Source organism: Arachis ipaensis, chromosome B3 (assembly GCF_059453495.1).
Source record: "Arachis ipaensis isolate K30076 ecotype BB chromosome B3, ASM5945349v1, whole genome shotgun sequence".
In the NCBI taxonomy this organism is placed as follows: Eukaryota; Viridiplantae; Streptophyta; class Magnoliopsida; order Fabales; family Fabaceae; genus Arachis; species Arachis ipaensis.
This window is the reverse complement of record NC_142438.1, coordinates 19131069-19275247: the sequence shown is the minus strand read 5'-3', so window position 1 is coordinate 19275247 and position 144179 is coordinate 19131069. Positions and strand designations below refer to the sequence as shown.

General features: G+C 33.5%; 8 protein-coding genes, 2 non-coding genes and 1 pseudogene across 15 annotated transcripts; 5 read left to right on the top strand and 6 right to left on the bottom strand.

Moving 5' to 3' along the window:
* Window positions 1-34391: 34391 nt before the first annotated feature.
* Window positions 34392-39856, bottom strand: LOC107629937 (protein FAR1-RELATED SEQUENCE 5). Of its 3 annotated transcripts, none has more exons than XM_016332888.3 (3): window positions 39513-39856; window positions 37393-37517; window positions 34392-36521 (listed from the first exon to the last, which is right to left on the bottom strand). In XM_016332888.3, the coding sequence occupies exon 3, from the start codon at window positions 36513-36515 to the stop codon at window positions 34488-34490; it is 2028 nt and encodes a 675-aa protein (XP_016188374.1). In that variant the 5' UTR covers window positions 36516-36521; window positions 37393-37517; window positions 39513-39856; the 3' UTR covers window positions 34392-34487. The 3 variants fall into 3 exon arrangements, with proteins under 3 accessions (XP_016188374.1, XP_016188373.1, XP_088362852.1); XM_016332887.3 differs by having other exon boundaries at window positions 37393-37520; window positions 39513-39836; XM_088506726.1 differs by having other exon boundaries at window positions 37393-37797; window positions 39513-39808.
* Window positions 39857-40713: 857 nt separating this feature from the next.
* Window positions 40714-45794, top strand: LOC107632677 (formin-like protein 10). Its single transcript, XM_088509311.1, has 6 exons — window positions 40714-40993; window positions 41726-42155; window positions 42551-43136; window positions 43723-43916; window positions 44224-44459; window positions 44795-45794. Exons 1-6 carry the CDS (start codon window positions 40856-40858, stop codon window positions 45743-45745), a joined length of 2535 nt encoding a protein of 844 aa, XP_088365437.1. The 5' UTR covers window positions 40714-40855; the 3' UTR covers window positions 45746-45794.
* Window positions 45795-54573: 8779 nt separating this feature from the next.
* LOC107634274 (protein VASCULATURE COMPLEXITY AND CONNECTIVITY) lies at window positions 54574-56530 on the bottom strand. The gene is made up of 3 exons (XM_016337820.3): window positions 56217-56530; window positions 55875-56080; window positions 54574-55040 (listed from the first exon to the last, which is right to left on the bottom strand). The coding sequence occupies exons 1-3, from the start codon at window positions 56313-56315 to the stop codon at window positions 54863-54865; spliced, it is 483 nt and encodes a 160-aa protein (XP_016193306.1). The 5' UTR covers window positions 56316-56530; the 3' UTR covers window positions 54574-54862.
* Window positions 56531-76732: 20202 nt separating this feature from the next.
* On the bottom strand, window positions 76733-76822 carry TRNAY-GUA (transfer RNA tyrosine (anticodon GUA)). Its single transcript is given in 2 exon segments — window positions 76733-76768; window positions 76786-76822. It is a non-coding gene; the product is annotated as a tRNA-Tyr (tRNA).
* Window positions 76823-81795: 4973 nt separating this feature from the next.
* LOC148569978 (uncharacterized) lies at window positions 81796-82599 on the top strand. Its single transcript, XM_088506766.1, has one exon. The coding sequence runs from the start codon at window positions 81796-81798 to the stop codon at window positions 82597-82599; it is 804 nt and encodes a 267-aa protein (XP_088362892.1).
* A 5113-nt stretch (window positions 82600-87712) lies between these two features.
* On the top strand, window positions 87713-89648 carry LOC107641343 (uncharacterized). The gene is made up of 4 exons (XM_088506765.1): window positions 87713-87887; window positions 88077-88543; window positions 89222-89494; window positions 89562-89648. The coding sequence occupies exons 1-4, from the start codon at window positions 87713-87715 to the stop codon at window positions 89646-89648; spliced, it is 1002 nt and encodes a 333-aa protein (XP_088362891.1).
* A 134-nt stretch (window positions 89649-89782) lies between these two features.
* Window positions 89783-90340, top strand: LOC148569977 (uncharacterized). Its single transcript, XM_088506764.1, has one exon. The coding sequence runs from the start codon at window positions 89783-89785 to the stop codon at window positions 90338-90340; it is 558 nt and encodes a 185-aa protein (XP_088362890.1).
* Window positions 90341-99386: 9046 nt separating this feature from the next.
* TRNAS-CGA (transfer RNA serine (anticodon CGA)) lies at window positions 99387-99468 on the bottom strand. Its single transcript has one exon. It is a non-coding gene; the product is annotated as a tRNA-Ser (tRNA).
* A 767-nt stretch (window positions 99469-100235) lies between these two features.
* LOC107629938 (Phototropic-responsive NPH3 family protein) lies at window positions 100236-104348 on the top strand. Of its 4 annotated transcripts, none has more exons than XM_088507242.1 (4): window positions 100236-100357; window positions 100454-101118; window positions 102249-103391; window positions 103843-104348. In XM_088507242.1, the coding sequence occupies exons 2-4, from the start codon at window positions 101053-101055 to the stop codon at window positions 104314-104316; spliced, it is 1683 nt and encodes a 560-aa protein (XP_088363368.1). In that variant the 5' UTR covers window positions 100236-100357; window positions 100454-101052; the 3' UTR covers window positions 104317-104348. The 4 variants fall into 4 exon arrangements, with proteins under 4 accessions (XP_088363368.1, XP_016188378.1, XP_016188379.1 ...); XM_016332892.3 differs by having other exon boundaries at window positions 100240-100357; window positions 100454-100487; XM_016332893.3 differs by lacking the exon at window positions 100454-101118 and having other exon boundaries at window positions 100270-100357.
* A 15192-nt stretch (window positions 104349-119540) lies between these two features.
* Window positions 119541-121501, bottom strand: LOC110271309 (uncharacterized). Its single transcript, XM_088506763.1, has 6 exons — window positions 121058-121501; window positions 120885-120971; window positions 120595-120723; window positions 120370-120504; window positions 120004-120090; window positions 119541-119567 (listed from the first exon to the last, which is right to left on the bottom strand). Exons 1-6 carry the CDS (start codon window positions 121499-121501, stop codon window positions 119541-119543), a joined length of 909 nt encoding a protein of 302 aa, XP_088362889.1.
* Window positions 121502-136363: 14862 nt separating this feature from the next.
* Window positions 136364-137112, bottom strand: LOC148569976 (uncharacterized; annotated as a pseudogene).
* Between the last annotated feature and the right edge of the window lie 7067 nt (window positions 137113-144179).

Here is a 144179-nt window from a genome sequence, read left to right as displayed (position 1 = left end):
GCTTGGATCCTATGATTTACATCCTGTTCAATCTCTCCATTTTCCTGTATGATGCACCCAAGATACTTAAAACTTTTAACTTTTCGTAGGGTGTTTTCTCCAATATTCACCTCTATATTGGGATTTTCCCTTCTCAGACTGAACTTACATTCCATATATTCCGTCTTGCTACGGCTTATGCGCAGACCATACACTTCTAGAGCTTCTCTCCATAACTCCAACTTCTTATTTAGGTCTTTCCTTGACTCTCCCATAAGGACGATATCATCGGCAAAAAGCATGCACCATGGCACAGACTCTTGGATGTGCTCTGTGAGTACTTCCAAGACTAATGTGAAAAGGTATGCACTTAAGGATGATCCCTGGTGTAATCCTATACCAATAGGGAATTCCTCTGTCATACCACCTTGGGTCTTCACACTAGTTGTGACCCCATCATACATGTCTTTAATTGCCCGAATATATGCGATCCTTACTCTCCTCTTTTCTAAAACCTTCCATAAGACCTCCCTTGGTACCCTATCATACGCTTTTTCCAAATCAATAAACACCATATGTAGATCCCTTTTATTACTACGATACCTCTCCATCATCCTTCTTAATAGGTATATCGCTTCAGTGGTAGATCTGCCTGGCATAAATCCAAATTGGTTCTCTGTTACTTGTGTCTCTTTTCTCAACCTCCGTTCTATCACCCTTTCCCACAACTTCATAGTATGACTCATAAGCTTAATCCCTCTATAGTTTTCGCAACTTTGTACACCCCCTTATTCTTGTAGATAGGTACCAAGGTGCTCTTTCTCCACTCATCAGGCATCTTCTTTGACCTTAAAATCTCATTAAAAAGCATGGTTAACCAGTTGATGCCTTTTTCTCCAAGACCCTTCCAAACCTCAATCGGGATATTATCAGGTCCTACTGCCCTGCCATTTTTAATCTGCTTTAGAGCCTCTTTTACCTCGAAGTCTCGAATCCTTCGATAGTAGTCAAAGTTTTGATCTTCTTCCCTTGTGCATAATCGACCAAGGCTCGGAAGAGTCTTCTGTCCCTCATTAAATAACTCGTAGAAGTAACTCTTCCACCTTTCATTAATCTTCTCCTCTTGAGCCAACACCTCTCCATCCTTATCCTTTATGCACTTAACTTGATCCAAATCTCTCGTTCTTCTTTTCCGGCTCTTTGCGATTCTATATATACCTTTTTCTCCTTCTTTCGTGCCCAAAGACTGGTAGAGACCCTCATATGCTCTTGTTCTTGCTTCACTTACAGCCACTTTTGTCTCTTTCTTAGCCGCCTTATATTTTTCCCAGTTATCTGCATTGCGGCATAAAGACCACTCTTTAAAGCATTCCCTTTTTATCTTTATCTTTTTTTGTATGTTCGCATTCCACCACCAGGACTCCTTGTCTCTTGGTCCTATTCCTTTAGATTCACCAAAACTTTCTTTTGCTGTTCTTCTAATAACTTCTGCCATCTCCCTCCACATCTCTTCCGCGCTTCCATTTCCATCCCACTTTGCCTCTTCTCCTACCCATCTTAGGAAGCTTCTTTGTTCCTCACCTTTCATCCGCCACCACCTCGTCCTTGGGTTCTTCGTATGATGTCTTTTCCTCAACTTTTGCTCAACGCGAAAATCCATGACGAGCACCCTATGTTGTGTTGTCAAACTCTCTCCCGGGATAATTTTACAGTTAATGCAAAATTTCTGGTCGACTCTCCTCAACAAGAAGAAGTCGATTTGAGAGCTTGTCATGCCACTCTTATAGGTTATAAGATGCTCCTCTCTCTTTTTAAAACATGTATTTGCGATGAGAAGATCAAAGGTTGAGGAAAAGTCCAAAATAGTTTTACCCTCGGCATTGATCACCCCGAAACCATGGCCTCCGTGAATACTCTCATATCCAGTCACTTCTCTCCCAACATGGCCATTTAAATCTCCTCCTAAGAAAATCTTATCTCCCAAAGGTATGCCTTGAACCAAACTCTCTAGATCCTCCCAAAACCTTATCTTGTGTTGTTCGTCCGAACCTACTTGCGGTGCATAGGCGCTAATCACATGGAAAGCACCTCCCTCCACCACAAGTTTGATAGAGATGATCCGATCTCCCACCCTCTTGACATCCACTACGTCCTTCTTCCACTGCTTATCCACAATTATTCCAACCCCATTCCTATTCTTCACCTTTCCTGTATACCAAAGTTTGAAACCAGAAGTATCTAACTCCCTAGCCTTTGCACCAACCCATTTCGTTTCTTGTAGGCACATAATGTTAATCTTCCCCCTTGTCATGGTGTCCACCACCTCCATGGACTTTTCTGTTAGAGTGCCTATGTTCCATGTCCCAAATCTCAACCTTCTGTCGCTTCGACCTTTACCTTTTACTTTGTGAACTAGCTTATTTACCCTCGTCCGTTCACAAAAACGCGAGAACCCTTGCTCATTTAACACTACATCCGGGCACCGATGCAGCGGCTCTTGCTTTGACACCGTACTCGAGTCATACGGCGCGTTGCTTCCGGGCAACGACCTAGCTTTAGCGCAATAATGTCTTTGATTCATGTCATGGGGGTTCGGCTATATTTTTATGTTGGTTGCCGAAGACCTAACACAACCCTCCTCCTTTATCCGGGCTTGGGACCGGCTATGTACCGCAAGTGTAACATAGGCGGAGTTGACTTAAAAAAATTAATTCCCTATTATTTTCTTTAACTATATATATATGTGTGTGTGTGTGTGTCTTTAGGACACTCTACTGTACAGATTTGAGTGATATAAAAAGAGAATATATTTTTTTATAGTTATTTTTTATTATTTTATTATTATTCAAAATGTGGATTCTACTTTTATTAATCTCTCTCTCATTCTATTAAAAGAAAAATCTGTAAACTTACATCTTTACCATATAATTCACTTATAATAATAATAATAATAATAATAATAATAATAAATGTACATCCATACTTGATGGTATACCAAATAAAATATATATGTTACATGAAAAAAAAAGGAATCAACTACGACACGTGTATATTAAAATATGGATTGATCATATACATATTTATATTTATAATTAAAGTCTATAAATATTATAATCAAATTAGATTTATATTCATAATTAAAATATGGATAAAACTTTAAAAATTTAATTATTTTACTGATCAATAATCAATTTGCTAAAAAATATATAAAATATACAAACATTTAATATCTGATTTAGAAAATATTTTTATACTTATAAAATATTTTTAATACAAAAAATACAAATATAGTTCCTTTTAATTTATTATATGTTATTACATTAAGAGAATATTTGATACCTTTATCAAATATTTATACAAATATATATTACATTGAAATAAAAGAAAAATTAAATGCTTTTATTATTTTAATATTTTTATACTCTTACAACAGTATGTTTATATATTCATATAATATCTATCTTCATTACCCAATGATAACATGACGATGACGATGACGATGATGATGATTTTCTTTAACAGCTATAATATTAATAAGGAGGGCACTTATATAAAGATATAAAAAATGTCTTTTTTTTAAGACATGTATATGTGTCATAATATGATTGGACATCTTTATTAAATCGGTTAATAAGCTATTTTTTTAATAAATCACAGTAAAATCGGTTTATTATAACAAAAATAATAAACCTAATTGTCCGTATTATAATTATTAGATTCAATTTGTTCCTATCAATTTAGACAATATAAACCGAATTATATTTTAATTTTTTTATAAAAAAATAAATATATCCTTAATTTTTTATTTTGCAGACATTTAAATTTCTAATAATTTAAAAATACAATTATATCCCTAAAAAAATTATAACCCTAATCCCTTATCTCTGCCCAAACCCAAATCCAAGTTTAATCTTTCACTAATCTATCAAATTGACCCGAAAATTAAAAAATTAAAAAATCTAGCCCTAACATCTTCTTCCTCTCTCTTTTCTCACTAAAGCTCAAGCTCTCATCTCTTTGTTCACTGGCTCAATCTCGTCCTTGCTTGTATGATTGTTGACGACGAAGAAATCGATTAATGAGTACCTATTAGCTTCTTCTCTCATTTTCTTCCGCTCCTTCCACTTCCTCTCTTAAATTCCATAATTTTTCATTTTCTTTTTGGTTAAATTATGATTACGATGGCTCTGTAATCTAGAACGATGAATAATTTCGGATTATGATACCAAGTTTTTTGTTTCAAGCACTTGCTCAAGTATTTCATCAAAATAAAGAGCCCCTGTTCATGACACAGGATTTTTAGTTTTTCAAACCTATGTCCCATCCTTTTGTTTTTCAATTCATAATTGACTGGCTTTTGTTCATCCTTTTTTTTACTTATCAAGGTTTGAGATTTGAGTGAACTGAAAATAAAGTCTCTAGAAAAATGGTATTTTCTATTTTTATTTTTTTATGTAACTATATGATTGTAACTTTCAAATACAAATTTGACTTCTTCTTTAGCCTCCAATTTTTACCGGTGAGATTTAACTATAGTGAATGCATGATTGTTGAGTTGCGATAGATATGAACAAAACAAGTGACTTTTATTATAATTAGAAGTAATACACCTTAGCTACATGTATCTATTTCTTCCATTGTGGTGGTTGTTCACTGTGATTGGATTGGACAATTGGGGTTGGAAGTATAGTTATTGAAGTTGTGGGGATAATTTAAGAATGATGAGACGAGTATGGATCTGAATTTTCTATTTCTTCTCGTGCTCGCATGGCCGTCACGACCGTCGTTGGTTTCGCAATTCTTCATATTTGTTTGGTGCTTTTCTCAAAAAATAATTATTCCTTGTCTTAGGAGCTTTGTGCAATATTAGTTTAAAATTGTTTTACATAGAAGGTATATCAAAATTAAATTATTTTTGTTTTGTATAAAGAAAGATCAACATTGTTATTTTGAGAAATCTATCCATGCTTATATTATTACTAGTGTATGTTCCCGTACCCTGTACAGGGTAATACATAAAATTATATAAATTTTTTTATTAAAATTTAAATAAAAAATATATATAGTAATTATTATTATAAATATTTTACCACTTAAAAGTATTAAAAATAATTAATATTTGTTTTAATCAACTTGGATTGGTTGAATGATTATCTTATTTGTTCGATTAAGCAAATATTTGGAGTTCGAATCTCGTCTTATATGTATAAATAATCCATTAGTTATCGACAAATTCTTAATAAATAGAGCATCAATATGTGGTGGATTAGTCATCCTCGACTTGCTGAGTTAGAAATCCGTAGAAAAAAAAATTGTATTTGTCTTTAAAATAGATTAATTTTACATTAATAGCAATAGTTATGGACTTTTGTCTTTGTTGAAATTTACTTGGAACAATTTTATTCGTTGGTATCATTGACGAACGGATTTTTGCTAGTAAAGAAATCCACAAATAATATCTCGTTGCTAGTATAGTTTCTAAACCAACAAAGAATCTTTTCGTACAAAAAAATTGTTTGTCACTAAAGCAAACCCAGTAAAATTTATAACCAAAGTATTTAAATCTCGGGTCGTCTCTCAAGGAATTGCAGGGAAGTATGATTTATTATTGGTTATGGAAAAAGTATCTTCTTAGGTTTTTGAAATAGAGAGCAGGAAAATAAACTGGCAATAAAGTAAATTAATTATCATGAAAACTATTGCAAGGTATAAGAACTGGAAATCCCATCCTAGTTATCCTTATCAGGTGTGATGAGAATTGTTTATTGCTCCCACTTAGTTAACCCTTACTAAATAAAGGAAAGTCAAGTGGACTAATCAATTTGATTCCTCAAGTTCTAGTCAACTCCTATGGAAAGACTGGCTTTAGAGGGATCCAAATCAATCAGCAAATTCCAATTTTCAATCAACAGTTGAGTTTGATAACTCAGGTGTCACCAATTACTTAACCAAAGCAAAGGGGGAAAATCTAAATTAAATTAAAAGCATCAATAATATGAATAAAAGAAAGCAATCTTAAATCAAAAATACCTCAAATTATATTAAATAGAAAATCAAATTAAACATAGGAATTCATAAACCAATTTGGGAAAATAAACAAACTAAAGTAATAGAATAATTAAAAGTAGAAGAGAACATAAATTAAAGGAACATGGAACCTGGAATTGAGAAGAAACAATCCTAAAACTAAGAGAAATCCTAAATCCTAAAATCTAGAGAGAGGAGAGAGCCTCTCTCTCTCTAGAAAACTACATCTAAAACCTAAAATTGTGAATAATGAATGTTGTTCTTCATGAATGGATGGATTCTCTCACTTTATAGCCTCTAATCTATATTTTCTGGGCCAAAAACTGGATCAAAAACAGCTCAGAAATCGTCCCCAGCGATTTCTGATACGTCCAGCACTTGGCAAAGTCACGCGTATGCGTGGATTGAATTTTTTCCAGGTCACGTGTACGCGTAATCCACGCTTGCGCGTCACCTATCTTCGGGGCAACTATGGCAAATTATATATCGTTGCGAAGCCCCGGATGTTAGCTTTTTAACGCAACTGGAACTGCCTCATTTGGACCTCTATAGCTCAAGTTATGGTCGATTTAGTGCGAAGAGGTCAGGCTAGACAACTTTAGCAATTCCTTCAGTTTCTTGTATTCCTTCCACTTTTGCATGTTTCCTTTCCATCATCTAAGCCATTCCTGCCCTATAAACCTTGAAATCACTTAACACACATATCAAGGTATTGAATGGTAATAAGAAAGGATTAAAATTGGTAAAATTTAAGAGCAACGAAGCATGTTTTCAATCATAGCACAGAACTAGGAAGGAATTGTAAAATCATGCAAATCATATGAATAAGTGGGTAAGGACTTGATAAAAACCACTCAAATAAGCACAAGATAAACTATAAAATAGTGGTTTATTATCATCCCCACACTTAAATATTAGCATGTCCTTACGCTAAACTCAAGAGAAGCTATAAGAGTGAAGAGGAATGGTAGAATGTACGAAATGTAACCTATCTGTATGAATGCAGCTAAATGCAAAATGCTTTTACATACTTGGTGAAAAGTAAATAAATCTTTCAAAACCAAATATGAACTGGATTTCACTAATTCAAATCGTAAAAATGAAGTACAAATAGACTTGCAAGAAGAAAATAGCCCATGAAAGCCGGGAACAAGGAATCGAGTATCGAACCCTTACTGGAAATGCATACACTCTAATTGCTCAGGTGTTTGAGGTTCGATTCTCTCAATTCTCTACTAATCTTGCTTTCTAAGGCTTGATCTTCTTCTACCAATCAACAAAAGTTTAATGCACAAATACACAAATGAAGATGTCTTTTAAGGGTTGTAATGGGGTTAGGGTCAAGGTAGGATCTGAATCCTTAATTAACCTAAACTTCTCACCTAACTTAGGACAATCCATGTAATCATAATATAAAGTCTAACTACCCATTAATTATGTTTTCCACATATTCATGCATCCGAATTTGAGTACAACTTATATGCAATGCTTTCACCATTTACTTTGGGGCATTTTGTCCCCTTTTACTTATTTGCTCTTTTTCTTTTCTTTTTCTCTTTATATATATATATATATATATATATATATATATATATATATATATATATATATATATTCTTTTATTTTTCTCAATGCATATGGTTAAATTATTGAATGCATGAACATGTCCTAAATATTTTTTTCATATTTTCATAAAGATGTACAACACCCAATTCTTAAACCAAATATTGGCAAACCCAACTTCCAAACACTTAAATCATGCATACTCTCACTAGTCTAAGCTAACCAAGGATTCAAATTAAGGACATTATTATTTTCTGCTTAGAGTTAATGATGTGCTAAAGTAAAGAACAAAGGGGTATAATAGGCTCAACATTGATTTACAAAAGATAATGAAAGGGTAAGGCCATATGGGTATGTAAGCTTAGTGAAACAAGGTCTCAATCATGTAAGTGCATGCATACATCAAACCATGGAAATATAGAATTAAACAAGACAAAGATCACAATTTTAGAGAGAAAAATACACACCAAAATAAAATATTGGTTGGTAAAATGCAACCAATCAAATAAGCTCAAAATCTCACTGATTTTGTGTGTTCGAGCTCTAAACCATGTTCCAAAATAAATTTCTTCAAGCAAGTTTATCAAAAAATTTTCAATTTAAATTCGTGAAATATTATAAAACAATTTCTTGGAAAAGAATCCATCACTTCAACCAAGTAGTTGGTAAAATATGCACAAAATGTAACAAACATGCAATCAAACATGCAAATGCAACAACTAATTTCAAAGAAAATTTAAATATTGGTGTTGAGACAGGAAGGTACTAACCCATGGAGATCGGTATCGACCTCCCCACACTTAAAGATTGCACCGTCCTCGGTGCATGCTGAGATGTGCAAGTGGACGGGTTGCTCCAACTGATACTTTTCTCCAAAGATTGTGCAGATGGACTTGTTTGTTGCCCTTTTGAGAAGATTTTCCTTTTCCTTCTTCGGTGGCCATCCTGAAAGAAGAGAAAAATGAAGAAAGGTAATCCAAAAAATAAAGATAGAAAATAAATAAAATATGGTTGGGTCAATGCCAAATAATGAGAGTCTCAATTACATGGTAACTACAACATGTACGTGAGAAAACAATAGAAGTACATGGCATATCAATAGTGCAAAAAGTGTAACAATAGGGAAGAGATAGTAGGTAATGAAGGATAGTATAAATTCATGTCAATGCAAAAGGATTACAAGTATTATAAAGGATTGGCATTGACAGATAAGTAATATCACCCAACAGTGTAAAACAAGTCACTAAGCACCAAAATAATACCAGAAAAGGCACAACAGTTGAATAAGAATATATGACACCAATGTAGAAAGAATAACTTTAGAAAAGAAAATAAAAATATGCACAAAATTAAAATGCAATGAATGAAAGTATGCAAATTAAGTAAAATAGAATGAAAGTGAAGAAGGATGAGAAGTTAAAAAGATGAAGAAGAAGAAGAAAGTAAGAAAGGAGGAAGAAGGAAGGAGAAAGGATAGAAGAAAGAAGTAAGAATTTAAAAACGGGGCGCGACGCGTACGCGTGAAAACTGAGTTGGCCGTTCGACGTGTAAGCGTCGCCCACGCGTACGCATAGGTGGTCTGGAAGCGAAATGACGCGGACGCGTCAGGGACACATACGCGTGGGTGATTTTGTGCCTCTAGCACAGTTCCATCGCAAGGGCAGCACAACTCTCTGTTCAGGTGCTCTTTACGCCGATTTTCATCCCACGCGTACGCATCGCTGACGCTTACGCGTAGGTTGCACTTTCTGTAGGGGATGCGTATGCGTGAGATACGCATACACGTGGGGTGGCTTGTGCTTCATGCACCCCTCCCGCGCATCTCTCGCGCAACTCTCTGTCTAGTTGCACAGACACGTACGACGCGTGCGCATCGTTGACGCTTGCGCGTCGATCCCCTTTTTTTTAAATGCAGAATACAAAATACAGAATGCAGATGACTATACAGAAATTATAAATGAACACGAATAAAAATAAAATAAAATAAAACTAAGAAAAAAAGGAAAGAATATACCATGGTAGGTTGTCTCCTATCTAGCACTTTTAGTTAAAGTCCTTAAGTTGGACATTTGGTGAGTCCCTTGTTATGGTGGCTTGTGTTTGAACTCATCCAGGAATCCCTACCAGTGTTTGTAATTCTAATAGCCTCCGGGGTCCCACACTAGTTGCATAAAGCCTTCAAGCAAGTTAAAGCAAGTGACAAGGCCCCAAGAGTGTTGATTGCTAGAATGAATTCTGGGGTCCCAAACCTTGCTTTTGCACCCGTCTTCTTGTTGATCATCATTTTTCCATTTGGGTGGTGAGCAATCGGAATTCTCATGGAGATATCCAAACAACTTCCTAGACCCATTCAATTGAGAATTATACCAACCCTTATACTTCAATTTGGAGCATGCAACCATATTGAACCTTGCATGACAACTCTTACCACTAACCATATCCCTTTTACTCTTATAGCCACAAAGAGCTCTAAGTTGCCCATCCGTCTCAAGCAAAGCATATTCAAGTGGGCTAATTAAGCTTAGAGATGAAAGATTTACCCACTTGAATGAAGGAATGGATGGTGATGGCTTTGGGGGAGAGTTCTCCAACGACTTTGGCAAGGTAAATTCCAACTCCATTCCCTTGAGCTCTTCCTTGACAACTTCCACCTCTTTGCAAGCTTCTTCAGTTTCAACTTCTTCCTCTTGGTAGCTTTCTTCCAATTCAATCTCTTCTTTATTACTCACCAAGGGCATGGGAGGTTGTGCTTCTTCTTCTTTAATCTCCATCTCTTGATCAACCTCTTCAAAGTCTTTAGCCATGATATGCCTTGGAGGTTGTACACCCCCTTCAACATCAAATTCAAATGTCTTGGAAAGAGGTTCTATGATTGGACCTTCCCATGGAGGTTCTGCATCTCCCAAGTCTTCAACCGGTTCTTCCTCTTCAATAATTACTGCTTTGTCCAATTGTTTTAGTATAAAATCGTACTCATCCTTGATGATTTTCTTTCCATGACAACTCCTTTCAACTATTCCTTCATCTTCAAGGGTCTCTCCTACCTTCACCTTTAGGGCCTCCTCTTGCTCTAAGACAAAATCAGACTCCTCCTTGATATCTTCCTTCACTAATTCTTCAACAACTCCTTCGATTTCAAGGGTCTCTACTATCTCCACCTGTAGGGCCTCCTCTAGCTTCTTATGAAGTATGAATTCACGAAGACGATCCCTTCTCTCTTGTTCCATGTTAATAGCATGACTGTGATCATCTTGCTCTTGGATTGATGGATGTGGGTGCTCTTCTATGGAGGGTGGTGATGGAATGAGAAGATTATTATGTGGTTGAAAAAGAAGCGTACTAGAGTTTGAGGGTTGAATATTGGAGGTAGAGGGTTAGTTCATGTGGGATATAAGATTTTGGAGTGTAGAGGTGAGACTAATGATGTTAGAGATGTGTGTGTTGTTATCCAATGGAGATTGGGGTGGATAGGAGAGTTCAATTATTGGGAGAAAGGGCTCATAACATGGAGGTGGTTCTTCTTGATAAAGATATGGAGATGGTGAATCTTGAGGTGGTGGTTCTGGGTGTGGTTTATATGGTAGTTGGTGTGGTGGATAAGGATTAGGGTCATATGGAGGTGAATGGTAGAAAGGGGCTCGTGAGTATGGTGGTTCAAAGGTGTGTTGGGGAGATGGTTCATAAGTATATGGTGGGGCTTGTCGGTAACTACAAGGGGGTTCACCATATTTATCATCTTGGTACGCTCCCCAGAATGGCTCTTGACCATAGTAATTTGGTGGAGGAGGTTTGTCACGAAAGGGTCCACCATAACTATTGTCTTGGTATGCATCACAAAATGGTTGTTGGTTATAGCGCATTGGAGGGGGTTGTTGCCAAGAGGGTTGATCAAATCCTTGTGGCTCCTCCCATCTTTGATTCTTCCAACCTTGATGCCTATTCTCATTATAGCTTTCATTCCTTACAACAACATTGGAACCAAACTTAAAGCCAGAGGCGTGAGAATTCATAGTAGTCAGGGAAATAAAAATTAATAAAATTAAAGAAAATAAACTCCTAAAACTAGAAACACGAGCAAAGAACGAAAAAAAGCAAAATTATTTACAATAACCAATAATAAGGAACACATTTGCAATTTTCCGGCAACGGCGCCATTTTGACGAACGGATTTTTGCTAGTAAAGAAATCCACAAATAATATCTCGTTGCTAGTATAGTTTCTAAACCAACAAAGAATCCTTTCGTACAAAAAAATTGTTTGTCACTAAAGCAAACCAGTAAAATTTATAACTGAAGTATTTAAATCTCGGGTCGTCTCTCGAGGAATTGTAGGGAAGTATGATTTATTATTGGTTATGGAAAAAGTATCTTCTTGGGTTTTTGAAATAGGGAGAAGGAAAATAAACTGGCAATAAAGTAAATTAATTATCATGAAAACCATTGCAAGGTATAAGAACTGGAAATCCCATCCTAGTTATCCTTATCAGGTGTGATGAGAATTGTTTATTGCTCCCACTTAGTTAACCCTTACTAAATAAAGGAAAGTCAAGTGGACTAATCAATTTGATTCCTCAAGTCCTAGTCAACTCCTATGGAAAGACTAGCTTTAGAGGGATCCAAATCAATAAGCAAATTCTAATTTTCAATCAACAGCTGAGTTTGATAACTCAGGTGTCACCAATTACTTAACCAAAGCAAAGGAGAAAATATAAATTAAATTAAAAGTATCAATAACATGAATAAAAGAAAGCAATCTTAAATCTGAAATACCTCAAATTATATTAAATAGAAAATCAAATTAAACATAGGAATCCATAAACCAATTTGGGAAAATAAACAAACTAAAGTAATAGAATAATTAAAAGTAGAAGAGAACATAAACTAAAGGAACATTGAACCTGGAATTGAGAAGAAACAATCCTAAAACTAAGAGAAATCCTAAATCCTAAAACCTAGGGAGAGGAGAGAGCCTCTCTCTCTAGAAAACTACATCTAAAACCTAAAATTATGAATAATGAATGTTGTTCTTCATGAATGGATAGATTCCTCCACTTTATAGCCTCTAATATGTGTTTTTTGGGCCAAAACCTGGGTCAAAAACAGCCCAGAAATTGCCCCAGGGATTTCTAATACATCCAGCATGCGGCAAAGTCACGCGTACGCGTAGATTGAATTTTTTCCAGGTCACGCGTACGCGTGATCTACGCTTGCGCCTCGCCTATCTTCGGGGCAGCTATAGAAAATTATATATCATTGCGAAGTCCCAGATGTTAGCTTTCCAACGCAACTGGAACCGCCTCATTTGAACCTCTATAGCTCAAGTTATGGTCGATTTAGTGTGAAGAGGTCAGGCTGGACAGCTTTAGCAATTCCTTCAGTTTCTTGTATTCTTTCCACTTTTGCATGCTTCCTTTCCATCCTCTAAGCCATTCCTGCCCTATAAACCCTGAAATCACTTAACACACATATCAAGGTATCGAATGATAATAAGAGAGGATTAAAATTGGTAAAATTTAAGAGCAACGAAGCATGTTTTCAATCATAGCACAGAACTAGGAAGGAATTGTAAAATCATGCAAATCATATGAATAAGTGAGTAAGGACTTGATAAAAACCACTCAAATGAGCACAAGATAAACCATAAAATAGTGGTTTATCAACCATATTCATTTTTGAAGTCAAAACAATATAATCAACATTGTTACTCGTTAAAACTTCACATTTTATGAAATGATTTTTAAATTTTTGAAATTCATAAACTTGTATCATTACAAAAGTTATTAGATCGATTAATATTTTTTGGTAACATGGTATACCGAAATACCATCATTGAGTATTAGTTAGTGTGAAGAGAAACCAATAATAACTTTTGTTATTCAATATATAATTTATTCTATTAAAAAATAAATTAATATTTCCTAAACTTGTAAATACATTTTCTTCTAATTTCTTACACCATTATTTACCATTAAAAAATAGTAAATGACCACACTATCCTACAATATATACGATGTACAAAGTAATTTCTTATCTTGAAATTAATTCTGGTTAGCGAGATAAAATTTAAAATATTTTTTATTTTCTTACTCAAATTTAAATTTAAATTTAGAATTGATTAACAACTCATTCTTTTTTAATTTCAATAAAAAAATAAATTGGTTAGATACAAAATACTTAACATTTAATAATTTCAATCATTTAAATTTTAATTACCAAAAATTGGATTAAAAATTAATTATAAACTTAATAATCGATAATATATATTATATTATATTATATTATATTAGTACGTAAATAATAATATCCAATGCATTAATTATTTTTTTATGGAATTAATGTATAATTTATTGAGGATTGATTTATTATCCAAAAAATTTTTCATAAACTTTGTAATATATGAAAATAGTGATCTTATTTTTTATTATTATTTAAGAAATTCTTCATAATTTTTTAATTATGTAATTAACTTTTATTATTAATTTTATACTAAAAAATACCAATTTATACTATTTACATATTTTTTACTACTAATAAATAAATAAATATTTACACTATTATGCTTATTGTCTTAGATGATGACTTAAATTACTTATTTTGTATGTTAGATAATATTTTGTATGTTAAATTTATTAAATATTAAGATAAAAAATTGTTGAATAAATTATATAAATAATCATTATAAAAAAAAAATTATATATCATATATAATAATCCTTGATATATATATATATATATATATATAGTGTCATGTATATATTAAGATTATCTATTTTAATTATGTGAGTAATTATTGTTATTTTCATTTTTTTGTTACATTAGAAAATAATATTTAAAGCTAATAAAGAGATAATTAATTTTTTTAATTTGAATTAAAAAATATCTTGTAAATATATCCAACTTTTATATATACTAAGTGTTATAATGTTAAATAGTTTAGTATTTGCTATAACAATGACTCAAAATATTAATCCAAGATATATTTGGGTCTAGTAAGACCTCAATGCAAGCAAAATCAACTAAAATCCATTGTTAGGGTCCCAAATCTAACTTAAGTTCATTACCTTAAAGGCCCAATGTAGATAAAGTCCACGTGTCCCCTTTAAATTGACTCAAATTGGATCTCCATTGCTAGTTAGATATGATAATGAGTACTTAGGGGAGCGTGAGAAGCCCCTTCCCATCCCTCATTCCTATTTAAAAAAAATGCCCGCGTTCCTTCTTCGTCATTGCAAGTTTCTGTTTAATTATCCCTTAGGGAACGCAGATCTTCTCGAGTATCTACGAATATTCTTTAAAAAATTTTGAAAAAAATTAACACAAAAAGACATAATATAATAATCATAAAATAATTAATTTAATATAATTCAACACAATTTATAACATATTCGTTATGAAAAATAACATTTTAAAAGGAGAAAACATAAAAACATGTTCCAACATAATAACATAACATAATTTTTTGAGACGATATTGAGCGACATAGTGAGGGACTTGAGAGCCAAAGAAAGTGAGTTAGAGAGAGAGAGGATCGAGGCTGAGAATGAGTCTGAAAGAAAAAGAAAAAATTTGAATTGGAAGCAGAAACTAGGGTTACTAAATTCAAGAAATGGATTTATGTATATATAAATTAGGATAAATTAATAATTTTATGTTGTATATATTTAATAGGTTCCATGGAGCGGGTACTTATATCCATGTTCTCATTAAGGGTGGCAAATGGGAAAACCTGCCTTGTCTCGCCAAAAGTCCGCCATCTAGTGGGCTGGTCCGCCCCGCCCCGCCTAGTAAGGCGGTCTTGATTTCTCCCCCGTTCCGCCTAATGGTAGGCTGGCGGGATCTCCTTTTTTTTTATAAACTATTAAATATTAAACAATATATATAATTTCACAACAATTTCAATATATTTATAATTTCTAAAAACATAAAAAAATTATAATTTTTAAATTCACAAACATTAAAATTTTAATAATTATAAATATGTAATAAACATAATTATAAACAAATTTTTTTTGAAACAAAATAATAAAACCAACATTGTTCAAATCAAAACAAATATTATCCAAAATATATAATTAAACATCTTCAAGTTTATAATTAATCAAACATAAAACGTAATCTAAAATATAACTTAGAACATCTTCAATTATCATCTTCATCCTCTCGTAGATCAATAACATAATAGAAATTTGTAAAAAAATGGCTCTAATAAAATAAAAGCTTGGCCCAGCGGGGAAGCCTGTCCCACCCTGCTTTCGTCCTATCGAAACCCATGGATTAAGCAGTGCGGGATAGGCGGGCTTTTTAAGTTTGGCGGTCTCAAAAATTCAGTCCAATCCACCTTTTTTGGCGGGTTATGCGGGTCAATCCGATGGGTTTCGGCCCGTTTGCCACTCCTAGTCCTATTCTTTTTTGCATGGCAGGTCGTGAGGATTTCACGAGTCTCCATCTAGTCCTAAAACGCGAGTGATCCCTACAAATATCCATTTTGACTGTTTCTGTGATAATCAGAGTTTAGGTTATATCATTTTTATAAGGTCACATGTATCCTTGTTATAACAATATTAATAGAAGATAAATGGATAAACATTAAGCTATTGTTTGGATATAAGATTGAAAATAAGAAAAAAAAAATGGAAAGAAAGAAAATGAGAGGAAAGAAAAGTATATTTTTTTTTGTGTGTTGTTTAGATAAAGCAAAAATGAATGGAAAGAAAATAGAGGAAAAATTTTCTTTTGCTTGGATAGAAGGAAAAGTAAGAAGAGAAAAAATTATAATAGAATAAAATTATATTAATATTTTTATATATTATATATAAATTATAATTCAAATGGTAACTCTGTATTTTTACCCATGTTTGCACTTCTGCATCAGTTTTTTTCGCAATTTTGAAGAGAAAAAATTTACATGACCTCCACATACATTTTTATGTTTTTCATTTAATTTCTTTGTTGATCCAAACAATGAAAAATTGATTTTTCCATCCATTTTCTTATCCAGCATTTTATTTTCCTATAAATTCTTCTAATCCAAACAATGCATAAATAAGTCACGTTTTTCATATATATATATATATAACAATAACTAATATCACATATTAGGTTAATTTACGTTGATAAACTAAAGCCACCCTAAAATTACCTGAATCTTCCAAATTCAAAAACGTTACCTAGTTGTCTCCTTTTACATTTCTATATAAATCGAATTTAATGAATTCAAATTAGGGTAATAAGTAGTAAATCGAATTTATAGGATTCGAATTACTTGATATTGTGATTCGAAAGTAAATTGAATTCAAAGAATTCGAATTATGTCATCCCTTACTAAATCGAATCTATAAATTTCGATTTATGTGATCCATGCTAAATCGAAGCAATAAGGTTCGATTTATATTCACTTAGTAGCAATCCAACTCATTTTAAATTGAATCTCCTTCGTTCGATTTAGTAGCATAGATAGCATCCAAGTAATTCGAATCTTATAGATTCGATTTACTACGAAAACACATAATTCGAACTTCATAAATTTGATTTACATAGATATGTAAATTGAGACATGCACGTAACCTTTTTTAATTACGGGGATATACGTAAAATTGGTATGCAAATAGTTTATAAAGGTGATTTACCGTACCCCACATATTATATCTTGTAAAATCATAATATTTTGAGAAGTGATGTATAGACAACTTAAAGGTTGATAAGTCTGAAAAATTTAAAAAAAAATAAAAATGTAAAAAAAATTACATGATCCATAAGATTTTTTTAAAATAAAAATTTGTCCATAGTATATGATTAATAACTTTAAAATTATATATATTATTTATTTTATATATTTTTTATTTTATAGAGATTTATAATTTTGTTATCGGCGATGTTAGTGGTTATAGAGAGATTTTTACCTTTAAATAAATTATAGAGAAATTAAAAACAAAATTAGTTGCTATTTTTCTGACAATTTATTTAGTTTTTAGTTTAAATTAAAATTAAATTATATATTCAATTTATATTTGTTTGTTTATCCTAATGATTGTATATAATAGATAATATATTTAACCATATTTTGAAAGAAACTATTGACTTTTATATAATTGAAAGTTAACTATGAAATTAAAACTAAAATGAAGTGAAACACAATAAACATATGAAGAGTGAAAATAAAATAAATAATTAAAAATAAGGTAATAAAATAATTAAAAAAAACTAAAAAAAGACTAAAAATAATGTATGTAGTTAATAAAAATATACTGTAAAAAAAATTAGTATAATAAATAAATATAAAAGATGAAAGATAAAAATTAAGATATATTTTTATTAAAAGTTCAAGAAAAATATTGTGAAGAAGAACTTATTAATCAAGTTTTATGAAAATATTATAAAATATTTAAAATATTAGTAAATAAAATAGTAACTCCTTTGAGAGTTATTAATCAAAATACATAAAAGCACATTAAGATTCCTAGATATAGAAAATAATAAGAAAATAATTCAAATTAAATTCATTTATTTTATTTTTTATTTTTTATTTATTAAATAATTTAATATTTATTTAATTTTAGTCAAATCAGATAATATAACTGATTAGTTATAATTAATGTTGTTCACTCTAATAGTATAATTGAAATATATTAAAACTCTAAAGGTAAAAATTAAAACTAAATGTTAAGGATAAAATTAAAATAAAATTGTATCTACTATCTTGTAAATGTTTTTAATAAAAATTTTATTTATACATCTTTAAAATGCAACATTTTAATACAATGATATTTTTATTAAAAATAAAAATTATGATAAATATCTCATATATTTATTAGTAAATTATATACAAATATTTTTTGAAGCATATCACTTTTATTATATGAAAATAACTTAAAATATCTTTAAATTTGATTATAATAATTCATTAAGTATTATATTTTTTTTGCTAATTTATATTTAACAATTTACCTCTAACTTTTAATTATAATAAAAATATAAGATATGATGCACAAAAAAAAAAGTTAAAGCAACATAAATTTTTTATTAACAAAAAAAATAATTTTTTCATTTTTTAGACATGTATCTATTTATTAAAGTTATATATTTTAATTTATATAAATTAATGACAATTAAATATACAAAAAAATACTAATTAATAAAGAAATAAAATTTAAGTTAAACATGTCTTGAACAAATTGAAATAAAATAAAGACTTTTAATTATGATCGTTAATTATAATCACATATATTTACTTCAAGATTTATACTTTAAAAATTCAATATATTAATATTTTGTATTTTTATTTTTTAATTTTAGACTATCACAAATATTAGTTACTCTCCAATAATAATAATGCTTTTAAAAAATAAACATAATTAAATGATCTTAAAATTATATAATTTTTAAAATAACATAAAAAATATACAATTACCTAAAATATAATATTTGTGTAGTAACTTAAAAAATATGATGATTTTTATAATTTTGTGTGGCTATCTATATATAGAAGGTCAAAAGACCATGATTATCTAACAAAATTAATTTTATTTATTGCGTTCAATTTGAATGAGTGAAAAATAATCTTATTTTAGTTTAGTCCTTAATTCACATGATTTAAATTTATCTCAATAAATATAATTTGATTTGATTTAATTATTAATTAAAAATATCTCGAGAACCTATTTTATTCATAAATTTATTATTTTAATGATTAATTAATCTAATTAGTTAATTAATACAGATAATTAGTATAATTAATTTAGTTTAATAAATTAAAAAATACTAACAGAACATTAAAAGAAATAAATTAAAAAATACTACCAAATCAAATTGATATAAATGATGTGATATTTAAATATCTAATCAAATCAGTTAGTTGATATAGTTAATTTATCATAATAAATTATATTTAATGAGTTAAAAGAAACAAATCACTAAACATTCTTATAAGCATGTCACGTTCGTTAAGTGCAGAAACCTAATTTTTATATAATAGAATAGATAATAAATAGAATATATGAGAATATGATATGTGACATATTTTAATTATGAAATTGATATTATATAATCGATTTTTTCTGAATCTTTATTGCTTGTTCGTTGCTAATTTTTACGTAATTACTTAATAATTTCCGCCTATGCAACTATCAACTACCTAATATTATGATTTAATTAATAAAAATGATGACACTAATATTTTTTCATAAGTCTTGTTATTATTTATAATTAGGAAATAACTATAAATAAATTTATTTCCTTAATGAATGTTAATTTTGTTGTCAAATTCTATATTACCTTTAAAATTTTAGCGTAATTGAGTCCAACTTCTATATTTAATTTTGAAATGAATTTATTCGAAAAAATTAATATGTAAATCACATTATTATTATAAAATTATTTTTTTAACATAATTAGTGGTGCTTATTTGAACTATTAAATTTAGCTTCTAATGATATTAAAGTCAACCTATTTTATTATCTTGTGCCTTCAAAGAATTTACACGACTGACATAAAAATATAACAATTGAAAAAAATTCATTACAATAGGTATATTCATTTTAACAAATATTCTTCTATCTAATACTATAAAAAAATACATTGGCCATTTTGAGTTGCTACAGGTCAACTTCCATCTACAGTAGTAGAATGTCTAAATTGAGATATGTTCATCAAACAAACAATCAATAAAACACTCATCCGTACTTTCTCATTTTGGGTACATTTATACATAAAAGAAATTATACATAGAGAAAAACAAAAAAGAAGAAAAGAAGAGTTGAAATAATAAGAGCGATAAAAATCACTATTCTTATAATTTTGTGTGACCATCTATATATAGTAGACCAGGCAACTACGATTATCTAACAAAATTAATTTGTATTTATTGCACTCAACTTGAATAAGTAAGAAATTATCTCATTTTAATTTAGTCCTTAATTCACATGATTCGAATTTAACTCAATATATATGATATGATTTGATTTGATTCAATTATTAGTTGAAAATATTTCAATTACCTATTTTATTCATAGATTTATTATTTTAATGACTAATAAATTAATCAAATTAATTAATTAATACACACAATAAATTTGGTTTAATAAATTAAAATAAATAAATTAAAAAATATTAACAGAATATTAAAATAAATAAATTAAAAAATACTACCAAATCAAATTGATATAAATTATAATAAATTAAATGATATTTAAATATCTAATCAAATTAATTAATTGATATAGTTAGTTTATCGTAATAACTTGTATTTAATGAGTTAAAAAAAATAAATTAGGAAACACTCTCAGAAGCATGCCACGTCAGTTCTATCATTAAGTGCAGAAATTCGATTTTTATATAATAGAATAGATTTCACCATTGGCAACCATAGATATAGCATACAGTATTTTCTCGGGCCCTTTGACTATCATGGTTACCTTAGATCAAACTGATTTAGTATTTTCGATTTGCTTTTTTATGTGAAGTTGTCTTAGACCATCTTCAGTAGGGAATTTATCTCAGTTTCTATTTGTGGCCCACCTGACATAAAAGTAACTCCACATCAGCTTTTGTGTCATAAACAATAAATAGGAACTCAAAGTATCTCTCTCTTCTCCATTAAGAGGAATTAACTTTAGTCTCTGTTATGATCCCACTTAATTAATTAATTAAAATACTTAAAATTAATGTAATTAATTTTTTTTAATAATATAATTTAAATTTATTAATTTAAAAATAATTCACTATTAAAAGATATTAATATTAAATAAATTCATATATAACAATAATACACAATATATAATTCGAGATTACACTAATTTGTAAAATTAAATAATACAAAGAAAAACATAAGTAAGCTCTATAGTTGACGACAAGCTCTATAATTTTGCAACGACTAGTTTCGCAACGGCTAATTTTAATAATGTGGTTAGTATTTTAAATTTAAAAAATTAAATTATTTAATAAATTAATTATGATTTAATTATTTAATTAATTATTATTTAAATAATTAATATAAATTATTAATTACATAGAGAAATAATTATTTACTATAATTATTTATTATAATTATTTATTTTTAATAATAACTTATCAAGTGGCAAGTTATTATTGGCTACAATGAGTTTCTCTAAGCAGAGACTCTCTCTTCTTGAACAATGTGCTGGGACTCAATAATGATATGCTCCAACGGTAGGTTCTCCAAAATGTCAGAAAAAAGTGGAATGGAACCAGCCGTTGGAGGTGCTCTTACCTCTTCCCTTAACTTACAAGTTTTACTATATTCAAAAGAGTAAGTAGCTAATAAGTATCTCTTCAATCAGGTACTATCAATATCATTATTAGTCCTTTCCATTGCAACTGTTTTTACAGACAAATCACAACGTAGTGATGGGACACCAGAGTATATTACTGATTTCCATGATTCAGAAGTATCTACAGATCTGTCTTCAGTCGCAGCCAATTCAAGTATATGATATATGATTTTGATCACTAATTGTTAGTGGGTCTCCAGCCAAGTGGGGCCTATAAGCTTTAAAACAAAAAAAAAATAAAGAAAGAATAAAGTGGCATATAAGCCATGAGAGAGAGAGAGGGGGGAAGCATGAAGCTTCATTTTTGAATGCAAAGGAAAAACGGCATCGAAGAGGAGAAGAATTTGGGGGAAAAGGGCATGCCAACCTTGATCACATTGACCTGGTAAACTTGTTCCATTTCTTATGAAATTTTAGTATGTTATTCCTGGTGTAGAGATAAACATTAGGATATAAGTTGCTAGTTGTATTGCCTTCTCTTTTGCCTGATTTGAGATACCCACTTTGTGGAGGGTTTATGTTGATTCCATCAGTTTTGATGATGTATTTTGTTGATTTTTGAGATGCCCCAGTGTCACTAGGAAGATTGTTTGTGTACCCATTATTCTGATAGTGGAAGATTTTACTGGACTAGATCCCGTGGGTTTTTTATCCCTCTTTTGGGAGTTTTTTCACGTTAAAATTTTGGTGTCTGGTTATTTAATTTCTGCCATTGTATTTGCTGCTGGGAGTATCTTTGGTGTTGCCTATTTAATCGCACAGATTATGGGAAAATTATTTCTGGTGCTTCCGCTGTTAGACAGGTACTTGTTTTAAACCTGTGTTGAGTTTTTTCCAACAAAGTGGTATCTAGAGCTTTGGTTGTTTATCTCTGTGCTGATTAAATGGAGAAAAATACTCATGGACCGAATATGGTCAAATTGAATTCCCAAAATTATTCAATTTGGAAGACCCTCTTGGAAGATATGTTGTATAGCAAGGACTTGTATGATCCTGTGGAGGGGGATAAATCCAAAGGTACTAAATCCGATGCTGAATGGAAGAAGCTGAATCAGAAGGCAGTTGCTTTGATTAGGCAATGGCTTGATCTTAGCGTGTATCCACATGTTGACACCGAAACGAATGCTGAGAAGATGTGGAACAAATTGAAGGAGTTATATGAGAGGAAGAATGTGCAAAATAAAGCATTCTTGATTAGAAAGTTTATCAATATGAAGTATACTAAAGGTAAATCAATGCCGGAGCACTTGAGCATTTTTCAGGAGACGGTGAACTAACTGACAAATCACTTTGAATGATGAGTTGCAAGCCTTGTTGTTGCTGAGCTCTTTGCCTGACAGTTGAGAAGTTCTGGTTGTGACACTGACTAACTCAGCTCCAAATGGGAAGTTGACGTTAGCAATGGTTAAAGAGAGCATGTTGAATGAAGAAGCCAGAAGAAGAGAGCGGGATTTGACTAATGCCTCCTCCCAGTCAGAAGCACTTATTTCAGAGTCACGGGGGAGAAGTCAAAGTAGAAAACCTCACAGTTCTGATAAGTCAGAGAGTCGAAGCAAGTCAAGAAAAAAGTACAAGTCAAGAAAGGAGTTCATTTGTCACCATTGTGGCAAGCCGGGGCATATCAAGAGGTATTGTAGGTTCTTGAAAAGAGAAGAATCAAGGGGAAGAAACAAAGACAAAGGTAAAGATGGTGATAAAGAAACTGCTGCCATTGTTTATGAAGATGTTCTTATCACATATGATGAAAATTACGTGAATCTTGTCTGTGATGATTCCACTTGGATTATGGACTCTGGTGCCTCATGTCATGTCACTCCGAGGCATAAATTTTTCACTTCTTATACTGCTGAAAATTTTGGCAAGATCAAATTGGGAGATAAAGGAGTGTGTGATATCATTGGTATGGGTGATATGTGGCTTCAAACCAACATGGAATGCAAGTTGCAGTTGAAGAATATTAGGCATGCGCCAGATATGCGGTTCAATCTCATTTCAGTGAAGGCATTAGATCAAGAGGGGTATTGCACTTCCTTTGGCAGTGAAAAATGTAAGATTACCAAAGGGGCTCTCATTGTTGCTAGAGAAGACAATAGTCTCACTACTCTCTATCAGTTGCAAGTAAAGTTGTGCAAAGAAGATATAAATGTAGCTGATGATTCCTCTTCTGATTTGTGGCATATACGTCTTGGTCACTTGAGTGAGAAAGGACTAAGCGTCTTGGCCAAGAAGCACTCACTTCCAGTGAAAGGTACAACTTTAAATACTTGCACTCATTGTTTTGTTGGAAAGCATGCTAGAGTATCATTTCATAGTTCTGGACCTCATAGGAGATCACATGTTCTAGATTTAGTTCACACTAATGTTTGCACTATGGATGCTAAGACACTAGGTGGTGCATCATATTTTGTTACTTTTATTGATGATTATTCTCAAAAAGTGTGGGTTTTTGTTTTGAAATCTAAAGACCAGGTGCTTGAAATCTTCAAACACTTTCATGAAAGTGTTGAAAGAGAAACAGGAAGAAAATTAAAATGTGTTCGAGCAGATAATGATGGGCAATACAGGGGTCCGTTTGAAGAGTATTGTAAAGGACATGGGATCAAGCTTGAGAAGACGGTTCCTAAGACTCCTCAACATAATGGAGTTGTTGAGAGAATGAATCGTACTATCAATGATAGAGTCAGGCGTATCCTCTCTCATGCAAAGTTGCCTAAATCCTTTTGGGGTGAAGCAATGAGAACTGTAGTAGATTTGATCAACATTTCTCCTTCTGTTCCACTTAATGGTGATGTTCCAGAGAAAGTTTGGAAAGGAAAAGATGTCTCCTATAGTCACTTGCGAGTGTTCGGCTATAGAGCTTTTGTTCACATTCCAAGAAATGAAAGGTCTAAACTTGATGGGAAGTCAAAGCAGTGTATCTTCATGGGTTATGGTCACGAAGACTTTGGTTACAGATTATGGGATCCAGTGAGCAAGAAGATAATTAGAAGCCGAGATGTGATTTTTCTTGAAGACCAAACTATTGAAGATCTTGAGAAGACAGATAAGCCAATAACTGTTAGACGTTCTGCTGATGATGAACCTAGTCCTTCCACTAGACCTCCTGTTGATGGGAGAGATGTACAAGTTGATAATGATGGTGATGATTTGCATGATGAACCTACACCTCAACTTGAGGTGCCAGATGTTGAAGTTTCACCTGAACTACCAGTTGAGTCTGAATTGAGAAGATTTACTAGAGAGCGTCATCCTTTTCAGAAATACTCTCCTCATGAGTATGTGATGAACACTGAGACTGGGGAGCCAGAGAGCTACCGGGAGGCTATGTCTGATGAGCATAAGGAAGATTGGTTGAAGGCCATGCAAGAAGAAATGAAATCCTTGCATGAGAATCATACTTTTGAATTGGTGAAGTTGCCGAAGGGTAAAAGAGCATTCAAGAATAAATGGGTGTTCAAATTGAAAGCGGATGAAAATATCTCACGGCCAAGGTACAAAGCTCGATTGGTTGTGAAAGACTTTGAGCAAAAGAAAGGTATTGATTTTGAGGAGATTTTCTCTCCAGTTGTGAAGATGTCCTCTATTCGAGTTGTGCTTGGATTAGCGGCTAGCTTGAATTTAGAGGTTGAACAGCTTGATGTGAAAACTGCATTCCTTCACGGTGACATAGATAAAGAAATCTATATGGAGCAACCAGAGGGTTTCGAGGTTAAAAGAAAGGAGCACCTTGTATGCAAGTTGAAGAAGAGCTTATATGGGCTGAAGCAAGTGCCAAGGTAGTGGTACACAAAGTTTGATTCCTTCATGGAAGGTCATGGGTATAGTAAGACTTCTTCTGTTCATTGTGTATATGTTAAGAAATTCTCTGATGGTGATTTTATAATTCTCTTGCTTTATGTTGATGACATGTTGATTGTTGGTCATGACACTAAGAAGATTGAAAGTCTTAAGAAAGACTTGAACAGATCCTTTGCTATGAAGGATTTGGGTCCTGCAAAGAAAATCTTTGGCATGAGTATCACTCGTGACAAGAAGAATGAAAAACTGTGGTTGTCACAGCAGAAGTATATTGAGAAGGTTTTAGAGAGGTTTAGCATGAGTAATTCTAAACCTGTTAGTACTCCACTTGCTAGTCATTTCAAGCTGAGTTCGCAGCAATGTCCTACAAGTGAGAAAGAGAAAGAAGAAATGAAAAAGATTCCATATGCATCTACAGTTGGCAGTTTGATGTATGCTATGGTTTGCACCAGACCGGATATTGCTCATGCAGTTGGAGTTGTTAGTCGGTTTCTCTCTAATCCTGGCAAGGAACACTGACAAGCAGTGAAGTGGATTCTCAGATACCTTAATGGTACTTCCAAAGTTTGTTTATGCTTTGGGAGTGGCCAACCTGTGTTGGATGGTTACACAGATGCAGATATGGCTGGGGATCTTGATTCAAGGAAGTCTACTTCTGGTTATATGATGACTTTTGCAGGGGGAGTTTTGTCGTGGCAATCTCGACTTCAGAAATGTGTTGCTTTGTCTACTACAGAGGCAGAATACATTGCTATTGTTGAAGCTTCTAAAGAACTCTTGTGGATGAAGAAATTTCTAGAAGAGTTAGGCATCAATCAAGAGAAGTTTGTGCTATTCTGTGACAGTAAGAGTGCTATCCATCTCAGCAAGAATCCGACGTTTCATTCCAGATCGAAGCACATAGAGGTGAGGTATCATTGGATACGTCAAGCGCTTGAGATGAAGTCATATGCACTTGAGAAGATCCATACTGATGATAATGGTTCAGATATGATGACTAAGAGTTTACCTGCAGTGAAGTTTGATTCCTGCAAAGAGAAAGCGGGTTTGGTGGAGCAGCATATCCCCACTTGAGTTGGTGAGGGAGAGATTTGTTAGTGGGTCCCCAACCAAGTAGGGCCCACAAGCTTTAAAACAAAAAAAAGAAAATAAAGAAAGAATAAAGTGGCATATAAGCCACGAGAGAGAGAGACAGGAAGCATGAAGCTTCATTTTTGAATGCAAAGGAATAACAGCGTCGAAAAGGAGAAGAATTTGGGGGAAAGGGCATGCCAACCTTGATCACATTGATCTGGTAAACTTGCTCCATTTCTTATGAAATTTTAGTATGTTATTCTTGGTGTAGAGATGAACATTAGGATATAAGTTACTAGTTTTATTGCCTTCTCTTTTGTCTGCTTTGAGATACCCACTTTGAGGAGAGTTTCTGTTGATTCCATCAGTTTTGATGATGTATTTTGTTAATTGTTGAGATGCCCTAGTGTCACTAGGAAGATTATTTGTGTACCCATCATTCTGATAGTGGAAGATTTTACTAGATTAGGTCCCGTGAGTTTTTTGTCCCTCTTTTGAAAGTTTTCCCACGTTAAAATTCTGGTATCTGGTTATTTAATTTTTGCCACTATATTTGTTGCTTGGAGTATCTTTGGTATTGCCTATTTAATCGCACAGGTTGTGGAAAAATTATTTCTGGTGCTTTCGCTGTTAGACAGGTTCTTGTTTTAAACCTGTGTTGAGTTTTTCCCAACACTAATATGTATCTTATATTTAAGAATTGTGCTAATCGATGCTATTTAACCCTGTTTCATGACTGCATTGCTAATATATGTTTTTTCCATCTAAAAATTGTGATGAGTGGATATATTTGCTCATTGACTTATTATTAACTATTTGGCTTATTCTTGCTAGAGGGTTATCAAACTTAGATGTTGGTATTTACTATTTACTTAGAAGATGTATGGTTCTCTGACATTAATCTATTGAAAAATTGATAAATTACAGTTTTTTTTGTACCTTCACAAATAAGTTATACAAAAATCAAACCAACTCTTGGAGGCACTTCTGATTAACCAGCTATGCCATGCTACTTCTATTTCTCTGTTCTTAATGTTATACATTTCGTTTCTTGAGCACTTAAGTTGTTACTATGATGTGATGTGCGTAGTTCCAACAATATGTCAAGATGTTTTCATAATTCTATTTCAAATTTGGTTATTGGATGTTAATGCAGTTACAATCATTCTGTGATTTATTGTGGCAGAGTAGATCTGTCCCTTTCTCCTATCTTGAGAAAAAAAGAGCAGGACAAAGTATTAATTTCTCAGCAGTTGTATTTTGTCTCTTTTCAAAGTGCTATGTTAAAAAATGTAGAAAAATTAAGTCTGGTGTACTCAATTTTAATATTCATCACTGACTTTTGAAGTTCATACTTCTAGAATAGTGAAGTATTAGATATAGTGTGAACATGTTTAATGTGTGACAAGTGTCTAATTAGGAGACTAAAAGTAACATTCTGTTAGTTTTCCTCTTTTTTATTTATATCATGTGATTTTAAAACTTTATTTGCTTGTGTAATTATATTTATTTAAATTAATTAATGAAAGATAGAGTTGGGCCTAAATCTATTAAACTTTTGATATTGTTGGTATTAGAAAGTTAAATAAGTAGACTTCATTGTATTGAGTTATTTGGTACTGAAACATGTATTTAATCTCAAAATTTCTTCAACAAAAAGAAAAAGAAAAATTGAAATTCAAGAAAAAAAAATCAATTTGACTTATACATTCTTATTCTTCTTGTAAGGGAATATATCTTTAAATTATTTTTCGTTAGCCTAATAATTACTTATTTCATATTACTTTTAAATTCTTTAAGATTAAGTTATAATTAGTTGTTTAATATTATTTTACACATACTTAAAAATATCTTTTAAAATTCTAAAGTCCATATTTAATCTATGTTTATAATTTTGTGATTCTCATATTTTATAATATGTAATCAATGAATTATTTATTTATTTATTTATTTTTTACTATGAATTATTTATATTAAATTGTCAACATTTCTTTCTACTAATTATAAATACGCAACTACCAAAAACAAAGTAAATATGAGAATGAAAACATTAAAAATATACCAAAGATAATAGCTTGAATCAAAACATTTTAATCCTTTATAAAAAAAATCCAATAATTTAACCAAACAACAAAAAAAAAAGGTAATTTACATCAATAAATTAATTAGAAATCAATTTTACACAGCTATTCTAAATAGAAATTGGTTATACGTCTGTTCTAAATAGATCTATAAAAATCAAATAAAGCAGATTCGATTTAAACATTTAGATAAAAATCGAATTAGCCTGATTAGATTTACTACTTGTACAACATATACTTAGTAAATTAAATCAACCTGATTCAATTTATTATTTGTACAAATTATTGACATTTTTTACTTTTAAGTTAATCATTAACTTTAAAACATAAATATAAATAAGAAAATGTCTCCCATTTATATTCAAATAAAAGATAAAAAATATCAAAATAAATAAAAAAAAAAATTTATATTTTGTGTTTTAGTTCAAATTTCAAAAAATCTATATTTTTACAAACTTATTAATTTAAAACGAAATAATAAATAATTTTTAAAATTCATTAAAAATCATTCTTAAACTCATTAGCATCCAAAGAATCATTACTTGGACTTTTGATGTTAAAAAATTTATTGTAAAGTATAACCCTCTAAAGTGACATAGAAGTTAAAACTTTAATTTTTTTAGAGTTAGAATAAATATTTTATTTGAATCCAAATAGAAAATATCAATGATCTGTATAAATAATAAATTAAATCAAGTTGATTCGATTTATATGTAAATACTTAAATCAAGTTTTTGTTTGATTCGATTTATATAACTCTATTTAAGACATGCATATAATCAATTTCTATTCAATATATCTTGGTAAAAATTAATCTCTAATAAATAATTGATATAAATTATCCCAAAAAAGCTCACCTATCAACCCCATAATTAGGGTTGCTAAATTAATAGTATTGAACCAAAATAACATACCACTTTAAAAAATTCATTACGTGATATAAATAAAATTGTTTTGTATATAATTATCTATGTATGCATATTCATATATTTATTTTATTTTTGTTAGTTAAGTATTTATAATTAATAGAAAGAAGTTTTGACGGTTAATATAAATAAATCTGGTAAATTAAATGAATAATTGATAAATTGATATATTATAAAATGTAAGGATGATAAATTTATAGCTAATTTAGATACAGGTTAAAAATTTATTCTAGACTTTTAAAGGACATTTTTAAGTAGATGTGAAATAATATTAAATAACTAATTATAACTCTAACTTAAAGAATTTAAAAGTTGTATGAAATAAATAATTATTAGACTAATGAAAACAATTTAAGGACATATTCTGTTATGAGAAGAATAATTAAATTGATTTTTTTTCCTGGGTTTAGATTTTTTTTTCGTTGAAGAGATTTTGAAATTAAATTCATATTTCATTACCAAATAATCTAATACAATAAAACTTATTTATTTTGTCTTCTAATCCAACAATATCAAAAGCCCAACAGACTGAGATCAAATTTTATCTCTCATTAATTAATTTAACTAAACCTAATTATACAAACAAACAAAAGTTTAATGTCACGTAAACAGTGGCAATAAAACAAGCACAGTAGAATGTCATTTTTGGTCTCCTAACTAAACACTTGTCACATATTGAATATATCCACATCATTTCTACACATGTAGAAAGTAAATAACTTCTACATGATAGAACTTCCCTTCCATCCATTTATATAGTTGGTAGCTTTAAGGCAATTGTTAGTTGTCATTTTAGTTTTAAATTGATTTTTTTGACACAAGTTCTGAAATCCTGGCCAGAGTTGCCTTAATAGCAATAGCATATTTACTTGCATATTTCTTGGTGTCTCATGTTGCAACAGACCATAATTTAGTAATGTTTATGCAGAATCAATGACGATGAACTCCACAGATTTTACTCAGCTTGTAATAATGACGTTTCAAGCTTCTTTACAGCAATCAAGAAGACAATTCAATAGCGGGGGAGTTACAAAATTTTGTCAGAAGAAGAACTAGATAGTTGATTAAGTTTGGTGTTCTGACATGTGTTTGATGTGATGCAAAGACCTTGCCCTATTATAAGGTTTGGCCTAACTTGTAGATCATTGGTGTCTCGTGATAGACCTCAATTTAATTTTTTAATTTAAAAAGAAATAATTTGTATAATTATAGCATAATTTGTATAATTTAAAAAAGGTATAATTAGTAATAAATAAAAATATTATCTTTCTCCTAATAATATAATCATATCAAATATTACCATTAATTAATTTAAAATTCACGTTCTTTCCGTAAGTATAATATTATTTACGATTAAAAAAGAAATTATTGATTAATGGTATAATAAAGAATATCAAAATAAAATATTTTTAAACACATTAGGAAACAAAATATTAACATAACCTAATATAAGTATCTAAAACTAACCAATTAAAATATTTAAATTCCTTAAATTAATTTTAAAATGTTGTTCTATTCTCAAAATTAAAAAAAAATTCACTTTATTATATTAATTTTCGTAATTAGAGTATATTCATTTAACTATAATGCTTTTAAAATTAGAGAATATATTATTAATTAACGATATCATAATTTGATTCTTTAGGCTAAGAACAAATAATTAAGTATAATTGTAATATAACTAGTATTAAATTAGAACAATTTTTTGGAGATTAAACTAATCAAATCCTAATATTAGAATTCAGTTATTTAAATAATATCTATAGTATTGAATTCTAGACCTTAGATATTTATACATTAGCATTGTTTTTGCAACTACAACCAATAAAAATACTCTGACCAGACTGAATGTACAAAAATCACGTAAATTCAGACCATCTTCTTGATTACGATAGAAAATTAACAATTATAATATGTTTATAGAAAAAAATAAATAAAAAAAGAAGCTAAGGATATATTTGTGTACTTACACAAAAATATTACTAGTTATAAAAAGATAAAGATAAGAAATCCAAGATATTATAAATAGTTATAATATTATATTATTTTACAAAATATTAATAGTATATTATAAAATACTTTCATTTAAGTAAAAAGGTTTTTGGAAAGAAAAAAATATTAATAGTATATTAATACTTACAAAAAAATTTGTTACACCAACTATTAATCCAAGTAGCAGAAGAAAATTAATTTCTTTAATTTATTATTTTTTTGCTTAATGTTATTAGTTAGGCTACTTATGATACAATATTATAGTGTTAAATAAATTTAGATAATATTTTTAATCAGGAACAAGTCTAAAATAAAATACTAACGATTTAATGCAACTTTAATTTAGTATTAATATAGTAGTGACAACTTAAATTTGATTCGTTTATAAATTTGTAACTGAGTCAAGACAAAGCGTTATTGTAATATGGTTCGTTAACAGTTTAATAAGTTAAGGTTATGATCTTTGGGATGGATTTTGAACTATAATTTGAACTCATTTATTAATGTGAATTTAATATGGTACTAAAAGAAAATAAAGATCTTTTTTTATGACATTAAATAAAGTCAAAGTAAGAAAAGAATAAATTAAAAAATAATACAAGGTAACTAAAAAAATAAAAATTAAATATAACATGGTATATAACAATTTGTATTAAAAATTTAATATTAAATATAATAAAAATAAAAGAATAAAAAAATGCCCATAAATATGATTAAATCTAACAAAAAAAAAAAATGAAAGGATAAATTGAAAACAAAAAACAAGGTTCTTCAAAATAACAAAAAATATGAGTATTATCTAGCGTATATGTATTCTATCAAATTTTGTTTAGTTTTACTTTTATTTTATTTTATTCTATATTTTTGTGTGGATTAAAAAATAATATTCCTAATATATGAATAATGTTAATACATATTAAACTAATTTTACAAAGGAAAAAATTTCCGCTGCTATAAAAGATGGGTGTATAAATAAATACTAACGTACCTATTAATCCAATTTTCAAAAATATGTATAATAATAAATGAGATGTTAACTATTATGATGATTATTTCATATTTTGATCAAGAGGTTTTGGAATTAAGTCTTACAAACAAAAAATTGTACCTTTTCATAAGTTATATAATTAAGGTTATTTTAGAAAAAAAAATTATTTTGGAATAGTAAAAATATTTGGGATAAATCATAGACTAATTTAATATATAGACAATAGTTGTATACTAAATGTTAAAATTTTTCAGTAAACATTTGAAATTTGTTTGAAAACTGATGCAATTTCAAACGGAATTTACAAATGATGTTATTTTCGTCCCAAATCTGTGGGCAAAAATTTTAGCTACTTCGAAAGGTTAGCTATAGTAAAAGCATTTACGACTAATTATAGACAAATTTGGGATACAATTAAGATTTTTTTAAAATACGTCCCAGATCCGTCTAAAGTTATTGCGCATATTCAGATGGAATACGGACGAATTGTTTTTTTTTTTTCAAAATGTGTTGCTAATCTGTATGAAAATTTTGGCGCCAACTAAAAAAAATTTGTCGCCAAAATTTGGGGCAAAATTTAGACAAATTTAGGACATAACATATTATTTCAATGCCTCCACCAAAAGTTGTTTGACATTTGTCTTAAATTTGTCTGAAAATAAAAAGTCATTCAGACAAAATGAATTTCGTCTGAAATTTGACAAAAATCATTGTAGCTCTTTTATATTTGTTTAAGTGACATTAATTTCTCTTTGCCAAAGATAGTGGTATTTTGAGAGATTTTATTTTTTAAATTTGTATAATAGTTAAGGAAGTATAGATAAATACTTATGAAATTGGACTATCTTCATAAATGTTTTTTCGATGTATCTTCCAATTTAGTATAAAAAGTCACTGGCTCTCTCTCAAAGTGTTTTTAACTTAGAGTTAATGTATAATCGTAAGCTCCAATGATTTTATTATGCAAAAATGTGCAAAGTTGCTAACTTTTTTATAGAGATGTTTTAGGTAAAAAAATTTTAACTAACTTTCATAAAATAATTGCATAATATTTATATTAATAGGAAAAAATTATTCATTAATAATACAATAATTTGACTTTATAATTTAAAAATAAATAATTTGTAAAATTATAGTATAATTTGTATAATTAAAAAAATATATAATAATAATAAATGAGAATATTTACTTTCTCCTAATAATATAATTATATATTTCAAGAAAAATGCTAAGAAAAATTTTTTATTTTTTAATCATTTACTAAGAAAATAACAAGACGTGAATGTCCATACGTTTTTTATTTTTTACTTGAATGATAAACAATTTGAAAACATAAAATTGATGTGAAATAGGCTTTCATGTCGCAAAATGGACACGCATAAGTCCATTTGTATTTATATTAATAAAAAATCCGTTTGATTTGTGTTATTAGAGAATCTGGTTTTTAAAGGAAAGAGTATTTGACCCCCCAAAAAAAAAAGAAAATATAATAAATAAATAAGAAAAAAAAGAAAGGAAATAAGAAACCACAATAACAAATATAAAAACTACTTACCATCATGACAGAATCTTTAACTCTAAAAGTTTCCAAGTTTGAATTATTTTAAAATCAAAGACCAACAACGATTTATTCTAAGTTTGGATTAACGTAATTATAAAGTAAGACATCTTTATAAAAAAAAAATACTAAATTGAATTTAAATTTAAATTTGAATATCAAATGAAAAAATAAAATATCTTAATTATTTGTTACGATATCAATACAAAAAATTGGATTTAATTTGAATCTCTTGTTTGTCTTTTCAAGTCAGATTTTTGTTCTAGTGTTTGGGTCCAACACCAGACTTCATTCATAGTGTCATGGAAAGAAGGACCATCTTGAGCTCCTAAGAATACCATCCACGTAGCTGCCACTGACAATGCGCCATAGCGCATTAAAAATTCTCTTTCTCTGTCTTGCGTAGTGCCTCCAGCAGAACTTTCATCCAGATACTTCTTAGCATCCTTCGACCATCTTTTCAAAAGAAGTCTATCTGGCAACTTCTGTAAACCTACCCTTTTCATTGCACAAAACATGTGGCTGCAAGGAATGCCTTCACTACTCCACCGACTACATTCACACTCCATATGCTCAGTATTGCGATCATAAAGTACGTTATAAATATGTTGCCTCCTGTCACACTCCTTAACTTTTAACACAACAGTGGTTGATATGTTTTCCTCATTTATTACATCTAATGCGACCACTCTTTGAATCTCCTTTTTTACTTCTCCAAGAATCTCCCTTGTGTAAAAATTGGCAGCAGAAAGCTCCAATGCTTCTAGCCCAGTAGTTAGAACGGGCTCTCCATACAGCGTCTTAAATTGAGAAACTAATTCATTGTTTCTATAGTCCCTAAGAGCATGTTCAAGATTTTGGACCAACTCTAGAAGACTTTGGTGAATGCAAATAAACCTCTTGATGAAGTTGTTTATCGCCTCACACCTTGATGTTGTTCTAAGTCCAGCACAGAATTTATCCCTCAAGTAAGCGCTTGCCCAACTTTTCCTCTTCTCATATTCATTTAGAACCCATTCATTTTCCTCCAACCCATATTTTTTTATCATATTCTCCCAATATTCTTCAAATTCATCCGGATGCCATGGAGTATACAAACATCTTTTGAAGTCGTTGGAAAATTTTTTGTTTTTTATTTTTGCCGTTACATTCTTCTGAATGTGCCAACCACATAATCGGTGAGTTGCATCCGGGAAGATTTCTCGAATTGCTGCCTTCATTGCTTCGTCACCATCTGTGACCACAACACTGGGAGACTTGTTCAGCATGACTTCTAGAAAGTTTTGCAACAACCATGTATATGTTGCTGTCCGTTCGTCCTCTACCAAGGCAAAACCAAATATACATGTTTGGCGGTGATGGTTATAACCTGAGAAGATTACCAACGGCCTTCTGTACTTATTCTTCCGGTAGGTTGTATCGAATGCAAGCACATCTCCAAAGCACTGATAATCGGACCTACAAATGCCATCTGCCCAAAATAAACTTGCCAGCCGACCTTCATCAGTAGCACTGTACCTTACCATGGCCATCGGGTCGACATCTGCTTTCCCAAGTAGATAGCTAATCGTCGCATTGGAATCCCCACCAATGAGCTTTGCACGACGAGTTCTTTGAAAGTGATTATCTAGGTCCTTCTTTGTGAACCCGACATTGGCATAACCACCGGCTTGGCCTACCATTAGTCCCATTATTTTAGAGGTTGGAAGACCATGATCATGCATGGTATTCGCCTGAGCTTTTTGTGGCTCAGTCAACCCTCGATGGTTTGGAATTAGGTGTACCAAGCATTTTGGGACAAGATCGTGGTTGTGCTTCTCAACTAATTTTTTAACCCTCCAAGTCGAAGTTTTAGTGTCAAGATACACCGCAAGCATGGCTTCACAACCAGTGCGAGTCAGCGCTCTATGCTCCCTCTTCCTACTCAAACTAGATATGTATTTCTCGGCTCTCTTTCCTTCCTTGCTGCAAAAAAACCTCCTTCTGCGCTGTGTTCCATCTTTTCCACGTGCTGTATCACCCTTGCGAACTCCAAACCCGAGACACCTCGCATAACGTACATACAAGTTATAAGCTGCATCCGATGTTTCAAAGGTCTGGTTTATAATATCATCGGCCGTCACAGACACACACTTACTACTGCTGCCACCGCAATCACAAGTGCAGTTAACATTTTCTTCCACACCATTCATCATGCAATCTTCGACGTTCTCTTGTGAACTGAGTGGTTCCGAGTCAACATCCATTGCACCCTAATGAGATGAATTAATCAAAGGGCAATAAATAACAGTTTTCGATTAAATGCTATTAGTATTAATTAATTAAAACCTTTGAAAGTGACTGACTAATGCTCGTTGTTATAATTACAAGTAATCCCTAACACTAAACCTGAAATCAATAAAGCTAAACAAAAATTTCAATAATGATTTATAAAATTTCAATTATGGTCTAGTAGATACATGAGCAATATATATATATATATATGCGGAGCAATGCCTAATATTATTTGAACTCATATTTGATGCAAAATATAAAAGTTTTGGTTAAACTAAATTTCTTGAATATCCATGAGTGATGCTTCTCCAATCAGAACTTTTTACCCACTTAATGAACTTAATATTTTGGTTCTTATACATACAGCTATGTACATGCAAGTGGAAGGCAAAGCACCTTTCAATTGAATCTAACTTGCGAACGTATTTGTAGTAGCTAGAGAAAACTATAGAGTAGTCTATATATATTCTAATCATTCTTTGATGCATATACACCTCTGGACACTTTGTTTTCAATAAACAATAATATCACTAATAATTAGAAATTATGAAAGGTAGTTTTCAAATAACAGAGAAATTCAAGTCTTTCAGACTATATATCGACCCTGAAAGTCCATTTTAATTTCATTTTACCAGTTTTTTGCATAGCCCATTTAAATCTGTTTGATCCCAATTATACAATTATTAATAAAATAGTAAAAATCCCTAATTTTGGCTTCAGTTCATGTTTTTATGAATACCCATGTGCCCATATTCATGATCTTCACTCAATGTGATTATTTTCAGCAAAAAAATCAAACACAGCAACAAAACACAAAAGGGACGAACAGGAAAATTTGTAGGAACTCACCAAATTGGGACCAGGTTGTGCGAAGGAAGCCGAGAAGCTGCTGAAGGCGAGGAGGAAGTCCGGGGACCTGCTGCTTCTGTCTCCGGCGTGGAAGACTTCCACCCTCCTAGGTGGATATGCTAAAGCTGCTGAAGGACAATAATACAATGCAAGTGTAATTATGTTTTCACTAAAACTCATCTACAGTATTTATTTCCAAAATTAAGTGCATTCCCTTTTTCATTCACTCAATCTTGAGAAACAAGATAAGATCACTTCAGCCTCATTCAACAAAATTGTTGTACCACAAGTTGGTGAATAATCATGGTCTGCATATCTTTGGTCATGTTTCAGGTAATGACCATGGATATTTGAAGAAAAAGGTAGGAATTGCAATTGGTGCGACTATTTTGGGATTAATCACATCTGTTAGCATAGTGATAATAAAAAAATCAGGTAAATATTGTCACAAATATAATTTACCTTATGTCACAGTCCCCAAAAGGAAAAAAGTACAAAGTTGTTTTTTTCATGATCTTACTCACTGTTGTTTTCTAATCAATTAGGAGTTGCAAGAATAATTCAAAGAAACAGACAAGGACAGAATGTCACTGAGCTACCAATATTTGATTTCTCAGTCTTAGTTAAGGCAACAGAGAACTTTTCAAGTCGTAACAAACTTGGAGAAGGTGGTTTTGGATCAGTATACAAGCTAAAATAAAAGCCATTCATTCAAGTACTTTTGTTTTTATTAAAATATCTCCAAGTGACTAACAATACCAAATGATTGTTTTTCAGGGCACACTAACAAATAGCCAAGAGTTAGCTGTGAAAAGGCTTTCAAAAAAGTCTAAACAAGGTTTAGAAGAGTTTAAAAATGAAGTGGCGTTGATAGCCAAACTTCAACATCGTAATCTTGTAAAGCTTTTTTGTTTTTGCATTCAAGGAGTAGAAAAAATATTGATTTATGAATACGTGCCGAATAAAAGCCTAGACTACTTTGATTTTGGTAAGACTCACTCACTATAAATTCTAAAACATATGTTGCAACTATAGTATTTCTTATGTTGCTTGTATACTACAAGTTCAAGTTATATACTAAGCATATCTGCCTAATTGATAAGGTGAAGCCAGAAAGAAGATGCTAGATTGGCTTAAGCGTTTCAACATTATCATTGGTATTGCTCGGGGACTTCTTTATCTTCATCAGGATTCTAGACGGAGGATTATTCATAAAGACTTGAAAACTAGCAACATTCTGTTAGATGCAAATTTGAATCCTAAAATATCAGACTTTGGCCTAGCTCGGACATTCTTAGGCAATCAGCTCGAGGCTAACACGAACAGGGTAGCTGGAACATAGTAAGTAATTTTCAATCTAATCACAACTCTTTTAGATTTCATTTGTATTTATCTTAGTTTCATATTGGACTTTGAGTAGTTATATGCCTCCCGAATATGCAGTACATGGACAATATTCAATGAAGTCTGATGTTTTTAGCTACGGTGTCATACTACTAGAGTTGATAAGTGGGAAGAATAATAGAAAAATTGTTTTAATCCCTTGATACAGTCTAGTAGAAATTAAAGAACCTTTATACTCATATATATATTCCCATGGTTCTGTTGGTTCTCTGATTTTTCAATTCGGGATTTGTCCCTTCTAATGTTTTGTTTATTCTCAATGAAAAAGTAGGACGAAAGGACACAGAAAACCTTTAATGCGTATACAAAAGACAAAGAATTCAACACATAAAGAATGAAATACCAGAATATTAAGACCTTATCATATATATAGCTATATATTCTCTATGCAATTTGCACCTCTGCAATTATATATATATTTTTTTTATATTACTGTTTCCCTTTCATCACTACTTCTTATTTCAAAGTCCATTTTAATTTCAGTTACCAGTTTTTTGCATAACCCATTTAATTCTGTTTGATCCCAATTATACAATTATTAATAAAATAGTAAAAAACCCCAATTTTGCCTTCAATCATTCATACAGTTCATCTTTTTATGAATACCCATGTGCCCATATTGGTGATCTTCACTCAATGTGATTATTTTCGGCAAACAAATCAAACACAGCAACCAAACACAAAAGGGACGAACAGGGAAATTTGTTGGAACTCACCAAATTGGGACCAGGTTATGCGAAGGAAGCCGAGGAGTTGCTGCTTCTGTCTCCGGCGTCGACGGGCGCAACGACGGCGCGAGACTGACTGCGATGCGGTGACAAGACACGGAGCGGCGACGACGTCCAGTCCCGGGAGCTGCTGCTACTGCCGCCAGCGACGACGAGGGGAGGGAAGGCGCGCGAGACCGGAGACCGACGACGAGCTTGTCGGGGAGACCGTGAGAGAGACCGATGCCTATAGAGGGAGAGAACTAGGGTTCGCATCAGCAAGGCACAGAGGCACAGTGAGAGATGAGAGCGCTGCTGTGACACAGTGACAGTAATTGAGGGAGGAGAAGAAGATGTGAAACGACGTAGTTTCACAGATTTAAAGGGGAAAAAAAAGACCAGAACCGGTTTATTTAAACCGGACGAATCGAACCGGATTTAACAACATATCTAGTTTGATAATAAATTTTATTGACCGGTTTTTATTAAACAACCAATCATAGAATAACACATCAGCAATTTAAAAAAAAGTTGTTTTAAGGATTTTTATGGGAGCATCCCCCAATTAATAATCTAGACAAAAACTTACACACATTATGGAGGGTAGGAAAGCAAAAGATGAATAAAAAACATAGCTGTCATAGTGTCATGACTGTCATTCCATTTATTTTTTATTTGTTATTTTTTGTCAATATTTCTCTTTTGACTTTTAACACTTTGAATACATAGTTGTCTTTTTCTTCTTCATTCCCCCCTCCCCCCCTCTCTCTCTCTCTCTCTCCTTTGATGCCCCTTGGCCCAGCTCCTTCCAAAACACCAGAAATCCTCGAATGAACAAAATCTTCAACCATCCAAATTTTTGCACTTGAATAGCAAATTAACATTCACTTTTTCAATTATCAACCAACAAAACACAAAAAGCACATTCATACCATTGCATGAATTGGTTTACATTCATTCAATTGGTTTAACTTTTTTCCCCCAGCTAGACTTTATATTATTAATCATACATATATATCTTCTTCACCCTTATTCTGCTTCATCAAATTCTAACACTCGTTTCATGTCCATGTGATTATACATTATTGTATAGTCACATTCCAATAACCTATTCTATCTTATGTTTCTATGATCCAACCTTCGTGGGTTTTTGGAGAATCTTGAGTAATCTACGAAGGTTGGAGATAATTAATTGATACATACATATATTTCTTTGGAAATTATAAAGCCTAAAGCGTATTTGAGAAAGCGCAAGTTTGTTGTATAATTATTATTTTTTTTTCACGTCCAATGAGAGATAATAATGAGAAAAAAGTTTTACATGTTTTGGATTGGTGAATTTGGAAGAAAAAATGGAGTTGACAAGACCTGGCTATGCCGTAATTTATGTCATTCTACTTTGCGCCTTGGCACAAGGGGGCTCAGAGGGGAAGAGGGGCGAGGACGATGATTTTTCTCCATCATCGTTACTTGTACACACAACACAACAGGTTTTGAATTGTTTCTCTCTTTAATTTGTTTATTCATCATCATATCATGCATGATTTTTAATTCCTTGCTATTCATCATCATGAATATCGCATTAGACTATATATTTCATGTGTTTAATTAAGAACAATATTGAGTTTTGATGTTTTAGTATTTGGCTAATTTCACGCCAACTAGGTCTTGTAATAGGAAACTATGTTTTTTATTTTCCCTGCATGCTATGATGTCAATTTCCTTCACAACATGATTTTTAGGGGTATTATGTTCTTCAAAAACATGATAGTATATATCTTGTTATAGATGGTGATTATTTATACAATAAATTGTGAGACCTTTCTCTTCTGTAAAATCTCACTTACTAACATCAGAGTATTTGTCCATGTTATGTGCTATTAATTATATGACAACTTAGTTGAAGGAGTTTTGAAACATGATTAATTTTAGAATAAGTATTTTTCTTTTGTACAACTAATTCATTATAGTATTTTGAATGTGTAATCATCTTTACACACTTATGTCTTATATCTTCTCAATCATAGATTTTATTAAGTGTAAAAATTGATCACATTAATTTAAGTCTATAACTATCATTGGCCTTTTATACATATAGGGTTTAGTTAATATGTGTTTTAAGAACACATGATAAGATTATTATTAGTGAAAAATTTTAAATTTTTTCTTTTAATAAATACTTGAAAATTTAACTTTTTTTATATTTTCAATGGTTTATGCAGGCCGAGATAGTGCCAAAACATAGAAAAGAATTGACAAAGAACATTGAAGCCAAAGAGTTGGACTTACATGCAAAAGAAGAGAGCAATGACATTAGGCCAATACTTTTCAGAGAAAACAACACACACAAAGCAACCAAATCAAACCAAACTATTGATCCACCAACACCACAACCACAGTCACCGCCACCGCGACGATCTCATCGACTCGTTGCCGCTTCTAGATCTCTAACAGAGAGTAGTGATCCTGTAACTTCTCCTCCACCTAATAAAAATGAAGATGACAAACAACCAAAAACGACGGTTCATGGTGCTGCTGCTGTATCAGGAATTCTAATGGCACTTGGGGTGTCCTTTTGCTATAGACAGGTCAAAACCAACAAAGAGGAAAAAGAAGATATACTAATATTAACCTCAAAGGATTATGCTGGCGGTATGAAACCTTATGCTTAACTAATTAGCTTTTAGGAAAAGGGTTAAATCATCATTTATCCTCCATTAAACTTAGTTTCATATGCAGTTTACTTTCCAACTTTGATTCATATTTTATTAGAGTCACATTGCAATTTAGTAAAAGATATCATTTGCACCATTTGATAATATTAGAGTATCACATTGCAGTTTCTCAGTAAAAAAGAAAGAGGTATGATACTTGATTTTTACACCAGTTCTGCATGTAGTAGTTTATTTTGTAAAATTTCTTCTTGTAACTAACGTTACAAGATAAGTTTATTCCGACATATATGTACAAATTTCCTATTATACAGTATATATTTTACTGTTATTGAGATCGAATATTTAAGTTCTTTATTCAATCTAATTATTTAGGTTCACCAAAGATTGTTCGTTTGGGAGATAATACTGAACTTAACAAGCATAATAAGGAAGAAGAATCTGGTACAGATAACAATGAAAAGAAAACTTCTGATGATGATGCTATAAGTGGCTCAATTGATAATAAGAATGAAGGTAGCAACGCTACCTCAGAAGTTGAGACAACAGCACCATTACAAGTTGTGGAACATGTAGTTGAATTTGCACCAGGCCCACCACAACCACCACCACCGCCACCAACTCGATCAGCTCCACTACCTCCCCCGGCCCCACGGCCCCCTCCACCGCCGGTCCCCCCACGGGGCAACGGTCCGCCACCACCACCGCCTCCAAGGCTACCCGGTCTGGGCCCTCGGGCGCCACCGCCGCCGCCTTTAAGAGGAGGGCGAGGAACAAGTCATCCTCCACCTGTTCCTTCAAGACCATTGTCTAAAAGATTTAGAAATGTTGCTAGAGTAGATAGCTTTACTGAGGCCCCTGATCCTGCAAAGCCTAAACTAAAGCCATTTTTCTGGGACAAGGTTAATGCAAAATCTGATCAAGCAATGGTGTGGCACGAAATCAGCGGAGGTTCATTCGTGTAAGTAACATTACCCAGTTTGAAATAATTTAATTTGGGGAATGCTAGGAACAATGAAAATTTTGAACAATATAAACAACCACCAATCAAATGAAAATACACTACACCCTAATTTAATGCTATTAATTAAATTTACTCTTTTAACCTTATTAATTCACATTTTACACATTATTCAAAAATCTTGTTAGTTACCTATACTTTTCCATTTAATTTTGATCCACTTCTACAAAAATAGTTACCTTTTGTATCAACCGCATGAATGATCATTTAAAAGAATTGATATGATTGGACAGACAGTGTAAATATCAAAATTAAAATAAATTAAAAAAAACAAAAATATATTGTTTCTATGTTGTTTTGAAAATAGAATCTAAGTGCAGGCTAAGTGATTAAAAATCTATTGAATGAGAAATTTTAATCACTTAGAGAAGTCATGTGAGTTTATGCTTTAATTTTGACCATTCATGTAATATTAAGGGTCCAAATGTTAATCATTTCAATCTCAATATAAATAATTGATATCATGTGATACTCATTTTTCATGTGTACTAATATGATCGTACTTATCTTCATGGCAACTTACCAGATTCAATGAGGAACAGATGGAGTTTTTATTTGGTTGCACAAACCATAACAAAAATGAACGCAAAAAGGATTCACCACAAATTGATTCAGCACAGCTTGTTCAGATTATTGACAAGAAAAAAGCACAGAATTTGTCAATTCTTTTGAAAGCTTTGAATGTGACAACAGAGGAAGTTGTTGATGCCATTAAAGAAGGTGAATCAACTTCTTTTGAATGAGACCTAAGTATACCTCAGAATTTATCATTGCTTCCAAGTAAACGGAATTTTGAAACGGATGGAGTGTTAAAAGTTAAATGCATAAGGAATTCCCTTCTGAATTGATTTAGCATTAAAAATATAAAAATAAACATCAAAAGAATTTATGTTTATCATTAAACCATACTGACTTTTTCTTTAACAAAAGAACTCAACACAATTAAAGTAGAGTTTATTACAATAAATCATAATGATCTATAGTTCATAGCAAAAAACTAGTTATAATAATATGTTGGTTGAATCAGGTAATGAGCTTCCTATTGAGCTCATGCAGACACTGGTGAAGATGGCTCCGACATCCGACGAAGAATTGAAGCTTAGGTTATATACAGGACCCCTTTCTGATCTTGGCCCTGCAGAGAAGTTTCTCAAAGTCTTGGTAGATATTCCATTTGCTTTCAGACGCATTGAATGTTTGATTTTCATGTGTACCCTTCAAGAAGAGTCCTCAACTATGAGGGAGTATTTCACAACATTAGAGGTGAACTTGACTACTTAAGATTCTTTTCTTTCATTTTGAATTTCAATTTTTATTTTAATTTTATCTTCTTAGCTTTATTATAAAGTATAATAGCTATAAGCAGAATTCAAGTGGAATGAAATGTGATGTTTATAAATTAAGATTTCTGAGTTAGAGAAGTTTGTGAATTTGATTATTAGTTTCAATTCAAAGACTAGAAATTAAGCATTGCACTTCATGCTTTTATGATAAGACTGAATAACATTTAGATTGTTTTTAGGTCAAGATAGATTGGTTTGAATTTTTGTTTTCAGTTTCTACATGCTTATCTTATGATTCTTGCAACTGAATGGCAGGTTGCTTGCAAGAAACTTGTAAAAAGTAGGCTATTCTTGAAGCTTCTAGAAGCAGTTCTTAAAACCGGCAACCGAATGAACGACGGAACATACCGCGGCGGCGCGCAAGCATTCAAGCTGGACACACTCTTGAAGCTATCAGACGTGAAAGGAACAGATGGGAAGACGACGCTGCTGCACTTCGTTGTTCAAGAAATCATTCGATCCGAGGGAGTTAGAGCTCTAAGAACGGCGAAAGAAAGCGGAAGCATGCCAAACTTGGAAACAGAGGATTCTTCTGAAGAAAACTACCGAAGCCTCGGCATTGAAGTAGTTTCAGGCCTAAGCGCTGAGCTATTGGACGTGAGAATGGCGGCGTTAATAGACGGCGATTTGATCAGTTCTACGGTGGCGAAACTCAGCCACTCGCTTTCCAAGACTCGAGAGTTTCTTGACACCGAGATGAAGAACGTTCAAGAAGACGGCGAGTTCCGATCTTGCATGGAGGGATTTCTGGAGAAGGCGACATCGGAAGTGGCTTGGTTGATTGAGGAGGAGAAGAGGATAACGGAACTTGTTAAGGGAACTGCAGATTATTTTCACGGTAATTCAGGGAAAGAAGAAGGGCTTAGATTGTTCGCCGTTGTCCGCGATTTCTTGTTCATATTGGATAAGGTGTGCAAGGAGGTGAAGGAAACAAACATTAAAGAGGCAAAGATTAATGCTGCTTCAAAGAATTATAATAATAACAATAATAATCATAATGATAATAACAATAATAATAGTAATGTTAAAGAGTCTTCACCGTCAGTGACGCCGTCTTCTACCACGGAAGCTCAACAGCAAAATTCAGGGCCTTCTGAACTTCATAGGAGATTGTTTCCTGCTATTGTCCAGAGGAGAGTGGATGATGATTCTAGCTCTGATGATGACTACGACGATGACGACGATAATAACAAAATTTCTCCATAACTTTGGTGTGTATCTAGTTATATATATGTACAGGTGCAACTGGTTTTGGTTTGAAAGTGGATTGTGCTACTTTCTGTCAAGAACTATCTCTCCCAAAATTTTAACTAGAAGTGGGTTTTATATCTGATACAATTCTTCATGCAAGAGCTTCTTTGCTTGAAACATGAACAATGCACAGGTCCATTCATATCTCTGCTGATATTCTTTTATTTATTTATTTAACTTAAAAGAATGAGAATGGTAAAGATCAAATTCTAGATCTTTTGGTGATAAAGACTTTAATATCAATTATGTACCTCTTACTAATAGTTAAGCTTTGGGAGAGATAGTTCTTGATGATGTTTTTGTTTTTTTTTTCTTTTTTATTTTTGACCGAGAGTTGTTTAGAGTGTGTTTGATATGAAGATGAGAATAGGAAGGAAATTTTCATAAACTAGATATAATCGATGAAATTTCAACCCCATTTTGTAGTGAAGTACCAAACACGACTCAATACTGCCTCAAACTCATGGCAAGGAAACAGAAGCCCTTGAGTTGATATATAACGGAATTTCTATGTGATATAAAATTTTTTAATTTAAGAAAGGGGCATGTATTTTGTCATTGTTTGTTAAGGTGAATATCCTGATCAATTTTAGTTTTGTAATGTCTATTTTCTGTAGCAGTGTTCCTTATAAAAATGGTTTGAGCATTGTGGGGTTTCATTTTAACATTTAACGGAGAAGAAAATATACATATAATTAACAAAAATGTAATTTTGATGTATTATAAATGTAAAATATTTTATATATGTATCCAATTACATAACAATATGTGAGCAAAAATAACTACTTTTTACATTATTCGCGTGAATAGGGTTGGCAATGAATAGATAGGGTAGGGTTTGGACTCTACCATAATTCTATCCGCAGATTAAAATTTTTTTTAAAATTTTATCCTATCCTACCCGCGTGTTAAGAATCTCTCAACCCTAACCCCACTCTAAGGTTCTAAATCTTATCCTACCCGCAGAAAATTAAATTTTTTCAAATAAATATAAAATTCAATCATTTTAAATTTCATACATATTAATAAAAAATTGAGTAAATCTAATTTAAGAAATGGTGTTAGAATTTCTGAATTCACTTGGTGTAATATGTGATATCTCAATATGAATTTTATTTTTATTTTAGGCTAACTTTATAAAAAAAATAAATGTATTGTGTTATGAAATTAAACAGCTAGCTTAATAGTTATTACAAATTTGGGTTAAATACGATTTTGGGTCCTAACGTAGAGGCCAAAAATTTATTTTGTCTCTGGCCTTTTTTCGCAACAAAATGATCCCGAAAGTTTTAGTTTATTTTAAAATCGTCCTTTTTACCAAATTTTTTATTTTTATTACCAAATTACCCTTAATAAAAAAATTAAAAAAAGAGAGAAAACGTGTAAAGGAAAAAGGGAAAAGAGAAAACGCAAAGGGAGAAAGGGGGTTCGAGAAGAAGAGAGGGAAGGGAATGGGAGGGGTCCTCGCCGCCGCCGCTGCCGCTCCTCATCGTTCGGTCCTCGTCGTCTCTAGGGATGGCAACGGGTTCCCATGGGGGCGGGTACATGCCCCCCACCCCCCGCCCCCGCCTCCGCCTCCAAAAACCCTCCCCGTCTCCACCCCATCCCCGTGACGGTTAACAGGGACCCGTACCCGTTGGATATTCGGATATCCACGGGTTTAGAGGAAACAAATAAGAAAAAAATAAAATGAACAAAAATCTAGTGAACAATGACATCTCAATCAACTCAGTTTTATAATCCAATCTTCAAATCTTCCAATTTTACGGTAAGAATGAAAACCCTAAATTTAGTTTTACAGCAACAAAATCTAACTCTATACCCAAATTTTTAACAGAATCCAAATCTAAACCCAATTTCACATTAAGAGAATCCAAATCATAATCCTAAACCCAATTTCCATTAACAGAATTCAAAACTTAATTCCAATTTCATAGCAATTTCATCAAATAAAAATCAGAACATATATTCTCAATTAATAGAAAAACAGAAATATCCAACTTATTGCAAGGTGGCCGGCTACGGAGTAGAGTCGTCATCAACTTTGTTGAGCAGAGGCGATGCAGAATCCTCATGGAGCAGAGGCGTTGCTGAAGTAGAGTTGCCGTCGATGACGCAGAACTGAGGTAGAGACGTCACGAAGCAAGTCGCGAAGCAGATCTGCGGCAGAGGCATCGCGAAGCAGATCTGAGGCAGTGGCGTCACGAAGCAAGTCGTGAAGCAGATCTGAGGCAAAGGCGTTGCGAAGCAGATCTGAGGCAGAGGCGTCACGAAGCAGAGGAAGCTAAGAGGCAGCGAAGCTATAAGTAACCAACAGTGAGCGACGAAGTGAGCGGCGGCTGTGACGGAGGAAGGTCAGGGACGATGATGTGAGGAACTTAGAGGGAGGAAGACGGCGACACCGTGAGAAGGAAGATTGGAAGGACTAAACGAGAAGGTGGCAAGGTGCTGGAGAGATCGAGTGAGGGAGAGGCTCATGTGATAGAGAGGGAAGTGAGAAGAGAGGCACGGAGACGTATTTGGGGTTCGGGGCTAGGGTTTCAACTTTCAGCATATCATATATATATATATATATATATATATATATATATATATGGATATTTTTATAATTTCAACTTTACGGGTATTAAACGGGTACCCATGGGGCGGGTACCTCGCTCCCCGCCCCCGCCCCCGCCCCATTTGTTACACGGGTACCCGTACCCTCCCCCCACGGGAAAAAATTACTCCCCAAACCTGCTCCCCGGCGGGTAAATCCTCGCGGATACCCGCCCCGCCGAGAGAAATTGCCATCCCTAGTCGTCTCCGCTGGATCTCACCGCCAAATCTCGCCGCTGCTCCTCTTCTTGGCTCGACGTCGACGACAGCAGATCCGTGAAGGTGGACGTCGAGCGCCGCTCGCCATTTCTGCTCCTCCTCTTCGCTCGGTCGCCGCTCATCGCTGCTCCTTGCTGGTTTCTGGTTTCTTCTGGTTCTGCTGCTTCTGCTTCTGATTATCAGTTCTTTTGGTTTTTGTTTTTTTTATTATTGTTCTTTTGATTCCATTATCCATTGTTTTTTATGAGTTTTGAGTTCTGGGTATTTTTCTGAGTTCTGGGTTCTCAGATTCTGAGTATTGATGATGATGATGATTTTCTGAGTTCTGGGTTCTTGTTGTTCTTTTGTTGTTGTTGTTCTTGTGCTTGTAGCTGCTTTTGTTGTTGTTGTTCTTTTGATTCCATTGTTGTTCTTTGTTTCTGGTCATTGGTATTGCTTCTGTTCTGCTTCTGCTTCAACTTCTGCATTTGGTTGATTTTGGGGAAGAAGGGGGAAGGAAATTTTCGTTCGAAGGACGATTTTAAAATAAACTAAAACCTTCGGGACCATTTTGTAGCGAAAAAAAGGTCGGGGACGAAATAAATTTTCGGCATCTACGTTAGGGACCAAAATCGTACTTAACCCTACAAATTTTTATAAAGTGGAGGTTGTGGGTTCAACACCCACTTCTTTCACTATATAGGAGTGCGGGACCCATAGGCAAACCTGCACTATTCTCTACCCTACCCGCAGCGAGTCGGGTAAACTATCTTATTCGAACGGATTAGTCCGGATTGAATATCTACCGGTAGGATATATTTTGCCAATTCTACGTGTGAATGGCTTATATGACTAAGTAAAATATTTTATATAAAATTAAACACTAATTAACAAAGGGAAAATGTTTTGGAGTTGATTTGTATGAAAATTTTGTTATAGAAATAAGGACGTGTGACAACTGAGAAATTGTTAGATGCTTTGTAAAAAGAAAAAGATGCCATAGTAGTATAATATTCAATTAATTACACATTTTAATTTGTAAGTTGTGTTTATGATAAATGATTTATAACATAGAATGTAATGTAATATTAGAAGAGTAAACTATAATGTTTTGCTAGGGTTTTCTGTGCTGTCGTTGCTAGGGTTCAGTCTTACCGTCGTTGCTGGGCTTGCACTCTGCTGCTCTCTCATCGTCTCTATGCATCAGTTTGCTTTCTCTCCAGTGTTGCGGGGCCTAGGCATGGGTTCTCTCCCTATGCTTGCTGCACCCTCGTCACTGGGCAAAGGTTCCACTGCTCCTCCATCGACGCTATTCACCCGCTGCCTTCTCTCTACCGTCGCACGTCCAAGGTGTTGGTTCTCTCACCGTCTCGGCGTTGCACTATTTTCTATTGTGCTCTCATAACTGGAGTTTCAACTACTCCTGGCACTTGCTCTACCTTCCCTTTACTGTTGCGGGTCCAGGGATCTAGTTCTCTTCCCGTGCTTCTTCTCTGATTCTCTTTAGAAAGAAAGAATGGGAAGTGACCTGACAATTGCGTTAAAGGAGAACTCTTTCCAAGAGGAAGACCTTTTCTACGAAGCATCAAGAAGGCCAAACCAAATGAAGATGAAGCCTTGCCGGATGTAGAGACTGAGCCTATAGAGGCTGGGGATGCTGAGAATATGTAGGTGGAGAAAATAAACTTTACAAAAGTTGTGATGGATTTGGTCACCGAAGAGTATATACCAACTGTAGTTGCGAACAAAACAGGTACTCGCACTGGGGCGTGCTTGTATAAGGATAGCTTGCTTCGAGATGGAACTGGAATGGTGCTATCACAGGAAGATATCTACCAACTAGTGGCCAAAGATTATAACCAATGTGAGACTAAGGATATGCTGTATGAGGCACAGACGCCCTTCGATTCAAAACCTATAGTGGAGGTGTCATTAGAAGAGTACGAGAATTAGTGTAGACCATGGAATTTCTCACTAATCGTTAAATCACTTGGAAAACCCTTGGTTATCGGGCAATAGAGTCCTGGGTGAATAGAGTTTGGTCTCGGAATGGAGAGGTATCACTGAAATTTTTTTTTTTGTTCGGTTTACGAATGAATGAGATTACCGACATACACTATTTGAAAGATCTTGGTAACTAGCAGATCATTATCTTTTGGTGCAGCGTTAGAGACTCTTATTTCAACCGTCTGAAAAGCCAGTTAGGAAATTAGAAAAAAAATTCAGTTATCGTCGGGGTTGACTGAGAAAGCCCCAATTGTTTATCCTCAACTGGAAGGAGTGGATAATTCTAGTGTGGTTCAAAATTTCTCAAATTCAAATGCCCAACTATAAGGACTACAGATGCAAATTCTGAAAAATCAGAAGCCGGAGTTAATACAAAGATAGCTGAAGTTTCTAGTACGTTTGGGCCATGGATGTTAGTAAAAAAGGCTTAACAAACGCCGACTCGCAATAAGGTCACTACGGACCTAGGACAAAAAAAGGCGCATAGCTCTGGATCACGCTTTCAAATTTTGGAGAATGAGGAGGCTTGTGTCTCAGATTATGTTCAAGCACCAAAAATAGATAGAGGGGCCAAATAACCTCAAGCCAATCTCCCGAATGGATAAGAGAAACAACCTCCCCAAAAAATGGGCCTTGCTAGTAAAAGCCAACTTCAGGTCGGTCAAAAGGAAAGTAAAGGTGTAAAGAATAATAGCATAGATGTGAGAAAAGGAAGCACTCAAAGTTCAGAGGTTACAACAAAGAAGGACAAGGAAGTGGTTACCTCTACTCAAACAGAGGTTTTGAAGAAAAAACAAGACTATTGGGTGACACTGAAAATACTTAAACATGAAAGAAATTGAGTGGGAGATGATGCGTTAGCTTTGGGAGGTATCCCGTATGTTCAAACATATTTGTCATCCCAGGAAGAGACTAGCAACGCTTTGCGAATTGTCTCTTAGGATGTGGGTTGCAAGATATGGGGTTTCAAGGCCAACCTTTCGCTTGGCAAAAAGGGGTAATTAGAAAAAGACTAGATAAATATATTGTAAACGATGCATGATCCCAAAGATTTAATTAGACAGTGATGAAACACTTTCCGAAATTAAAGTCAGACCATGGTCCAATTCTTTTTCATTTTGGTGAGCCAACTGGCGGATCTTTTTCTTGGCCTTTTAGATTTATTGATGCTTGGCAAACACATGCTAAATTTAAGAATTTGTTGAAAAAGTAACTGGCAGAAAAATGGGCCCTTAAATGAAAATATTTCAAAGTTTATGACGATAGCCAAGCATTAGATCTGAGATGTATTTGAAAAATTGTCAAAAGAAAAACACAGCTATTTGCTAGATTGGATGGCATTGTTGTTGCTCTTTAGTTAGAGGTAAACCCTTCCTAGACATTTGCAGTCCTTTCTGTGGAAGAAACAGGAGACAGTGTTTATTTAAGAAGAAATCTACTAAAAGCAGTGCTCAAGATGAATAACTATGAAGACAAAAATACCTCCTACTTCCATGGATTACAACTTCTAGAAGGAGGAGAAATAAAGTGACTATGTTGAAAAATAATGAAGGGGTATGGATAGATGATTCCCAACAACTAAGATCTTTTAGCACAACACTTTTGTAATTTATACACAGAGGACATGCCTTACAAGAAGTTAGAGGCTCCTAGTTTGTTTCCTTCGCCGACTGATGAGGAGAGAAGTATTCTAGACATTATGGTTACTGATGAAGAGATTTCTTCGTCCCTCTTTGCTATGGATGCTTGGAAAGCTTCAAAACTCGATAACCTATCTCCGATGTTCTATCAGAGCAACTGAAACTCAATTAAATGGTCATTTGCAGAGTGGGTGAAAAAAGTTTTCATTGATCATGAAAAAATCAAGACAGTCAATAACATATTCATCTCCCTTATTCCAAAAAGGGACAACCAAAAATCTTTCAGTCAGTTCAGGTCAATTGGATTATGTAATGTCACGTACAAACTGATCACCAAAATAATTTCTCACAGGCTCAAAGCAATTATACCGAAGCTTATTAGTCCTTCTTAGTACAATTTTGCCCCAGGGAGGTAGAGCACGGATAATATTTTAATTTCTCAAAAAGTTATTCATACGACGAGGACAAAGAAATGCCACGTTGGATATATGGCAACCAAGATTGACCTAGAAAAGGCATATGACAGATTAAATTGGCAATTTATCAAAGATACTCTCATTGAAGTTGGTCTGCAAGAGAAGTTGATTAATCTTATTGTACAATGCTATACTTCAACAGAAATAGAAGTCCTTTGGAATGAAACCCCAGCTAGTTCCTTTCTTCCGACTAGAGGTATCAGACAGAAAGATTCTATGTCCCCGAACCTATTTGTATTATGCGTGGAGAGATTATCTCAAATCATCTCGGTAAGAGGCACAATGTTCAATTATAAAGAATCTTAAATGGTAGAAATCGAGACAAATCTGAATCTCTCTTGTTTCTAAAATTATGTAGATGTGCTGCAATACAGTTGGATATTTTGTCTTCTCTTCAGAGTAGATCTGAACTTTTTTCTGATTTATAAATGTCTTCATTGATAGAAAATTTTTCTCCAAATTTCGATCTTCCAGATCTGTCACAACTAAAACACTCATAAAAGGGGACACCACAAAAAAAAATATTAACCACTAGAAGGTTATTAAAAATTAGATCTCTAAAAACAAGACTGAAAACATAAACAGAGATAAGAAAAATAAAAACAAAAGAAAAAAAATAGAAAAAAAATGATAGAACGAAAGAGCAAAAATGAGGTAGGAAGAGGAAGAAAGAAAAAGAAATGGGTGAAAAGTGAAAACTTTTAAAACAGATATTAAAAATGCCAAAAGAACATTTAAAAAAAAAGAAAAAGAGACAAAAGAAATAAGTGAGAAGGTGAGAGATAAAAGAAAAAGAGCAAAAAAAATAGTGGCTTGAAGGAGAGGAGAGAGAGTAGAGGGCCACCGCTATCAAGGTACGAGTGGCGACGACAGTCCTCCTATAGCGGTTGACTGTGTGTTAGCAAGAGAAAGAAAAGAGCTTTTACCAACAAAAAAAAAGAGAATTTTTTTTAATAAAATGATACACATTGTTTAAAAGAGGTTTAAGTTGATTCTTCATTTTAATCTAGCTCTCATTTCTCTTTTTTTTAACCCTAGAATAGCATTCATTCTTTATAATGTTTGTACCCACTCCGTTTTTTTTTTTTTTGAGTTTTTAATTTGAATATGGAATTAAAGAAAGTGTATGGGAGGAGGGGTGCTTCACCTCGTTGTGGGATCAGAGGAAGCAGAACTCGGATCCTGCGAGTTGTGTCTCTCAGAATGTAAAAAAAAAATTACCCAGAACAAGAAAAATGGAGGATTCGAATTCCACGTTTCAGATTTCAAATTCCATCAGCTGCAAATCGGACCATGCGATTTGTGAAGCAAAATTTTATGACCAAAGAACTCGCATGGTCCAAGTTGTGTACTCTGAGTTTTTTCAATTTTTTTAACACAAATCGGACCCTTCCATTTGTGTAATCTAAATTTTTTTCAACTTTTTCGAAAATGGTCCGATTTATGTACTCCTACAATTTTAAAAAATACTAAAAATTACCATGTTAAAATATATCATTTATTTTGCTTCCATATCAAAATTTTTTTGCCGTCTTTTTTGGCCATCAAATAGTCAAGTTCTTTATCCTCTGTTCTTATCCTCACTCACATATTCTATGTTCATCATTATGATACTCCTTTTTCATCTCATCTTGCTTTTTCGTTTTGCCTCACTCTTCTCTGTCATCATCTTCCTCCTCCCCCACCACGTGTTTATACTTCCAATTTTCGAATCTCACTGCATTGCTACATCCTGTTTTGATTTTGTTGACAATTATTTTGTCTAGGACTACACCATCGTTCTACTCTTCTTTTTATGGTCTCACTAAGAGTGTAATTGGTCAGTTTTGATTACAAACCAACAAATCAATTGACAACAAATATCAACTAAATTAATTCTTATTTTATAGTTCAACTAAATTTAACTATAAAATAAAAATACACATCAAATGCAGAGGATAATTTGGTCATATACAAAATGGTTACCTTCCATGTTCCCCTTTTTTTAGTACACTAAGCATTAAAGTCAAGATACATTTTCTCTAAAGCTACACTTCAATTAAAAAAAAAAAGTGTAAAAAAAGAAAAGAAGAAAGAGCCAAACTACTACAAAAAGCACTAAAGCATGAGTGAATGAGTGTGAGTGAGTTCCAGATGTTTTTCTTAGTCACTAATTAAACACTAGAGGCAGTGGCAGAAACGTAATATGCAACACTGAATAGGCCATGAACAAAACAGAGAATTCCTCCAATTGAAAGGAAATGATGGTGTGAGAAGCCACATGAACCGTCTGATCTGTTGTTTGACATAGCCCCTATCACCAGCATAGACATTCCAACGGCCAACACAACCCTAATCATGATCAACTCCACATATCAAAAAAGAAAATGGTATAAATATCTATGAAATATTTGGATCTGAAATTCGCTTACAACCCAAATCATGTCTTAAAGGGAACAAATTATGCTTTGAGTTCAGTTTCATACGCTTAACCAAAAACATATGTTTACACTAACTTTATTAGATGAGGTGATACTATATAAGTGACACCCCATATTTATTAAGGTGATTGATATCACATTTTATTAAGGTGAATATTTTTATGATGATATCTTTATAAGATAATATTGTGTACCATTAGATGAATTGATATGTTTGACTAAATATATTTATATAATCATCTAAAGGTTCACAATATTATCTTTATATAAAGATATCATCATATGAGTATTTTTTTTATTAAATATATATAAAAATACTAAATGTAATGTAATATAACTTAAATCTTAGAAAAAGAAAAAATGTACATTTATTTTTATAGATATTCTATTTGTTTAATGTATTATTATATGAAAAATGTTAAGAATCATTAAAATTTATTATTTTTAACTATTATTTAGTTATTAATTTAATTTTTTTAGTCTAATTTTTTTATTTTAATAATTCAACAACATACTTTTAAATATTGATAATCAAAAATAATAAATTCTGATAATCTTCTATTTTATATATATATATATATATATATATATATATATATATATATATATATATATATATGTATTTAATTTTACCCTTTAATATCCTAAATAGGGCTAAGTACCCAAAATATAAAGCAAATAGTGAAGGAGTTGTTTTTGGTCTGGAAAAAAAAAGTAGAAGCATGTAGGAAGAGAGAAACATTACCAAGTTAAAATGAGGCAAAGTGTTGAGAGTTGGATATTAGAGGAAGCCTTATCATAGTCGTGGTGAGAGCAAAGGCAGTTGCATCCACCTAACAAATTGGCTATGGCATGTGATAGCCCCAAAAGCACTGCAGCACCCAACCCCATCATAAACGCCTTATGGCTTGGCTCTCTACACTCAAAGATCCACACTCTCATGTGCTTAACCTGTTCATTTATTTCTTCTTATTATTACTACTATGAAGTTGTATCTTAAATGTGCTTTCAAAAAAGAAAAGCAAAAATAGTTAAGAGTTATTTAGGTGCAACGTGCAAGCATATATATATATATATATATATGTACCTTGTTTTGTGCTATTTCAGCCTCAAAGCCGAGAATCCCAGCTCCAACATCCATGATTAGAATGAGAAGACACAGACAAATTCCTCCTACTCTAGCCATGTGAGGGAAAGTTCTTGTGTTGTTGCTTTGCTTTAATTAACCACTTCTAAGATGAGAAACACTAGTGGGAAGGAGGATTTAATAGAAGTATACATATATAAATAATGATTATAAAAAGTTTGTAGAATAATTGAGTAGGAGGTGAGAAAAGAGGAGGCTAATGGAAAATGTCTAATTCCTCTTTTATAAGTTCTATTATTGTATCTGTATTGTTTATTGATTCATTGTAATTCGTGTCGATATTTATTTTATCACTTTTAAATTTTTGTATGATTTTATTTTAATATTAAAATTTCTTTTTATTTTTTTTGTCTTTTTCTTTGAGTTTATTGTTGAATAATGACAGATTAAGATATAAATTTTTATGGTCAAATACTATTACTGATTTTTATACCTGAGATTATAAGTGTGAAAAACTTTAAAGTGTACTAATATATTGATATTTTAGTGATTTTTAATTGTTAATTTTAATTATAAAAAATATATAATATATATAATTAAAATTAACAATTAAAATTTATTCTACGGATATATTTAAAAGCTTTTCTACAAATTTCTAGTTTTCCATAGTACAAACTTTAAAATTTGCTTTTCTGGCTCCTTCTCTGCTTTTTTTTCTCCACTCTTTGGATTCCTTTGATGATTAGGGTGAAGGGAAAGCTCCGTATGAACTATGAACCAGCTCACTGTAAAGTCACTAAAGTCTAAAGGTATTTAGGTTTCTGCATACTTTGACTTGTAATGTGAATTGATGAATCGTTTATTTCAGCCAAATATAAATGCTTAAAATCAAAATCTTGCTGAAAGTAACAATTTTATTTGTCTTATAGTAAGATATTCTAGGACAAGACATGTTATATATTTTAGAATTGGGAAAAGTATTATTTTTGTTTTTAACATTTGAGTCGAATTTTAATTTGGTTTTTAACGTTTTTAACATTCTATTTTAGTCTTAAAAATTTTTAAATATCCTATTTCAATCCTAAAAAAATTTTAAGCGGGTTTAATATTGTCCCACTATTAAATTTAGCATAAACAATTCGCATATTAAAAGGTTAATAGCATTTAATTTTAGTATATAAGTAAAATTGATCCACCAACGATGACTAATATAAAAGTTTTTTCTTTAATTTTGAAGTGCAATTTAGAGTTTTGTAAAAAAAAATTGAGAAAAAAAAAAGTGTTACAAGAAAGTTTCGGTTAACACATGGAAAAAGATATGACTTAACTAGTAATGTTATTAACATTCACATCACTCATTCCATTAACTATTAGTGTTAATTTTAACAGTAGGACCACATTGAACCTTTTAAAACTTTTTGGGACTAAAATAGAACATTTGAAACATTTAGTATCAAATTAAAATTCGATCCAAATGTTAGGAACCAAACTAGTACCTTACCTAAAAATATTTTTGCAATACATATTAAAGATAATTGTTTCAAAGTGTTACCTGAAATCCATTGTTGTCAAACTCCCGAGTTAACTCGTAAACTTGTACAAGTTTATGAGTTTAGATATGGAAATGAGTTGACTCGGACATAGACTCTATCCTGAGTAAACTCGGCTAGACTCGGTCAAACTCTGAGTTTAGGACCGAGTTAGTGAGTTTGTGTTTTTCTTCATTTTGAAACAAAAAAAAAAACACTTTTTTTATTAGGGTTACGATAACACTCCCAAAGAATGAAAGAAAACCCACTCACAACTCACTCATCTGCATCATTTCTCTCAAGTCTCACTTTCTCCATGTTCTGTCGCAGTCGCTGTTCCCCGTCGAGTTGCCGCTGTTCGCCTGCGTCTACTACCTCTACTCTGATTTGCGCCATTGTCTTTGTGAATTTTACCTATGTTTTCCTCTACTTTGTATTTCTTCACATCTCCACTATCTGCAACTCCATCATGCTATCACCATTCATGAATTCGACTACTTTTCCTACAATCCTATCTCTGCTCTAATTTGCACCGTCGTAAAATCCATGACTCTTTGTCGCCGTCATTTCATGCTGCTGCTGCACCCTCATCACCGCTACCTGCTGCACCCTTGTCTTCGATCTGCTATTGCTGCGACTCTGCCCCTTCTTTTCTTCTGTATTCTCTATTTTTTGTATGCCTTTTGTCCTTTTTTGAGCATTTGTTTCTTGATTTAGTTTTTTTTTTTTAAATTTTATTGCTTCTAATTTTAATTTATTGCTTATCGTTTATGTTAGATGGCCAGATGGTTTATCCATTTATGGCTGATTAGTAATTAATTATTTTGATTAGAGTTAATTTGATTATTTGATATTGTTCAATGTTCAATTAAAGATTTAGTATTACATATTTAGAATTTTTAATTTTGTGTGTTCTATGTTGTATTTGTATAAGAATAATTATAGAGGATTTGAATGTGTATTTTAAAATATTTGTTATAATGTATGCTATTATTTTAATTTATTATGTGCTTTAAGATTGATATTATTAATTTTAAAGGGTTAGAATTGAGTAAATATACATTATGTATGAATATATATATATATATATATATATATATATATATATATATATATAAACTTCATAACAGGTGAACCATATGAGTCTACGAGTTAACTCACGAGTCTAGTCTAGGTCAGCTTCACGAGTTTACTTAGACTCGCGAGTTCGACAATTTTACTGAAATCAGATAAGAATTTGAGTTTGGACGTGAGATCCAAACGCTTTTGAATGATGGTTCTAACTTGTTTGACGAGACGAAAGTTATTACAATGTTCTTCTCTAGATGATAGTAAGAATATCTATAAAAAATTTTGATATTTAAGTTAGCAAAAGTTTTAATAAATCTGAATAAAATTGGACTGAAAAACTAGCTGATTGTTGATATATTTATAGAATAACAAAAATGACTTAGTCATTCTTGGAAGATAATTTTAAATGATCATAACTGGTTATTATTTTATAAAGTAAAAAGTTATCTCATATTTGAGGTGGTTATCAATTTAATGATAATAATCGAAGTAGTAAGCATTTAACTTATTTTTCAAAGTCGAGTCAAATATGAGTTGTGGTGATATGTATCTTAGTTGATCTGATTCATCCATGCATGTAGGCATGAACTTGATTTATCATTGTTGAGCCGAGTTGTAGGTAGTTGTCCAAATTAAAAATTACTCCTCACTAAATAAGTTATTGGACTGGACTTATGTCCTTACACTCAGGTATGAACAATAATTAATATAGATTTTTTTTTATTAAAAATAAAAATTTTAAAATTTTCTACACTTTTATAATGTATTTTTTTAAAAATGTTTTTTTTTACTATAAATAATCTTAAGAAATACCTTTTGCAAAATCCCAAATTCTTAATCTCAGAATCAGGTAAATCTTGGTTTGTGTAAGACGTACTCGAAATGAAATCTTGGTCAGGGGAACTAAATACTAGATTACTTAAATCAATGAAGCATTAACCAATGAATCGAGAAAATCAAACATGAACCAATTCACCGTTGTGACTAGCATGCATGTGAATGCCATTATATGATGGTGGGAATAAATAAATTTATGAAACTATATAGGAATTCGTATCCCAGGGTTTGAAATTGGTACCAAAGGAGATGTGTACAATTAGAAATAAATGATGATACCCATATGCTCCAATTTAAGATTATCAAAGGGGATTATCAGAGTCTAACTAGGAATCTAATTTTTTAACTAATTATAGTCCATTTTGTAAATATTTTTATTAACACTTTCTCTTCTAACGTCTTTTTTCTTTTTTGTAAAAAAAAATAAATGAATTTTTGACCTTTTGATCTACGAACATTTAGATTTTCAAAAATTTAAAAATATATTTAAGTTCTTAATTTTTTTAAAATTTGGACATATCAATCTTTCATATTCACTTGGGTCTGTCAGATCCAACGAAAAAATCAAACGTATCAAACGTGACTCCTATTGTACTGACCTAGTAATTGATACGAATGCACACATGAGAGTTTTAAAATAGGACAAATTAAACCCAAGAATCGATATGTTCAACTTTTAAAGAAGTTTAGAACTTAAATAAATTTTTAAATTTTTAGAGACTTAAATGTATACAAACCAAAAAATTAAAAATTAATTTATCTTTTTTTCTTTTTTTTATTAATACTATTTTTAATATCATTACAAATTTGTCTCTTGTCATGGTCAACCACCCACTCCTACACTCTAAACTTTAAATTTTAAATTATAAATCTTAAATTCTAAATATTAATTTTTAAATCTTAAAATTTAAATACTAAATCTTAAATCATACGCTTTACATTCTAATTCTCCAAATAATTATAGGTAACTAATAATTTTAACATAAATAAAACACTGATGAGTTTGAAAAACTTCTAATTAAATTGATGATGATCAAACATTATTAATATAATTAATTACAAAAATTATTAATTTAAATTCTAATTCATATCTGCTAATTAATAATTTTTGTTGCTTGCAGATTTAGCTTTCAGCTAAAAGAAAATTAATAAGCCCAATTTGGAATCCAAAATTCAGTTTTGATACAAAAATGGTTTCATTCATATGACTGAATTAGTGATGAACCAATTGAGCCAAATTTAAATGTATAAGCCTAAATCAATTGTTAGTGTATGCCCAACTAGCTTGGTCCGAAATTAAGAGAAATTGGAGCACTATGATTAAGTTATTCTTTTAATATAATGAAACCCAATACCTTGATACATTGCTGCATGCTTCCACGGATACCATACTTTCTTTCTAGTGGAATTCAAATTTTCATTAAGTGGAGTTAATGCAAGCATTGGAACCATGAGAGAGAAAATAGCAATTAATTGATTGCTATCATTAGTGTTACACGCTACTCAGCAAAGAAAAGTGGGAAACTTAATTCATTTTATCAATTCTATTGATTATTGTTCAAATTTCTCTTTCTTCTCTCTTATCTCTCTTCTTGCATTCAGTCACTTCACAGAGAAAGCATGGAAACTAATGCAAGTTATCAGAAGCAAAAAGAAGAAGCTAGAAGCAAGCTTGAGGCCATAGTGATGATGGCATCAAGAAAAAGAAAATCTGAAGTATGTTGTGGCTGAGATTTTCACCACAAATGGTAAGATTTGGTGAAGAGATCTCAAGCTCTCCATATCCTAAAATGGACGTAGATCCATTCGGTCAGAGGAAGAAGATCCTTGGAGGGATGACTTGTCTCAGCTTTTGATCAACCACCACAGGAGGTAGCTACTGTAGCTACATGGAGGATGAAGCAGAAGTTGGAGCAGAAAAAGCTGTCATCATCAAGAACTCATCAAGGGTTAGGAATCCTTCTTGGAGTGCAAGTCAAGATGGAAGGCCCGGATTGATGAAGTTTGGTGTAAAGGAAAGACACAGAGGTAATTGCATGTTGGGTTTTACATTCGGTTTCCTCTCCTCTCTCTCTAGCCAAACCAGTTTTGCTTGAAGAAGAAGAAGTTTAGCTTGGTTCAACAGTTTCAACCGTGGAGGCTTTCCCTTCTATAAATAAGGGAGAACAGCCAGGGCTTGAAGCAAGGAGTGAGAGTGCAAGGCACAGAGTTCTCATAGCTACATAAGCTAACAGAAGTTCTTCTCCTTCAATGTTCTTCATTTTGTATTTTTCTGTTTAATTTTATCTGTCTTGAGTCTCATGAAAAAAAGGCAAACAGTGAGATTTGTATGAAAAAGTCATAGAGCGAAAAAGGCAGAGAGTGCAAAATTAAAAGAAAAAGCCATAGATGTCCTTAGAGGTCCTTTGTACATTTGTGTTGTGTTTCATGATTCTGTGGAAATCTCCTTGCAAATTGGATTAGCACTTAGCAGTTGAAAGCTTGGTAGGTGACCAAGTCAAGTTCAGGATTTGAGTTAGATTCTGGACTTGTACCGGATAGGAAGGGTAGTTCTTAAGGAGAATTAGTGTATGTAATCATGATGATTATAGTGAAATTCCATCATTGTTGTGATGAAGACTGGATGTAGGCTGCATTGCACTTAGCAGCTGAACCAGGATACATCTTGGTGTGATTTTCTCTCTCTTCTACTCCATTTCTATTTTCTGCTGCGTAGGAGACAAAACTGAAAAATATCTCTTGGCTGGTTACGAGACAAAAATAAGAAATATCTCCTCAAGTGTTCTGAAAAGACAACAAGTGTTATTAAAAAAAAAGGGATTAAGATTCAACTCCCCTTCTCTTAGCCACTGATAAACCATCAAACACATTAGCTGATATTAGTTATAAATAATTAATATTAAATAAAAAGGTTAACTAATATTAGTTAATATAAAAATTAATTTTTTATACATTTTCTATCATAAATTAAATTATAATTTAACTGTTTTCTTTTTTAAATAAAAAGGAAAGTTTTTAAATCTTTCTTCATTATTGGTAATCTAGTTTCAAAGACAGAGAAAATTAGACAGAAAAACAATGCATGGTCCCTAGTCTAAAGCAGCACAGCCAGCCCCTAATAAGAAATTTTTTTCTCACCGAAAATTATAAAAGAAGAACCTAAAAAGTTGAATAAATAAATTAGTGCCCATTGTAAGGGAAACAAAAGCAGAATCCACTCATTTGCATATACATGACAAATTAAACTCATAAAGTATCTTCACCTAAGTAGTAAGTACATATACATAAAGAACGCTTTTAAATTTTGTTGCTTCTTTTGGGTTATTGTCATATGCATCAGAACTATTGCATTATTATGTGCTTTTAATTAAGAGCCAAAATTCAGTGCTAAAGAAACCTAACTCTTTTAATTATTTTATTCATTGCGAGTCCATCGTATCATATTCATGGCTTGCGGAATGCTGAATTGGGTTATAATGATAAAAAGAAGTTAAAAATAATAATAATTTGTGCCTGATTCAGTTTTGAATATTTAATTCAACCATAATTATTATGAATACGTAAAAAGTTAACTATTTATATATAACATATCTTATAATATAATATATTAAAAATTTACAAGATGGTGATTAATTTTTAATGTATATATATTTTTGTAATTAATTATTCCAGTCTGTAACAAGTATAGTTGATTTTTTTTAAAATTTATTTTTCTTTGTTTGGTAGACTTAAAAAATCAAAAGTATTAGTTTAAATGGACTTATTTGAGCAAAAAAAAAAATTATTAAAAATAAAGTATTTTTATTAAATTTTAAATATGTTTAGATATATCTTTTTAAAAAAATAATTTTATTAAGAAACAAAGTATTTATTTTTTAAAAAAACCAAAAATATTTAATTTTAAAAAATTTATTCAAATATAAAATAATTTTTATTTTACTAAAATAATATTTTTAAAAATAATAAAAAAAAAATAAATATTTTTTCAAAAATCAATCTTTTGTAACAAAAAGATACTAGTATAAATAGTGTTGCAAATTTCTCCGACGTGACAATACATCCAAAGTCCTAACGTTAGTTTTTCCATCTCATTTCACCGAAAGTTTTCTTTTTGGCTATGAAGTACGGATCTTTTGTGAGTTGCCGTCTCCGCGTATTGGATATATTTTGGACATCATATTAACTGACACTTATTTGATACGCATGTTTGCTGTGTCTAACGTGTCTTAATAAAAAATAAAAATTTTTTCTTCGAACACGCCTGAACACACTTAAATACCATCACGTGTCAGCGTGTCCAGTCTATTCTTACATATATTTTTAAAATAAATTCAGATATAGTATATATTATTATTTATTAAAACAAAAAATATTTTAAATACTTGATATAATTAAAATAAGACATTAAAAATAATTAAAAAATTTAAATTATATTTTAATATCAATAAAATATCAAAATATTATTACAATTTATCTAAAAAATACTTTATATTTTATATGTATGCGTGTTTCCGTATCATGTAAGATTTTAAAATTTATGTGTCGGCGTGTCTCGTATCATGTCGTATCCCGTATCCGTACATTATAGCTTTTTGGCTTCATTTTTTCTCCCTCAGTCCTCTGGGGTTAAGTAATTATTAGTATTTTATTTAATCGAAGGGCGGGCTTTAAAATGTGAGTTTAGTCAAGATACGTTTTAAAATTATTAGTTTTTAAAATTTTTTAATAAATGTATTTTAAATATATTAAAAATTTAAATTTTATGTATTTTTTATAAAATATTTTTTTTAAATAAGTGAACATTTTATAAACATTATTACAATGTTAAGCGTAACTTGTTCACATTAATCTTATCTTAAGGTGTTAGAGGTGTATAGCCATGATTAAAAAATAGCACATCTCAACAAACTTCAATATCCAAAATCCATAGACATGTCATGTTAGTGTTATTCTGGAGGTGGTACCTTAACTAAAATCCTAAAAATATATATAAGTGAGTTGGTGAAATCAGATATAAATGTACAAATCCAACCAAGATCCAGTTCATTTTAAAATAAAATTAAAAATTTTTAGGTTAGAATATATTAAGATTAATATTTATTAGAATTATTTAGTATATCTGTATATTTATTATAGGATATTATATCAGCATGTTGATTCAGTCTAAGGTGACGTCAGCAGCAAAGGCCGTCAAAATGGGCTAAATCCATCGGGCCAACCCGTTTATTCATTTAAATGGGCAGGCTTTGCCTCTAAAATTAAGCCTGTTTAAATTTTGGGCTAAACAGACTGAGCCCGATTAACCCGAAAAAAATGACGGGTTAAACGGGCTAGCCCGCGGGATAAACGGGTGGCCCGTTTAATTTTTTTTAAAAAAAAAGTAGCACTTTTAGCCGATACTTCTTCCGATCCAACTCGAAAATCTGACCCATCAACTAACAAAAATTATTTTTTAAAGGTTTTTGACCTAAAAATGATATTTTTTGTCAAAAATATTTTTTAAAAAATAAAATAAAAGGATAAACGGGCTGGCTCGTTTAACCATCGGACTGACCATAAACAGTCCGGATTAAAAAAATATGGCTCGGGAATAAAGCGGATTTAAACGGGTCAGTCCATTTAACTCGCGGGTTTAATGGCCCGGGCCTAAATGGGCCGGGTTAGCTCGTTTGACAGCTCTAAGAGCAGCCACAGATAAGGAAGCGGGTCGGATCCAGGTCAAAAGAGGAGGCCTTGATCTAGACCATTGATCTAGCATACAAAACGAACAGTCCAGATTGGATTTGAAAAATGATGAAGATGGAGATGGAGATGGTGGTGGCCTGAGCGACGGCAACAACTTTAGGTGGCGCATGCTGGCACGTTAAACGATGACAAATAGTGGAGTTTTGTTCGTTCGACTCTGAAGGACTTGATGGAGAGAATGAGATGATTGGTGATAGATCAAAATGTCAGAAATTCAAAATGTGACTGGAAGAAGCACGACTATTAGTATTAGAGGTAGACAAGAAGTTTCTAGCGGCATATGGAGGCGCGAGCGGTGGATGACAATGGTATTTGGCTTATTATACACGAATTTTTTTTTTACTATTCTCTCTTACCTTTCTAACATAGTATCAAAGTCATGGCATTCTCCTTGAAGAACTTTGGTTGTTCTCTCTTTTTCTGTGGAACACAGATTTTATTGTTTCTTTACCATATACTTCTTTTTTGCCATGCCTCTTTTTTCTTATCTTTTGCCACATTTTTTATGCTTTCTCACCCCAAAGATTAGCTCTTTTTTCCTGTCGCTTCGTCCCGAGTTGAACAAGTCAAACTTTATCTTCACCTGCCACCACCGTAGGTTCTACCATCAATCACCTTCATCTCCATCCATGACGTTCTTTTCTATTTTTTTTGTCATCTTTCTGACATATTTTAACACCACCAATAGACACAATCTCACGCTGTGAGAGCCTCCACGCACCACCCCTTTTTGGTTGCCTCCATCTCACCTTATCAAGTCTTTAAATTTCATATGGACTCTCCAATAATTTGCTTAACATCTCAACTGTTATAACCTACACATGCTCCAAACCAACTCGTAACATATGCCTTGGTCCAACCCGCTACATTGTTGACCCACACTTTGACTAAGTCTGAGTCAGCCTTGCTTATGTGTCTCCTATCTATGAGTTTTTTGGAGTCTTCTTTCCAATTTTACCTTTCATTTTCATGATTTTCTTCGCTCTGATTTTACTGTTTTTCATCTTTGTGGGATATTTGCCTATTGTTTTGGAGAAATTAAATGTTTTTTGTTATCTTTCGATAGTTCTCCATCCTTTGACAGTTTGTCAACTCTTTGCAGTTCACTAGCTATTTGACAGTTTTCTGGTAGTTCGCTATCTTTTTGATAGTGTCTCACCTTTTTGACAGTTTTCCAGCAATTTGTCATCTTTTCAGCAATTCATCACTTTTTTGACAGTTTCATCTACGTTTCTTTCTGGCAGCTTCATCTGCACTTCGAATTTCATTATAACTCAAATTTTCTTTATGTTACTTGCAACAGATAAATATTTAGTATTATCACCTATGTTCAGTAGTTGAAGATTCTTAATAAATATCATCATATGAAACGCAATATAACAGTTGAAAAAACTAGAAAGATAGGTAAGTTCAACTTTTTTTTTGAAATATACTTCATCGTATAAAATTTTTTAAATATAATTTGAGTGTTCAAGTGTCTTTTTGTAAGTACTCGTTCTTTGTACTTACTACCTAGTAGGGGTGTTCAAATCCAAACCGATCTAAATTAAACCGCTCATCCAATCCAATCCAAACCGAAAATCGATTAAAATCGCACTAATTCGGATTTGATTGGATTCTATTTTTTGCAAACCGCTAGATTGGATCGGATTTCGGATCTACTTTTCATAACCGATCCAATCCAATTCAAACCGCACAATGTGCTATAATATTATTATTTTATTATTATATTTACAATTATATTTATAACATGTTCAATTTGTTATATATTTTTCTATTATTCATGTATTATTATTATTTAATAAATATTTTATATTTAAAATATTATTTATTTATTTATTTTAACTAACCTATAATTTTATTTCTATTGTTATGTTATCATTGGCTTTTTAAGATATGTTAAGATTTGTTATGTCATTGTTGATTATTTAAAATTTGATGTTAAAACTTGTTATATGTATTTAATTTTTTTATTTAAAAAACCGTAAATCCAAACTGATCCAAACCGCTTGTAATCGGATCGGATCCGATTGAATCGAATCGGATTTTCAAAAAAAGTTCATCCAATCCAAACCGCACCGCACATAAATTAAACGTTTGGATCGAATGACTTTTTCCCTTAAAACCAAATTAAACCGCACCGTAAACACCCCTACTACCTAGTGTCAGTAGAGTGTACCTCATCCAAATAAGGAAGTTAATATATTACCTCACCAACAACTTACTTTTGGGTATCCATAGATTCTTAAAATTCGATGGTTATATATATATAGATATAGATATAGTTATTTGTTGTTTATGGAGAATTTTTGTATATCTATTTAACTTAAATAACATATGGAATTTAAGTTGCATATAAAGATTCGAGATTTTTGTTTTAATAGACAACAAGATTAAGGAGATTTTGATAAATACTAAGTAAACAAATAATTTTATAGTTAAATTTTTAAAAAGTTACTCTTTTTTTTTACCTCTCCATTCTTTGTTCTTCTTCTCTTCTTCTTAGCAGGTTTTCTTTTTTCTTTTTTTTTCTTTCTTTTTTCTTCTACTCCTTTGCGCATCATTTTTTTCTTTTTCTTCTTCTTTAATATGTAAAATGTATATCTATTTTTAAATCTTAACATAATTCATATGAAATAAAGTTTTATGAAATTAAAGTAGAAATTATGTAGAAACAACCGAAAAACTAACACAAATCATTTGAAAGCAACACACAAATTATAACAAAATTACATAAAAGTTCCTTATAATAGTAGAAGAATGTGTCCTATTTTTTGGGGTAAAAAAGACTTGATTGAAAAATTAACTTGTTCATCTAGTTAAGAGTAAGAATCTGGATTTTGTTTTAACAAGAGAAAAAGTGAAAAACGACAGGAGCCTTTAAATCATGGGGTTTGGATCGTCTTCAAGTTTTCTTTTTGGTTAAGAAACTAGCTTTGCTCTCAAACCCAACAAATGCCTTACCAAAATCAGCCCATATATAGCACCACAATTCCAGAGTTACTAGATAGTTCTCAACCACCATGACCAAAAACAAAAAAGGAAAGATAGTTCTTAGCCATAAAAAAAAAAAAAAAAGAAAAATACCACAGTTCAATTCAGCTGACAAATAGTGATGCCAGTTCCAGGACCGAAAAAAAAAACCCTTGTACCTCGAATCTGAAAAATTTCAAAAGTGAAGCAAACGTAATACAAAAAATAATAATAATAAATTAATATCAATATATTTAAATATTTAAATTTAAAGTATATTTCATGTCCGTCAACTCACATTTTTTATTGACTAATTTTTATATAATACAAAAAATATTATAACTCAGTAGTTAAAGAATTTATAAGTATTATAATTCGAAGGAATCAACTTTAACTGAAATTATGAGAGCAAGATAAAAAAAAATTGTAGAAAGAAAAAAATTTGAATCAAACAATTAAAATTCACTTTATGTATAGGTATATAAAAAATAATATCTATTTTTCTATTAAGTAATTATTGAAATATTTTTTTTAATATGTGTATCACTTTTAAACCACAGCTTTTGTGATCTTCTGTCTGATCAGAATTTGAATAAATTAAACTTGTTTCTAAATTGACTTTCCACTTTTTCTTTTCTTTGAAATATGATATTAATTTGTTTGATCAATTTTTTGTGAATGAAAAGTTCCTCCCAAATTATTTGCTATGTACAGGAAATGATTCATTTTATGCATGTCTTATCAAATCACTGTTAGGCACTCAGTATAAACAGTTAGTTAGAGCTAAGTTAACAATTCTAGTAGACAGTTAAAAAATTAGTTATTACTGAATCACCTACCAAATGAATTTAAATAGAAAGATATTAGGACATCTCCTATGATGCATTATTGATTTATTGGAGATATTTTTGCCAACGTGGCGTAGTTGCTATATATTTATTAAGAATGGATTATAAATTAAAATATTACTCTAGGCATGACTAAATTTGGTGTGAGATTATAAAACACTGAATAAATAACTAAATGTTTAAATCAGTACCAATGAATTTTAGATGGAATATTTTAATTATTAACAAATTTTTATTATTATAAAAATTTTAAGAATTATTCTCATTAGATAAATTAATTATTTTATTATTTTCATTCAAACTTTTAATATTTTTTAACAAATATTATTATAAGAGAATTAAGATTAAAAAAATTTACCATAAGATAAAATAATTCTTTTTAAAATAACAAAATATCCGATTTATTAAAATATTTATTATTTTGATTAATTTCATATGTATTACTATTACTATAATATACATTTAATAAATTTTAATAACGATACATGATACATATACAACTTGTTATAATAAGAATATAACAACACCTTTGACTCTTAACTATTCTCACATTTTTTTTAATATATTTTTGTCTCTAACATTTTTTAAATTGTTTAAAAATATTTTTAATAGTTAATATGATTTAATTTTATTTTAAATGTCCAAAATAAGTTTTATTTATAACTTTATTGTTAATTTTGTTATGACAAGTAATCATGTACTATGGTGATTTATTACAGGGGTTACAACAGTCAAGTTGTGTGTTTGTAAAGTATCAGATTCTTGGATAAGAAAGAAGAAAGAAGAGAACACTCAGAGCGAGAGAGAGAAGAAAGTTAGAGAAAATGCTGTTGAGAAACAATTGTATTAAAAGAAGAAAAAAAAGTGATTCAGTGAGTTATATTGCAGCTACTTATAGAGTGTAAATGTGCCTTGAGTAAGTAGTTACAGATAGTTGAGTGAGTATAACTAATTGAGAGTGTGTAACTAACTGCTGAGCTGCTATCAACAACTTAACAGTTTTGGAAGTGTTCATTTATATACACTTACATGCCCCCTGAAACCAAGGGCCTTTACATCAGGGTTCTACTTCAAATACTCTTAACAAGTCCCTAAACTTGAGGAAAGCTGTTGCTGAGAGAGGCTTTGACAATGTGTCTGCCAGCTGATCCTATGCTGGAATGTGTTGAACAAAGATCTCTTTTATGGTGACAAATTCTCTAACAAAGGATTGACTTAGTGCAAAATATTTGGACTTATTATGCAGAATTGGGTTGGCTGACAATAGAACAGCATTCTGATTATCACAATAGACTATAGGTTTGGTAGAGCAGGAAATTTGAGTTCAACTAGGAGATTTTGCAACCAAACAATTTCAGTGACAGCATATGAAATTCCTATAAATTCTACTTCAGTGTTGCTTTTTGACGCTGCAGTTTGTTTTCTGCTAGCCTAAGATACCAGATTCGAACCTAAGTAAATAGCATAGCCATTTGTTAACTTTCGGTCATCAACATCACTGGTCCAGTCAGAGTCACAGAATCCATATATTCTAAAATTGGTGAATTTACTGAACCTCAAGCCGTGCTGTATAGTGCCTGAAAGGTACCTGAGAATTCGTTTGATAGCTTTCCAATGTGATTCCAATGGAGAGTGAAGAAATTGAGCCACTTTATTCACTGAGAAGGAGATTTTTGGTTTGGTGATTGTGGCATATTGAATGCCACAAACAATAGATCGATACAACGTAAGATTGTTGAATGTGGTGTCACCAAAGTTAGAGAGCTTTAGTGATGAGGTCATGGGGTTGGCACGGGTTTAGCATTGATCATATCATCTTTCTTTAGCAATTCTTTGATGTATTTGATTTGTTTCAATGTGATCGTCCCTGTGGAGCTTGAGCTGACTTCAATCCCAAGGAAGTAGTGCATTTCACCAAGATCTTTCAATGAAAAAGTGTTGTGTTGTTGTGTCATAAGGGTTGTGATCTCACTTTCAGAGATACCAGTGACCAGTATATCATCTACGTAAACAAGGATGTAGGTGGCTGAGGTTGTTGTGAATCTGGTGAAAAGGAATACATCAGATTTCGTGCTTGTGAAACTGAACTGGTGGATAGCAGCACTTAACTTTGTGAACCATGCCCTTGGGGCTTGTTTGAGTCCATAGAGCAATCTTTAGAGCTTGCACACTTGTTAGTTGTTGGGAGACACAAAACCCTCTAGCCGTTGCATGAATACATCTTCAAAGAGATCATCATTTAAGAATGCATTGTTGAAGTCAAATTGATGAATTTTCCACTCCTTTGCAAGTGCAATGCTAAGCATGGTCCGAACCATTGCAAGTCTCACTACAGGGCTGAATATTTGATCATAATCGATTCCTTGTTTTTAGTGAAAACCCTTTGCTACAAGCCTTGCCTCGTACTTTTGGATGCTACCATCTGGATTCTTTTTTACTTTAAATACCCACTTACAACCAATAAGAGTTGAGTGGGTTGGAGGATCAACTAAGCGCCAGGTGTTGTTCTTTAGCAAGACCGAGTATTTTTCTTCCATGGCTTCTCTCTAGTGTGGGGTAGCAAGGGCTTGTTCTATAGACCTCAGGAGGCACTGGTCCGCACATTCGATGTTGGTTGTGGCTAAGGTAGCATTATATACTTTTGACTTGTAGATGCCATTTTTGCTTCGTGTTTGCATTGCATGATGGTTCTGAAGGATGGGTGGTGAAGACACAGCCTCTGCTGATTGACTACCAGGTTCAATTGCTACCTGCGAAGATACAGTATCATAGGAATCTACAGTGTCAACAGTGTTAGTAGAAGTGTCGATATTAGTGACTTTAACAGATGCATTCAGTAATGAATTAGATATAGCATTGATATTAGTGGAAGGTGTATCATGTATGTCTAATCATGTGGGTGAGGGAGAGGTGATAGGTGGGGGTTGAAGGTGAGGATGTTGATAGAATGTAAAGGTTGAGGGTGGGTTAAGGGCTAGCCTGGTTGATGTTGGTGATGAGGTGTGGAACAGAGTTGGGTAAGGGAACTCATGCTCCCAAAAAATCACATTTCTAGACATATAGACCCTACCAAATGGAGATAGGCATTTGTAGCCTTTTTTTATCTGAGCTATAACCTATAAAGATGCACTTTTGGGATTTATGGTCAAATTTGTGAGTGTTATAAAATTTTAGCAGAGGGTAACATGTGCAGCCAAAGGATTTTAGGTGAAGGTAATCTGGCATGGTGTTGAAGAGGGTTTCTAGGCAAGTTTTGAGGTTGAAAACTTGGGTTGGTAAGCGATTTATCAAGAAGGTTGCAGTGAGGACAGCTTCATCCCAAAAGGAGAGAGGTAGTGAGGCTTGAGACAGTAGAGTGAGGTAAGTTTCAGTTGGGTGCCTGTGTTTGCGTTCAACGCACCCATTTTGTTGGTGTGTGTGTGGACAAGTGAGGCGATGTCAGATTCCTTGGTTTGTAAAGAACTGGTTGAAGGGTTTGGAAAGGTATTTTCTACCATTATCTATTTGCGGGGATTTTATTTTGTGGCCATTTTTGTTCTCAATCATGACTTTAAATTGGAAAAAGGCTGAGAAGATTTGGGACTTTGTTTTGAGCATGTAAGTGCATGTGTATCGACTATATGCATCTATGAAGCATGCATAGTATCTATAGCCAGACCTACTGGAAATTAGAGAAGGCCCCCAAAGATCTGAGTAGATGAGTTCTAAGGGTTTGGTATGCTGTGTTTGTGAATGAGGGAATAGGAGTTGGTGTATTTTGTTTGTGCAGTAAGGTTCATATGTTATAGTGGTAGAGGTAGTGGTTTGAGGTGGGTAAATATTAAGTTTGGCTAGAACAGTTTTAGTGATTTTGGTGGAGGGGTGGCCAAGCCGATTGTGCCAAAAGTCTAAGGTGTTAGTGGTGTTGGTGTGTGCAGTTGGTGCTGTGATTTTGGTAGTTGGAGAGGTGGTGCTGGTGTTTGGTGAATTATGATTGAAGGGACTAGTTAGGTTGTTAACAGAGGTATTTATTGTAGCCTTTGAGTTGGTCATCATAACACAAGAATCATATGCAGGGTTGTTTAGAGTTGTAATACCACAACCATTATTTGTTATGGTGCCAGAATCAGATGCACAATTATTTGAAGTTGCAGCAGTATAGTTTAAAGAGAGAATGTTGACAGTATGAGCATGAGTGCTTGAAAGAGGAATTTTATTGAATTGAGAAGAAATTGCATCAAAGTTTGTATTTACATTTGTGTCTCTACAGGAATTCTTATTTCCACTACTTACACTACTGGTGCTTGTTGCTCTTGTTGCTATGCTAGTTACACTACTGCTGCTATTTATTGCTTTCTTCTCTTTTGAGGAATTACAGCATGCATTCTTATTTTCACTTCTTGCACTACTAGTACTTACTACACTACTACTTGTTGCACTACTAGCTTTTCTTCTTTTTCTTTTGGTTTGTGATACCAAACTTCTTGTTCTTTCTCTTTTTAATTTGCTAAGCTTTTGACACTAACATTTTCACAAATGCTCTTTTTAGCATTGGTGATTTTTTCTTTTTCAACTTTTCAGATTGGCCTTTGAATTTGAATATTGTCAAATCTATACAATCCATTCCTATGCCTGCCATAGAATAGAATCTTCTTGGATTCCTGGTATTTTACGGCACATAAGTAAGACTAGAACTCAAAAAACACCCCATTATCTAATGCAAACTTTGATACACTGACTAGATTTTTTGAAATTGTGGGGACATGAAGCAAATTCTTGAGTTTGAAAAACTTGTTTGACATAAAAGCATGAATGATAGACCTTCCAATATTAGTAATACTCATACTTTTTCCATTACCTCCTATTCAGGTCCCTGATATTTTGAGCTATTGATCAAGTTCATCTGGTTGAAGGTGATGTGAAGGGAGGCTCCTGAGTGGGATACCATCCTAGATCTGAGTTTGTGCCTGAAACAGTAAGAAGTGCTTGGGGGTTTTGGCTTATTTGCTGGGTTTGTTGGTTTAGTGATCTGTATGTTTGTGGATTTTGGGGTTGATAGAGGCTCAGAATTTGTTGGTGAAATCCATTATTTGGGTACTGGAGTTGTGGATTCTGGTAATGCTGGTTGAACCTCCGGTAGCATTGCCACACTGTATGGCCTGTCCTCCCACATAGTTGACATTGGGGTCTGCCATTTTGCCACCACGATCTTCTTCCTCTGAAGAAGCTTTTTCCTCTGCCTCTTTGACCATTTTGTCCTCTGCCATAGTCTCTTGAATAACTTTTATAGGTTGCTTCAGGTTGGTACTCCACTTCTTCTTTGTTTGCATCTGGTTTCTTGTGCATTAAGTTTGCATGCACCATGTTTAGGTCTGCTTTGCGGAATCTGTCATTTACCTCTTCCTGTGCTAGTAGTTGTGATTCTAGTTCATTGATGGACATATGATCGGATCTTGCATTAACCATGGTAATGAAGGCACTGAATTCTTCATCTAGCCCTCCAAGTGTACTTTCAAAGTGTTCTTCCTTTGTCAACGGAGCTCTAAGAGCAGAAAGAGAATTTGCTATCTTATTAATCTTTGTAATGTACTCTGAGGCTGATGAACCATGTTTTTTGATTGTTTTTAGCTGAGCTTTTAGCAACTTGATCTTGGATTTCATCCTGGCTGTGAAATGCTCTTCAAGAACTTCCCAAATTTCATACGCATATTCATATTCAACAGCTTTGTTCACAAAAAATTTATCCATAGCAGACATCATCCAAGCTACAAGACATTCGTCTCTTTGCTCCCAATCCTCAAATTCTTGCGACACTTTTTTTGCTGCTTGATCTTCCACTGAGTTGTGCTTCTTCGGCATTGAACTTGCTGTGATGTGACTTTGCAGTCGATTTGCTTTGATGCAAGCTAGGGCCTGACGCTTCCAAACTTTGTAATTGTCTTCATCTAACTTGATTGTTGCAGGAAAATTTGTGATTGAAGCCATCGATACAGCTGAGCGATTTTATGGTGCGGAAGTGACGATTTGTTCCATGGATCAGAACCAAAAAAGCTCTAATACCATGTGAGGTGTCAGATTCTTGGATAAGAAGGAAGAAAGAAGAGAACATTCAGAGAGAGAGAGAGAGAGAGAGAGAGAGAGAGAGAGAGAGAGAGAGAGAGAGAGAGAGAGAGAGAGAGAGAGAGAGAGAGCAATTTTGTGGTGCGAAAGTGACGGTTTGTTCCCTGGATCAGAACTGAAAAAGCTCTAATACCATGTGAGGTGTCAGATTCTTGGATAAGAAGGAAGAAAGAAGAGAACACTCAGAGAGAGAGAGAGAGAGAGAGAGAGAGAGAGAGAGAGGGTTGGAGAAGATGCTGTTGAAAAATGGTTGTATTGAAAGAAGGAAAGAAAAAGTGATTCAGTGAGTTACACTGCAGCTACTTATAGAGTGTAAATGTGCCTTAAGTAAGTGGTTACAGATAATTGAGTGAGTGTAACTAATTGAGAGTGTGTGTAACTAATTGAGTGTAACTAACTACTGAGCTGTCATCAACAACTTAGCAGTTTTAAAAATGTTCATCTATATACACTTACAGTGTTACCACTTGATTGTTTCTAGAATTACATTGAGTATGAATTTAAACTTGTTAGGGATGCATTTAGAGCTAATCATCCTGAAGTATCAGTGTTTGTTAACAATTGCAATGTTATTCTTAGGATAGAATTCGATCACAATTAAGTCTTCAAATTTATGACAAGTAATGAAATCCTAAGAGAATGAAAATTAATTATTTTATTAATTAATTAGTGAAAATATCCTCTATTTAAGATTTTTTTTATCTATGAATGCAGGATTTTTTTTATTGTTATCAATTTTCTGGAAACATCATACACAAGCACAGACACTTCTTTTAGAAGGGTGTTACAGTAGAAAATTTTACTGATAGAAGTATATTTATCCAATTATGTATAAGGAAATAATAGCAAAATTTAATGAAACAGTAAATTAACAAAATACTAAATGACGTGATAACAACAAATGAAATAATAAAGGAGTTTCAGCTGTATTTCAACTACAATAAGCATCTATCAAGAGATCTGGAAAGGAAAGAAGACGTTTAATAATCAGGAAGGAAATAAATAGGAAAAATTGTTAATTAGTATAACAATACATCACTTTGTGAAGGGGAAAAAAAAATGACGATTACTCTGGATGAGACACACCCCAACTAGACTATTATTCTTTCAGAGAAAATTTCATTTGTTGGACTTGAATCACATAAAAATTGAAAAAGATAAAAAAAAAAAAAAACACATTCAACCTAATATGAAAAAATACATTTATATATCTAATTCTCTACTAAGGTTTGATTATAAAATGAATTTTTTTTTTCTGCTAGCAGCTTTTCATCATGTGAAAACAACTGAAAATATATAAACGTACGTGAACATCTATAAACAAATAGTTGAAATAAAACATCTATAAACGAATAATTGAAATAAAAGACATACAAGTATTTACATAGAATCATTTATAATCAAAAATAAAAAGTCCGACCTGCCGGATTCGAACCAGCGACCTAAGGATTATCTGTGAATTTCCCACTACAGTCCTCCGCTCTACCAACTGAGCTAAGGTCGGTTCGTATTAAAGAGGGACAATTAGTTTTATCTTAACGTTACTTTTCCAATAAATAGTAAGATCCAAAATTAATTTTTCTTATGTTAACTATATATAATATACTGATTACAAAATTGTTAGTCATGTCTCATAATTTTTAAACACCTTGATAACATAAATAAAAAATAGATATTTTCATTCCAATTTTGATAATGCTATTCTTTTTTTATAAGTTTATATAAATATACAATACAAAAATTATGTGTCGTGTGATATTATAAAAAAAATATAATCAGATTATAGTTTATTTTCGTGAATAATTATATTTAACTTTACAAATGAAAAGAACATCAGTAGTGATGAAAAAAATCATTAGGATATAATACTACAATAATGAAATGTCATCAGCTTTATATTAAGTATTAACCTATAGTTGGATAAGAAACTCTTCAATCCTTAAAGCTAAGCTTGTTTGACATATATATATGGGCCTCACATGTTGTCAGATGGGTCCACTTTGACCTGACAAATGGGTTCGGTTTTTCATAATGCTAAGGGAAAAAGGTTAAAAATTCTGACCTTATACATGGACTAATCTCATCCTCATTATATTATTGTTCCCTCTTTTTAGGGTTGTGGTTTTGTCAACCCTTTCGTATGGTCTTTGTCACATGCAAACTTCTGCCTTTAATTAACCCAAAAATATATGATCTGTATCTCTCGATCTTAGGACTTTTTATGCATGCATGTGAATTGGACCATGTTAATAAAGAGAATTATGGTAAAAAAAAAAAAAAAATAGAGAGAATGCGGATTATATATATATATATCACCATCGTCATTGATCATTTTTTTTGTTTACGGTATTTTTTAGTCTGATAAATAAAAAATTAATTTGTCACGAATCTAAATTTTATGTAAGGATATATTGTTGGCTAATGAATTAATAATAAGACGAAATTCAAACTTTTAACAATTATTTAAACAAATGAGTAAATTGATGACCACTTAACTAATTCGAGTTAGTTACTTGATTGTTATGTTATTACATGGAGTAAATATTCTTTTAATTTCGCTGGTTTTTGGTCATTTATCAAAAAGGGAAAGTGTCTTTCCATAATTTAAAAATTTTCAATCAATTTTAAATTATCTAAGTAATAAATTTAATCGGTCCTTATAAACAATAATCTACAAATGTATCAGAAATATTTAGATCAATAATAAAGGCCACTCAAACTTGTTTTTTAAATAATGGTTTTGGGAATTAAAATTTTCAAATAATAAAACAATACTTTGTTCTTCGAACAAATACTCAAAAAAAAAAAATATTTACTCTGTAATATATATCATAGTACTTCCATAATTTCATTTTGATATAAGTATTTGTAGATTTTTTTTTCTATTTTTTCATTAAGATCAAGAGGTCCTCTTACTTATAAGTGTCCTAGAAAACGTTATTAATATTTAAGTATTAAATACGGGTTTTTAAGACACTTATCACATGTAATTCTTACCATCATTAATAAAATAGTTAGGGGGTGTTTATGGATCATATTCGATCTGTATATCCGTGGTATTTATCCGAATCTAATCCGAAAATTATGGATATTGATTTGATCCGTAAGGCTATCGGATTGAATCCGATCCGCACACTAATAGGATCGGATTGCAGATTTTATGTAGGTATTCATTCGCATATCCGATCCACATATCTGCAGATCCGCAAAAATAAATAAATAAATAAATAAATATTTTTTTTATATTTTATTTCAACTAATAATTATCATATATATATATATCTTGTATTATTTTATTTTTATTATTTAAAAAAAGTATATTTAATAATAGGGTAAAGTATATTTTTTGTCCATAAAGTTTAATTTGAAAAAAGTTTCAAAAATACCCTTAAATTTTATGTCCCAAAAATTTTTGATTTGCATCAAATATACCCTCAACGACTAAATTTTCAAAAAATTGAAGACCAATATAACAATAATGCATGAAAATTATGTTTGATTTGCTTGTGTTGAGGGTTGTTCTTATAAAATTGTTGTTGAATTGGTCTTAAATTTTTTAGAAAATTAGCCATTAGGAGTATATTTGATGCAAATAAAAAAAATTTAGGATAAAATTAAAATAAAATAAAACTTAGGGATATTTTTAAAATTTTTGTCAAACTTCAGGGACAAAAAATATACTTTACTTTTAATAATATTTTTAGAGTAAACAGGTTTAAAAAATAGAAAAAAAATTTTATTAATTTTTTTAATAAAAATAACCTTTCTAAAATATTTATATGTTTTGCGAATATATCCGAGAGTCAATCCGATCTTATCTAATCCACAAATATGTAGATCAGATCAGATTGGATCCAAATTTAAAAATCGCGGATATTGGATTTGATCTGATAATTTTAGTGCGGATCAAATCGAAATTTTGGTTATATCCAATTCGATCCGCATTCATCCCTAAAAATAGTATTCCAACTTTAGTAATTCATTAAAGGTTACAAGTTGCATGATAGCGGACATAATCTATATGCTGGTTATCCAACACAATCATGAACGTGGATCCATATATAAAAAATCGTATGATCCTAATTAAAAGCTTATATATATTATAATAAAAATCAAGCTCACATATACATACTTTAATTTCCACCATAAGCTTTTTTCTTCCCCGGCCCTTCCCGGAATCAATCCCATATATAATTAATTATTCTGATCTCTCACAGAAATGTGTGATGATGATGATAGAAAAATAAATAAAAGTAAGATGTATATATAGTATTGAATCGAGTATAATTGATCCACCGAATTCAAGGAATATATATAATTCAAATTCATTATTACTATACAAGTACGAGTATTTCATGAAGTCAATGATTTGATTGAGTTATTATTATGTAGGTAGAAGGATCAGTTTGTCGTTGTTTGATTATATGGGTTCACGGGAAAACCTTGAACGAACCCCTTGCCACAAAGAAAAATCTCTGTTCACTCAGATATTGAATGAATATATATATAGGAGGATAATGTATTTTAGTCAGTGTTCGGTTTTCAGATTCTGATCCGCATGTTGGTTCATTTAACCACTAATTTGTATATATGTGATAGTAGGATTAGATATATATCTTTTATATAGGGTATTTAAATATGAATATATATTTTATTACTTTATTTTTCATTTTATCACTTTATATATTTCTCCATTTTAGAATATTCATATTTCGATTAGTAGGCTCAAGCTAAGGTCGAGTAGGCTATTATTAATGATTAACAAAAATAAAATTAGTGCAACAATGAAGTAGATTTAGCTAAAAAATGTTTTAGAAGTGTTCGTTAAGAGAATAAAAATTAACTTTTCTTTATTTTCTGATATATTCGGTCAATGCATAGAAAAATTAAAATAGTTACACTTTCTATTAAATAAATTTTTTCAGGAGTCAGGACAACATACCTAATACTTGTTGGTGAATATTTAAGTATAATAATCTTTAAGTAAAATTAATAGTGAAGAACTATTAAATAATAATTTAATTAAATATATCAAATTATTTATTTTTTAATTAAAAATTTTACATAAAAATAACTGTACTATATTTTTTAGTAATTTTTTTTATTCTTTCTTGAGGATTTATATACGGTGGTCTTAAATAAAATTTTTTTTGGTGAAGAATCAAAATTAGATAAAGAATAAAAATTTTTACTATATTTTAAAAAAATACGTGCATTATACATGATAAATATCTTTTTGTGAATTTTATTTACTTAAAAAATAATATTCACTTTTCATCAAAATTCTTCATCCTAGTATTATTCTTTATATATTAAAAGCAATAAGTCAAAATTAATACGATTTGGACCTTAACGGAATCAGAATCAATACTATTTATTGCCCTTGGATTTTTTTTTTCATTTCATAAGCTAATTTTTAAAATAAAATTAAATTTATTAAATTTTAATTTTAATATGATATCAACTTACGTTCAAATATGCCAATGAATTATAACTCAAATGACATAATCTCTCCATACTCAATTAAAAGGTTGCGGAGTCTTCTATGTTTGGTAAAAAAAAAAAAACTTACGTTCAAATATTCATGTTCCAAACTATCATTCTTCTACATATATGTTAGCAATATTTTCATATACAATAATTACTTACCGACCATTTATTTCCCAACCTAGGCACGATGTCCCTCTAACTATTAGTAGTAATAATGCGAAAAAAAAAAAAACGGAAGTAATATTTGTGTGCGGTACGGTGCCGCAGGCATCAATTAATGATTGATAATAATATAGTTTAAGAGGACTTCATTCACAGAATTTATTTTCATTTTCACGTGTTTCTTTTCACTATAACAGTTATAGCCTATTTAGCACTTTTTCATATATGAATATTTAGAAAAAAAAAATGCTTTAAACAGAAGTAACTATTAAGAAAAGTTCACAGTTAGTTAGTTAGGTCAGTTACCAAAGTTCTATAGCTAACAGAATTTTGTTCAATTAGTTATTTGATTTTGGTTAGTTAAAGTTTGTTTTTCTTGATTATTCTTGAAGAGGAATCAGATTCTAAATCATATATATATATATATATATGGGCAAATAGCAGTATTAAGCCAGTTTGGATGAGATATTACATGATTAAGTTAAATCGAAAAATGAGAATGGATCAACCAAAAGCATGTCTCTATGTAATTCGAATCAATCTCACTCGAACTAAAAACAGTAATAATTCGAATCAAGACTATTCGAATTATGAGGGAGTATGCATGCTTGGTAATTCGAATCAATCTGATTCGAATCATGAATGGGGCAGTTCGAATCAACCTGATTCGAATTATATGGTGAACAATTCGAGTTATAGTTCGAATCTTGTTGATTCGAATTATGTATATGTAATTCGAAAGAAATTAGCTGTTTCGAATTAGGAAGCCCCAAACGTGTATAAATATGGTGTGAACATGAACTGAGTTCATTTGAGTGAGACAAAATGGCTAGTAAGGAGAGCTTTGTAGTGTTGGTGCATTATAGAGGGTCGATTAAGAGAAAAACACGCTTTGGTGTGAAGTTCACTGATAAAGATCACCTGAGTATTTTTATGAGACCTACGACGAGATTCGATGACTTCTTGAATTTTATAATACAGAAACTTGGGTTGCAAGGTGTGAAACGGATTCAGAAGTTATTCTATCGCATTCCGATCTCAGTGCTTAGAGATAATGTGAAGTACGATTCTTTTGGTATAGGGAGTGACGAGGATTTGCAGGTCCTGTTCCATTGTCGTCGGCAGTTTTCCGAGGTCAGGACACCTGAGCTGTTGGCAAAGTTGGTTGATGTGGTATCTAGTTTGGGAGGTTCGAACCGGAATACCCAAACTCTAGGCACGGTAGCCGGTTCTAGCTCGAGGCCCGTTGGTGCATCTTTGTCCGTGCTTGTGAATGCACCTCGGGACAAGCCTATCACGTCCCCGTCGTTCGCCATTGATCTCAACTGCAGTGGTGGCGGAGAGGTTGGTATCGTGGAGAGGGTGCCGATTTCTTTACAGTGTAGTGCACCGGCTGAGATTGGTGATGCATTGCTGGATGATGATGGCGATGACATTGCAGCGAGTAATCCAGCTGGGGCTGGCGGTGGTTCTAGCTCTGGGACTCAGCAGTACCCTCCGCACTTCTCATCTTTGAACTTGGATGCCATGAGACAGGAGGGGGTTCCTGCGGAACCCACTGGATTTGGTGCTAGAGATACCCAGGGTAGTGGAGGTCTTACAGAGTTTCAGGTTGGTCAGCAGTTTTAGGATAAAGAGGAGGTTGTGTTAAGCGTGAAGACGTATAGCATCCGACGCGGGGTACAGTATAAAGTGGTGGAGTTCGATTATCGCAGGTATGTTGGGAAGTGTTCTAAGTTTGGGAACGGGTGCACATGGTTGATTAGGCTAAGTCTCCGGCAACGCAAGGATATTTGGGAGGTAAAACAGTACAATGGACTTCATACTTGTCTCGCGACGTCGATCTCGAGCGATCACAGGAGTCTTGATTATCATGTGATCTCGGCCTTCATCATGCCAATGGTTAGAGCTGATGCATCCGTCTGTATCAAGGTACTGCTGAATGCGACGGAGGCACACTTTAGGTTCAGGCCGACTTATAGGAGGGTTTGGTTGGCCAAGCAGAAGGCCGTCGCCCATATTTATGGAGATTGGGATGAGTCATACAACGAGCTGCTACGATGGGTCTTAGGTGTGCAGCTGACGATGCCTAGTAGTGTTGCTGTGTTGAGGACGAGTCCTGCTCGAGTGTGGGGGGGGGGGGGAGGTGGACGGCTTGCAAGCCTATTTCACCGGCTTTTCTGGACGTTCCCCCATGTATTGAGGCATTCCGGCATTGCAAGCCGTTGGTGAATATTGATGGACCCACCTGTACGGTAAATACGGGGGTCCGTTGCTCGTTGCGATTGCACAAGACAGAAACTCCAACATACTACATGTTGCATTTGCACTCGTGGAGGGTGAGAATGCGAAGTCCTGGTCGTTTTTTCTATCCCATCTCCGCCAGTACGTGACCCCGCAACCGGGTATCCTGGTGATATCGGATAGGTACAACGGTATCAAGGCTGCACTTGAGGCCCCTGACAGAGGTTGACTACCACCTGCTGCATACTGTGCATTCTGTATTCGACATGTGGCCGCAAATTTTGCCCTCACCTTTAAGGGTAAGGATGCAAGGAGGCTTCTTGTGAATGCAGCATATGCTAAGACTGAGGTGGAATTCGATTACTGGTTTGATATTCTGTGGTCTGAAGACCCTGCCATGTGTGACTGGGCTAACAGAATTAACTATTCATTGTGGACTCAGCATCGGGATGAGGGTAGGAGATTCGGACAAGGGCCAGCTGAACGTATCATATCCAGCAGGTCTAAATCCAGGAAACTGCCAGAAGATCCATGACTGAAGTAGCTGTAACGGTCCGGCTAACTTCACAACGTGTCTGTTCGCCATGCGGCACATGCACCGGTATAACCACGAGAGAGCAGCTGATCCCCAACTGTACCTACCCATGTCCGCAAGCCTAGCTACGTATGGGAGCCATCTAATGTGAATGCGGTTGCCGGACTTATCGGCAAATAGCTGAGTCCCTAACAGCATCATGATATAGGCCCGGGTATACCTCCTAACAGTGGGCTCATCGGCTTTCTCAGGAAGCTCTCTAAATGTCTCCTTGAACCACCTGCAGTTCACTGCAAACTTCTGGATTTGATTCGCAGGAGGTACCACACCAAGCAACTCCTGGAACCACACCCAAGCTGGCCGACCACCCTTGATATACGTCTGAAAATCTGTCAGGCAACTACTAACATAATGCTCATCAATCGAAAGTCTTAACTGGTACGCCACGTCCTGCAATGTAATAGTGCACTCCCCGAACGGCATATGGAACGTGTGCGTCTCCGGACGCCAGCGCTCCATGAACACACTAATTAGGGGCTCATCCAGCCTAAACCATCTCTCGTTCAGCCTCGCAATATGGTACAAGCCGGCCATTTGTAAGTACGGAACGTACCTCTCGTCCAGACGCATACCCTGCTGTAGTCGCATGCTCGAAATACATCGCTGGGGCTGCAAACATAATGTACTAGAATATAGAAACCACTAACATCATTCACTAATAAAACATCATTCACTAACAAAACCACTAACAAAACCACTAACATCATTCGCTAACATCATTCACTAACAAAATCACTAACATCATTCACTAACAAAACCACTAACATCATTCACTATCAAAACCACTAACAAAATCACTAACATCATTCACTTTCAAAACCACTAACATCATTCGCTAACATCATTCACTAACAAAACCACTAACAAAATCAATAAAATCATTCACTTCCAAAACCACTAACAAAACCACTTGTATGGCACTCCTATCTAACTTTGCAACGGTACATAATGACTACCATTCTAACACACCAAAGGTAAAAATATATATAAAAAAATAACTTATTCACTCCTATTTTAAAAGAACAAGTTCGTACTAACCTCTTCATTGATAACACCAGCTATATGAGCTACTCCATCCAAACGATAAAGTCGGTCTGGATTATCCCCCATCGGCTAAATATTCTGCTCAAGTCTTTGTTGGAGTCGTAATGGGTCATTTTCTCTGGGATTTGGTGGGGCATGAATTTGGAATAGTGGATCGAATGATGTTAGTTCGAACTCTTTATATAGAAAAAACAGGGAGTAATTCGAAACAGCCTGCTTCGAATTACTATGGGACGACAAAATGGCTAGTTCGAATGGAGCTGTTTCGAATTAGTGTGAGTTAGTGTGTGTGTGTGTAATTCGAGTCAGGGTTATTTGAATTACTATGTATGTGTAATTCGAGTGGCTCTAATTCAAATTATATAGAAATGTGCTGTTGGTAGAACTTTGTAACGTTTTTACCTTTGGTAGAATTGTGTAATATCTCAATCAAACTGGCTTAATACTGCCATTTGCCCTATATATATATATTGCTCATTTTACAATGTGAAATATACTAATTTTCATTCAGCTCAATTTTATTTTTTTCTTTAACAAATATTTAATTCTGTTTTTAACCTTTTTTTGCATTTTTTCACAGCTTATTTCTTAATCTATGATGCTATCTTTTTTATCTTTATTGCATCTTTTATAGTATCTAGAACCATTTTTTTTTACTTTTAACCATGAAATTATACTTTCTGATTCAACAAAGAGAACCTTTTCATCCATTGTTAAAAAGCTCAACGATGATAACTACTCTACTTACTATTCTTACCATTGAGAGTCTGGGTCTTGAAAGTCACCTTAATCTAACAAAATTTCCAAAATAATTTGCATTTGATACTGCAAAGAAGACCATCACAGAAATAGAAGAATTCAAGAATTGGCGCCAGCGAGATAAGACTCTCACAACCTAGCTTGCCGCTTCAATGACCAACTACTTCAAGAACAAAATAATACAATTTCAGGAAGTATGAGACAAATTAAAATTGATGAATATTTTCAAGCTACTTCCTCTGCCCGTGTACAAAGCCAACTCAGATCATGTAAGAAAACTAGATCAGCCACTGACTTCCTTGCCAAGATTCGCAAGATTGTAGATTCTTTGTTTGCTGTGGGATATAAAGTACCAAAAGATGATCATCTTCAAGCTATCATAGATAGCCTCTTAAAGGAATATACAGTGTATATCTCTTCAATCACAGCAAAGAGAGAATTCTTTCGAGTAGTTGAGGCTGAGGCATTTCTTCTCTCTTATGAGGAGATGCTTAAGCGATTCAAGAAATCAGAAACTAGCTTGCCAGTAGCTTACTATGTTCATAATTCACCATCAAATTTTGACTATGCTCGTGGCAATTCTAATAGGCATGGCCGTGGTGTAAGAAATGGTCATGGCGGAGGATGTTTTGGCTATAATAACAACAATAATTCCTGAATGCAGTGTAAATTATGTGGAAAATTAGGTCATGTGGTGTGAAATTATTACCACAGATTTGATCACTCTTTCAACCCCAATTCTGGAAACAATTCTGCACAACAACAAATTCACTATTTGAATACACAACCACCACTACCTCCAGCCACCTTTCATCAACCCATTGCCTATCTGACTGCTCCATCCTCACCATTGAGTGAAGCATCATGGCTTGTAGATTCTGAGGTAAGCCATCATCTGACACCAGATCCTTCCAACCTGCTTTCTTCCACTACAAATAGCATTGATTCAGATCAAGTCTTTATAGGTAATGGTATAGGTATTACAATCAAGAACTATGGTTCTTCAATTTTATATGATAAATATGCTAATGTCACTTTACATTTAAAAACCTTGCTTCATGTCCCTCAAATCACACAAAATTTGCTAAGTGTGTCACAGTTTGCTGCTGAAAATGGAGTTTTCTGTGAATTTTGCCTTGATTATTGTGTTATTCATGATTAGGCTAACAAGATTATCTCCGACAAGCCGTACTAGAAATGGAATTTATTCTTTTGACAACCTCAAGGTCTCTAAATCTGTTTCTATGAAATCTGCTCTATTATGCACCTCTGATTTTCCTTCTACTGTTGCTTCTGATTTACATGTCGTTTCTACTCATTCTTGTACTGCTCCTGTAATTACGAACTTAGGTACTAGTTTACCTAAATTTATTTCTTTCAATACCACATGTAATGAGAATAATAATATTGTTCTATGGCACAAAAGACTTGGTCACTGTGTCACGAAAACTGTGTATACAGTAATGAGTAAATGCTTAATTCCTATCTCAAATTCTAGTTCTTCTTTGCAACATATGTGTGAAATTTGTCCATTGGCCAAGAAGCATAAATTGCACTTTAATCAAACTAAAATGGTATATAATCAACCCTTGAAATAGGGCAAAAAACCATATTAAGCCACATGCAGAAAAGTTTAACCAAAATACGCCAAACAGAAATTTGTTTCAGCAATAAGCCAAGAGGCATTTTTATATAAATCGAACCAACAAGGTTCGAACTCTATTAGCAAGTAATTCGAACCACATTGGTTCGAACTACCACTAAAAAAATGTGAATAATTCGAACCGGTCAGGTTCGAACCAGGAGAGCATGTAATTCGAACCGGTTGAGTTCGAATTATGTGGAGATTAGTCAAGTGTAATAAATCGAACCAGGTTGGTTCGAATTATGGGAAGGGAGGTCGACTGAAGTAATTCGAACCAGGCTGGTTCGAATTACATGTACCTGGTTCGAACCAAAGAGAGGCTGATTGTTATAATTCGAACCAGCCTGGTTCGAATTACATGTATCATGGTTCGAACCAGGTTAGTTCGAATTAGTAGGAGTCAGAGCTCTATATAAACGCTGTAAACGTGATTTGCTCTCATTAGAGGACTTAAGATGGCTAGTGAAGAGGAGAGTTTTGCTGTTTTGGTACACCACAGAGGATCCATCAAGAGGAAAACTCGGTCCGGAGTGAAGTTCACAGATAAGAATCCTCTCTATATTGTGGTGAATCGAACGACAAGCTATGATGACCTGGTTAGAGCTGTGCTGACGAAACTTGGCCTGGAAGGTGCGAAGCGGATTAAGAAGTTTTTCTATCGCATTCCAGTCACGATCCTGCACGATACGGTGAAGTATGATTGTCTCACGATTGGTAGTGATGAGGACCTCCAAGTCATGTTTCTTTGTCGGAGGCAGTTTCCGGAGGTCCGCACACCAGAGTTGCTGGCAAAGCTGGTTGATGTGGTATCCAGCTCAGGCGGTTCGAACCGGAATACCGCCAATGTAGCCACTGCAGCTGGCTCCAGTTCGATGGCTGCTGTGGCTTCTTCCTCCGTCCCAGTTTACGAGCCAGCGGCCCAACTTGTCGCCTCTCCGTCATTTGCTGTTGATTTGAATGACGGCGTCCGCGACGAGGTAGGATCCTTTGATGTTCTGCCAAACGCTTTACACGGCGTTCCACCGGTTGGCGTCGGAGACGGAGAATTGGGTGATCCTGATGAGGACGACGTTGAGCCCGAAACGATTGAGGAAGATAGCGGGGATGAGCTTGTAGCGGCTGGGCCTGCATTGGCTGGCGGTGGTTCTAGCTCTGGCACACAGCAGTATCCACCATATTTTTCTTCGCTGGACCTGGACGCCATGACGCATGAGGGTGCGCTAGGGCACCCTGTTGGATTCGGAGCTAGAGATGCGGAAGGGAATGCTGGTCTCACAGAGTTCCAAGTTGGTCAGCAATTCCAGGATAAAGATGAGGCCCTGTTAAGTGTGAAGACTTACAGCATCCGGCGAGGGGTACAGTACAAGGTGGTGGAGTCCGATCACCGCCGGTATGTGGGTAAGTGTTCCGAGTTCGGGAATGGTTGCACATGGTTGATTCGGCTAAGTCTCCGGAAGCGCAAGGGCATTTGGGAGGTCAAACGGTACAATGGCCCTCACACTTGCCTAGCCACATCCATATCAAGTGATCACAGAAGTTTGGATCATTCTGTGATTTCGGCGTTCATTATGCCAATGGTTAGGGCTGACGCATCCGTTAGCATCAAGGTGCTCCTGAACGCCACGGCAGCGCATTTTGGTTTTAGGCCGACTTACAGGAGGGTTTGGATGGCGAAGCAGAAGGCCGTTGGCCTCATCTACGGTGACTGGGATGAGTCATACAGCGAGATACCTAGGTGGGTGTTGGGTGTCCAGCTGACGATGCCTGGTACTCTTGCGGTCCTCAGGACGAGCCCGGTTATAGTTGGAGGACAGGTGGACGACTCTCAAGCTTATTTCCACAGACTTTTCTGGACTTTCCCTCCGTGCATCGAGGCATTCCGGCATTGCAAGCCGCTAGTCAGCATTGACGGCACACATCTATATGGTAAGTATGGGGGAACGTTGCTCATTGCGATTGCACAGGACGGGAACTCCAACATTCTACCTGTCGCATTCGCACTAGTAGAGGGTGAGAATGCGGAGTCGTGGACCTTCTTTCTCTCGCACCTTCGGCAGCACGTGACCCCGCAGCCCGGTCTGCTGGTTATATCGGATAGGCACAACGGCATCAAATCTGCGCTTGAGGCCCCGGACGGAGGTTGGTTACCACCATCTGCGTACCGTGCATTCTGCATACGACACGTAGCAGCTAATTTCGCCCTTACCTTCAAGGGCAAAGACGCTAGGAGGCTTCTCGTGAATGCAGCGTACGCGAAGACTGAGGTTGAGTTTGATTACTGGTTTGATATACTGCGGTCTGAAGACCCGGCGATGTGTGATTGGGCGAACCGTATTGATTACTCCTTGTGGACGCAACATCGCGATGAGGGGAGGAGATTCGGTCACATGACGACGAATATCTCCGAGTGTGTGAACTCAATCCTCAAGGGTGTAAGAAATCTTCCTGTAGCATCCCTGGTGAAGGCAACATATGGCAGGCTGGCCGAACTCTTTGTTCGCAAGGGGCGAGAGGCTGAGGCCCAGATGGGCACCGGACAGCAGTTCAGTCAGCATTTGGTGAAGTGTATCGAGGCCAACTTGAAGACGGCCAGGTGCTTCACTGTGACGTTGTATGACCGTGATAACTCCGAGTTCACCGTAGCGGAGACCACTCCGACTGGTACTTTCTCCTTGGGTACTTACCGAGTATCGCTTGCCTCCCGGACATGTGACTGTGGGTACTTTCAGGCGCTTCATTTCCCGTGTCAGCACGCACTTGCATGTTGTGCCTACGCACGTGTGAGTTGGAGCTCCTATGTTCACAGCGTCTATCAGATTAGCTCGGTGTTCAATGTCTATCGAATGGGATTCACACCACCAATCCCGGAGGGCTACTGGCCACCCTACGATGGGCCCACAGTGATTCCGGACCCAAACAGAAGGCGTGCGAGAGAGGGGAGGCCTAGATCCACAAGGATACGGACGAATATGGATGAGGCAGATCCAAACAGGCCAAAACGGTGTGGCCTTTGTCGCCAACCCGGACACACTAGACGTAGATGCCCACAGGTAGTAGGATCGTCTCAGACAGGCCGAAATTAGTTTCCATGATGTTATTGTTAGTGTTATTTACATTTAAGTTGTCTTGTTAGATGCATTGCTTGACCACGTATGTAACTTGTTGAGATTAATGCATTGAACTTTGGTATTTGTGAGTAGTAATGAATATGTTGTCTTCCATTACAAGTTATGCTACAGGACTCGTTGATCCTCATTTTAATAACTAAACGAAATCATTACACCTTATCATGTTTCATTTAATACATAAACAGACATAAACAGAGCACTACATAACAAGAGAACTACACCTAACTATCATACATGACTGGAATAGAGGAAAACAAATACATGAAATGTGACTCATCTAAACAGGTGCGAACCAGTACCACAGCGACGTGCTATCCGTGCCCTCTGACCTCGACGGACAAGCGGCTCCTCATCCTCTATCTCGTCCTCCTCCTCCTGCGGAGTAGGCTGTACTGGTGGCGCAACACGCAACGGTGCTGCAGACGATGCTGCGATAGAATCTGATGCAGCGGTGAAGGCGGATGTAGGGGTACCTCCAAGACGAAACTGCTGACCAGCGGATGAGGATGGAGGCTCGTTCAGATCAACATCTAAGGGGGCCTGGATCCCTGAGGTCTGGCCAGCTCTGCGGGGGGTCACCTCACCCTGCATGATGGCGGTGATCTCATCTAGGAAGCGTGGACTCCCGAAGTCTCCAACAAACGAGTCTGACCCAACAAAGTCTGCCCACTGTGATCCTGATATGCGCCAAGGTGTACCACCCTGCTCAGCCTGATCATCCGCTGGCACACCAACGAAGTAATCTCCAAGCGGGCCCGCTCCAGGTCCAGGTCCAGCGTCACCAGTGTCAGCCCCGTCACCGAACCCTGTGCCATACCACTCACCTCCATGACCGCCATCGTGTGTACTAGTACCTCCATCGTGTGTGCATCCTCCAACGTGGCCAGGCTGGTCGTCATCGTCGTCCCCATGGTCAGAACCACTCCTCGCCGTATGATCCGGCCACCTCCACTGACGCTGGCTCCTCCGTGTCCCTACACCCATCCTCCTCTCAACCCTGCGCCTGTCAGGCACGTCATCCGGAGGATCCATGTCAGGCACACGCCCCGGACCCCGCTGTGAGGCCTCAACTGGTATAGGAACTGATCTCGGATCCCCCAGCTGAGTGTCCGGTGCCAGGAACCTCTTCCCATGCTGACTGCACCACTGAAGGAACTGATGAGACGGTCCAGGGTCGGCAACAACATCGAACCTCAATACACTGTCCTGACGAGCGTCCCAGTATGCATGCCACTTCGGCATGGAAGAGGGGAACCATCGATCGCCGCCTCTCCCGTCCTTGGACATCAGAAAGTCGATGTTCAAGGCGGGACGCGGAGGGGCCTGTACCCCTCCAAACTGAGGAAGAACACGATCTATCTGATGCCACTCTATGACAGCAAAGTAGATCAGCGCGGTCACAGAGCGCCACACCGCCATGTGCCGAGGCTCCAAAACCTCCGGGTGCAACACCTGAAGTACGTCGGGGCTACTGTACGGCATCCATATAAACTGCAGAACAAACCCACAATTATCAGGGCAACTGTACGAGCCAAGTGTAAAATATTTAACTAAAATAGCATCAGTTATTAATTAGCATACTAACCTCCCTGGACTGTAACCGGTCTATCCTAAGCCTCCATGCCCGCACTCTCGGACCCTTCTCGCTACCGGAAGGGTTGTAACCTGCCCATCTGCACCATACATATGAGTTACATATACTGATATATGTGTTTACATTATGCAACAGAGTATTAACATACACGCAATTCTGTAAGTCATATTGAAAAAGAATAGGCCCAGTATAGTACCTCGACGCCAAAGGCCAGCTGAAGGCCTCATATCCTGTAGGCCTAAACTGAGGAAACCGCCAAAAGATCCAAGACTGCAGTAGCTGGAGCGGGCCCGCTAACTTCACAACATGTCTGTTTGCCACCCTGCACATGCACCGGTACAACCAGGCCAGTGCTGCCGAACCCCAGCTGTACGTACCCAGCTCCTCCAGCCTCGCTACATATGGAAGCCATCTAATGTGAATCCGGTTGCCAGACTTGTCCGCAAACAGCTGCGTGCCCAGCAACATCATGATGTACGCCCGGACATATCGGCGAACAGTGTCATCATCTGCATCCTCAGGGCACTCACCAAAGGTCTCCTGAAACCAGGTGCAGTTCACTGCATACTTCTGAACCTGACTGGGAGGAGGTATAACTCCTAGCAACTCCTGGAACCAGACCCAGGGTGGACGGCCGCCATCGATGTATATATGAAACTCTGACAGGCACCCGCTCACGTAACGGCCATCGACTGGCAAACCCAGCTGGTATGCCACGTCCTGGAGTGTGATCGTGCACTCTCCGAACGGCATATAAAATGTGTGCGTCTCGGGACGCCATCTCTCCACGAATGCACTGACGAGCGCCTCGTCTAGCCGGAACCACCGGTCGTTCAGCCATGCAAGATGGTATAGCCCTGCCATCTGCAAGTATGGAACGTATCTGTCATCAAGACGCATGCCCTGCTGCCGCCTCATGCTCCTAATGCATCGCTCGGGCTGCGAATGAAAAGAAACGCATACTGAGATATATAACTACACAGCTTTTACAGTAAACCGGTTCACATAAACCGGTTTACATAAACGGGTTTACATAAAACGGTTTCCATAATCCGGTTTACATTAACCATTTCGCTAAATTAAACAGCATAACATCACATGAAAGATAACTAACTGGAAAACAAACCCTAAACCACACAACTAAACCGCTAGCATATACCACAATTAACGAGAGCCATTAACAAGAAAGAAATTCAATAAACCGGCTTACTTAAACCACCTAGCATTAAACAACTACCCTAAACCACATATAAAAACCTCTTGCAAAAACCGCTAACAAAAACCGCTAACATAAACCACCAACATAAACCACTACCAAAAACCACTGACTTAAACCACTAACAAAAACCACTACCCTAAACCACCACCCTAAACCACTAACATAAACCACTAACTAATACCACTAGCTTAAACCACTATCATAAACCACCTACATAATCCCCTCACCTAAACCACCTACATAAACCACTAACATAAAGTACCGTCTAACCAGGATACAAAACCACTAAAGCACAACTAACGCTTGAATCAAAAATATTTCCGTACTAACCTCGTCGTTGATGACCCCGGCTATATGAGCGACTCCGTCCAACCGATATAACTGTGCCGGATCGTCCCCCATCAGCAGAGTAGTCCGTTCAGGTCTTCCTCGGAGAGAATCTGGGTCGTTTTCTCTGAGATTTTGTGGGGTAGGGGTGAAGGGATAATGGTTCGAATGAGGGTGATTTGAACTCCTTATATACTCGAATCACACCTAATTCGAACCAGCCTGGTTCGAATTATAAAGGAGTGCATTAGGAGTAATTCGAACCGGCCCGGTTCGAATTACATGGAATCGATTTCAAAGCATAATTCGAACCAACCTGGTTCGAATTATGTATGAGAGAAGTTCGAACCAGGGTGGTTCGAATTATGTATGGGAGGAGTTCGAACCTTATTGGTTCGAATTATTCAAATACGTACAACACTAAATCGAACCAGGTTGGTTCGAATTATGAAGGAGAGCAATTCGAACCAGCTTGGTTCGAATTATATTAAAATACACTTTGGCTCATTGCTGAAACGAAATTGGATTTGGCGCATTTTGGTTACACGATTCTTGCTTTGGCTCATTATGGTTTTTTGCCCCTTGAAATATGTATATGCAGATCTTTGGGGACCAGCTCTAGTGGATTCAAGAACTGATTTCAAATATTATGCTTGCTTTGTGGATGATTTTTCAAAATTCACAGTTATTTTTCTATTACAGAATAAGTCTCAACCTTATTAGCTTTTCAAAACTATAAGAAACTTAAGGAGAAGCAAATTGGAGATAGTATTAAAGCCCTATAGAATGTCATGCTCTTACAAACATCACCAAAAAGGGAATGTGGAAAGAAAGCATAGGCATATAACAGAAATAAGTCTATCTTTATTAGTAACACACTACAAGAAAGGCGTTGAGTACCATCAGATTTACCATCGAAATGAATTTGATGGTATAAACGGCACTAAAAAATGTTTACTGGTGAATTATTTTATCCGACGTTTATTACCGGTGGATTCTGCGTCAGATTTTGTAATTAATACGACAAAAATAAGCAGTTGGTTACTATTAGATTTTTTTTACGGTAATTTTGGGGCCATGTTATATTTTGTGGCTCCCATTTACCATTGGATTGTTCCAGTAAATCTGACTGTATGCAATTTTTTTCACAATTAGTAGTCAAATTAAATTTTTTTTACAAGATTAGTTCACAAATTCTAAACACCAGAAATCAACTAATGATTTTATTAAATATTAAGGATCTAAATATAATAAAAAGTCAAAGAAGTAAAATACAATGAAATAGACATAAAATAAATTAAATCTCTAAACCCTACGGATCTCGGTAATCATCGTCGTCGTTGTCTTTCCCTTGCTGAGGCGGCAAACTAGATATTGATGTCGGTGCCCCACCAACAGCGCAGCTGCTAGTACCAGCAACGATGCTGCCTCCAGCGTGCATCTACCTCTAGTTGCTCCAGTTTCTCCATCAGCTCCAACTTGATGGCAACGGTGTCTCTCACGCGTGCAAGAAGCTCATTGTACCTCTCCTCAGACTGCTGAGCTTGTTGGTGAAGCTCTTGTGTGAGCATCTATACCTCTTCCATCAAATCAACAACTTTCTCGGGATCGGCAGAACTGGTGGCAGAGGTAGAGGCAGATGAATCCACCAATATGGAGGTGAGGAGACCGCTGGTGAAGAACAACCCCATCAAGATCAATCACTGAGGCATCGAAGTCAGATGCGACAGTAAACATTTTAAAAAGGTGACAGTCATAGGAAGCAAATGGATATTCGCAATTAAGAAAAATCAACAAGGTGACATTCTCAGGTACAAAGCTAGGCTTGTTGCCAAATGATTCTACAAAAAGAAGGGGTGGATTATAAGCAAATTTATTCACCAGTGATAAGAGCAACTGCTATAAAAGGTATACTCACTGTTACAGCGTCATTGGTAGGGATGACAACGGGTCCCCATTGGGGGGGGGGGGGGACATGTCCCCCGCCCCCCGCCCCCAATATCTGCCCCCGTCCCCGCCCCATCCCCATGACGGGTAACGGGGACCCCGTATCCGCCGGGGACCTGGGACTCCGTGGATATCCGCGGATTTTAGTAAAAAATAATAAAAATTGAAAAAAATTGCTAAAATTCAAAATTGATACATGAAATTAACAATTGCTATACATGTAACTGAAGAGATAGATGAATATTCTTTAAACATGCTTCAAAGGAAATCAACGGAATTAGAAAATCAATAAATATATATGTTATTATTAAGTAATAATCAGGGACCAATTTTGTAGCTCATTGAAAAATTGAAGCTGTCAGATAATGTACAACAAAGTTTTGTTTTTATCTTAATAAAATCTTGCCTGTGATCGTTTCAATGGTAAACAACATTTTTGAAATTCATAAATTTTCTAAATATTTTGTAAACAGGGAATATTGCATGTCGATATCAAACCAGGATGAATGTTGCAAACTTCTTAGATTCAAGAATCACATTGATCCGGTAATGATCACCAGAAAATTATAAAAAAATAAAATACCAAAATAAAAATCAGAATCAGAAATTTACAACTTAGAACCTAATTACCAAAATTTAAAAATCCAAAATCAAATAACCCTAAATAGAAATCAAAATCAAAAAATTCAGAACTAATAACCTAATAATCCTAAATAAAAAATTCAGAATCAAATCAACCCTAAATAGAAATCATAATCAGAAAATTCAGAACTCTAAACTTAATTACCCTAAATCAGAAATCTAGTAAACGGAGAGGAGAGGAGAGGAGACGCGGCAGTCGGTGGTCGACGGTCGGCGATGTTCGAGGAGAGGAGATGAGACGAGACTGATGGTTTCACCGTGAGGAGTGAAGAGGAGAAGCAGCAGTAAAGCATGTGTGAGCAGTGTTCTATGCCTTACCCAGTTACCCGACGACAAAGAGGTGACGACAAGCAAAGGCGCGACGACCAGAGAAGAGGTGACGACCGGCGAAGACGCAAAGACGGTGAAGATGACGGTGACGGTGACAGACTGAGGGGTGGGAGGTAGCGCCGTAGCGGTGAAGGACTGAGAGGGCGAGAGGTGGCAGTCGGTGGCGGTCGGTGGTGGTGATGGTGCGACCGTGCGTGGTTCAGAGAGGGTGAGAGGCTGAGGCTTAAAGGTGGTGACTGGTGAAGAGTTCAGAGAGATAGAGACTAGGTTGAAGATTGTGAATTGCAACTTTGCAAGTGTGACGGCTAGGGTTTTCACCTTCCTTCATATGACATATATATATTAAGGGTATTCTAGTCTTTTTACATAAACGGGGTTTAAACGGGTCTCCACGGGGCGGGGACCTCTATCCCCGCTCCCGTCCCGTTTAATATACGAGGCCCCATCTCCCGTTTCCGCGAGTACAAAATCGTCCCCATATCTGCCCTGTGACGGGTAAATCCCCGCGGATACCCGTCCCGCTGGGGATTTTTGCCATCCCTAGTCATTGGGCTGGCCATTAAGACAATTTAACTTCGATAATGCCTTCTTGAATGGCAAACTCGAAGAAAATGTCTATAAGGCACAGCCTCAAGAATATGAGAATGACAATACCAACCTGGTTTGTAAGTTAAATAAAGCCATATATATCTAGAAACAAGCATCTCGTGCTTGATTTCAAGACATTGGCAGACACTCTTTAGACATTTAGTTTTGAGAACACAAAATTAGATGTCTCACTATTTGTTAAACACAATTCATCGTCTGTTATTTATTTATTAGTTTATGTAGATGACATAATAGTAACAGGGAATAATTTGAAAGAAAATAAATTCTTGATAGTTCAATTGAATGAATTTTTTTTTTAAAGAATCTTAGCTTGTTTAATTGTTTTCCTAGGATTTGAAGCCACTTATCTTCTTCAAGGAGACTTCATGGTGTCTCAAACAAAATATGCAAAAGAATTATTGGTCTAGTCTGAAATGGATAATTCTAAACCTTTACCAATTTCTATGATTTTAGATTCTAAATTGTTCTCCAATGATTCTGAACTTTTTGACAATCCAATAACGTATAGATCTGTAGTTAGAGCATTACAATACTTAACAATGATAAAGGTTGGATATTAAATTTGCAGTCAATCGTGTCTCTCGACATAATCCAACTCTTTTACACTGGAAAAGTGTCAAAAGAATTCTCAGATATGTGAAAGGTACGGTGGATAATGGAATTGTGTTTAATAAGTACACTAACTTTTGAATTTTTTCTTTTGCAGATGCAGATTGGAGTGGAGACTTTGGGGATCGAAAATCTATCGATGATTTTTGCATCTATTTAGGCAATAATATCATATCTTGGAAGAGCAATAAATAAACTAAAGTTAGTAGGAGCAGTACCGAAGCTAAATATCGGTCTAGGTGTATAACCCAAACTAAAATTATGTCCATTCAATAACTCGAGTGTTTCACACCCAACACCACCTACTATATATTGTGATAATCAAAGTGCCTACCTCTTAGCTGCTAATCCTTTACTTCATAGTAGGTGTAAATATTTAAAGCTGGACCTTCATTTCTTAAGAGATCTGGTTAATAAAAAATTTCTTTATGTGATGCACTTTTTTTCTCTATACCAAATAGCAGATTGTTTAACTAAACCGGTGTCACAACACTTAAAATGTTCAAACGCAAACTGAGAGTACGTCAAAACCCATACCTCAATTTGAAAGGAATTTTAAGAGAAAGTTCACAGTTAATCAGTTAGGTTAGTTATTAGAATTATATAGCTAATAGAATTTTGTTCGGTTAGTTATTTGATTTTGGTTAGTTAAAACTTGTTCTTTTGATTATTCTTAAAGAGGAATCAAGCTCTAAATCTTATATATATAACAGTTGTATTGTTTATTTAGCAATGTGAAATATATTCATTTTTATTCATCTCAGTTTTTTTTTTCTGCATTTTTTCACAGCTTGTTCCTTAATCTGTGATCCTACCTTTCTGATGATCTTTGTTGCATCTTTTAGTAACAAAATAATTTTTATAACAATTTATTCGTAAAAGCTCACTCAGTTATGTGGGTCTCTCTTGACTAATAAATGTGTTATTGAATTAGTAGATTTTTTAATTAAATCAATATAAACACTTCAATCTTTTTGTTTTAATTAAAAACTTTTGACACCAACGATCATCTCCACATGATCTTTTAGTTGTCTTCAATTTCTTACAATAGCATGAGGCTCTTAAAGAGCAAGTATTTATTAAAAAGTAAAAAGAGGACAGAATATGATAAATGTACAATGGTAATTGGGAATTGAAAATTTACCCATGGATGAAAAATTAATAAATAGATTATATTAATAACTCTTTTTTTATTACATATACAGAAAAGACTCAAACATGTCAAAAAGGATTTAAGTGAATATTACGGTGTTTAAAAAGTGGTGTCTACTTATTAAAAAGAAAGTTAAAAATTAATAATTAATTTAAAAAAATATAAAAATAAATAATTTTTAAAAATTAAAATTTATTATAATAAAATAAATTAGACAAAATTTAGACACCAACTTATAAAGATGATAAAATTAGTGAAAGATCTAATACCATTTGAAATAAGACTAGTATAATATTGAGTAGATGGCACTCTTCTAATTAGATGAACCATTCTTAATCTAATTTCTGCGGTGCTTAGCTTCTTAATATATTTGGTGAATTGATGTTGATTAATTGATTGGGTAAATTAATGTGTAGAAATAAAATTAATTAAAGTAGTTGAACTTCTAGTGTCGAATGAGTGCTTAAAGAATTGTCATTTGGCTATAAAATTGACGTGACACATATTTAATTTAAGACCAACCTCAACCAGTTAGCCACACAATCATAATCAGTGGATTAAAAGACAAAACCGTCGACAGCAGGATTCGAACCTGCGCAGGCAAAGCCCAACAGATTTCGAGTCTGTCTCCTTAACCACTCGGACATATCGACCGTTTTGACTCTCTTTCACTGCAAACATATTTAGTAACGTTAAAATTATCATTCATTGGACTTGGTCATAGAGGTGATGACTTTGTGGGGTACGATGAAGTAACAACTTGGACTGGTCCCCAACTCCAACAAAGCACATGCCATGGAACCATGAAAATTTGATTTCTTTTCAAGAGCAAAGAATGATAGGGGATGGAACCTTCATTTTTTTTTAAACAATTAAAAAAGTAAAGTGTGATTTCTTATAATTAATTTTATAAGTGAGACAAAAAAAATATGAGATAGAGTAACAAAAGATTAGAGATCACATTTTATTCCTTTAATTTTTTTTTAACAATTGAGAGAATCCATTCCCGTTTATGATTTTAACAGTAGATACATACATCTATGAAGAAGAAAAATAATTAAATATTTATCTAAAAAAATATGTTATTTTATTTTTATTAATTTTTCAAATTAGATTATATACTTCATGCTCTTCACACAAACTTTTTCACGATAAAATTATTCTCAACAGCATAGTTAGTTTACTAAGGCCAAGACATTCTTATGAATGCTTATAAAAGTAACTTCACTTTATAGTTTGTTCACAAATTGTCTACCGAAATAACATTTTCAATAACAAAAGAAAAACCCACATTAATTTTGGATGAGGTTTTATGTTTTATCAATTGTGGTTGCCATGGCTGTAATTAATTTAACATTGAGAAGGACTAGTGAGAGAGAATGCGATGTGGGGGCATTATTTTAGGCCACTACAATATTGAGGGTGGGTGCAGTGCACACATAAAGAGACTTCTTCTTTCATTGCAGCTATGAGAATGGAATAAGTGAATAACACAAGGGCCAAGCTAGCGAGGCATTAATAATCTTCGGTTCTAATTATAAGGTTTGTTGAATTTTCTTTATATATAATTTTCATTCATAAACAATAACGTTGCTAATTATTTTATAACTGAGGCCCTAGTCATATTATTTTTTTCAGGAATGTCAGATGAAGGGGGGGTTATAATTTAATGGTACCTTATGCTATATCTATATATGTTATATTATAGAGTATACCATGTTAATTTAATATATATGTACAAAGAAAGTATTTCACTATTTCCCTTTTTCTCTTCCTGCTTGTGTTGTGTCTTTACATGTCTTGTTGAATGCTAACTACTTCTTCCTCTCTCTCTCTCTCTCTCTCTCTCTCTCTCTCTCTCTCTCTCTCTCTCTCTCTCTCTCAGTCACTCATTTCTTGTTTTTATTTCTTCTGAACCAATTGACTTAGCTTACTTATATGTTCCACCACCCAAACCCTAATCTCAGGAACTTTGTGTTTGTCCTCTTCCTATTTGTCTTCTTCTTACTCTCAGAATATCTCTGATCTTTGTGTCTTCTTCTTCAATCTTCACTCTCCCATCAAAACCACTTTGGCCTTCTTATTATGTCTTCTCTATCTCCCTCATTTGGATTGGCTTCTATGCAAGTTCCAAAAAGTCAATAATTGATAAGAAATCTCCATCATTGTTCATTTCTGGTGGTGCTAGCTTCCTTGTTTTGTTTTGTTCTTATATATTCTGGTGAAGAAGCTTTGTTATGGAATCTTGTTACTGCAATCTTGAAGTTGAGGTAAATGGAGAAGAGACCTTCATGGTTGACAAGGTAATAATAAATAAATAACAATAACCTTATTAATCTCTCTTTCTCTCTCTTGCCTCTTTGTTATTTGTCAAAACGGTCTTTGTTATTTGTCAAAGTTCCTGTTTTGTTTGGATCATAATCCACTTTTCAATCTTTCTTTTTTTTTTTTTTTAAATTATCTGGATTCTAGTTTCCGTTTATGTGCTAAATATTTTGCTACTCTTGAATTTAGAATTGACTGTGATTCAATGATAGTTCATGACTTTTAATGTGTAATTTTATTTTTATTTTTATTTATTTATTTTGGTCTTTTTAGGCTTATTCTAGCTACCCTTAGTAACTTCATGATGGTAGCTTTTCCCCATCATTAATTGGCACCTACAAAGCAGTGAGGTGGGGGCACCTTTTTTCTTTTTTTCAATAATTTTCATGTCCATTTTTCTCACAAATCAAAACCACATGTCACCCTTTTTTTTTCATCTTCTTATGTTTTTAATTTCAGAAAAGTTCTTTTAATAATGCATGTCACATTAAATGCTGCTGCCATGGCCTTCTCTGGGTCTTTAATGTTCTTTACCTTCATTTTATTTTGTTTGTATTCATATCTTTTGAGAGGGACCCCAAATATGGTTGTTTTCAAGCCATTAATTTCTTTTTTCTATACCCTTCCATGCGCATAGAAGATTAAAGATCCTTTTATGCCAAATTTATTGCCTATAACGACTTCTTTGTCAGTACTCCATTCTTTCTGGTTTATGAGATTTTAATTATAGGTATGGACTTTTCCTTATTTTTCCTTATATATTCTCTCCATTTTTTCCTTTCCTTGTCTCTGTTTTTATCCAGTGATAGCATTTTCCACAATAATCATTTTCTCTTTTTTTTTTCTTTTTTTTTAAAAAAAGTACCCTTCATTGAATTGGATTCAGCACTTTTTCATAAAGCTTAATTCTTTTTACTCAATTCTGACCCCATTTTGATGGGGTTACCTAGGAAGGATGCTGGTTCATCACCATTACACTCTAACATTATGGTTTGCTTGAATTTCTCTCATAACTACATGTTCCTACAACATAGTGCATTAATATTATTATTCCTTCAATTAATAATCTAACTTTGTTTTATTATGTGTACTTTTTTTTTTCTTTCAGGCTATTATTGCTCAATACTCAAGCAAGTTAGCTAGATTATTTGGAAAATCTAGTGGTCCCAGTGGGAAACTCAAAGTAATATTCCATGATTTTCCGGGGGGTGCTGAGGGTTTTGAGCTTATGCTAAAATTTTGTTACAACAATGGAAGCATTGACATGAACTCTTCCAATTTGTTACAAGCACATTGTGCTGCTGAGTACATGGAAATGAAGGATTCTGTTCTTGGTGTTCCTAATTTGTTGGAACAAACAGAGAAGTCACTTGAAGAAATAAGCTATTGGAGATGGTCTGAACTTTTGGTTGCTTTGAAACAGTGCCAGAATCTATCAACTGTGTTGGATTACTATTCTAATTCAATGATGCTGGAGAAGTGTATGGACACCATTGTTGGGAGAATGTTTCTTGCTAGTGAAGCAAGCCCATGCCCTTCAACTTGCTCAACTGATAGTTCTTCCGGTGGGGTCCGGTTTTCGTGTGATTCGAAGAGTACTGAGAGTATCAAGACGAGTAGCTTCAGTTCGCGTCCGTGTTGGTGGTTTGAGGATCTTGTTTTCTTGAATCCGGTTTTGGTTGAAATGTTGGTGAGGTCAATGATCACAAGAAAATTGGAACATGGTTTGATTAGTAGGTTTCTAATGTATTATCAAAAAGCAAGATTTTCAAGTACTATTGATGTGAGTGAGAAGATTAAGATCTTGGAAATGGTCATAGATATGCATTATGATATGGAGTACTACCATAATTGTTCAATCCCTTTTAAGACCTTGTTTGGGATTCTAAGAATTAGTTTGAGTTTGAACATAAGCAAAAGTTGTAGGCACAAGTTGGAGGCCATGATTGGTTCCAATTTGGATCAAGCAACTTTGGACAATTTGCTTGTTCCATCACCATATGGAATAAGTTACTTGTATGATGTGAAACTTGTTCTCAAGTTTCTAAAGGCGTTCTTGCGACGCGGCGGCGGCGTTGTTGCTCCCATTAGGATGAAGAAAGTTGCAAGCTTGATAGATTTGTACATAGCAGAGATAGCACCTGATCCTTCTTTAAGGCCTTCTAAGTTCTTGGCTCTTGCCACTGCAATTCCAGATTCTGCAAGAGATTCTTATGATGAGCTCTACCATGCCATGGACATGTACCTTGAGGTATTAATAACTTTTTGCTAGTCTTTAATTTTGGTCATAAAGTGAATTAAATCTCCATGTTCTGTTCTTTAGAAATGCTAGTATGGTATGTGAAAAGTGAAACATAATTCCCAAAAGGGTAAAGCATGTTTTTTACCTGATTTTTGCGATTTTCTTTAAAACTACTCTTTAACTTTTAATTTCATTCAATTTTGTCCCGAATGTTTTCGATTCTTTTAATTTTGATCCCAATGCTTTTGATTTGTCTCAAAACTATCCCGAACTTTTTTATTTGTCCCTAATAATTTAGATGGAGTTAATGTCTAGGATTAATTTTGAACTATCGAAAAATGTTAGGAACAAAATTAAATAAAATTAAACAAGTATTGAGGAAAAAAAATAACTTACACTTATAATTAACTAAAAAATTCAAGGACTATTTAATAATGTTGAATATGTTACTACTTTGTAGGTTCATGGTCAATTGTCAGAAGAAGAAAAGGTGAAGATATGTTGTGGATTAAACTATGATAAGCTTTCACCTCAAGCTTGCATACACCTTTCTCAGAACACAAAATTCCCATCAAAATCAGCAGTTCAGGCTCTCATATCACAACAATCAAAGCTCAAAAACTTGATCCAATCTACTCCAGCTACATCACCATTACTCAATGGCTCATCACCACCTTTCTGCTTTACAAATGTTAATGCACAAAAGGGAAACAAAGACAAAAGCAATGACCAAGTTGTGTTGTATTCTTCTACTGGAGACTTTGATGCTTCATCTGATAACGAGAGACTCAAAGCACATTTGCAAGGAATGCAATGGAGGGTTATGGAATTAGAGAAAATCTGTAAGAAAATGCAAACTCAGATGGCAAAGATCACAAAATCAAAAGTACCACCCAATAGTTATGCAAGATCTTTGCCTAAGCTCTGTTCATGATATGTTATTTTTATTTATTTATTTTATTTTTATTTTCCCTTGTATTTCTTCATATCTGTATAGCACCCAAATGAAGTTGATTGAGTAAGAAAAAAGATATTGGTTGTACATACAATCAAGAAATAATGAAAAAAAAAAACTATATATATATTGCAAAGAATTTAAGATTGTAATAATTAATAAACGTTCAAAACTTAAGAGGAGTAGATAGTAGATACTAAATAGTTTATGTTAATATAATAATATTACTATGACGAACATTTTATCCCTCTCAACAATTTATAGTATGCATTATAGTTGATCAATTTATCAAATTATTAAATTATGCATTGTATTATGATTTTTTGTTGTGATTTGAAGTTGACTTGGAAGTTGTGTATTAAGAAAAATGGTCCTGCTAGAATATGCTTTCACATCAAGTCAAGTTTCAAGTAATAAAAATATGGTTTGTTGGGTTACCATTAGAAGACGACAAGGTGTATTGGTTGACATTGGCTTGGATACAAAGTGTGATTAAAGACACAGACAAAAGAGTCCACATAGGTACCGTACGAACCAGGTTAGATTAGATTAGATGACTTCAAATATTCATTTCATGACCCTATTAATTAGTTAAGTATTTTAGGAAGAGAAATATTTTTATAAATTCTTATTTTTTTAAAGGGATGTGTTGGATTTGAATTTTGATTATGGAGAAAATTGTAGGGCAGAAAGTTAGTCGGCCGAAGTTTTTTTTCCTAAGAATGAAGTTAGGTAAAGAAAAATGAGGATTATAATTAAATTTTTAAAAAAGTGTGTATTATATATAATATTTTTTGTTATAAAATGAGTAACTCCACCTTTTATTGAAAAATATACTCTATCATAACATGACCCAATATAGACATTTCCTAATCGAATAAAATTATTTTCGGTAAAAAAAAAAATATGGTTCATACAAAGCAAAAAAAAAAGTAAATCATTGATAAATTAGTATATATCAGCAATATAAGATTCACATGAAATAGATTTTATACTCTATCTAATATTAAGTATTGTATAGTTTATTAAGCACAACGAACACATCTATTTTAATAAATAATTGAATGCCTGCTCAAGGACTATGAACAATTATATTCTAGAATAAGAGATTCTTGTATTAACTTAAACTATTGTCTAAGATGATGAAGGATTCCCTCATGTTATTGAAGCATATTCCAAATTAATCAAATTTAAAATTAGCTGTAAGATGTGCATGGGAGGTCCCATCCTATCCATGAATACATTGCAACTCAGTGATAATGACATTATTATTGATACTGAAGCAGAGGAGGTAGAGCTGGAGTTTTCCACCTTGTTTCTGTTGTTCCATTTATATGCTATATGTTTGACTAAATTAGGTGTAACACAAGATAAATAATTATTCTCTTCCAACAATCACTTGGTTCTTATTAGTTTAATTTGTCAGTTCAAAGAAAATACATTTTTTTAAAAGAAAAATATAAGGAAAGCCTGAGAGACGTTTTTTCACTTATGGTAAATTCACCCACCTCGAATTATATTATATTATATGCAATAACCTAATTGTTTTTTTTTTTTTTTTTTTTTTTTAAATCTAATCAAACAAACGTTAGCATTTAGCAGTTAGCATTCTGACAAACTAGCTTGTAAACATAAAATATGTGTGATGTTATGTTATAAAGGTAGTATATATGATGATGACCTTCTTATATTAATTATGAACTAAACGAATTAGTTTGATCTATCCTACTTATTCATCTAATGGTCAATAATCACGTTATCTAGTTAATCAACTTGTTCTAGTAATTATCTCACTAATTTGCTTAAATAAGTGTCGCGGATATTTAAATTTTATATTGTGCATACAGCAACCTATTAGTCAACGACAAATCCTTACATAAAATTCTAATCATTACTGTTGTGCATTTAACTTAGTTTATATATATATATATATACTCATAATAGCTTATTTCCAAAATGTCTTATATAAGATGATTTTTTGGAAAGAATAATTGTTGGTCACCACTCACCCTGTACTCAAAACAACAATATGCTAATAAATTACTACTTAAATCCTCTTACTGTAACACCCAGCTTTAGCATAATAATTTATTTTGAATCTCATTTGAGCTTGTAACAGCTAGTGATAAATTAAGGATCATGTGGAACATTGTCATCACAAGAAATATATAATTGTTATGTACAATAAATCATATAAATATAATGTTCCTTCCTTTTCTTTAGCGAATATTCGTACAGCAAAGGGTTAAAGGGTATGACAGTGGCCAAAGACAGCACATGCTTTTGTGGGGCTGAAATCATGTAAGCAGATTGAATCCCATTTAATACATTGGACCTATTGCTGAATGTTTTCTTTTTCTCCTAATTTCCTATCTACATTTTTAGTTAACTTTACATAAAAGGACCGACTGAAGAGTAATCGTATAATAATAATAATTTTAAATATTAATGAAATCAAAATATAAGACATATTCTTATATATACCATGGAACAAGAAATTTTTCTCTTCTCATATAGTTTAAATTATAGTTAAAATAAACTTACATATGAAATATAATATCCACAATCCTCGTAATAAATACTTAAATACCATTACTTTTCTGCCTCCGGTTTTGAACTCAATGGATATCAATCATATCATATCTAGTTATCTACCCATTCCAATCAACTTCGAAGTTACACTGAAGAAGATGCAAATTCTATCATGTTTTTATTAGTTAATTTGCACCCTGTAGTACCCGTATTATATATATATATAGAGTAACTCACTAAGCAGCTAGCGTAACAATCAGGTATGTTCCCTGTGAAATAATGTGTCAACGTCCTCAAAGTCATATACATATTATTATGCATGTGCCGTAACGAAGAAGACATGCAGCATGCATTGATTAATCAGAAAGACAAGTTTGGTAAATTATTCAGATGTAGTTAGTAATTAAATAGAACCCACTTCATTAATTATTTATTATATATATATGTGTGTGTGCATGATGCCTGTTGTTTTCTTTATTATATGGTAGTCAATAAGCATATTGCCTGTGTCATGAGAATTGATATGATGAGAATCTAATAAGTAGCATACCCCATAATATAAGACTTTGTAGCAACCAAGATATTAAACCGTGCCAGGAAATAAAGTACGTAGTTGTATCTTATTGTTTCCCTTAGACGTTACTCTTCTCCGATCCCTCTTTCGAGGTTTATGTAATTTCGTACATGGACTACTAACTCTTTGATTGTTGACCCAAAAGAGAGATTATTATAACTCTAGCTATATGATTATAAATAAAGTAATATTCAGAGAGATAATGGTAGGGATTTTAATAAGAAAATGTCAGACGAATTGAAAGGGGGGAAGAAAAGGATAACAAGAATCGCGAAAACACAAAATAATAGATACAGATTTTTTTTTTATACTAAATTAAACGAACAAATTTGTTTCTAGCAATTTAAGTCACTCAAAAGTTTTTTTTATTAGACTTTCAAAGAATTTATTATTAACAACTTATATTAAAAGGCTGAAAATTAAAAGAACTACTACTAAAAAATTACTTTAAGTTGGCTCTTTTAAATTTATTTGTACAACAAGCAAAACAAATCATCATCTTACTTAATAATTATACATAAAAAAAACGTGCATAAAGCAATTTAAAATTTTTATTCTCACAAAAAATATTTAAATAAATTCTTAACATATTACCCTAAAAATAGCCAAATCTTTTTAGTTAAACAACTATTTAAATGAAAATATTAAAAACATCTTTTCACGATGATTTTGGTTTAAAAAGTATGACTTGTTTGTTTTGTTACACTTTAAACAAAAATAACACTTTTATAACATATAAAAATTAAGGCCTAAAATCTATTATCTAATAGTCAAAATAAAATATCTTTATATAAAAATAATTATGAAATCTTCATTAGAGTATCTACCTTTTAGATATGTCTCTAAAATTAGCATCATTAATTTAAATTAAATTTGATTTAAATTAAAAATTTAAAAATATGATAACTAATTTAAATCAAATTTAATTTTATTAGATTAGATCAGATTTGATTTAAATTTAAAATACCTAAAAGTACTACTAAACAAATCAAAATCAAATTAAATCTTTAACCAATCTTAACACTACATCAAATTGAAATATGGGTAATGCTAGATAGACAAAAAAAAAAAAAAAGGCAGAACTTGTTTTATTTAGCATTAATTAATTATCGCAATAATTAATGAATGCTAAATAAGACAAGTTATGACTGTTTCTGGCTGATTTTCTTTGGTTACCAAACATTTTCGTTTTTTTTTTTTAGTCAATGATTAATGTGAAAACTGCCAAATTTTTAAAGTTCTCTTTAAATTTCTTTGCACATACTTTAGTGAAAGAATCCTCTAAATATAAAATCTTCATTTGGCCCTTTTATCTTAAAATGTCTAAATTATCTTCCCCAACATATATATATCAGATTTATGTGTAACTTCAACAAGAAAGGCTTATTATGTCATTTACTTGATGAAGAATTAAGGTTTTACCCCATTTTTAACAAGAATATAGATCACACATACACATACACTTCTTCCAAGTTCAACTTAACACCCTATAAAATAGAATAGTTAAACTAACGCTGATTAAAAGTAAGACACAGAACAAAATAAAACCACATCCCCCCCCCCCCCCCTTTTTTTTCTCCCCGCCAAAAAAATTGGTCTGAATGAAGTTTTCGCATTAGACAATTTCATTTTCTACCACTGGAAGAAAAATTAGACCTTTAACTATCAGTAAAATTAATTAATTAGTTTGTTAGGTTATTTTTATTTGTGAAATGACTGTAAAATAACATTTTCAAAGATTTTTTTACAACACTATAAAAAAATGATTTGGTAATACTTTTAGTTTATTGACAAATGTTTTTACTATCAAAACAATAATTTCTAAATGTCAGTAATTTTTTTCTATTACAATGATTTGAATGTTAAGAATATCGTTTTTTTTTTTTTGAAAATTAGTTACCAATTTACATAAAATATATTAAACATTTTTTATAATTAATTAATGACTGTAAAAATTGTACTACTAATATGATAATTAATTTGTACAACTATTAACTGTAATTAATGTTCATTTTCTTGTAGTATATATTTTCATTCCATTTGAAAGAGTAAATACCAAAAGTGATCCCTACTTTCTATGAATTTCATATAGAATATTTTGGTTTCAATTAAATTGTATAGTATTTTAAAAGTTTCTGAAAAATATTTTCATTAAACAGATTGCCCCTATGTAGCTTTTAATAAAAATGTAATATTTGTAGAAAAAATAAATTGTTAATAAATTTTATTATAATAAATTAAATCTTAAAACTATCATTATAAGAAACAAAATGTGGATATTAATTAAAAAAGCTCGCACAATGCCAAAATTACCCCTATGACAGAACAATAACTGTATACGTTTTTTTTTTTTTGGACCAGTAACAATAACTGTATACTTTGCTCTGATTTAGGAGTCGTAATTTTTTTTTTTTGGGTGTACAGCCGTAATTTTTTGGTTTGAATAATTTGAAAAAGACTGTAAAGTACTAATAACACGCTGATATTGTTTTTTGTATTCATATTGGTTTTATGTTTTGGTCAGAAGTGGTATGGTTTTGTAATCAGCAACAAATAGATAATTGTGAAAACTTCTGAGCAATAGCCTGTGACTATTTTGGGCTTGCACCTCAATGTTCATGAGAACTGTCATATTTGGGCCTGGCCTATTTTATTTTGGATATTAATAAAATACTCACAAGAGGGAAACCAAAAAAAAAAAAAAAATACTCACAAGAGTGCGTTCCAATCTGATATTTATTTAAATTCTAGTGTAGTTGCTAGGTTTGTATGTGTGTGGGATGTGTGAATGAGTGAGTTGTATGACAAAAAAAAAAAAAAAACTAATTTCACATTCTAGCTATGATTAAATTGTTTTGGGATAGTTAGAGTAGTTGTAATTGGAATTTAGGATTTTATCCGGTTTAGGTTTGTTTGGGTCGGATTATTCGAGACAGACCCACAAAAAAATGATATATGTAATTCATGGAAATAAGAGAAAATACGTGTATACAGGTGAATATGAGAATTTATGATTTTATATTTAGATTTGTTTGGGTTGGATTTTTCGACCCAAACCCGTCAAAAAATTGATATATGAAACTCATGGAAAGAAGAAAAAATGTGTGTGTATAGGTGAACATGAGAATCTAAGATTTTATCCGGTTTAGGTTTGTTTGGGTCGGATTATTCAATCCAGACCCGCCCAAAAAAATAATATATGAAACCCATGGAAAGAAGAGAGAATGTGTGTGTATAGGTGAATATGAATCCAATAATATTCACAGATCATATTTATATTCATTTGATATGTAAGTTGCGGAGATATCTGTATCCGCAGATTTGATGTGCAAATCTACAATACATAATATATATATATATATATATATATATATATATATATATATATATATATATATATATATTTAGAGTTACGTTTAGTATTTTTCTTTTGGAAACTTAAATTTTTTTTATGCGTATCTCACACACTCCACTCCCTAAAAAATTAGCTAATAATAATAATAACAATAATAATAATTATTATTATTATTATTATTATTATTATTATTATTATTTATTAGTATGCTTTTTTTATAAAAATCATTTGTTAAAATAATTTTTAATAAGATATCTACTTAATTTTAAGTGATGGAATATTTTCTAATCCTATATTTATATTTTGTATAGTTTTTTTTTATCCTCTAAATTTATTAGAAATAAGTTTTTTAGAAAATTTTCTATTTTGCTAATCCAATCCAATACGCTCTGTAAAATTTTTTATTTTGTGGATATATTCGATATTCAATCCGCTTGGATCCAAACATAAAAAATACTGATATTGTATTCAATCTGATGTGATGTATTTAGTACGAATTCGGATCGAAATTTTGATCACATTTAATCCAATTCAATTTGTGTGCAACCCTAATTTAAAGTTACTGTATGCTCTAACTTTTTATTACATTCTTAATTACACCAACAGTTTCGCTATCAACTTCTCAATTGTATTGAATAAGACATTAATAAAATCTTTATATGTTTTAACTTCTCAAATTCTGAAAATTTAAAAATATTAAAAAAACACAAATATATAGACACATAAATATATTTTAGTGTAGGATCCAAATCAAAAATGAACTTATATAACGAACTTATATAACGAAAAAAGAGAAGTTAGCACTTCAAATAGAAAGTCAGAGTTGAAGCTGAACGTTCACCTTAGCGGCACCTCTGAGGTTAGATGCATAGTATATAACTAGCAATATAACATACCAATTAGTTAAATCATGAAAGAAAAACAACCATTAGTACCCACGAATTTTATCAATGTTGACAAAAGTACTCATCAAACAAAAAAATTAACGTTGTACCCATAAAAGATGGATTCCGTATGACAAAAGTACCAAAAGTCTAATTTTTTGTTGACTCTAACAAAATACCTAAATTAACCATATCCTTTTCTCTTTCCTAAATTTCAACAACAACAGTGCTTCAAAAAATTCCATCCATCAATGACTACAATATTATCACCTTTGTTTTTTCTCCCAAATCTTCTTATTCTTCTCAAAATTTACCAAAAAAACATACTCTTCCAGAATTAGAAGCTTAACATGGTTGAATCTACAACAACCATTCTCACTGTCGGTTACTGCCCTCTCACTGTCATCGCCTCATCGTTGTCGTGCCTTGCACAACACTCGTTCAACAGCATCGTCGTCTCTTGCTCCATGCTCGTTCGTCATCATTGTGACCTCCTAATTGATCTTCCTCGTCATTATCGCCTCCAGCAGAATCGTGACCGCCATCAGCAGCATCGTTGCAGCCTCCATCAGCCTCTTCGTCACTCATCGGCGCTGCCTCTCGCAGCCTCATCGTCGTCGTCGCATCAATCTTTCATTTTGTCGTGGCTACCTCGCATTTGTTACCACCTTCTGTACTAAGTCCGTTTCTCTTATTAAGATTTTGGGGTTTGGGGTTTGTTCAATTTTTTTGGCAATATAAATTCTGGGTATGACTTGATTAAGTAAATTGATTGGCAATTTAACCTTTTTTGTTGTTGTTGTTGGTGGTGGTGGTGTAGATGGTGGGAAGGACCTTTCAGATTCTAAGTGTTTTGGGTACTTTTACATTGAAATTTTTTTATTTCCAAAGAAATGGGCGTTGGTGCTGAAATTTGGGAAAGAAGAGAGAACGTGGAGTTGAGGTTGAAAATAAATGATGGGTTAATTTGAAAATTTTGTTAAAAAATCAACAAAAAATTAGGGTTTGGGTAGTTTTGTCGTACAAAACCTATCTTTCATGGATACAACTTTAGTTTTCTTGTTTAATAGGTATTTTTGTTAGCGTTCGTAAAGTTCATGGGTACTAATAGTTATTTTTCCAAATCATTAATCTATGGATTCCTATCGAAAAAAAAGGAGACAAACTATGACTAAGTATATAAAGTTATATAGTGCTAGTTTGGATTGGTTTTTTAAGTGAAAAAAGTACTTTTCTTAAAAAATAAAGTACTTTTATTTAATTTAAAACTTATTTAGATACGCCTTTAAAAAAAATATTTTTATTAAAAAAAAACAATTCAATGAGATATAAGTGGGTATGGCTTGGACATATAAGTGAGTGCTTTGAATCTTGGATGGATCATAAGGTGTCACAACAATTCAATGAGGTATGGAGTTCTCACTTTTATACTATCGGATTTATTCCACCACTAAATTCTATGGTAAATAGGTTACCGACGAATTTTTTAGTAAATTCACTGATAAATCTAACGGTATTCGGATACTTTCTTGTAATGTGTATCATCTTCAAGCTCTTCCAAAATGCTATTTTTTAATTCATTTTGTTATCTTAGTCTAGAGTGTTAGCTATTGTAATAAGCATATAAATTTATCTATTCTTTAATTTAGAAGGGTTGTAACGTTTTAAATGTCTTTTGTTAAAATGTTCGAGTCTAACACAAATCTAAGGTAATATTTGACAAAAAAAATTAGTATATTAGACTAAATGAAGTAACCATCGAATAATTATATTTGTTTCAAAATTCTACAACCCCTCACAACGATGACAGACTTATTGATCCAAAATAATTTTCAATATTTTTTTCTACTTCAAGATAGACAATAAAAATTTTACTAAAAGAAGGTAAGATATAATTTATGAGTTAAGTCTTAAAGTAGTCCCTAAACTTGCGCTCGAGCCTCAAAATGATCCCTGAAATTAATAGTTCCTTAAATTCGTCCCTGAAATTGCACTCCGAGACTCATAGTTATCCCTGAATGATTTTTCGTTCATCCAAACCTTAAAACGACGTCGTTTTGAACAAAAAAAAGAAAAAAAAAAAGCGTACCATAGACCCCAATTCAAAAAAAAAAAAAAAAAAAAAGAAAAAAAAGCCTACCGTAGAACACTCCCCCTCCCCAAAACCCATTTCCAATCTGTTCCTTTCCCCCTCCCCATCCCCAACTCTTTTCCCTTCCCCTTTCCCTTTCCCTTCCCCTTCTCCATCCCCAACCCCTTCTGTTCCTTTCCCCATTCCCATCCTCAACTCCTTTTCCTTCCCCTTCCCCTTCCCTATCCCTATTCACAACCCCTTCTCTTTCCCCTTCCTCTTCTGCGTTCTCAACCTTTCCCTTTCCCTTTTCCTTCCTCTTCTACGTTTCCAACCTTTTCCTTTCCCTTCCCTTTCTGCTTCCCCCAACCTTCTCTTTCCCCTTTCACATGTATGCTCTGGTTGTTGTTGTTGTCGCCACTAGATGAGAAGGTGAAGGTAGAAGAGGAGGAGGAGTCAGACGCGGGTGGTTGTTGGCGCTGCACGGCGGAAGTTGAGCGGCAGACAAAGTGTGAAAGGGATGATGAGAGTGGGAAGAGTAGTGTTCGGAATTTTATTGATTTCAGAGATTTTGTTATTAAATTTGCCATTTCATTTTGGTTTGCGGTGGTGGTCGTTGATAGTAAGAAATTTTGAAAGAATTTTTCGGTCTGAGACAAACGAATTGGGTGCTTGGAATGAAGCTAGTTGCATTTAATTAGAAGAGGAAAGGGAAGAAGAAGGGAAAGGAGAAGGGGATGGGGAAGGAGAAGAAGGGGAAGGAGAAGAGGAAGAGGAAGGAGAAGGGGAAGGTTGGGGATGGGGAAGGGGATGGAACAGATTGGAAATTGGGGGGGGGGGTTGGTTCTACGCTACACCCTTTTTTTTTTTGAATTGTGGGTCTACGGAACACTTTTTTGTTGTTGTTTAAAACGACGTCGTTTTAAGGTTTCGATGAACGAAAAATGACTCAGGGACTACTATGAGTCCCGGAGTGCAATTTCGGGGACGAATTTGAGGAACTATTAATTTCAGGGATAATTTTGAGACTCGAGTGCAAGTTTAGGGACTACTTTGAGACTTAACTCATAATTTATACTTACCCAGGCATAAGCACGAATGCATCATTGTATACAATTACTCATGATTCCTATAAAAAGAGAAGACAAAAAACAACAAAAGATACACAACAATATTCATCAATATTATTTCATTACTCGACATGTGAAGAGTTATAATATATTAACTTGTATATATGGATAAAAATTATAAAATTTATGATAAGCCATTATAAAAACTTAAATAAAATAAAAATAAAATAAATGAAATAGAAGAAACAGAGTAAAATAACGAATAATATATTAAATCAGATAATATATATTTGAATTAACTAAATTAAATAATTAATATAATAAATTAATTATAATTATTTAGCGCAATAAAATAAGTTAAATAAATAAAAGATTTCTTATAAATATGTCACATTATAACACTTTTTAAATTTATTAATCAAAATATATAAAATAAAAAATAATGTAAATTAAAATAAAATTAATTAATTTATTTCAATCAAATCAAATAATTAATATATTGATTAGTTATAATTATTGTGGTCAAATAAAATATTAAAAAATTTGATATTTATCTAAATCAAATTAAATAAATAATTAATTATAATACTTTTAAAAATTATTAATTAAAATACATAAGGCAAAAAATGTAAATTAAAATAAAATTAATCTATTTATTTTAGCCAAATCAAATAATTAATATAATTAATTAATTATAGTTAATGTAATTAAATAAAATAAATTAAAAAAATATTTTCAAAAATATATCATATCAACTATACTATTGATTAAAATAATTTAATTTTAATAATATATAATAGAGAATAAATAGATATATAATAAATTATATTCATATCAGAAAAGTTCCGCATACAAGCCCTAATGACTTGTATGGTTTACAAGTTCATTAACAAATAAAAAGCCAAAACGCGCTTCAAGGGTTACGTTGTATGCACGCGCTATATAGGATCCCGCGTATATCTAACTACCAAATTTAAAAGATTTATTTCCTTCTTCGTTTTCGTTATTTGCACAGCAGATTTGCTCGTTCTTCTTCTCGCAAAGCTTCCCCTGGTTTCTTCGATCGTTCTTTTTCCCTCCTTTCTCACTCGTTTCTTCTTCTTCTTCTTCGTCATTTACGTTAGTTTCTCTCTTTCTAACTCGAGCTTCATTTTCTATTTGATATTTCGTTTTCTGAAATCAAAGTTTGAACTCGTTTTAAAGATAATGGATGATTCAACCTCAGATTATCAGCTGAATCCAGGAGAAGTGGACTATGAATTTGGATCTAACGAAGTTCCTGAGGTTTGAATGTAATGTATTAGTTTTGATTAATTATCTGGAATTTATAGCAGACGCTCGGGTGTAGATCAGATCTTTTTTGGGTGTATTTTTGCTAGAAGTGTGGGTGTATTTACACTTTACTGCTTTTTCTGTTATTTTAATTGAGTTGTTGTTGTTCAGGTGTATTATATCAGACATGATTGGGTGTGTTTTTAGTTTTTGACATGGTGTATTCTGCAGCCTGTGTATTTACAGTTTATGACTTTTATTGTCATTTTAGTTGAGTTGTTGCAGTTCGGGTGTATCATATCAAACATGATTTGTTGTATTTGAATAATATCTATGGGTGTATTTACAGTTTTTGACATGGTGTATTCTACAGCCTCTCTCGGTTGTTGATGACCAGCTTGTTCCGAAGGTTGGAATGACCTTTACCACCCTTGAAGATGCTGGAAAATTTTACAGGAACTACGCCAAGGCTGCAGGTTTCTCTACAAGAGTTCGGAGCACAAATAGGAAGGGAAACGAGATTAAGAATCAACTGATTACATGTAGCAGAGAGGGAAAATGGAAATCTAAAATATCTCCGACCGAGAAGACGAATTCGACAGCCGATTTAAACTGTCATGCAAGAATTTATATACACACATTGAAGGATGTCGGTGCATGGATCATTTCAAAGGTTGTGCTAGATCATTCACACCCTTGCTGTCCAAGTAAAGCAAAGATGCTCAAACAGCACAGGGAACTAAGCATGTCCATTCGTCGTACAATAGAGAATAACGAGGAGGCCGGTATCAGACCAAGCAAAACCTACCAATCATTTGTTGCGGCTGCCGGGGGTCACTGCGAGTTAAGTTTTATCGAAAAGGACGTGAGGAATTACATTACCAGGGAAGTGCGGAATGTTTCCGAACAAGAAGATGCAAAGGAATTCAGGAAATATTTGTTAAGAATGAAAGAGAAGAATCAGAATTTCTTTTTTGAGCTCAAACTCGAGGAGGATCAATCGATTAAGCTGGCTTTTTGGGCCGATGCAAGAAGCAGAGCTGCCTTTGAGTATTTCGGAGATGTCATTTCATTCGACACCACCTACAATACAAACAGGTAACAAACTGCCCCTGTTTATGATGCTAAATTAATGTATTTTTATGAATCCACAACAGAGGTGTATATTGGTTGTTTTTTTGGGTGTATACGAAGCATTTGTTGGGGTGTACCTAATGATTTTGCATTCTGCACTATGGTAATTTGTTTCAGGTATAATTTGGTCTGTGGTTCTTTTGTCGGGGTGAATCACCACGGTCAGTCAACACTTCTCGGATGCTCTTTGATGAAAAACGAAGAAATTGAATCATTCAAATGGTTATTTCAATGTTGGCTTCGTTGCATGGGAGGAAACGCTCCGAAAGGGTTTTTCACCGATCAATGCGCATCAATGAAAAGGGCTTTAGAGGCCTGTATGCTAACAACAATTCACCGTTGGTGTATTTGGCACATCATGAAGAAGATTCCAAGCAAATTAAACGGGTACAAGGGACATGCCGATATTGAACAAGAAATGAGCCAAGTTGTTTGGAACTCTCATAGCAAAGACTCATTCGATAGGAATTGGAATGGTTTTATGCTCAATTTCGGTCTTGCGGACAACAAGTGGCTTTCAGGTAATGTTTTTTTAAAATCTGCAGCAGAGGTGTAAATTGCATGTTTTATCGGGTGTATTTATAGTCTTTGTTTGGGTGTATTCTGCAGATCTGTATGAAGACCGTCACATATGGGTTCCTATCTATCTGGATCACCACTTCTGGGCAGGGATGAGAAGCACACAAAGGAGCGAGAGCATGCAAATTCATTTTTTAACAAGTTTATCACCCGGAACAGCTCGCTTATTCAGTTCGTCAAACAATACGATAATTGCCTTGGAAGCAGGGAGCAAGCAGAGAGAGAATCAGATGCTGCAGATTTTCATACGGTCATACCGTGTGCAACCAAATCCTCCATTGAAGCTCAGTTTCAAGATGCGTACACTCATCAAAAGTTTAGGGAAGTCCAAGCGCAATTCAGAGGAAAGGCGAATTGCATCACCAGATTAACGAATTCCGCTCTAGGCTATTCAGTATACGAAGTCGGAGAACAAGTTTCCAGCTCAATATTCAACAAGTTTGTGGTTACTTACGACTCAGTCGCAGCCGAGGTAAAATGCCAATGCTTATTATTCGAGTCGAGAGGGATACTGTGTCGTCACGCACTAAGCGTGTTAAGTTTCGAACAAGTAAGCCAAGTGTCACCTAGATATATACTGGAACGATGGAGCAAGAAGGTAAAGAGGCGACACACACACATCAAGAGCAGCCACGACGAGCCACTGATGGAGCCAAGAAGCAAGAGGTTCGACCAATTGGTTTTTCGTTCGCAAAATATTTGCGAATTTGCATCCGAATCGGAGGAGCTGACTGCAATTCTGCACCGTGCGTACGATAACATCACGGCTGAGATGGAATCATTAAAAGCCAAAAGGAAGGGGACATCTTCTTTATCCCACGAAGACGCCAACTTGGAATCCGTTAATGAGCTTCAAAGCCCGCCAAGGATTCAAACAAGAGGACGTCCAAAAAATAGGCTAGGTTCAAAGTTGGAGAAACAGATTGCAAATGCCACGAAGAAGAAGAAGACGAAAGTTTTAAGCGAGGTAAAAGTAATGTTCTTTAAATTTGTGGCGATTTAGTTTATTTTTCTCGTTAATAGTTTAGCTAATATGTGAGTGTTATATGCAGATAAACCTGTTTGATGCTGCATCAGTGGTGCATTCAAATTCCAGCCAATATCAAGGACATGTTATGAATTATCAGTTCAGGGTACCAGCAGCAGGGGATAACTCTTTGGGTGTATAGTTTTATAGAATATGGGTGTAAAAGCACTGTTCTTTTGGGTATATTTTTGTTAATTCACAATTTACATATAGATACATATATATAATATTTGCATTTTAGGATTTACAGGTTAGCGGTAAGGGTTTAGGTTTTAAGTGTTTAGGGTTCAGGGTTTTAGTCTCAAAGCATCAGGGGGGATAGATTTCAGGGTGTATATTGAACTTTATTTGGGTGTAAAAATTCGCAGGTTATGGGTGTATATTTGATTTGATGTTTTTCTTCATATTTTAGTACGTGTAATTCATACATTTTGAATACAGCACAGGCAGTTTAACAGCACAAACAGTTTGGGTGTATATTTTAAGCAATCTTGGGTGTATATTAAACTTCCGTTGGGTGTAAAAGTTTATAATGTGTTATATCAGCGTTGATATTTTCCTTCATATTTTACCACCTGTAATACAACTTTTGAATACAGCACAGACAGTTTAACATCACAGATAGTTTAACTATGGAAAAAAATTTCATTGAATAGAAGTTGTTTATAAATGGCAAATTTTTACAGCATTTGTTCAATTTACAAACTACCTAGCAGTTGGATTACGCAGTTTCTATATCAGTAGAATTTATCTGACAAAACGGACTCAATAATACGGAGGATGGCTTCGACAGCCTTATTGCATTACTCTCTCTAATTGCTTGATCTCTCTTTATTCATTTCACTGAATAGTATCCGCGAAGCATACTCCACTCTATAGTGGTCCACCTCCTCCTACAATTAAAAAGTATATTCTGTTTAAACACCAATATTAATTCAGTAAAGTAATACAGAGTTATATAGTTCTAAAGACAGTTACCTGTTTCCAATTATCCCATTCATACTTTTCCTTTTTAATGTTTTCTGGCTCAATTAACTCAAGCCACTTCATAACGTAGATAGCGCAGTCATAGCTGAAAACGAAGAAAATAAATTACAAATCTCATTTAGGAAAGTTTAATGTTCAGAGTCACAAATTTATACCTTGATTTTTGGCCTGATATTTTAACATATGATGCTTTAATTTCCTTCTCCTTCTCGTCTTTCTTCAGAGGTTCCCCGCCGGCATATGCTCTCAATCTTGAAATTACATATCCCTTAAATACCAAAACAAATCAGTAATGCACAAGATACAACCAACTGAATGGACAATATACACCCAACACGACAAACGAAATACACCCAACTTAATAAACAACACACACCCAACTTGATCAACAAAATACACCCAAATGGTTCCACAAAATACACCCAACTCGACAAAGAAATTACACCCAAAGGAGAACATAATTACACCCAAAGCAAAACATACAGACACCTTATATTGAACTGAAATACACCTATCTATTAAAGTAAAGAACACAGAGGCAACTTACAGTGAATTTATTAAGCTGCTTTCTCTCATCGCTTGGAGCTTTCTTGTGTAGCGGGTCAAGTATATGAAATCTCCGCTTTGTTGTATCAATCACCCATAACCACCAATGGTCCGAGTAGCAACCATGTGCAAAAATCTGAAGGATTGCCACATTTCAACAGTGTGTTATTTTATTTGGCATATAAGTAAAGAACGTTACTAACAAATTTAGCAAATGAAAACTTACATATCGATGCGAAGTTAATTTTTTTACATCTATGAAGGGAATAAAACTCAGGTAGTCTTCCACCCTGAATTCTTTATTGGTTTTAGATGATATGAATTCCCCCTTTGGGTGCTTCGAAAGGGCCATGTTCTGCAACAATTGTGAAACAACAAATGAAATACTAAAAATACACCCAAGTGAATACGTTAAATAGACCCAAATGACTACACAACTTACACCCAATCGAACGTAAAAAATACACCCAAATCAATACAGAAAATACACCCAAAATTCGTAGAAGTAACACTTACCACAATATTGGGGGGGAGACAGTATACTTGTTCTTGAAACCTTTCATCATTTTTCTGGTTGAGGATGATGCACATGGTAGATACAATCTAGAAATATATGCCGAAATCAATCTACATTAACAAATATAGCAGTAAACTTTGGTGTAAAAACATTAATGTTATTCTAATATTACCTCAGATTCTATATAACTTTCTGCCTGGAGGGATGCAAGGTGCATTCTATTTAAAATGTAATTATCTTGGGCAATCAGAGTGCACATGTGGTCATACTCGTTAGTACCGCCATCTGCGTATGTCTTCAGTCGCATCCCCCAGATGTAGCACTTTTCTTTCATATCATCCGTAATCTGATTTATTCCCTCAGGAGTTTCAAACTTCCCAGAACTTTCTCCCCCAGTCTCCCTTTGAATTTGTGGACTTTTACTTTTTTCTTTCGCCGCACTGCTTGCTATTTTTTGTACCAAATCGTCTAATTGTTCTAGCAAATTTGCAGTTTCTGGAGATTTTGCCCTTTCTGTCTCCTGCGTTGACGCTCCCTCCTGGCTTGAATCAGTTAAGCCAAGGCTGAATGACGGCACTGGATCTGTTTTAGAAACATAGGATGCTGTCCGTGCCATTATCAGGGCAGCAACGTCTTCTGCGTCTGGATGACTGCGTCATCATGTATAACGTATTATAAGAGTAAGAATATACGGATGATAAGTAAAGATTGATTTTAGTCTGATGAACTTACATTTTAGATGGAGCTGGGGGAAGCGTGGGTGTTGTTTCTTCAAGTTGTTGGGGGGGGGGGGAGGGGTTCAGGAGTGCTGCACAGTTACACAAAATTAATCATGGCGTAAAAAAAACTACTCAGGAAAAATATACACCCAAACTGTTACCAAATATACACCCAAACTGTAACCCAATATACACCCAAACTCTAAACAAATATACACCCAATACTAATTCTTACGTTTCTGTGGTTCCTTCAATCTGTAGCAAAGGGGTTAGTTCAAAATCTGTCTCAGGTGTTTCTTGAAGTTCCGGCACAGTGGTTGTTTGGGACGCCAGCACAAAAACTTGAATTGGGACTCTAAACAAGAAGAAAAATGAAAGGTTAACAACGCCTTTGAAAATAATAAGGTTATAACGTTGAAATATTCTTGGAAAACTCACATTGCAAGCGCATCCGACGGTGTCTATTCCCTAACAACCATCATATTCGAATCAGCCGGCTCACTGGCTGACTGTTGAACCGGACTCAACCTAAAATACACCCAAAGAAAGTCAAAAAATACACTCGAACAATTCAAAAAGAAGACAGGCTTTGTTTTTTGAGAACTTACATACTTGCAGTTTTTGCTTTTTTTTCCTGCCTTTTTTTTCTTGAATAAAATAATAAAGGACTTTTTTTCTAAAAAAATATATACAGAATTAGAAGTAGAAGGTAATAAAAGAACAAAAGTAACAGTTATTTGAAAGAGAAATTACATGCTCTCTGCCGGCTGGTTTACACTACTCTGTTCTGTGCGTTTTTGAGAGGAAGGATCATCACTTCCCAAGTTCACAACCGGTATTCTAAACAGATTTCATGTTATTCAGACAAAATATGATACAGGTATAAAATACACCCAAATAGTTCCACAAAATACACCCAAATCATGATAACAAGATTTTATTAAATAAAGTTTCTTACGTTTCAGAGGAGACATAGCGACCTTCTGTCGATCGCAGGCCAGCTTCGTTCTCCCTGCGAAACAAGAAACAATTATTAGCAAAGAAAACATTTTTCAACGTTTTTCCTTAGCAATTCATCTAGATCTTCACTTGATATTTCAAATCTCTCACTACATTCATAAAAGAAGATGTTAACAAAAATAATTACGATGATAGACGGTAATATAGCTTACGAGGTACTGTACCCATCAAAGTATTGATCTTCTTCAGGAGATGAATGCTCAACAATAACTTTTTTCTTTTTGGATTGTGTTCTGGGTGGAAAAAAAAAGTATGAATCAGAAATAAAAAATTAATTTTATCACAGAATATTATCCAAAGAGTGCTTACTTTTTTGGTGTTGTTTTTGTCTTTTTCTTTTTCTTTTCCTTCTCCACCGGTGATGATTCTTCGCTTCTATAAGTTAATAAGACACACTTCAGTTAATACATGAAATCTTTATAATGAAGCCAAAAGAAAGGAGTAATAATTTCAGAACATTACTCATCAGTTGATTCAGATTCAGATTCTGAATCAGAATCTGACTCCTCTTGACTCTTCTTTCTTTTTCTGGAGTCCATTCTGTAAGGCAAACAATCATTATTTAGAACATACTAAAGATATAAAATACACCCAAATAAATGCACAAGATACACCAAACTGGATGGACAATATACACCCAACGCAGCAAACGAAATACACCCAACTTAATAAACTACATACACCCAACTTGATCAACAAAATACACCCAAATATTTTCAAAAAATACACCCAACTCGACAAAGAAATTACATCCAAGTATGGTACTTACTTTTTCCCCTTTTTCCTGGGGTGTTTTCTTGGTGAATCCTCTGAGTCTTCTTGAGTCTCAGACTTAGAGGTAGAACTGTCACTATCAGTTGTTTCTTCCTCCGAAGACGATGTTGAACTTGCCTTCTTTTTTTTTTGTTTTTTTTATTTGTTGTTTTTTTTCTGTTTTCTCTATTTTTTTCATTTTCTCTCTTGTTTACGCCATATTTACAATCCCTTGAAACATCAGATAATTTATTTAGCAGCATTCAGATAAATAAATATACACCCAACATATTATGTTCAACTTACCAAAATTTCTTCTGTTTCTGCATTCATTCTTTCGACCAACTGCTCCTTACTCCAGTTGGCAATCCAGGGTTTTGGCGGTCTTTCAGCCCTCTTCTTGCCTTTATTTTTAGAAAGATGAAAGTATATTATCATCAGGGCAAAGAGGCAGCCATCAATTGCCTTTTTCTTTTTCTCCTTGTAGTCGGTTATGCCCTTGACGATAAAGGTCAAAACATGCCCTCCCCAGTTTCGCTCTGTTATGCTATCCATCTCAAAAATTGGGGCCAGGTGTACAGGCGAGATTTTGTTTATTGTCGTTGGCAAAAGGAACGCCATCTGTATATAGAGGATGAAAATCCTCTTGAACATTAGGCGATCCTCTTCGTTACCAACGCCAATATCCATCATCTCATCTGTAAGACTTTTGAGGGTCTTACCCTGGAATCTCCTAAAAATTACTTTGTCATCCTCAGAAAGTTTCTTGTAATCCACTTTATGAGGAAACAGATATCCTACAAAAAGGAAAACAACAAAGTATCAAAATCGGTTCAAATACACCCAAGCATCAATTTAAAGACACCCCAACCATCAGTTAATATACACCTATAATTTTTATCGAGTTACCTGTTGCGTTAATGCCAAGCGCATGACCTATTTTTTTGGGGGTAATTATAAAAGAACCGTATCCGGTTTTCAGTCTGTTCTCCCCCAATTTGAAGTTGTTAGCCAGCTCCCTTAACAGTTGGTGATGCACCCTTAGTGGTGAGATGTGCATCAAGCCACCGAATCTCAGATTCCTCACAATCGCCTTCTTCTCCTCACTCATGTTTCTGAATTTATCACTTAGGAGATGTGTGGCACACTTAAGGTCTTTTGTTTGCTGTAAGACAAAAATAAAATTATAGTCAGATATATATCTATTATATAAAATTGATTTCATGTAAGACATATATTTGTTCTTACATTTCTTCCAGGTTGGTTTCTTGCTGCCATTTTCTCTGAAATGAAAAATACACCCAAAGATATCAGTAAGATACACCCATATATATGAGTCAGATACACCCATTGATAACAGTAAGATACACGCATATATATGAGTCAGATATAGCCAAAGATATCAGTAAGATACACCCATATATATGAGTCAGATACACGCAAACATGTCAGTAAGATACACCCATATATATAAGTCAGATACACCCATTGATAACAGTAAGATACACTCATAGATATGATTCAGATACATCCATATATATCAGTCAGGTATTACTCAAACATGCATCAATATCAAGCAACAAATATAAGCAAGTGCTGACTATTATAGTATATCAGTTCAGAAATATACACCCTACATTTTATGCCATATACACCCAAGAAATTACTCCATATACACCCACCAATCTACGGAATATACCCCCCAAAATCAGTTACCAGAAGATCTAGAATAATAAGAACAGTAACACCTACAAGAACGAAGAAGAACAGTCTAACATAGAAGCAAGAATAACAGTAAAACCTAGAACATTATAAACTGTAAAGTCAGATGTAGAGCAAGAAGAACAGTGAAACGTACAACAACGTAGAAGAACAGTAAAACCTAGTTCGTAATCTGGAAAATATACAGGAATCGAAATGTAACGTACCTTGAGTATTATAGCTTTGTTTTCTCTGGAGATTCTTGATCGAGACTTTGATGGTGTGTTGATAGAGGTTTCGAAGGTTAGCGACGAGTTGTATATCTTGATTTTCGAATTTTGCTCGAAAATGGAAGGGTTGCGTTTTCTTTGAATTGCTTTGAGAAATGGAAGAAGTGGAAGAGTCTGCCATTAAGGGGTGGTTTACTCGAAGCGAAACGTAACCATTTGAGTGGGAGCGCGTGAATGTTACGCTCCATTCAATCTAATTAGTGCGCGTCTGGAATGTTTGTGGGCTTGGGACTTGTAAGACTTGTAAGGTCTTATTGCTTGTATGTGTAGCAGGCCCGTATTCATATTTGATCAACAAAATATATATATATATATAAAATAGAAGTATTTAATTACTTTAGCAAGACCCAAATTATTATTGTCATCATAATGAAAATATCATATGAGAGAGTGAGAGAGAAGTCAATTGATTTAATTGTTTGATAAAAATTTAATGCAAAAAAATTATTATATTCATCTAATCAACAAAATGTAATTGTGTTCTGATTTTTCTTTTTCCGAAAAATGTCTGTTCGGTGCAGAACATTAATCAGAAAAACACGTGGGAGTTGAATTTGATTGACCACATAACTGATATTATCAAGGCTGGAGAAGAAGATGGATATGTGGAGACTAATTTTCAGAAGGTGGGTTTGTGCTCAATTCGTGCATACTCAGTTTTTCGATGTTGTTGTAGCTAGCTATTCGATTCAAAAAATTGTTATTACTGCGAAGAATATGTATGAGTGAGGTTATGTGTGCGCAAATGGGGCTAATTAGCGACAATCAGTATGTAACAATGGCTACAATAATAATCCCTTAGGTATGTAGAGTTTGTCAATGTTTATATATCATATCACAGTTTAATCATTTATAAAGTTTGTTATATTGCAATGATGCCACTAAAAGTAATTCCAAATCTATATGCAATGAGGATTGGTTCACTCTGCTTCTAGATTCTGCAGAACTTGTCCTTGTTTATGAATTGCACCGATGAACTACGGCAGTGATTGTACAACAATTTGGCAGCAATGATTCTAAAATCTTAGTTATGCATGTTTAGTCAGTTTGTTTGTGCAGGCAAGCTGCACTCTTGAGGCTGGAGTCAAAATTTATTCATTAAGGGTTGATTCAGTGCATTCTGAGGCATATAAAGTACTTGTAGTTTCCCTTCAGCCCTTCTGGCCTTGTTCTACTTCTGGTATGTGCTTGCCGTCATAGCGTGCTATCCGTCGCTGCTCTCCCTCGGTTCTGTAAAGGCATGGTTTTCTACCTTTTACATGCCATTTTCTTGTGTTAATTACTTAATTTCTAAAGGTTGGTTCATGTTAAACTGATTCATGACACCCCCACACAATCTTTTTTTCTATTTTTTTCCTGATGTTTTGTTCGTCCTCAGTTCTTTGGATTTTTTTTTTCTGCAATTTACATAAAATTTTTCTAAAATTGTTGTCTGATTGTGTTGTTGCTTTTGGTATTATATTACTATAATACTCTGATTGTATTGTACTTATTATTTTGTTTAAATAAGACTGATTGAGGTGTGAAGAGACTTTCATACTTTAGGTGGCACCACACAATTTATTTTGTTTTTGTTTTTTTAACTAAAAGTGATAGATCAGTCTTAGTATGAATTAGATCAAGGTATTGACGGCGAAAAAAGGGGGAGTTGCTGTTCTTCATTCAGAGCAATAATTTATTTTTGATTGGGTTTTAACATAGCTGTGACTGAAGATTAGTTGAATTTAGATTAGCCTATTTTATTTTGGTAGATGAATGTGCAAATCCATATTGGTATACTTATATAGGTACTTATTGTGTTACATTTGGGCAAATTGGACTCACTTCCTTCAATGTTTACATGGTGCTTAGTCTCATTTCTTATAGTATACAGAGATATCCAATGTAATATTACTTAAATATCAAGGATGTCATAGTGTACCTTTCCAATTGAAATGGTGTTGATTCAACCAATTGTAAAGGACAAGAAACTTGTGTTATCCTATCTCGGAGGTTTGGTTATTGAGGATGAAATTAACATTATAAGTTATAGTTCTATAAGCTAATGGATGTTGTAATGTTGTTTCTTGTTTACAGAGCGAGTGGGTAGTAGCTGTTTCTTCTGATGGTTTCATTCTTTGGAGCCATGATATCGAAGAAGCCTTGTGGATTTTTGCAGGGTCTATTTTAAATTCGTTCCTCTCTGTTTTGCTAAAAAATATATTGAACCAGGAACGTCCTTCAGCCCTGAAATCTTATCCACGCCATAATCCATATTCTTTGTTGTCTCCTTTAAATGAAGACGAGTGGGATTATTTACTTTGCTTTTAATATTTTGTATTATTAATGGATTTCAATTTATACGAATATAAGTTTGAGTTTAGTTATTTATCTTGTCTTGAGTCTTTATGTTAGAAGATTATTTATTTTTTTGATAAGTTTGTAAACTCATTATCTAATACTTAGTATAAATTTTATTTTTATATTTAAAAATTATTTGTCTTGTTATCTAATATTTTGTATAAATTTTATTTCCATATTTAAAAGTTTATTTGCATTAATTGTCTACTATTTTTTAAATAAAAAAATAATTAAAAAAATATGACGATCAAAATTGACGGCGTTGTCGCTTTTTCAATTTAAAATAGACAAAAGAAAATAAAATATAGACAACGAAATTGTCGGTATTTTAATAATTAAATCGATGGTTGTACTGTTAATTTTAATGAATCAAATATCGATAGAAAAGTTCTCAATTTTATATAATAATATCGACGGCAAACCTGTCGACTTTATTAAGCAGGTGAAATTCTCAAACTCATATTATAGACAGAAAGATTGTCGATTTTATTGAATTATTATCGACGGCTTGGCAAGCCGTCGATTTTATTAAAATTTTGAAAAATCAACGAGTTTAATAACAACCACTTTCGCCATCAATTTCGCCATCAATTTTAACCGTATTTCTTGTAGTGATATATATATATAATAAATTTATTTAATAATCTGTTTCTAAAAGTAATATATATTTAATTAAAAAGATTGAAATTTAAATATCTAAATCAAAATAAAAAATTTATATTTTTCTAAAAATAAAGACTATTTAACTTTATTTATACGTATTAAGTAAGAAATCTGTCAATAATAATGTGAGATAGCAACATTTAATTAACAAGACCCAATTTATTATTGTCATTATAATAAAAATATCATATTAGTTTTTTTTTTTTCAAGAGCCTATAAATAAAGACCAATCAATAAACTTGATTATTCATATTCTTTTAAGGAAGCAAAGAGAACACAACGTAATTTTGGCAAAATGACTACTAATGGTGCGTCAAGATTTTTTTTTTGCATTCTTTTTGTGGCTTTGCTTTTCACTTCAGGTAACAAAATTTCTTAAAACTTTTTTTTTCCCTCATAATTTAATTCATTTTGTAGCGAGTAATAATGCTAGGAAGCAAATTTTTAATTATAAAAGTTATGATATTATATTATAAAATTTCTTATTTTAACTATTTAAACAATTAAATACAAATACATAAATGATTATACTTAACTAAATAAATATAAAATATATTTAAATATTATATTAATCTGTATATCAATTTTGTTAATTATTGCAGAAGCAAGTAGTGTCAATAGGAGGTTGGATCATTGCGATAAAACAATAATATGTGGTACTGGATATTGTCGCCTTTGGTGTCTCGTACTTAATCACTTTCAACGTGCGAAGTGTAATCCCACAACTGGTTGCTGCTGCCATAGCGATGGTTAATTTAAGTGTTGTTCTCGTTATGTTTGTTCATATATATATATATATATATATATTAAACGAACACATCTTTTTATGTATTTCTTGATAAAATAAACAAGTGAATTAATAAAACAGAAAGTTGTTGAAGTTTTTGATTTAATACTATATATGCTTAATTATTATAAAATTAAAATTTTATTACTTTTTCTAGTCCAACATAACTTTTCATTCTTTTTAAATTTAATTTTGTCTAAAATAATTAGTTCACTTTTTTATTAGCAATTTTATTAAATGGAAAGAAACTAATTTGAATGAAAAATTACTTGAGTAAAGTAAATGAAATAAGACTCTATTTAGTTATTGAGTTAATTTTTATTTGATAATTAGTTTAATTTTTAAATTTTTAAAGTAATCTGTAAAATTAGACTCTTACACTAAAAAATAGTTATTATCGGTTTTTATAATATAATTAAGAACTAGATAGTTTTATTATATATTTATGACAGACAATGCATGAATAGTTTTATAAAATTAAAATAGTATGGATGAATTTCTATATTGTATTTTAAATTATATAATATTTTTTAGGTTTAATTATTTTGTTTGGTCTTTATAATTTTACTAAATTTGTAATTAGATTTAATTATTCTATTGATCTCTATAATTTTACTAAATTTATAATTAGGTTTTTATATTTTTTTTATTTTAATTAGATTCTTACACTATTTTTAATTTTGTAATTAGATCTTTTTTAGTGTAAAAAATATTAAAATTAACTAAATATTTATTCGTAAATTAAAAATATCTACAATTAAAAACCTATTAAATTTTTAACTACATATTTTTTAATGAATAAATTATAAATATTCATCTTTTAAGTCAAATTTTGTTAGATTATATTGTGTTGCCTTTTTAGAAATTTTTCTAAAAGGTTTCAATTGATATCCGCAAAAATTTACAGAGATTCGCCTCTCTCAGATCACACAAAAATAACCAAATATTATATTTTTATATTAAGCTGTGTCATTTTTTTTTAATCTCTGACAAAAATATTTTATTAATTTGTTATATAAAATTCATCGAATTGTACACACTAATTATATATCGAATTGACTTGATTATTCAATTCAATTGGTTTCAAGTTCATTTAGAATTAAATTATATAGTCTTTAAAATAAATCTGATAAAATATCATAGCGAAATTCAATTCTAAATAAATAATATTTGACGCTATTCATACACTAAATCCAATAGTTTGACTTATTATAAAAGAAAAAAATAATCTTACACATACATATATAGACAAGACAATTAATTTAATTGTTTGATGGAAAAAAATACTTGACTAAAAAAAAAAGTACAATATCTTTTGTAAGAAGAACTATTTTGTTAAAAAAAAAATTCATAAAAAAAAAATCTAATGATATAAAACTTAATCAGGAAAGAAAGTACAATCTCTCTCCCTCTTGATAATATTATATAAGATCTCAAAAGTCAAGTATTTTGATTTTGTGTACTATTTTTTAAAGAAGAATGTAGGAAGTGACTTAGTAAATAAGTGCTCCAAATTATCACTTAAACGAATTTGTTAAACGTCAATTGTTACTTGATTTTGAAGGTTGTGTGTGAAAAAAAATTAGAGAGAATATACTTTGTTCGATCATCTTTTACGTATTCACTTTTGAGTTAAGAGATACATGCTGCATTATCTTTATATAATGTTGTAGAAACTATTTCTAATCGGACAATCCACATAATGATTGAATATATCCAATCAAATTTCTAATCCAAAAGCATTCACCACTTGCCTCATGTATTATAAGTATTTCAGCATCTTTGCTTCATAGATCTCCATGATATAATTGTGTCACCAAATATAAATAAGTATCCGGTTTGGATTTGTCTTTACGAGAATCAAATAGATAACTTGCATCTATATAGTCAACCAATTGTAACTTGAATCTACGTGGATAAAATAATCCCATATCACTGATTTCATGAAAATATTAAAATATTTTTTTATTTTATTCCAGTATTTTTTAGTTGGAGAGAAAATGTATCTCGCTAATAAATTTACAATAAATGTTATAGGGATGAGCATGGGTTGCGGGTATTCGATTGCCCGTTTGAATTCAAACCGAACCAATTAAATTGGTTCTGGAACTAACGGGTAATCGGGTCTAATCCTAACCAAACCAATGACTCTCTCTAGTAATTGGTTCGGGTAATGGCTCTGGGGTGCGGAACCCGAACCAACTCGTAGACCCGACTATATATTAATTAAATAAAAAAAATAAAAATTTAAAATATATATGCCTTTTAATATTTTTGAATTTTAATGTGTTTAATTTTTAATGTATTTAATGTTTAACATGTTTGGATTATTTCTATTAATGTTATATGTTTATTGTACTTATAGAATTTTTAAGATAAAAATTTGTTTTTTTATTTTTTTTATGAATTTCTGTTTCATTGGATATCCAATTACCCGAACCAAACCAATCCATTTTTAATCGGTTTGGTTTGGTTCGGATACATACACAAAAAATGCAAATCTGAACCAAACCGAACCAATTACAATTTAATTGGTTCGATTATAATTTTACCATAAACCCGAACCAACCCGACCTGTGCTCACCCCTAAAATATTATATCGGGACATGTATTATTCGCAAAATACATTAACCCCTATGGCACTAATATGGTACTTCAGGACCAAGTGCTTTTTTATTTTCTTTTTTGGTCAACCTTCTTCACATTTAGTGATCTAATCATCATTGGGGGTTCTTACTGGAAGTAATTTATTCATATAAAATCTCTTTAGGATTTTCTCTGCGTAAGTCTTTTGATAAATAAATATCCCTTTTGCTACATATTTGATTTGAAGGACGAGACAAATTTGGTTTTCTCAAGATCTTTCATTTCAAACTCTTCTTTCAGAACATTTATGATCGTTGTGATGTGTTCAGAAGATCCAATGAACATACACAACAATTATAATAAATTCAGACGCAAATTTTCTTATATAAATACATGGACAAATATCATCATTTTTAAACACCTTTTGCATCAAATACTATGTAAGACGGTTGTATCACATCTGTCCAGATTGCTTTAAACTATATAAAGATCTTTACAATCTAACCGAGTATAATCCTTGATGTAACACCCTCACTACCAGAATGTCACGCTTCCGGCTGCGCCACTCTGATAGCAATAAGTATTACGACTACTTTACATACTAAATATTAAAATAGAAGCCTGTGACTCAACACTGTATCGCTGCGTTCTTTGAAAACTGGAAGATAAATACTTTATCTTAAGAAAAATACAAGCAGGCATAGATTCATATACAAAACTCTTACATAATATCTTATAGTATAATATACATATAAAACATACAACTCCTATCCCTCTTACAAACTTGTGATTAATGCTTCTTCATCTGGTTCCTGAAAAGGTAAAGCTGTAGGGGGGTGAGAACCTAACCACACGGTCTCACCACGGAGTTTTAAAGTTGTCATAAGAAGATATTTAATAAGAAAACTGTTTTCAAGTTCAGTGATTATCATTGCCTTATGAATCTTTTAAAAACCAATAGGTAGTCGTTCAAAACCTCTTCGAAGAAACAATGTCTAATTTTTAAAAAATCCGAAACCTTTCCTTTCTTATAAAAGAATCTCAATCAGAAACTAACCACGCAATCAAACAACACAATCATTAACTCAGCACCACACGCCAGGACAAACACAAGCAGGACAGACAAGGAAAGCACAAGTAGGCAGCAGTTACAGCAAATAGTTCAAGTAGCAGTTACAAACAATTTAGCAATTAGGCAAACCAAAACAAGTTCAAACCCAAGCAACGCATACAAATGCATATGATGCATGCCTGTCCTATGGCTGATGAGGCTCATCTGTCGGTTATCCAGCCAACCCGACAAGTTTGAATTGTCCTTAGACTGTCCCCCGACGTGCATCCCCAAGAGTCTATGCATAGTTTTTTCTCAAATAATCAATATTGCTCAATGGGGGTTGTAATACCCTAACTACCAAAGCTCACGCTTCCGGCTGCGCGACTCTGATAGCTCGGACATTACGACGACACTTATACTATTTAATACTAAAATATGAGCCTGTTTAAAACTTTAAACCGCAATACCGCTTCCAAAAATACTTTCATCTGATAACATACATCCATAAATACCATACATCTTACAAAAGCTCATAAAGAGTACATCCATATATATATACAAATATATATATAAATAATATTACAAACATAAACCAATACAATCCCTATCCCTCTTACAGATTATATCAAGATAAAGGCGAGGGTACAATAAACCATAACTAAAACAAATTAGAGCATCACAATAACAATTAAATAAGCTCTTCGTAACTTCTGCGCCCATATCCTGAAAGGGGAAAAATGTAGGGGGGTGAGAACATCATCCTCGAAAGGGTTCTTAGTAGAGGGTTTTTGGGAATTACTGTAATAGGATACATGAAGATAAACCGTACCAGTGATTAATAACCATCTTATGCCTCTTTTCAAAAACAACCGTTTACAATAAAAGAGAAATCTGAAATCCTTTTTCTGAAAGGAGAAACTGTTCATTTAAAACAATATTCAAAAGCATTTCAGAAGGTTTATCTATGCTGAACCAAATTAGCCTTTCACGCATTTCCAAACCATAACCACAATACCGAAACCAACCATCGGTCCATCTCAATTCAACCACGGCCCTAGGCCCAAACAATCCAACCAACAACCAATCACCACAATCCAACAGAGTCCCAGATGCAAACACAGGAAGGAAGTTCAAGCACAAACAAACAGTTATTACAAGTAGAACAGTTAGCAATTAATCACATAGGCAAACCAAGTATTATATGCACACCCAACCAATGTCACACAAATGCATATGATGCATGCCTGTCCCTAGTGGCTGATGATATCATCTGTCGGTTATATAGCCAACTCGACACGTCCTGGTAGCTAACCATGGACAGAAACACCCCTCGCGGAGCAAGTAGGTTTGAGCTACAACCCCATTGCTACTACCCGCTCAACCCAGAGCTAGTGGAACAACCACTACTGCGGCTACTACCCAGGCGGGTGTTTAACAGCTCAACCTGGAGCGAGTGGAATCACCACTACTACCGCTACTACCCAGGCGTCACAGTCTCTGACCTGGAGCAAGTGGGACGAACCACAACCCTTGCTACTACCCAGGTATCTCAAACATATATTCATTCAATTCCAGCCATGGATCAACATCCATCTCAGCCATCCGGCTTAAATTCATAATTCATAGTCAGCCATACGGCTCATAACTCATTCGGCAATCAGCCATAAATCAATATCATACACAGCCATTCCGGCTCACGGTTCAATCCAAAACCAGCCAATATTCATAATCATATACAGCCATTCCGGCCCATAACAAAACAGCACTTCCACCGTTCAACATCATTAAATTCATAAAACCGGCATTTAAGCCATAAATCACTTTTCTCAAGCCATTTCACTTTGAAATCAAATTTCAACTCTTTACAGCCTTGGCTTTAAAGATCTCATTTTCTCAAATCATCTCAGGCTCATAAGCCACTTTTACTCAGAGTAAGTTCCCTTTTTAAAACAAAGCCGCTCTCGGCATCCTCTTTCCAAGACTTCCAAAACCATGGAAAGTTAAAGATTCAATTTGGGAACAATCAAAATCGCCCATTCCACAATGGGATTTTATAACAAAGTTTCTCGGCAGAGTCCCAAGTCTTTAGGGAAGGTCATCTTACATCAATTCTTTAAAATTCATTGAAACTCTTAAAATCATAGATTCTAGGTTCAAGTAAATAAAACTGAATTTATTATGAAACTGAACCATACAAAATCACAAGTTCCAACCCGGTCCAAAAATCAACTCATTTGAAACGGAACCAGTTCATTTGAATCAAACCGCTTTCAGATTTCTTTTTGGAACCCATTTTTCCAACTCTTTTAAAATGCCTCAAACTTGATTACTCAATCAAAAATCTAGGTTCCTTTAAAAATCACTAAAAACTCCTTTTTATATTGAAATCAATATTATAGCATCATTCTTTCCTTCAGTGATTCAAACGGTAAACATAGTTTAGTTCTAAATAAACCGAACTCAACGTATAAGGTTCATCAAATAAATTAAGTTGGAAAGCATAATTATCCTCTTAATAAATCAAATAATACAATTTCTCAAATCCAAATCTTTTAAATAACCTTTCAAACAAGACTTAGATTTTATAGAAATTTCGGCAGCACCTCCCCTAAAGCTTGGACTTTTGCCACCCGGTTCGGGTCCCAACTAAATCGTTTTCTCATTCCTTTTCAACAGCTCAAACCAGAAATCAATTCAACAGCAAGCTAAATCCAACAGTTGCCTCAGTGGCATATCTCAAGAAAACCATTTCAAAATCAACTCAATATCAACCGATTTAACTCATTTCCAAATCTTTAAAGAATCGGTTCACTAACAAATCATTTATCAAAAACCAAATCAATTAAAGCAACCCAGGCTGAATTTCAAGAGTATTCTATCTTTCACATCATCAAAATAATCGACTCGATTCAAACCAATCCTCAACGGATTAAACTCATTTCAAATCTTTAAAGAATTAACTTCAAATATTACATTTCACAAGCCACATAACAATTCAGCCAAACCAACATCCATAGTCATTTGAGTCAATCAAATAATACATAAGGCAGATACAATCACCAAATACACCATATCTCACATCAGTATCCATATGTAATAATTCCAATAATAAACTGTAGTTTTCGGAAAGCGCCCCTACCTCAAAACGCAAAACCATAGCCCAAACGCGTCACAGAATACTTTCCGCCTCGACCCGAAATCAACAAGCAAAATCCCGGCAGCCAAAACCTCGGTTCCAAGCCACTTTCGCAACAATCTCAACAACTCTAATCGCAACATACAACAACCGAAACTCAATCGTATAGCAATTAACGCCGCAAAACGTCCGTGTATGATAATAAAACAGCGATTAAAGGACTCTTCCAAACAAAACGCTTACCGAACTCGAGGGAACCAAGTAGCGGCTGCACCAATGGTGGATTCCGGCAACACCAACTTCACAGCCGGTGACCAGAACGACGGCAACTCGCGGTAAACTCCTGACACAACCAGCCTTAGCAACAACTCTCATGGCCCATGGAGAAATTAACAGGTAAAGAAGCTGAAGCAGGGTTAGAGCTTACCATCATAGAAGAATCAGCGGCTGTTTCCGGCAGCAGAGGTGGCGGCATCGAGGTTTTTCGACGGCCAAAACAATAGCAACAGCACTAACCCAAAACAGAGCAGAATCTAAATGAGTGGCAAAACCCCAGGACAGTTCCGGCGACACAACAGTAGCATACGGCGAGCCCAGCAGCTTCGGTGATGGATCTTCGGTGATGGTGGAGGAAGGGCGGTGACCTTTCACAGCGGCGAGCCCAGCCTCGCGGCGGCGACGGTAACCCCGCGGCGGCTCCTTTTTTTGCGCACCCTCTCTCTCTGTGCGTGTGGTCAGCAGGGGTGGTAGGGACGGGTTCGACGGCAGAAACCCGACGAGACCAGCGGCGATGTAGGGAGGGCGAAGGCAGCGACGCGGCGTGGGCGCGGTGGTGACGAAGGCACGGTGGCCCCCAAGCCCGCGACAGCCATCACTCGCGGACCAACCCTCTCCTCGGTTCCGCTCTCCCTGGCGACGGCGCCGATGGTGCGGGGCTGAACTGGAGCGCGATCGGCGGCTCGTGGTGAGTTGCAGTGGACGATGGCGGCGTGGGTGAAGCCCCCTCTCTTTCCCTCAGCTCTCTCAAAAGTTCTGCTCCCCTGTTTTGTGTGTGTGCTTTTCGTTTTTGGGGGGAGAAAGGGACTTGCGGCTGCTGCTGCAGCTTCTGATGGGAAACGGTAATGGGTTAGGATTTTTAGGGTTAGGGTTTCATTTTCAAAAATTAGGGTTATGGGCATCTTAGTAATTTCACTTAAAATTGGGGATAATATGGTAATTGAAACCCAAATTAAATCCAACACTAGATGTATATAGAAAATACTATTTGCTCATCAATTTTTACAAATTACTTTCAATAAAATGCCCAAATCTAAAAATTAGAAATAATATACTTAATTTCTTCATTTTTCAAAATAGCAGTAATAATATTTAAAATATTACTTATTTAATCTAAATCATATAAAATACTTATTATTTCATAACTATCAACCTTATACTTTAAATATAGAAAATAATCCAATAATTATAAAATTGGATAATAATCATAACTTATCTCAAGTTCAATAAATCAAAACTTGCTTTAATTATCCTTAATAAAATAATCTCTGAAATTAAGGTTATAAATAACTATATGATTTGAGACTTGATCATAATAAGACTTTTCAAAAGTTCTGGGTCTTACAGGGGTAACATTCCCGGGAATTTATATAGTGCCCGGTCACACTTACGTCGTAAGGTCAACAGAGTATCGAGTTTTCAACCTGGTACACGTGGTGGCAAGCCACGGCACTTAATCCAGGGAACCTCGTATCTCAGATATTTCAAATTCATAAGCCACATGAATAATTCAAATATCATATCTCAACATTCTCAACATCATAATCATTCATCAATCCAAATCTCATTTCCAAATTCATTCAAAAACCATATTTCAAAGAAAATCCTCATCAATCCTCATCATCCTTCTTTTTCATCCCGTCCATTAACAATCCCAATTCAAAACATAAATCTTTCTTTGATAAATAAATCAATCTTAAAACATAGAATGTTTAAAAACAAATCTTTTTAATTAATTACTTCAAATAAAACTTCCAATTTTATAAAATTTCGGCAGCATTTCCTTTGAAACTCGAACACTGCCACCCTTTTCGGGTCCCATCCAAACATTTCTCAAACCCTTTCTCAATCACTTTCCAAAATTCAACCAATTCCAGTATCAAAGTATTTTCAAATCAGACCAACTCCAATAATAAAACTCTTCTTAAAGTCAAACCAGCTCAAGTATTAAATCATTTATAAAATCAGACCGACTCAAAATCAAACCGCTTTAACTTCAAACCAAGAAAAACTACTTTTCATAATAATCAAGTAAATAACTTTTCAAATCCATTTCTTATCAACAACTGTACTTCACTCAAGTAATCAAGCACCCAATAATCCAGTCCACCAAACCATCACATCCACAAGAAATATAATCACAAAAATATATCTTTTTGCATCAATATCTATTTATCACAACTCTGTAATGTAAAATAGATTTTAAGAAAAATCCCTACGTCGAAAAGTTGAACTCATAAACTAAATGCGTCACAAGAACCATTTCTCTCCGCCCGAAATTAACTGCAGCTTCAACCACAAGTATGCTCACTTCCGCAATAGCAGAAACGGCTTTACTCGCTACAGGTGATCCCGATAACTCAATCCTAAAACATAAATATCGCGAAACCTTAATAACATATAACGGAAAACTAACGGCGATGGTTTGAAATAAAATCTTGATTGAGACTGAACTAGACTTAGAATACCAGGGATTGGTTATGGCTTCCACTTTTTGAAACTCTCCCATTCCGTTTTTAAACTTGAAAAATGTTAAACTTGAAAAATGTTTTGATGAAGTATAACTGGATTTTTCTTTTGACTATATGCCAGTTTTATACATGCGTTTGGTTAGTGAAGCGCTTAAATATTTTTACTCATACCTTTCCAAACTTTACATAATCTCTTACAACCTGAAATTGTATTCAAGTAATGTCACATCTATGTTTTCATTATTCTTTTACAAATATGTTGTATACTTTTCTTTTGAGATGTAAAATAATTTTCTTAAGTTCCGATTCTTGTAAACGATGCATTCGAAAGAGTTTCATTCATACTCGAATATTGTGAATTGTCTTTGGCCTTAGATTTTCTTTTCTATAAACCTCATACTCCTTGACTCAGCTTGAATTCGTTTCAAACCGTTGTATTGTTTTCTAATCCTCAAGGTTTTTGATGATCGGATTTTTGACGGTTTAGAAATTCACAAATGAAATCTCGTTGCTAGTATAGTTCCTAAACCAACAATAATCCTTTCATACAAAAATTTGTTTGTCACAAGTAACAAACCCCTAAAATCTATAAACCGAAGTATTCAAACCTCGGGTCGTTCTCCCTAGGAATTGTAATGAAGTGTCTTGTTATTGGTTGTGAGTTATATTTGGGGTTTTTAGGATTTTTAGACAAGAATTATAAATGGCAAGAAAAGTAAACTAACAACTATAAAAGGCTCTTGGTAAGGTGTGAGAACTAGAAGTCCTATCCTAGTTATCCTTCTCAATTGTGATGAGAATTGTTCATTGCTACCACTTAGTTAACCCTTACTAAATAAAGAAAAGTCAAGTGGATGAATTGACTTGAGCCACAAGTTCTAGCCAACTCCCAAGGAAAGACTAGCTTTAATGCACTCCAAACCAATTAGCAATCTCTCCAATTATCAATCAACAAAGGAATTAGATAACTCAAGTGTCACTAATTACTCTACCTAGGCCAAGAGGAACAAAATCTACACTAAAACTAAAAGAGACATTTCAACAAACACATAAAGTGCAATAGAAGTAAACATTATTAAATGCAAGAATTAAAGGAATCTACAACTACAAAAACAAGAGATCAACAATAGAAAAGCAAAGAAGAACAATGATTATGAATTACCTCTTATTGAATTGGAAGAATGTAGAAGGAACAATACTAGATCTACAACAAAACATAAGAACAACATAAAGGGAATTGCAACAAAAGAATGGAAGAATGGTGAATGTAACAACAAAGAATTGAAAGGTAGAAGTAGAAGAAAGCAAAGATTAAAACCTAGATCTAAGAACTAAACCTAATCCTAATCCTAATTCTAGAGAGAAGAAAGAGCTTCTCTCTCTAGAAACTAACTCTAAACTAATCCTAATGAGTGTGTATGATTAAAAATGAGTGAATGATTGGAATCCCCCTTGCTCTTCAATCCTTGGCTTTAAATAGCATCTTTGGCGCCAAAGTTGGTTGGGATTGGGCCCCACAACCCTTGAGAATTCGTTGGTCACGTTTTCCTTAAAAAATCATAAACCAGCACCGACGCGTACGCGCACAGCACGCGTACGCGTCCATGGGGTGATTCGCAGGTGCGCGCAAGCGCCAGGTGCGCGCGCGCGTCCATGGGCGAGTTTAACTTCTTTGACTTTTCATGATTTCTCCACTTTGCATGCTTTCCTCTTCACTCCTTTGATCGATTCCTAGCCCTTTTCAATCTGAAATCACTAACAAACATATCAAGGCATCTTATGGAATCAAAGGTGAATGAAAACCATCAAATTAAGGGTCTAAAAGCATGTTTTCACATCTAGGTACAAATAAGGAGACAATCACAAAACCATGATATTTCATTGAATACATATAGGTAAAAGGTGATAAAATCCCTTAAAATCAATATAGGATAAACCGTCAAAACGGGGTTTATCAGTTGTCTCTTAAATTCTTGTGAACGTCGTCCTTGTCACCTGACCTTATCTCATGTCTTATAACCTTTTAAATAACTCGGGAATTGCTTTAGAGTCACATATGACCTTTGGGCATAGCGAGTGAAACGTTAGTCTCCTTAAAATGCTGCTTGTGAGCGTGAAAAGATGAAGCAGTAAGTGTGTGACGTTATAAGGGGCTGTGGTAGTTCTGTTTCCATGTGAAAATTTGTAGATGATAGGTTTGTGACCAACTTTTTTGGGTTGCGAAATGATTGATGGAGTTACAAATTGGAGTTCTGCAGTGGATACGACATTGGTGAGCGAACGTTTTACCCGTTGTTTAAATACCAGTTTGCTTTGTAGCCATTTTGCCACATTAACTATAACTTTGCCTTGTGAACACCTATCTTGTATTTCCTGCCTTATACCATACTTTACCCTTATATTTAAATCTTATAGTTATTCAGTATTTGAACATCTATATGTATAAATATGCTAAACTTTCTTGCTTATCTAAAACGCATTTAGAAAGTAAAGTACTGTTGCTTCAGACCACACTTTTCCCTTACACCTAAGTTTTACAAATTATTTGATATTTGGAAAATTAATACATATATCTGCCAAGATCTCTGTTTTTTTTAAAGTATTCAAGACTATTTTAGAATGTTGGGTATTAAGTTAATTTTCGAGGACGAAAATTTTTATAAGTGGGGTAGGATGTAAGACCTCTAAATTTTTAAAAGTTATTAATTAATTATTTACAATGCATTATATTTATTTAAGACTGTATTTCGGAGATTTTTATATAAAAGTTGAGTAAACTGTTATTTTTTATTTAGAGTTCTTATAATTGAAGGAGAATTAATTTATTTGTCTCCAATTTTATCGGATTAACATTTAATCGAAACTAATTTATAAATTTGTAATTGAAAGGTATTTTAAAGATGGATATTTTATATTTAATTTAATATAATATCTCTTAATTTTATTAAAATTTAACAAAACTCCAATTTGTCCAAAAATCACTAATTTCACATTTATCCCAAATTAAACCCTAAATCCCAAAATATCACCCTAACCCCAATTTTCCTAACCCTAGCCGCCTTACCTCCTTCAGCCACCAAAGTCCCTTCTCTTCTCCCAATCACAGCAGCAATTCATGGGAAAAAGAAAAAAAAAAAAGAAAAAGAGAGGAAAGGGATAACGGAGAGAAAGAGAGAACTGAGGGAGGAGAAGAGGAAGGCTGTGCCGGCGCCACGGGTCTCGCCACCGCCGCCTCATGGTCGTCGTGCTTGCCAGCTACCACTGCGCGCCATCCCTAAGCCGCAGCGCCGTGGACCAGCCCCGTCGCCTTTCGTCGCCTTCGCTGTTCGTGTCCCGTCGCCGCCGATGGAGGGAGACCGCCGTCGCATCCAATCACACCGTTACCATAGAGGCGCCGAACCTCCGCCGGGAGACAGACCCACGAAGAGAGAAAGAGAGGGAGCTCGCGTTGCTTTCTCTCGCGTCAGATCCATCGTTCGTCGTCGCCGATGCCTGGTCACCATCGCCGAGCTGCATGTCGTCGCCGTTAAGGGAGTCGTCGCCGTCGCGTTCTACTTTCCTATGTGCCTCCATCAGCGTTGATCTGTCACTGTTATTGTTGAGTTGGTGTCGCCGCCGCTATTCGTCGTTCTAAGCTGCGCCGCCGCGACTGTGGTCGCCAGAAACGGTGTTGTGGCCGTCAGAACTGCTCGGAGATCGCCGCTGCCACCGGAAACCACCGCCGAGGTCTAGGTCTGCTTGGTTATATAATCACCGTTGCTGTTGAACCGACAGAGCCACTCCTGAGCTGCCACGGCCATTATCGGAGTTCTTAGTCGCCGCCACTGCCGTTGGTAAATAGTATTCTGCTCTCGGACCCCATTCTTTCAATTTTATAAGGATATTGTTATCACTGCGATGTTATTGCAGCCGCCACTGAGGTTTTCCGCCATCACCGGAGCCGCTGTGGGGACAGTTCGGGGTTGCTACTGTTCCGTTCTGCTGTTATCGTAAGTATATTTTATTTCAAACCATCGCCGTTAGTTTTCCGTTATATGTTATTAAGGTTTCGCGATATTTATGTTTTAGGATTGAGTTATCGGGATCACCTATAGCGAGTAAAGCCGTTTCTGCTATTGCGGAAGTGAGCATACTTGTGGTTGAAGCTGCAGTTAATTTCGGGCGGAGAGAAATGGTTCTTGTGACGCATTTAGTTTATGAGTTCAACTTTTCGAGGCAGGGGTTTTTCTTAAAATCTATTTTACATTACAGAGTTGTGATAAATAGATATTGATGCAAAAAGATATATTTTTGTGATTAAATATTTCTTGTGGATGTGATGGTTTGGTGGACTGGATTATTGGGTGCTTGATTGCTTGAGTGAAGTACGGTTGTTGATAAGAAATGGATTTGGAAAATTATTTACTTGATTATTATGAAAAGTGATTTTTCTTGGTTTGAAGTTAAAGCGGTTTGATTTTGAGTCGGGCTGATTTTATAAATGATTTAGGGTGTGTTTGGGGTTCACGTTGGAGAAGAGAGAAGCCCGTTTGAGTGTCTTGAACGTCCCACTTTTATGTTTGGCAATTTGTTAGAACTCTAAACCCAGAAGTGCTTTCACCTCTAAACGTATGTTCACGTGAAGCTAAAATTTCTTGGTTCTGCGTTCACGTTGAGAAAGTTGATTACCGTTAGAGGAATTAAGTGAAAAATTTATTCCTTTTCTACCAATTTTACCCTCCATTCTCTTCTATAAAAAGGATGCAAGTAACCATAACTTTCACAGTAGTTCTTCGTTCATTTGTTGTGTATGTTCTTTGTTTTGAATTTTTTTTTCTATCACTACCAAGATAAAAAATTTAATTATTTTTTATTATTTTTAGTACTCTCTTTCATATTTTGATTTTTATATTTTTTATTGTATTTTTTTATTTATACGATAAATATTTTTTATATTATTTTTTTAGTATTTTGATGTTATTTTTTTAGTGCTCTATTATATTTTTATTGTACTTTTTTATTCATATGACAACTATTGTTGATATAAATTCTTATTTTTATTAATTTTTATTATTTTTTGTTTATATAAATTCCTTTTTTTCTATCCTTTATTGTACTATATTTATGTTGTGTATAATTTTTATTTTATTTTATTTTATTCATATCAATTTTATTTACTTCTTATTGTAATTTTTTTGTTCATATGATACATGTTGTTAGTTGTAATTATTATATACTATGTTTGATATGAAATTTTTTTCTTTTTTTTTGTTTTTATTGTATTTTATTTTATTTTTTATTATATACTAAATATAAGTAACAAAAGAGTCATAAATAATAAAAATGTATATTCCAAAATGATATAAATTAAAGAGTAATAAAGTACTAAAAAGATTATAGAACATTTTCTTTTTGTTTGGCATTATAGAATATATAGTACGTAGTCTCTTTTATAATTTTATTTTTTATTGTATTTTTTTTCAAAAGATAGATATTATTTTATTATTATAAAATAATAA

Coding starts and splice junctions, on each gene's coding strand:
- LOC107629937 (XM_088506726.1), bottom strand. CDS start 37,572: ATGAGTTTTAGTGAAAACATAATTACACTTGCATTGTATTATTGTCCT. Junction 36,522..37,392: donor CACAACCTGGTCCCAATTTG/GTGAGTTCCTAC, acceptor TCATCTCATTAG/GGTGCAATGGATGTTGACTC.
- LOC107632677 (XM_088509311.1), top strand. CDS start 40,856: ATGGAGTTGACAAGACCTGGCTATGCCGTAATTTATGTCATTCTACTT. Junction 42,156..42,550: donor CTCAAAGGATTATGCTGGCG/GTATGAAACCTT, acceptor CTAATTATTTAG/GTTCACCAAAGATTGTTCGT. Junction 43,137..43,722: donor ATCAGCGGAGGTTCATTCGT/GTAAGTAACATT, acceptor GCAACTTACCAG/ATTCAATGAGGAACAGATGG.
- LOC107634274 (XM_016337820.3), bottom strand. CDS start 56,315: ATGGCTAGAGTAGGAGGAATTTGTCTGTGTCTTCTCATTCTAATCATG. Junction 56,081..56,216: donor CTGAAATAGCACAAAACAAG/GTACATATATAT, acceptor ATAAATGAACAG/GTTAAGCACATGAGAGTGTG. Junction 55,041..55,874: donor CTTTGCCTCATTTTAACTTG/GTAATGTTTCTC, acceptor GATCATGATTAG/GGTTGTGTTGGCCGTTGGAA.
- LOC148569978 (XM_088506766.1), top strand. CDS start 81,796: ATGGCTAGTAAGGAGAGCTTTGTAGTGTTGGTGCATTATAGAGGGTCG.
- LOC107641343 (XM_088506765.1), top strand. CDS start 87,713: ATGGCTAGTGAAGAGGAGAGTTTTGCTGTTTTGGTACACCACAGAGGA. Junction 88,544..89,221: donor CTGGTCTCACAGAGTTCCAA/GTTGGTCAGCAA, acceptor GCGATTGCACAG/GACGGGAACTCCAACATTCT. Junction 89,495..89,561: donor AAGACGCTAGGAGGCTTCTC/GTGAATGCAGCG, acceptor TGCGGTCTGAAG/ACCCGGCGATGTGTGATTGG.
- LOC148569977 (XM_088506764.1), top strand. CDS start 89,783: ATGGGCACCGGACAGCAGTTCAGTCAGCATTTGGTGAAGTGTATCGAG.
- LOC107629938 (XM_088507242.1), top strand. CDS start 101,053: ATGGAATCTTGTTACTGCAATCTTGAAGTTGAGGTAAATGGAGAAGAG. Junction 101,119..102,248: donor AGACCTTCATGGTTGACAAG/GTAATAATAAAT, acceptor TTTTTCTTTCAG/GCTATTATTGCTCAATACTC. Junction 103,392..103,842: donor CCATGGACATGTACCTTGAG/GTATTAATAACT, acceptor ACTACTTTGTAG/GTTCATGGTCAATTGTCAGA.
- LOC110271309 (XM_088506763.1), bottom strand. CDS start 121,501: ATGGCACGGACAGCATCCTATGTTTCTAAAACAGATCCAGTGCCGTCA. Junction 120,972..121,057: donor AAAGTTATATAGAATCTGAG/GTAATATTAGAA, acceptor ATATATTTCTAG/ATTGTATCTACCATGTGCAT. Junction 120,724..120,884: donor GTCTCCCCCCCAATATTGTG/GTAAGTGTTACT, acceptor CAATTGTTGCAG/AACATGGCCCTTTCGAAGCA.